We start from the raw sequence: 136,690 nt of genomic DNA on the forward strand, positions 1-136,690 counted from the left end.
ACCCATCCTGGGGCTGGAAGAGGGGGACCAGCACAGGGAACAACATGGGACCAACACAGCTGGCCCGTCCTCCCTGCCCAGTCTGTAGTGTCCTCATGGGTGACACCAGTGGGTTTCTGCCAGGGGGGAATCCTGATGTGCTTGAGATACTGCAGGTATGTGGGGTCACTAGCGGCGCAGGAGGCAGATCTACAGCCTGAACATCAGCGCGGCACAGTGGCTGCTGGGTGTCCTGTGGAGTTTGGGGGCACTGCTCTGCTCCCACCCTGTTCCAAGAGGAGTCACTAGAACCAGCACTCACCTCCCATTACATCCCACCCCAGGGCCGTATTTGGGTCCCCCCTCAGCAAGGGCAGGAGGCGATGCCCACCCCTGCCCTGCCCATCTGTGGCCCCCCAGCCGCGGGAAGGGTTAACTTGGATCGGCGAAGGCAGCCTTGGCGGAGGCCCTTGGAGTGGGTTTTTTCTCCCCCGAGGCCTCCCACGGGTCACGGCTGCAGGGGCTGACGTGGGATGGAAAAATAATTTATCTCCGTCTGTCGGGGAGGCACGGGGGGGACGGGCGGCAGCAGAACCCACTGCCAGGGGTAGAGGGGCCCCTGGAACCCCTCAGCTGGGTCAGTGGGAGATGGGGCTCACGGGGATGGTGGGATCCTGACCCCGGCGAACCCAGGTCCCAGGATGGGGAATCTGAGGCACGGAATTTCCATGGGGCTGGGGGGGGGGGGGGGGGGGGGGGGGAATTGCCCCCCAGAAACAAGCCCCAGGGAGATGAAGGAGGAGGTTGGAGGTCGGGGGGGACCTGAAACCCTAGGATGCCCCCGAGACAGTACCCCCCAGCCCTATAAACGATTAGGTTGGGCAGCGTTAACCCAGGCAGGGTTAGTCCGGGCAGGGATAGCTCGAGCAGGTTTAGCCCGGCCAGGGGGCAGGATTTAGCCCGGACAGAGTCTAGCCGGGGCAGGGTTTGGTCGAGGCAGGGTTCAACCAGTGCACGCTTAGACCCGGCAGGTCTCTGACGTCTGCCTGGCCCGGGAAGGGCGGCGGGATCGGAACCCGAGAGCAACCGGGACCCAACCCTGAGCCACCACCGCCATCTGGCGGCACCGCCTTGGGGGACACCGTCCCGCAGGACCACGGCGCTGCTGGCCTGGCAGAGGGGCAGGAGGCACCGCGGCGTGGGGACCGGGACACCGGGATACCGGGACACCGGGACAGCGGGACCGGGACAGCGGGACAGCGGGACACCGGGATACCGGGATACCGGCACCACGGGGCGCCGCGACACGGGCACACCAGAGGCACCGCACTGCTGCGGGAGGGCGGGGCCAGGCGGGTCTGTGGGCGGGGATAGGTCCGGCTGGAGGGGTGGGGCCATGCCCCCAGGGGGCGGGGCTACGCCCGCAGGGGGCGGGGCCTTGGCTGCGCCGTCCCGGTGCAGGGCGGGAGGCGGCAGCGGCGAGGCCATGGCCTGGTCCCGGTACCAGCTGGGCCTGGCCGCCCTCATGCTGCTCACCGGCTCCATCAACACCCTGGCGGCCAAGTGAGTCCTCCCGGCGGCTGGGGAAACCCGCACCGCGGGGCTGGGGTCCTGCAGCGGCCTCGGACCCCACCTTGGGCCCTGGGCTGGGCCCACCTCTCTGCTCGGGGTCCTCCCGGGCCTCAGGGCACCCGCAGGCCCTGCGCTCCCCCGCGGCTTGGAGCCCGGTCTGCAGGCCTCCGGTCCCCTCCTTCCATCGCAGAGTTTGTCCCCGCCGTGCTCCGGGGGTGTCACCTGTGCTCGGGCCCCCTCGTGTGACCCTGGAGACAGGGTTCCCCGGCCCACCTCCCCGCCGTATCTCAGCCCCACGCAGGGACTCGGGAGGCCCCCGGGGCTAACTAGGCCGAGCTCCGGTCCAGGCTGTGTTGGCATAGCCCCAGGACCTTCCCGGTGCCCCCCACACCCCGGCTGGGCAGCCCCAGCATGGGGGGCAGGCTGCGCTGTGGGGTGCCCCATAGGGACTGAGCCTGCCGTTGCTGGAGGGCCCAGCTCCTGATGATGGGGAAGGAACGGTGGGGGCTGCATGGCCGGGGGTGCTGGGGGTCTTCAACGCTCTCGCGGATGATGCTGAGGGTGCAAGTCTCCTGCTGTGGGTGCTGTGCCCAGCCCCAGGGTGCTGGGGAGGAGCTGTGGGAGTGACCCCGCAACCAGGCTCCCTGCACTCCAGCTCATCCCTGTAGCCAGCTGGGGGCTGGATTGAGCCCTTTCCCACAGAGAGCTTACGGTGAGGATGAGGACAGTGTTCCCAAGAGCTGCCCAGGCCAGGCAGACCTGCCCAGCCGGCTTATCCCGCTGTTGCTGGGCAGACACACGGGTGTTAGCGGATGGCCAGGCTCCGGCTACTCCTGGTGTTACAGCAGAGCCAGGTCCCCGGGTGGGGAAACTGAGGCACGGAGTCTCCATGTGGCAGAGCAGAGGTGGGAGGTGGCATCGAGCGCTCAACCCGCTCACGAGGCTCGTGTGTGGCCGGACAAAGCCTCTTGCGAAACACGGACCCGAGCTGTCCCATGGCGCAGGGGCTGCGGCTGGGGCTGACTCATGCTGAAATCTCGCTGGCCTGGCTGAAAAGCCCCTTGCAGAGCAGTGGGGGATGGGCTGGGGGTTGCCCTGGCCTCCACTCGCACCCCATTTCCCCAAGCTCAGCAGCTCTGCGGCCACTCGGCATCAGCAGAAAGCTGCTGGAGTGTTGCTGGGTGCCTGCGTCGATGTGTCAAGGTGCACGGGCATGCCGAGGCTGTCCTGGGGTCCCCTCCTGATAGAGATGGTCCCTCAAGAGGGTTGATCCGTGCTGAAACAGGCCAGGGGGACCTCTACCGCAGCCTATGTTTATCCAGCATTGCCATCCGTGCTGCACGGAATACCCAGAAGAGGGGCTTTGTGCCGCAAAATGATGGCTGGGGGTGTGAGTGGTGGGAGCTGCTGCACCCCAGCCTGTGACCCAGCATAATTTCTGGGTCCTGTGTCTCAGCCCCCAAGTTTTCAAGGCTGGTGATGTAGAGAGGGGGTCAGGGTGACTCCCCACCATGCTGTCCTGGTCTCCCCAGCAGGAAATGGTGCTGCCTGGACATGTCCAGCAGCATGGGGACACCGGATCGTGGGACTGTGCAACATGGTGGTATCCATTTCCCTGCCTGTCACTCAGGGCTGGGAGCTGGGCCAGGAGCTGCCGGCAGGTTGAGGCAGCCACAGTCGTGTCTCCTTCCCCATGGACATCCTGTCCTTAGAACTGTCACTTCAGGGGGCTGGTGGCCCATAGGAGAGCCCCAGGGTGGATCTTGGGGGGTGCTTCATCTCCTCGTGGCCCCCTGCTCTAACCACCACTCTCTCCTCTGCCTCCTAGGTGGGCTGATAACTTCAGCGCAGCTGGCTGCAGCAGGAAGGAGGAGCACAGCTTCCAGCACCCCTTCCTGCAGGTGAGCCCCCTGCCCTGGGCAGGGAGGGCCTTGCCAGCAGGACCAGCCCCCCTCACCTGCTCTCTCACAGGCCGTGGGCATGTTCCTGGGTGAATTTTCCTGCCTGGGGGTGTTTTACCTGCTGGTCTGGAGGGATCGGCGAAGGCCAGAGCCCAGCATGGCCCCGTCGCAGCCCTTCAATCCCCTGCTCTTCCTGCCTCCCGCTCTCTGCGACATGACTGGGACCAGCATCATGTACGTGGGTAAGTGCTGGACCATGGGTCAGTGCTTTGCCCTGCAGGGATGTGGCAATCCATGGGTCCAGATTCGGTTTTGGGGCTGCAGGACTGCATGGTGCATTTGGGTTTGACCCTGAAGTGGGTTAGAGGGGTCTGAGCAAACACTTCCCACCCATGCTGTGAGTTGTGGCAGGGCTCAGTAAGCCAGGTTCTTCACTGGGAGGCACGGTGTTCCTGTGGAGTGGGGATGTCGGACTGAGTCTCGGCATGAACCTATCTGCTGCCAGATCTGAGTAGGAGGGGGGGGAGACAGCATCACTGCCCCTTCCTCTGCTTAATCGCACTTCATCGTCGACTGTAGTGATAGGACAAGGAATAACGGGTTCGAACTTAAATGGGGAAGATTTAGGTTAGATATATGGAAGAAGCTCTTTACAGTGAGGCCCTGGCACAGGTTGCCCAGCAAAGCTGTGACTGCCTCATCCCTGGTGGTGTTCGAGGCCAGACTGGACGGGGCTTGGAGCAACCTGGTCTAGTGGAAGGTGTCCCTGCCCTTGGCAGGGGATTGGAACTGGATGATCTTGAGGTCCTTTCCAACCAAAACCATTCTGTGATGCTATGATCTGCTCTTAATTACCGTGGCAGACTGTTAAGTGGTGGTGGTGTGACATTAGATGGCTCCGCACACAACACATGGATCTGTCTCTCCCCACACAGCTTTGAACATGACCAGCGCCTCCAGCTTCCAGATGCTGCGAGGATCTGTCATCATCTTCACCGGGCTCCTCTCCGTGGCCTTCCTGGGCCGCAAGCTGGAGCTGAGCCAGTGGCTGGGCATCCTGGTCACCATCGTGGGGCTTGTGGTGGTGGGGTTGGCTGATCTGCACAGCTCCCATGGCCAGAAACACAACCTCAGCCAGGTGATAACTGGTAGGTGGTGGCCCTCAGGGAAGGTGGGATGGCTATGGTGGGGGAAGAGCTCCTGCAGGGAGCATGCCACGCTCTCCAGGCATGGCTCGGCTGTGTTGCACATCCAGTGGGCAGGGAGATGAGGGCTCAGCCTCCCCTTCCTTCTTCCCTTCCTTCTTTTTCTTCCCCCCCCTCCTTCTTCTCTTCCCCCCCCCCCACTTCCTTCTTCTCTCCCCCCCCCCACTTCCTTCTTCCCTTCCTTCTTTTTCCCCCCACCTCCTTCTTCTCTCCCCCCCCCCTTCCTTCTTCTCTCCCCCCCCCCACTTCCTTCTTCTCCCCCCCCCCCCCGACTTCCTTCTTCTCTTCCCTCCCCCCCACTTCCTTCTTCTCTCCCCCCTTTCCTTACTCTTCTCCCCCCCTTCCTTTCTTCTTCTCTCCCCCCCCCCTTCTTCTCCCCCCCTTCCTTTATCTTCTTTCCCCATTCTCCCACCTTCCTTCCTTCTTTTTTCCCTCTTCCTTCTCCCCTTGCAGGCGACCTGCTTATCATCATGGCACAGGTGATTGTTGCCATCCAGATGGTGCTCGAGGAGAAGTTTGTCTACAAGCACGATGTGCACCCGCTGCGGGCCGTTGGCACCGAAGGTCTGTTGTGACATCAGCCAAAGGGTTGAGTGCTTGAGGGCTTCTGGATCCCCCAAATCCAGCTTGGGGAGGGCCACATTGTGCAGGGTGGGAGGAGCAGGCTGCAAAGAGGGGGCTGCTGTAGATGTTTGGGTCTTGTGGGGCAGGGAGGGACAAGCTTGGAGCAGCACCCATCTGACACCCTGCAGGTTTCTTTGGCTTCATCATCCTGGCCCTGCTGCTGGTGCCCATGTACTACATCCCAGCGGGCAGCTTCAGCGGGAACCCTCGGCAGACACTGGAAGATGCCCTTGATGCCTTCTGCCAGGTTGGCCACCAGCCCCTCATTGCCGTGGCCCTGCTGGGAAACATCAGCAGTATCGCCTTCTTCAACTTCGCTGGCATCAGCGTCACCAAGGAGATCAGTGCCACCACCCGCATGGTGCTGGACAGCCTCCGCACCCTCGTCATCTGGGCCGTCAGCCTGGCCGTGGGCTGGGAGACCTTCCATGGCCTGGAGATCTTGGGGTTTGGGGTGCTGCTGGTGGGGGCTGCTCTTTACAATGGCCTGCACCGGCCCCTGCTCACCTGCCTGCCCTGGAACACAGATGAGGCTGGCTCGGCAGCTGAACGGGAGGGTTTGCTGCGGGGGGAGAGCACAGCCATCAACAGCGAGAGCTGAGCACCCACTGCCTGTGTCCGGCTTGGTTCTGGGGTTCATTGTCCTGGATGGTCTCACCAGGAGGGGACTGGCATGGTGGTGGTGATGCCAGCCACTGTCCTGCTGCTGTTTGCAGGAGAAACCTCTGCCCTGCCGGTGCTCCGGGAGGAGATGGTGAGGCTGCGCCTGCCCCTCATAGTGGGAAGCAGGCCCTGGGCCCCTGTGTGGGGCATGTTGGAGCCTCTGCCCCTGATCTCAAGAGGCTTGGGAGGTTGGGGAGGAGGGGCTGGCCCCACTGTTTCCCCAGCCTGCCTCTCCCCCTAATAAAAGTGCATCACCTGTGGCTTGCTCTTGGATGTCAGTGCTGGCCATGGGAAGGGTCTGGGAGCCCCCAGGCTGGTGTATGGGGTTCCCACTAAACCCATGACAAGGGTGGGGGTCTGAGCCCTCTACCACTGACCATGCTGGATGAGCCTTGCTCCCAACAGAGGGAGAGGATCTGGCACCCTAAGCCCTTTCACATGGCATGTGGGAAGAGGAGGGGGAGTTCCTGCCCTATTGATTAGATATAAGGATGGAGTTCTTCCTGTGAGGGTGCTGAGGCACTGGCACAGGTTGGCCACAGAAGCTGTGGCTGCCCTAGCCCTGGCAGTGGCTCACCCCCATTTCACAGTAGCTGATGATCAGTCCCAGGCCCATAGAGCTGTGTTTTGGAAGGTTTTTTGTTTCTGGAAGGTGTATTTGCTTGGCAAAGTGTGTTCCAAAGATGCAGCACAGGCAGGGTGTCGACTCTACCTTTATTTTCTGTTTGGGCTCTGCAGAAGGGCCCGCAGCAGCAGGGGGAGGGCAGTGGTGGTGGCATTTGGCCCCCTGGCATAGGGACAAGGGGGCTTGGTGGGGCACTGGAGCTTGGCAGCAGCGATGAACATCACCCAGCTACTCTCTGCCAGAGGAAGGATGGGAGGGGGTGAGCTATGGCATAGTCGTGTCCCCCCCCAGCCCTGCCATGGGATGTGGGGGACTGGACTCACATGGCATTTTGCTTGTAGTGCTGAAGCGCCTGCTCAGCCACGATCTCCATGAAGCGAGGGTCCTCCCAGGAGATGTCCCCAGGCACAGTGAGGGACAGCGGCTCTGAATCGAAGAGCTGCACCGTCACCTGCGTGTCAGGAGGAGCTGAGGGGTCCTCGAGGTTGGGAGCCTTGGAGAGGACCTGGAAGGGGAAGGCATGGGGGCACATAATGCAGGAAGAGCTGGGCTAGCCCCTGTGCCGGCCCCTCGCCCTGGCACCCAGCCCTGCAGCCCGCTATTGTGCCAAGAGGCACCCGCTTGGGCACACAATCGTCTCATTCTCCCCCTGACCCACTTTCCATGGCTGCTGGCCCTGCGACCATAGCAGAAGAGGGGAGGCTCAAGCCCTCCAGCCGGCTCACCGTGGTGACCTGGAGGAAGCCGTCGCCGCCCTGGGTGAGGTTGGCGAGGCGTGAGACCCAGCCGAACTGGCGGTTGAGCTGGTCCAGGAGGCTGGTGGTGTTGAGCATCTCGGCTTGGAAGGCACGCATCAAGTCATCGTAGCGGCGGGTGAAGCGCTCGGCCAGGCGCAGCGCATCCTCCAGCTGCTCCCGCAGCTGGCTCTGCGCAGGGTCTGTCTGCCAGCAGTCTGGGCATGGATTTGGGGGCATCAGGGGGTGTCAGGGCTCACCCCACCACAGCCATCATATCGCCCCCGGTCCCATGGGGACCAGCTCACCCACGGAGAGGATCTCCCGGCACTTTTCGCACTCATCCCGCATCCGCAGGCAGCCAGCCGAGTTCCGACGGATCTCCCGGCACACCATGCGATCATCGCTGGAGTTACGGGACTCTGTGGGAAAGCACAGCACAGAATCAGCACCCCAAAACACCATGGTTAGGGGTGCAAGCTGCAGGGCAGCCCTGACCAACACCCCAGGGTGCTGCGTAGAGACATAGAGGTGCTTTCTCCATGGAATAGTGCCCCCCTCCGTGACTGTTTTCCCAAAACAAAGCACTCCACGCCAGCCTGTGTTAAGAAATCTCCCTTTCCGCAGCCACCCAGCCGGGGGCCGCAGTCGCAGACGGTGATGGCAACAGCGCTGCCTGCCCAAAACAAACACCTTCCCAGGATGGCGGCGGCTCCGGCAGCCAAGATTAGGCTGGGAACCCCCCCCGCCAAATCCCAGCACAGCTCTGCATACAGCAGAGCTTGTGATTCCCTGCACTCCCGTGGGGATTCTCTGAGGTGTAGTACTAGGGTTGAGCTCATCCTCTTAAGTTAGTCAGCCCTTAATGAGAAGGAGGAGGAGGTTTGCCGGGAAGCCCGGCTGTAAACATACTGCTTTCAGCCAAACTGGGGAGCCCACAGCACCCAGCAGGGAGCACCCTACCTGGGGCAAAGGCACCCAGCGAGTGCTCCCAACCGCCCTGCGCTTCCTCCAGCATCCGCTGTGTCATCTCGAAGAGCGGCTGGAAGAGGCGGTGGAAGCCGTGGTGGGGATGCTGGAAGAAGGGGTGCAGCTCCCGGGAAAGCCTCTCGCTGCGCAGGGGGAAGTGGACGTGCTGGACCGGGGGGCGGAAAGCCTCGCGGAAGCCGCCGAAGGGTGCTCGGAAGAAGGGATACATGCGGCCATAGACCTGGGTGCTGTCCTGGAAGATGTCATCCACGCCGTCCTCCAGCAACCCAAAACGTTCTTCCAAGTCCTCAAACTGCCGCTCCTGCTGCTGGTCCCGCTCCAGCAGCGAGTCGATGCGCTCGCCATTCACCCAGATAGAGAAGGGTGAAGAATGGTTGAGGAATTCCTCCAGCTGCCAGGCAGGGGAGCAGGATCAGGTCAAAACAAGATCAGGCCAAAATGAGAGAAAGATTCAAGGCCAGGCTGGACCTCAGGGGCTTGGAGCAACCTGGTCTAGTGAAAGGTGTCCCTGCCCATGGGAGGGGGTTGGAACTGGATGAGCTTTGGGGTCCCTTCCAACCCAAACCATGCTGTGAATCTATGGAATCCCTCTCCCCAGCCTCACCGGGCACTGTGGTACCACTCACCTGCCGCCCCACCAGCCCCGATCCACTGTGGCACGTGCGGGAGTAGAAGCGCATGCAGGTGTGCTTGAGGCAGGGCTTGCACTCTTCCCACAGCGCCAGCATCGTCTCGTTGCACACCTCCTGCTTCTCCGCCAGCTGCTGCTCCTTCTGCCTGGCCAGCTGCACTGCCTCCTGCAAGGCAGCCACATCCACCCCAGGGCATCCCTCCACTCCTGGGACACACAGATTCCCCGGCACCACATTCCCCCAACCCTTTGGGTGCATGCAGCCCAGCTGGCGGGAGCTCGGGTACCAGGTTGGAACAGCCGCCCTCCTCATCCTCACTCACCTCCTTCTTCCTCTTGGTCTCCTCCAAGGTGTGCAGGATGGCTTGGTGGTCCTTACTTGTCTTGTCCATGAGGGTCTTCATCTGCTTCACCCCATTGATGGCATTTTCCACCTCCGTGTCAATGTATTTGCTGCCTGCTGCTGACATCTCTGTCGTTGGGGGTGTGAGGAAGAGGAAGAGCATCCTTCAGCAGGCAGTGGAAGCACCCGCCAGTGTATGCAAATACTTGTGGGGGCAGCATCTTGGCTGCTCGCCAACAGCTTGATTCAAGCTCACAGAACCCAAGAGAAGTGCCCCAAAACCTCACCACGGCTAGGACTCCATCTCCCCCCCCCCTCCCCCCATAATATTTGGGGTGTGTGCTGTAAGGTTCCAGCTTCCCCCCCAGGAGCAGCCTGGTGCTGAGACCCCATCTGTGCCCACATCAGCCCTCACCCACCCAGACCACCCAACCAGGGGAGCACTGGGGGCAGGATCTGCATCCCCCCCCCCCCCCCCCAAAAAAAAACATCGAGCCCCAGCCCCTTGGGGATGATGCTCTGTGTCCCCTCCACCCAACCCCCCTGAAACGATGCTGTGCCCCTCCATCCAGCCCTCCTTGAACAATGCTGTACCTGCCCCCCCCCCCCCCCCCCAACACAGCACTCCCCCCACTCCATCACTGTCCCATTTGCTCCCCAAGCCTTCAGGGAACCCCCCCACCAAATGAAAAGCTGTGCCCACCCCCCCCCCCCCCCCCAGCCCCCACTCACGCTTGAGCTCGCTGGGGGGGACAAGCGCCTGCCCCCATCCCCAGGGGAGCAGAAGGCTGAGCAGCGGGAGCAGCAGCAGTGCCATGGTCCGTCCTGGAGGCAGCTCCCTGCGCAGGCAGAGCGGGGGCTTAGAGCAGGAGCCAGGATCCGGCCCCCTCGGACACGGGACTCTGACTCAGCAGCGGGCACCAGCCCCCCCCCCAGCCATGGCTCTGGGGGGATGGTGATGGCTGGGCTCACACCTCCTTAGCTGGGGGAACCAGGGGCATGTAGCCTGCCCCTAGGAGGGGGGCACCGGGTTGTGGGGTCCCACATGAAGCTCTGCCGGGGGAGACTGGGATGCAAAGCCATGTGTATGTGTTCCCCCCGCCCGCCTGCCTGCGGGACAAACAAGCCCAGGCCTGGGGCCAGGCAGGGCAGGCAGCCAAGGCAGTGACCGGGCATGGATCTCCTCCTCCTCCGCAGGAGCTGTGCTGCCTTTCTTCTCCTCCAGCCCCCTCGGGGATTGAGAGGGGCTGCAAAACCAAGCCAGGGCTGGGCCCCTGCCAGCTGCAGACAGGGATGGGCACTGCTGGCAGTACCCCCCTGGAAGGGTGCCATGGCCAAGGCACCCAGTACTGGCACCTCTGGGGTTGTGCAATGAGGAACTGCAGCCCCCTGGGGTTGTGCAGTGGCCCCAGCCCCACCCCCCCTTCCCCCAAACCTGTGCAATGGCCCAGCCGCAGGGTGGCTCTGCCCCCCCCCCCCCAGCAACACTGGCCCCATGCCACTGCAGCACATCTATTGCAGTACCCGCTGCACTGCTGCCCCCAAAGTGCTGTGCCCCAAATACAGCCCCCCCCCCAAACCTGGCCCAGCTCCATCCTGCCTGGCCCAGGGCATTGTGGGAAACTCCTGCCTGCAGGGCTGAGCATCACCCACTGCATCACCTCCCCCAGCATGGCCTGGGGGTGCAAGGGACACCCCTGGGTGCACAGCACACACCTCTGCCTTGCAGTAGCACCCCAGGGGGAGGGAAGGGAAGGGAAGGGAAGGGAAGGGAAGGGAAGGGAAGGGAAGGGAAGGGACGGGACGGGAAGGGAAGGGAAGGGAAGGGAAGGGGAAGGGAAGGGAAGGGAAGGGAAGGGAAGGGAAGGGAAGGGAAGGGAAGGGAAGGGAAGGGAAGGGAAGGGAAGGGAAGGGAAGGGAAGGGAAGGGAAAGGGAAGGGAAGGGAAGGGAAGGGAAGGGAAGGGAAGGGAAGGGAAGGGAAGGGAAGGGAAGGGAAGGGAAGGGAAGGGAAGGGAAGGGAAGGGCCATACCTGCACCCCGATCAGCTGCACCGCCGCCCGTCCCCGCCCGCTCCTATTTATCCGGCCGCCGAGCCGCGGGTCCGCCCCGCTTCGGCCCCGGAGCTTTCTGGAACCGGCGGGACCGGCCCCGGCCCGGCCCGGCCCGCCCCCCTCCCTCCAGTGCCCCCCCCCCCCTCCTTCCCGCACTCCCGTCGCCCCCCGGCCGGCCGGTGCGCGGCGCCAGGACGCCGCGGGGACGGGCGCGGTGGCCCTCGGCATCACATCACATCGCACCGCATCGCACCGCATCGCACCGCACATCCCGCGCAGAACGGGGCCCCCACCCGGGGCTCCCAAATCCCGGGTGCTGCGGTCCCGGGGGGGATGTGTGTGATGTAAAACCTCGCCGGTTGTTGCGCACCCAACACCCCTCCCCAGGGGCTCTTTACTCCGTTATTCCTCTATTCCCCCCCCCCCCCCCCTTTGCTTCCACTTTCTACTCGCGGCCTCGCACCCAGCGGGGGCTGAGTGGGGACCCCCCCCCCCCATCCCCTCCTCTCCCCCACCCCGAGCTGCAACATCCCCCATTGCTGCGGGGGTCACCGAGGACCCGGAACCGCGGTTGGCGCCCAGCAAAGGGGCGGGACGGGGCGGGCCCCCCCGAATCCCACCCTTGTGAGGGGGGGGGGCAGCCCCGGGGCAGCGGGACCGGAGCGGGGCACGGCCTGGAGACGGGAGCGGGTGCGTGCGGGTGCGAGGCTGTGGAGGGGAGCTGTGGGTGCGGGTGCTCCCAGGGACGAGAGGGGCCCGTGTGTGTGCGCGGGGGTGCAAGCTCTGGAGCTGTGTACGGGACGTGTGTGCATGGGGGTGCTGTGGAGGGGACACGTCGGGACATGTTCACCAGGGCAGAGTGTGGGACACGCATGGGTGTGCAAGCTCTCTCGGGACCGAGGGTGAGACACACGTGTGGGGGGTGCAAACTGTCCTGGTACCGTGTATGAGATGTGTGTGCGGGGGTGCAAACTGTCCTGGTACCGTGTATGAGATGTGTGTGCGGGGGTGCAAGCTGTCCTGGTACCGTGTATGAGATGTGTGTGCGGGGGTGCAAGCTGTCCTGGTACCGTGTATGAGATGTGTGTGAGTGGGGTGCAAACTGTCCTGGTACCGTGTATGAGATGTGTGTGCGGGGGTGCAAGCTGTCCTGGTACCGGGGGTGCAAACTGTCCTGGTACCGTGTATGAGATGTGTGTGCGGGGGTGCAAACTGTCCTGGTACCGTGTATGAGATGTGTGTGCGGGGGTGCAAACTGTCCTGGTACCGTGTATGAGATGTGTGTGAGGGGGTGCAAACTGTCCTGGTACCGTGTATGAGATGTGTGTGAGGGGGTGTGTGCGTGTATGAGATGTGTGTGGGGGTGCAGGCTTCCCTGGGGTCATGTGTAGGACACGCGTGTGCATGGGGTGCAAGCTCGCCCAGGGCTGCGGTGGGACACGCGGGTGAATGCTCTCCTGGCGGCACAGGGGTCACAGGGTGTCAGCTCCCCTCAGCCTGCCCGGGGTGCAGGGTCTCTCCCTCGGGCCCCCCGGCTGGGTGGGGGCTGTGGGAATGGGGGTGCAGGCTCCCCCCTTCCCCAATCCTCACGCCCCGCTCTGCTCCCCACAGCCCCACTGCATGCGGAAGAAGGGACGTCTCCGGAGGAGGGGCCATCTTGGTTGTTGTTTGCTGCCATCCTCCCCTGCGAGACGCCCGGCTGACTTCTGCCTTCCTCCTGCTGCCTCCTCCTCCTCCCCAGCCACAGACCGGCATCCCCCGGTGCTACCTCAACGCCCCGTGCCGCGGAGGCGAAGTGACCCCCAGTGTCCTGCCTGGGTTCTGGGGTGATGGCCTATTTCCGAAGCAGGAAGAGCAAGCGGAAGGGGGCTCTCCCCTCGCCGGCAGCCTCGCAAGCAGCAGATTTGGGGTTGCTCCTCCACGAGAGCAGTCCCCAGCCCTGCGTGGAAGATGCTGTCCCCCGGCAGCCAGCGGTGGGGGACCCGGAGGAGGACATTGCTGGGTTCTGCCTTCTCCCGCGCCCCCGTAAGGGCTGGCAGCTGAGCAAGGCCCTGCGGTTCCTGTGGAACGAGTCATGTTTGAAGGATGGGAGCAAGAAGCGAGGAGCCGAGGAGAGCCAAAGAACCTCCGGGGTGCAGGCACAGGCTGCCCAGAGGTGCACCAAGCTGGAGGGGAGAGCACCGGGGCTGCCGGAGGAGCTGGGGACCAGCCAGAAAGCCCCCCAGGGTGGGGAAGTTCACAGTGCAGTCCCGTTACTTGGGTATGGCAGTGAGGAAGAGCCAGTTGGTGGATGGAAAGCAAGGGATGGGGATGTGCCAAGGGAAGGTGGTGGCCATGGGGATGAGATGGGTCAGACTCAGCATCTGGTCCAGGCAGGCACCCGTGGGGATGTGGAAGGAAGGACCGCTGGCTCATCCCAGAGCCTGGGCTTCAAGGTGGAGGGCAAGGATGCTGCCACCATCCCTCAAGGGGTCGGGCAGGACTTTAACCCTCTGCCAGCAGAGGGAAGTTCTGGGGATGACCGGAGGGGGAAGGTCTGGGAGAAGCTGCATCACCACGGAGAAGACATGGCGAGGTGGGAAGGGAGGTCCACGAGAGACCTGGCAGTCAGGCTGATTGAGGTGATCCTGCAGACAGAAACCCAGATGTACCCTGTGGAGATGGGGAGCAAGAGCAACGAGCAGGAGCAGGGAGCGGGATGGACGAGAGCCAGGGTGGGCAGCTCTGCAAAGGTGTGTGCTTTGGTGGGCACTAATGAGGACGTCTCCACAGCGCAGCAGCGCCCGCAGGACCTTGCCGTGTACCACAATGTCCCTGTCTCTGTCGCTGGGACCATGGATGGAGACACCCAGCCGGAGCCGTTTGGGGACGAGCAGATCTGGGAGGACTCTGATGATGATCTCCTGGAGCAGGGAGGTCCACCAGCAATTCCTAGTCCTTCATTGCAGATCCACTGTCTCGTGCTGGCCGGGGCCAAGAGCGAAGAGGAGTGGAGGGAGGAATTCGCAGCCGTGTGGTCGCGGTACGAGATGGACTGTGGGCTGGTGTCTGGGGAGCTGGAGGTGAGCGGAGGACCGGCGCCCTTCCAAAAGCAACCCCGACTGCCTGCAGACGAGGAAGAGGCGGTGGCGAGCATCCTGCAGGAACTGCTGGATGAGGGCGTGGTGGTGGAAGGCAGCTCTGCCTTCAACAGCCCTTTAAAGCTCACCCCCAAAAAAAACGGGAGGATGCGGCTGACGCTGAGCTGCAAAGCTGTCAACAAGGCCACCCCCAGAGTGGTGGCTCCGGTATCCCAGGACACGACCAAGCTCGTTTCGACCCTCAGCCCCAAGAGCAGGTATTTCTCCGTGGTGGATCTGTCGAACGCTTCCTTCGCCATCCCCTTATCCGAAGGTTCCAGAGCCAGGTTCGCCTTCACCTTCAGGGGCCGGCAGTACCTCTTCACGCGTCTGCCCCAGGGCTTCCACAGCACCCCCGCCATCGTGAACCAGCGGGTGACCCAGATGCTGTCCCAGCTTGGCCGAGGAGATCAGTCTTGGGTTATTTCCCACATCGATGACATCCTCATTGCTGGGAGAAGTTACGAGGAAACCAGAGACCGAACGAAGACTGTCCTGGAGCTGATCCGAAAAACTGGCTTTAAAGCCAAGTTTGAGAAGGCGCAGCTCGTCCAGCGCAAGGTGCTCTACTTTGGGATGACCATCGGGGACAAGGGGCGAGAGATCCATGCCAGCAAGCGGGAGGACATCATCAAAACGCCCTGCCCGCAGGATGCTGACAAACTCCGCTCGCTCCTTGGGCAGTTTGGCTTCTTGCAGGATCACATCCCTGGCTTCTGGGAGATGGCCTTGCCGCTGCACCGCCTCACCAAGAAGCAGGTCAGGTGGGAATGGGGACCGGAGCAGGAGGCGGCGCTGACCCGCCTGAAAAGTGCTGTCCAGGCTGCGTCCCCCCTGCGATTCCCTGATAAGTCCCAGCCCTTCCTTATCAGGTTAATGACTGGCAAGGGGGCGGTAGGAGCCACCCTGCTGCAGGAGGATGAATGCGGCCAGCTGGTCCCAGTGAGACACAGCTCCCGCATCCTGAAGGACCACGAGGTCTCCTGCCTGCCGCAGGAAAAGGGGTGCCTGGCAGCGGTCTGGGCCGTGCAGGCCTTCGAGACCCTCACGGGGCCGGCCCCCATCCTTATCCAGATGCCCCATTCCCCATGGAAGTATCTGCTACGGGGAGAAGCGCTGCGGTCCTGCGGAACAAAGCCACACGCAACGCAGTGGACTTTGCTGCTGGTGAGCAACGGAGCGATGGCAGAGGGCCACCCCACTGACGTCCTGGTCCCCATCGCTCCCTCCCTTCCGGAGCTGTCCCTTGACATCCCCAAGGCCAACGTGTGGTTCACAGCCAGCAAGAGGAACTGCTCCATCGGCTTTGCTGCAGTCAACCTAGAAGAGCGGTGGCTGCTCGGGGTGAGCAAGTGTGGCTCGGTGCCAGGCGCGGAGCTGGCGGCTCTCGAGCAGCTCCTGCAGCATCACGGGCACTCCTCACCCCTCTATGTGTACATGAGCTGCTGGTCCTTGGTGGAGAGGCTGGGAAACCAGACGGGTGAGCAGGAGTGGGGAAGGTCCGGCAAGGGTTTGTGGGCAAGCATCTTCCGGTGGGTCCACAGCAACCCAGGGATGCTGCACGTCAGTTGTGTGGGAGACGACTGGAGCGAGGAGCCGGAGGAGAAGGAGTGGAACCTGAAAGTGGCCAGGAGGGCTTGGGGGGCTGGGGGGGCTTGGGGGGCTGGGGGCTACTGGCAGGTTTGGGAGCCTTCAAAGCACGAGAAGCAAGAAATAATCGCACAGTGCCACAGCTGCCTGCATGATGGGGTGGAGGAGACGCTGGCACGGGTGCGGCAGGTTGCGTCCTGGGAAGAGGACCGCAAGCAGGTATCGCGTTGGGTGCAGAACTGCCTGCAGTGTGCGGATGGAGCAGGCAGGGTGCTGGCCCAGCGGACAGAAGGGCCGTGGTCGCAGCTCCTGCTGGGCTGCATCAGTGGCCTTACCAAGACCGAGGACGGGCACTGCTTCCTCTTGGTGGTGGAGGATGAGTTTTCAGGGTGGGTGGAAGCCTTCCCGATGCGGGAGAGGACAGTGGAGGAGGCCGCCGAGGTGCTCTGCAGGGAGGTGTTTGCCCGGTACGGGACGCCTCTCGTCATCCGTTTGCCGCACGCGCCGCGCTTCCTCTGGGACGCCGTGGTGGCGGCGACGCCACTGAATGTCCCGTGGGACACGCAGCAGGCCAGCCGGAAGGGACCGGCCATGGCAGCCCTGCAGCGGCTGGCCTGGGGGGCCGGCAAGGGGTGGGTGAAGATGCTCCCCCTGATCCTGGCGGGGTTCAGATCCGTACAGGCCCAGGAAGCGGTGCTAAGCCCGTACCAAATTGGCTTCCCGTTGGAGATGCGGAGGGAGCACGGGGGGAAAGCCAACCCCCAGGGCAATGACTTTGCCTGGCTCAGCCAGCTGCAGGAGGATGGGGCCCGCTACAAGCACCAGACCAAAACCGTGCTGCTGAGGAACTGCCCAGGGGGAGATGATCCATTGCCATAGCCCCCATCCCCTCCATGGGATCGCTGTGTGTGGTGTGGCGTGAGAAAAGGGGTGTAGTGGGCTTGCTGGGGAGGTTCTAGGCAGGACCTGGGGAGCTGTTAGGCAGGACTAAGCAACGCAACCTCTTCTTGCTGCAGTGTGCAAGCACAGGGAGGGAAGACTTGCTGGGTGCACTGGTTTTGACAGGGCTGGAGTTGGTTTCCTTCCTAGCACCCAGCACGATGCTGGGCTCTTTGGCTGGGATGCTGCTGCAGGGCTTGTGGGGGGGAGCTGGGAAAACTTTTGCTGGGCATTGTGGACAATGGTGAGCAATGGCCTTGGCATCCCTTGCTTTTGTTTCTGTGTTTTCTATTTTCTTCCATGTACTCGTTTATTAAACAGTTTTTACCTCAACCTACAAGTTTTCTTGGTTTTCCTCTTCTGTTCTGTACTGGATTTGGCTGGGATAGAGTTAAGTTATGCATAGCAGCTGGAGGTTTGAATTAGGGCTGAGAACAGTGCTGATAACTGAGGAATGTTTTGTTTATCACAGTGCTTACATGGTGTCAAGGTCTCTTCTGCTTCTGACGCTCCACTGCCCACAATGGCTCACGCCTAACGCTGGGGGATCACATCTCGAGACTCAGCAGGCTTTGGGAGCAGTGGAGGTGGAGAGAAGAGCCATCAGTGTCCAACACCTGAACCTCAACCCTCGTTAGTGATCAACCAGGGGATCTCCTGGTACTCCTCATGGTTTTCAAAGGGCTGTGGGTCCATATCCTTCATTTCTCCTGATGGTTCTCCAATCTCTCCAAGGCCTTCTGCAGCTTAAGGTCATAGAAATTATAGAATTGTTTAGGTTGGAAAATCATCAAATCCTAGAATGGTTTGGGTTGGAAGGGACCTTAAAGCTCATCCAGTTCCAATCTCCTGCCATGGGCAGGGACACCTTCCACTAGACCAGGTTGCTCCAAGCCCCATCCAACCTGGCCTTGAACACTGCCAGGGATGGGGCAGCCACAGCTTCTCTGGGCAACCTGTGCCAGGGCCTCGCCACCCTCACAGGGAGCAACTTCTGCCTAAGATCTTATCTCAATCTCCCCTTTTTGCAGCTTAAAGCCAATGATGAGGGTGATGGAGGGCAACCAGAAGCCCTGTGTGTGCACAGACCCTGGGAACAAACCCCATGCCCTAGTCTATAGGCTGGTTGGAGCCAGAGGAGCAGTGAGGTGGGATGATCCCGGGCCTTTACCAGGACCTGGTGTGGGGCAGTCAACCCAATGTGCAGTGGGCTCACTTGGGGACCCCCAAACAGCAAGCTGCATGTGATGGCAGGATCCAGGCCACAGCAGGTATCTGAGGTAGCCAAGGGACTCATGGCAGGGACCCATCTGCTACCCCAGCAGAAGTATGTTTAGCACTTCTGTGGCAAACCTGAACTGCTGAGTCAGCATGGACGCAAGAGAGCAACCCCGCCACTGATTTAGCACCAGCATTTAGGAGGATGGCAAATCCTGTAGCGAGGCAGTGGTTAGAATAGCTGCAGCCAAAGGAAGCTGGGATCGGCTGACTTGGACATCTCTGGATCGGCTCCATTGGCAGTGAGTTATCATGGACTGGCTGAAGAAGAGCAGCAAACTGCAGCCACTGGGGATGAGGGCGGTGGGAAGAACTCAGCTGACAGCAAGCATCTGCCAGCAGCCCAGAAAGATGCCATGGGCTGGGGCGCTGAAGGACACAACCGCTGCAAGAGCATCACTTGTGGGGCTCTGGTGATTATAAATGACTGTGATAGGCTTTGGTGTCTTCTATGGTACAGTGTGGTGGAGAAAGCTCGGGGAAACAGCAGAGAGACCCCAGAAATGGCTGAAGGGGTGAGAGGGGGACTCCAGGACTCAAAACCACAAGGTCACTGTGTCCAGGAGCCACATCTGGGTGAGAAGGGCACAGGCAGGTGCTGGTATGTGGAATAACATAGAAAACCAAGCGAGGTGAGAGGGGCTGGAGTGAGCAGGGCCTGCTGCAGGAGCAGCGGAGGTTCCGAGACCCCACCTCGGCATCCCAGAGGTGTCCGGGCAGGAGGAGGGAGGCCGTGCAGGGCCGAAGCTGCCTGGAAGCCCGGCAAGGTCTCGGCAGAGGGCAGCAGCAGCCCGACACAAAACCAAGCCTCAATGGGGAGGGGGTCTCAGTGAGAGTCCCAAACATCCCTGACCCCCACAGCTCTCCTGTCCCGTGTCGCTGAACTGGCACCAGGGCTCCAAAACAGAACCAAGCCGCAGGACCCCAACCCCGACACACAGCACCCCATGTTCCCACCCCAGACCCAGGGCCAGACCCCAACCCCGTCTCCTCATATCCCTGCCCCAAAGCAGGGTCCTGGACCCCAGACCTATACCCCTGACCCAGATGCATGCACCAAACCTCCAGTCCTGCCCCTATCCCTCCCATGTCCCTTTGCCAGTCTCCCAAGCTCTACTCCCCAAACCAGGACCCCTTCCCCAAGGCCCAGACCCCCCCAAAACAGGGCTGAGTGAGGGCGGCACAGCACGGCACAGCATCGGTCGGACATTTGTTAGTCATTAGGGCTGGAGGGAAGGAGGGCGGGCGCAGAACCAGTCTTTCTTCTCCAGCACATATCCCAGCGCCTTGCCTTTTGGGGGCCGGCATCCAGCCTAGCTGTGCTCTGCCGTCGCCCGTCACCCGTCCCAGTCTCACGTGGGCAGAGGCCATGGGTGCACAGGCAGCCCTGGGGATGCTCTGGCACCACGGTTGCTGTTGAAGGCTCCCCAGGAAGTTTTGGGAGCGGGGGGCCAGCGGGGGGGGAACAGCCCCAGCCATGCTGGCCTCTTGCTAAGACGTGCTGGGAAGAGACGGATGCTGGAGCCGGGACGGTGAGGCCTGGGTCAGTGCAGGATTGCACCCACCGACCCCCAGCTTGGGGGCTATGAGAGGTAAGTGGGGGGAACCTGGGGGGGGTTGGAGCTGTGGGGAAAGTAACGGGACTGCTGGCATGGGGGATGAGGGGGGAACAGTTGTGCTGAAGCTGGGGGGCAGCCGGCACTAGGTGGGTGCACCACCGCATCCCTGCTCCCCGTGAGCAGCTCCCCACGGATGGGGGCAGAGCTGCTTTTGCCCACAGCCAGAGACCGCCACACCAATGTGGGGAACAAGAGGGGCTGAGGAGGGGGGGGGTTGTCCAGGGAGTCCTCTTGCCTGCTCAGAGCCCATCACTTGTTGACCCCATGGGGCAGAAAAGGAACATCTGGGACAGCAACAAAGCTAAGGGAGGACAGAGGGAACTGCTGCTTCCTCCAGCCCAGCGAGACCCCCCCCTCGTTCTTGCTGTATAAAGCAGGGGACATCGGTGCCACGGTCACCCCTGCTGTGCCTGCACCCCCCTGTGGCACCCCCAGCTGGAAATCCCCCTTCTGCCAGCAAGGAGGTCGGGGAGGCCCTGGGCAGGGGGTGGTGGAGCTGGTGGGGAGCTGTGGGGGGGCATGGCATGACTCCTGGGGAGCCTTGGGGAGCCAGGGAGGGAGGTCGTGTTGTGTATGGGTGCTGAGTGCATCCCCTGTGCTGGAGCTGGGGGTGGGATGCAGCCCATAGTGTTTCCCACCCCGTGGGAGCATCCCAGCTGCTCCACATCGGGATGGGGTCCAGGATGGGTGCTGGTTTGTGGGTTTTCCTTGTGCCCATGGGTTTTGCAAGAGGGGGCTGTGAAGCCGCACAAAGTCCCTCAGTGCTGGGAGCTAGTAGCCATTAACTTCTCCATCACCCACATTTGGCCAAATTCAGTCAAATTTCCCCAAGTTTATGGTCTTGGAGGACAGAGCTCCACAGAAGCAGGCAGTGGAGGAGGGATGTGTCCATGGGCTGGTGCCACCAGGCTAAGGGTGGGCAGTGATGGCTGCTGTGCAGCTTCCCAGCTTTTCCCCGGGATGCTGGGTGACACAAGGTTGGAGGCTCAGCAGCATCCCCCAGGACCCTGGGCATCCCCGGGGCTGGGAGGAGGGTGCAAGCAGCAGGCACAGCCCCAGCAGCACCTGCAGCTCCAGTCCCTCCTGTGTTGGCTTTCAGAAGAGGAGCTGGTGGGAGGAGAGGAAGAGGAGATGCCGACCTTCAGCTACCGACCAAGTGGTAAGGACACCCCCTAAAGGGGTGGGCAGGGGGTACAGCAGGGCCTGATCCTCCCCCCTGTGTGCTCAGGCAGGGCACAGACCAGCTGCAGCCGATGCCAGAAGAACCTTTCCCTCCAGACGGCTGTCAAAGTCCTCTACGTCTTCTCCATCCTCCTCATCGTGGCTGTGACCATTCTGGCTGCCTTGGGTGAGCTCCTGCCTTCCCCCCTGCCCTCCCTGGGGCAGCTCCTTGGGGATCCTGGTGCTCTCCCAAAGTGCCTGCAGCACCCAGGCATGGACAGAAGCATCCGGCTCCCCCTGATCTGCCCCTGTGGTACCTGTGGAACCCTGTGTGTGATGCCACCTTGCGAGGGGTTTACCCTCACAGGGACCTCAGGAACCACTTCAGAGCCCAAAGGTTGCCACCCCATCACCTCCACCGGCACCAAACAGCCTCTGAGGCTCATCAGAGAGACAGCAGACTCCCCAGGGCTGGACTTGGACCTTAGCCCAGCCCTGAACCTGAAAGCCTCTGGGGACATACACCCACCCTGCGGAGCCAGCACCCCCCAGCCTGGCTCTTCAGGCCCCAGCCACCCTCCTTGCCAGGGAACAAGCCGGTAGGACGACTGCATCCCAGTCCCTGACCAACCACCTTTCCTCTGCAGTGTTCAGGAAAGTTGACTCCATCTCCAACGACATCAGCTCGGCCCAGACCTATTATGAGAAGAAGATCGTATCCATCCAGGAGGATCTCCAGGGCTTGGGTGAGTGGCTTGTACCTGGACCTGGAGGTCTTCTCCAGGCTTCGGCACCATGTGTCCCTCCAGCTGAGTGGACCTCAGGGTTGAAGCATATCCAGTTTTCAGGTCCTGAGGCTCCCCCAGAGCCAAAACTCTACTTATGTCCCAGGGCTTTGGGGAGGGACAACTGTAGGACCCTGGGAGTAGGGCTGGATGGGGCTGTTTGGAAAACTTGCTGCACAGAGGTGGCAGGAGCAGGATGAGGGTGGGAGCTGGAGCAGGTTGATGGCATTGGGGTTGTCCCAGTAGTGGTTCCGTGGTGCTCATCTCCAGGTCTGCAAGGACAGGCTATGGTGAGGCTCCTTCCTTCAGGCTCAGCAGGACGATCTCTAGGTCCAGCAAGGGATGGGATGGGATGGGATGGGATGGGATGGGATAACAGAACCCTCCGCCCTTCCTTTAGATGAGAAGACCTCTGGGAACTGCTCCCTCTGCCACGAGACAGGACAGCTGGGCCAGGAGATCACCAAGCTGCAGGGTGAGCTGGAGGAGATCCAGAAGATGCTTTTGGTTCAAGAGGTCCTGCTCGACCGGACCTCGCAGGCTCACGACCAGCTCTCGTCCACCAGCAGCAAGATCACCAGTGAGGTAGACAACTGCTCCTTCTCCATCCGGCAGGTCAACAAAAGCCTGGGACAGTTCCTGGCTGAGGTCGGGGGCTGGCGGGCCGTCACCTCCCGGCTAGACAACTCTGTCAAGGGCTTGGCCCAGGAGCATTATGATGTCCAGGCAGCCATGCAGCAGATGAACTTCACCTTGGGGCAAACCTACAACTGGATCCAGGTCATCCAGAGGAAGACGGACGAGGAGACGCTGACGCTGCAGAAGATAGTGAGCGAGTGGCAGAACTACACCCGCCTCTTCGGTGGGCTGAGGGCCACCTCCTCCAGGACCAGCGAGCTGGTGAAGAGCATCCAAGGCAGCATCAGCGTGGCAGCTCGGCAGGTCGGGCAGAACTCGGAGAGCATGCATGACCTGGTGCTGCAGGTGATGGGGCTGCAGCTGCAGCTGGACAACATCTCCTCTTTCCTGGATGACCACGAGGAGAACATGAACGACCTGCGCTACCACAACAGGTACACGCAGAACCGCACTGCCGAGCGCTTCGAGACCCTGGAGGGTCGGATGGCGTCCCATGAGATTGAGATCAGCACCATCTTCACCAACATCAATGCCACTGACAGCCACGTCCACAGCATGCTGCGCTACCTGGACGACGTGAGGCTCTCCTGCACATTAGGCTTCCACACCCACACCGAGGAGCTCTACTACCTGAACAAGTCCCTCAGCCTGGTCCAGGGTACCACGGACCTGCTGCGGGAGCGGTACAGCCTGCTCAGCGCCCGGCTGGACTTTGACATCCGCAACCTGTCCATGGTCATGGAGGAGATGAAGGTGGTGGACGTCCGGCATGGGGAGATGCTGAAAAACATCACCATCTTACGAGGTGAGGTGCATCCTGGAAGTGCATCCTGGTAGTGTTCAAGGCCAGGCTGGATGGGGCTTGGAGCAACCTGGTCTAGTGGAAGGTGTCCCTGCCTGGGGTCCATGGGGTTAGAACTAGGTGATCTTAAGGTCCCTTCCAAACCAATCCATTTTATAATTCTATAATCCTAGAGGGCACAGCCTAAGCCCTGCCCAGGGATGGGTTGGAGCCAGGCATGTTGGGCAGGCAATCTTGGGGACTGTTTCATCTATGTCTGAGCGTGGTGGGCTCTTGGCTTTTCGGGAGCATCCTGCACCCAAGGCAGGTGGTGGAGGACCCAAATCACCATTGCTGAGGCCAAGGCACTGCTGGGATGTGCAAGAAGGCACCCAGACACTTGCTCATGGATGCAGAAGTGTCCTGGGATAGAGCTGTGTGGACTTGGCTTGCAGAGCCTGTCCCTGCGTGGGGGGACAGGGACAGTGAGAGCATGACCCATGTCCATCTAGCACAGCTGGCCTGCACAGTGGTGCCAGTGACACTTCTTGCTGGTCCTAGTGGAGAGGGTACAGCTGCTGTTTGACAAGGGTCCTCAAAAGCTTCCTGCAGTGGCCTGGGGACACCTCCATCCACCCAGGGGAGTAGTGTGGCGGCCCCTGCTCCACGGAGCCCACGGGGACACCAGCATCTTCCCTTTCCACCGTGGACCACACAGCCTGGACCCATAAGGCAACCACATCTGCATCCTTACAGGGCTGCCCTAATTAACGAGCCTAGGTGTTTCCTGGTCCCAGTTTTAGAGGGAACCCTGTGGTGGTCCCATGGCACCGTGCCCCCCGTGCAGTGCCAATTGTCCCTGGAGCCCACAGCAAGCTCTGCAGGGCTGGGGCATCTCCTGCTCTCCCCATTTTTGGGTGCTTCTCTCCCCATGCTTCCTATTGACCCCCTCCTCTCCTCCCAGGTGTGCCGGGCCTCCCAGGCCCCCGCGGCCTCAAGGGTGACATGGGCATCAAGGGCCCCCCAGGAAGTGAAGGAGAGAAGGGCGACGTGGGCAGCCTGGGCTCACCGGGACCACAGGGACTCCCCGGCCCCGCAGGACCCCCCGGCCCCCAGGGCGAGAGGGGCCCCCTGGGCTTGAAGGGCTTCCCTGGCCTCAAGGGTGCCAAGGGCAGCTTCGGGCAATCCGGCTCCCAGGGACAGGGTGGACCCAAGGGAGACCCCGGTCCCCCTGGACCAGATGGGGTGCCAGGGCAAGTGGGACCCCCCGGCCTGCAGGGCAAACCGGGGCTCCCCGGGACCCCCGGGGCTGTGGGTCAGGCCGGCCCGGTGGGACCCAAAGGAGATCCCGGTTTGCGGGGTCCCCCAGGGCTGCCGGGCCCCCCTGGCCCCCCAGGACAGTAACCAGCCTACTGCCAGCCAGGGCACCGGGATGGTGGGGTGGAGGATCCCCACTGATGACCCTCAAGCAGCCCTCGGTGCAGGGGTGTGAGGCAGAGCCTCGCAGGATGGGGGGCAGAGGGGTGTCCCCCCGGGTGAGGGTCTGGTGCTGGTCTCCAGCTTTCAGGGATGCTCCAGCTCTGGGCTTGGCTGTTCCCCACTCTGGTTTGGGGGGTCCCTGCGGAACAGGGTGCAGCTGGTTTGTGCCCTTCCCCCCCCGCCCTTAGCCACCTCTGTGCCCCACAGACCCAGCGCTATGTCCTCAGTGTACTCACAGCACAATAAAGCTGTACGGGGACAGGCGGCTCCTGTGCTGGGGGGACAAAGGGGTGCACAGGGGGAGTAACCACAGCCAAACTGGTGCTGGTGGTGGGGTGCAAGTGGGGTGAAGTGCGTTGTACTCATGTGTGCAAGAGGGAGTGAGCATGAGTGAGTGTGCATGTGCATGAGCGTGCTCACATGTGCATGCCTGCATGCGTGCTCATGCCTGTGCGTGAGTGAGAAACAGCACGAGTGAGGCTGCATGGGCACATCTGGGCACAGCACACACGTACAGGTATGCACACAGATGGTGTCTGTAGGTGTGTGCACACGTGCACGCAGGTGTGTGGAAGCATGCACATGTGCCATGTGTGACGTGTCCTCTGATGGGGTCCCTACTGCCCACCTCACCCCTCAAGAGGGGCAGGGGTGGTTGGAGGCCCCAGGTACCCGAGCTGGGGCTGCAGTGCCTACAGCATCATGGCACTGGGGATAACAACCCTGTGTCCCCATCCCCTGTACCCGTGGATTCCCCGGTGCGGGGAGCCCCATGCCCAGCCCTGCCCGGGGCACAGGATCTGGCCGGCTGGGTGGTTTATTGCTGTTGGCAAAGCAGCTTCCTGTTTTCATTACAGGAACAGCCTGGGGCTGGTTATTAACACAGGCCAACATGGGCCCAGCCCTGGCTTGTAGCTGCTGTGGCTGGAAAGGCAGCACGAGGAGGAGTGGGGTGCTCTGAGCAGGGGGTGGTGGGAGCAGAGACCTGACAGCTCATTACACTGATGGGCCACAGGCTGATAGGCCTCAGGGCAGTGGCTGTGATCATCCTGCTCCGGGGGACAGCAGAAAGCCAAAGGCAGGATGTGAAGAGTCAGAGCCTCATCCATGCCCACCTCCGCTCCATGCCTCAGCTTCCCCCAAGCCATCAGGACTGGCCAATGCTGTAACCCCCACCCCAACGTCCTCACCCGTTCCCAACCTCCTGTGTCTGCGGAAAGCAAAGGAAAGCCAGCGCAGCCCTGGCCGGGAAGCAGGCTCAGCATAACACTGGGCAGTGCCAGTGTTTGTGGAGGGGTGAAAAATGTGCAAGGGCAGGATTTTCCTCCGGAGGCACGGGCGAGGGTGGGCGATAGGGTTTCAGAGCTGGGAGCAGGAGGATTAATAAATAAACGAGGACGAGGAGCGGTGGCTGGGAAGGGATGGGCAGGAAGTGCTGACGGCAACTGGGGCCGCTCGCCTTCCGGGGGTGATGCTTGGTGGCTGCCGGCCCATGGAGTGAGCATGGAGGGGAGAAGGGTGGCCAGGGCTGCACAGGGTGGTCGGGGACACACAGCCCATGGGCATGGATGAACAGGGCAACCACGTACGAGGTGCCTGGGGACACACAGCACATGGGTGTCAATGCATAGGGTGCTTAGGGACACACAGCACACGGGCACTGAGGCACAGAGCGCTTGGGGAAGCACAACCCCACAGACATCAGTTCACAGGATGTCCAAGAACACACAGCCCACGGGGAGCCACACAGGGGGTGCCTGTGAACACACATCCCCCAGACATCCATGCACAGGGCGCCTGGGGACACGCAGCCTCATGGACATCACTGCACAGGGTGCCTGGGGACACACAGCTCACAGCAGCCATGCACCGGGGACATCTCCCTCCGCCGTCGGGCACCAGAGCCAAGCACAACACTTCACAGCTGTAGGGCTGTGGCCGCAGGCGTTGCTGATGGCAGCACAGCTCAGGCACAGCGGTCAGGTCGTTGGCATCAGCCAACACCCTCCTGCTGTGAAAGGGCCCATTGATGGCAACTAGGGAGGCCCCATGGTGGGGAGTCTGCAGGGGGAGATAGAGTCCCCACTTCTAGCTCCTCACCCCCCACCCTGCCCCATAGGACCTCTAGGTTTCTCTCCTACCTCTGGCAGGGGCAGTTGGGAGGGAAAGGAAAACCAGCTGCTGCACCGTGCCTCAGTTTCCCCATCAGCCCCAGAATGGTTTCCGACTCCCCCAGGCCCTCGGCCACTTTGCACGGCAGGTGTCCAAGGAGGTGGGACACTGTGGAGTTTGGGGTGGCTTTAGCTGGAGCCACCCCAGGTTCAGGTCAGCCCAAGCTGGGACACAAGCAGCAAGAGGATGCACACACAGCTCACCATCCTCTTCCTCCCAGGAGGTGGGGGCTGATGAGGACCTCGACCTCCTACACTCTCTCCAGCCCCAAACTCAAACCCTCAGGATACAGGAGGAAGGTGGTTGATGCTGGGAAGACAACTTTAAGTGCACTACTACTGGGACTTGCCCTTGCAGTAGGGTAGGTTTTATCTCCTCCACTAATTCAGTGATTCTCTGATGAGATGGTTAAGATTTGAGTTTGTTAAGGCACACTTCCCTTTTGCTGCCAGGAACCATTCTTTTCCTGTAACTCCTGCCCCACCGAGACTGCAGCATCCAGAAACACACAGCAAAACCAGACTTCGGCAGCTTTGTGCTGCTCCCCCTCAGCACAGCCATACCCTGCACAGCTTTCTGCTGCCTGAGGAGACACTCCACAGAGCCTCATCACTCCTTCTCAGAGGCCTGAGCACACTCCCACCTAGCAGCATGTTTTATCAGCATGGTATGAATTTAATCATGACATACATACAGGTGCTGTGAGGATTATTGCGACCGTTTCATACAGACTGGGCCATGAAACCTTCCAGAGCGCTCAAAGAGCTCTGGCCTGGACAGGCATAGACACTGCACAAAACTCAACTCTTCTCCACTAATTTCATTCTCCAGAGAAGGCTTCCAAAGAACAACCCCAGAATCAAGTGTAATTCAAAAGAAAACACACTGTGGGGCTATTCTCATTCTGTGCTGACCATGCATATCACAGCCTGTGGTCATGCACATCGGCTGCAACACCAGCCAAGCTCAGTCAGCATCATCTGTAGCTCTGTATTTAACAAGGAGTCCCCTTCCGGGGCTGGGAGGGTTTGCATCACCTCGTCCAAATTTACACCCCCAAGCGCAAAGAGATCCTGCTTTGCTGACCACCACCAGTGTGAAGAGGAGAGTTAATCGGCAGCACCACATTCATGTACATACCAGTGACACCAAGCAAATGGCAACTGTTTCTGAGTCACCCCGCTGCCAGGACAGTGGTGAGACAACATGGATTTGGTTCCTTTTCTTTAAATCTCACTGGATTAAAAGCTACACAACCCCTTCTCTAGAATAAATACCATTGTCTTTGTAGAACTGAAAGTCAATTCTGCTTCCTTCCACCCATGTCCCCGAAAGAGAGATGTACATGCAGACATATCAATCTCCTTTCTGAAGGTGTCCGTGGCACAGAGCTGCTTAGGCTGCCAGGAAAACCAACCAGGTTCTGAAGAAATGGAGCCAGAGTTCACTTTGGGGATTTTTTTTTTGGCATTCCTAGCGATGATGACATATTAAGACATCCCAAACCACCTCAAGATTGAGAAAGGAGAGAGACTTTATTTACATAAAGTCATCTGAATCATTGCCATCCTGTGGGAAGAAAGACAAATCAGGATCACTATGCACATTACAGTGGAAAATGGTGAAATAGTATATTCAGCAGGATTTCAGAATTGCCATTTATTCTGGTTTCCTGGCATTTCAGTATGAACACCATGAAATCAGATGAAACAGTTGTACAACAGCCGCTCTGGAGTGGGAACAGCCCTAAGTGAGGCTCTCATTGTGAAACAGCAGTTGCTGTTTGCTGTCCCTGCAGCCTATCGTCTCATCTGCTGCGATCTATGAAGAACCTCTCACCACCACCATCCCCATATCCCAGCCTGAGCTTCTTCCCAACTTGGGAGAAGGAAAACAGTCTGGCATCACATGGGGGTTGACTGCTGGGAGGAGGAGACCTCCCTGTAAAGCATTTCCACCATGCTTCTCCCTGGCAAGTGTCACCAACTGGGCACAGCCCAATTGGGCATGTCAGGAGATGCTCATACTTCAACCCGGTCCAAGTTTCAAAGGGGATCTCTGTGCTAACCAGGAGGAAAATCAAGAGTTCTTGAAAGCCACACACCCCTCTAAGCAGTCAGTCAAGGACTAGGTTGCAAAAGGTGGATCTTAAACTGAGGGTCACTCAGAGGAGCTCCAAGATCTGTTTGCCCAAGGTCACACCAAGGAGGATGCTGCAGATGTGCCAGACCTTGGGCAAAACACAGGCAAACCCCACTGCACACCAAGACCTCTTTTCAACTTCAGCCCCTATTTCTCTTTTGCTCCACCTCCTCTTTTTCCTCCCACTGGCCTGGGCCTCTTTCCTCTTTGGCTCCTTTTCCACCACTGCAGGGCAGCCATGTTATCCAGCTCCAGTCTTGGGTGCTTGCCCTCTGCAAGAACATCCCCCTTCCACCTTTCCTCTTCTACCCTCAGCACCTATTTCATTCCTCCCCAAACTGTTGTCTTTACAACTCCAGCTTATTTCTTGTTTAAAAAGTGCATTTTTCCCCATTCTCTTGAAATAACAAGGTGGCATATGCATGTAATGGTTGCCATTAGGAAGATCTCCTCAGCCCACAAACCCAGTTATGCCCAACCAGCTCAAAAGTGGACTCAAGCCTGGTGCTGCACTTAAAGCTCTCCACGTTATTTCAGTTGGGTGGGAAGGGGATCAGGAGGACTTTACACACATTTCCAGCAGCACTTGCTCCTCCTGGTTGGCATAAAAGCAATAAGAGTTTCTCAGAAAGAGGATTACATTAGCAATGTCCTTCACTGAGAAGGGAAGATGGAGATGTGATCCGTCACACAGGAGTCACCAGCACCAGACTGCAATGCGGGAGCTGTATCGTCCTCATCATGCATTGAATTTCAGCTGTCCCCAAAAGGTTTCTGCAGGCATCAGCCAGCTCTTACCTGATTAGAGGACATGTTCTCAGCCTTCATTAACGATGAGTAGCTTCTGGAAGGGAAATTACATTATCTTGCATCACATGTTTTCAAACCCCACCAACAAAGAGGCATTTTGCTAAAACAGGACCGAGTAGAAGAAAAACAAATTTGCTGTCCCTTCTGAACTTAGGCTAGACAAGTATTCACTTATCTCATACTTTTTGGCTAATTGTGAATGCCCCATCCCTGGCAGTGCTCAAGACCAGGTTGGACAGGGCTTGGAGCAACCTGGTCTAGTGGAAGGTGCCCCTATCCGTGGCAGGGGGTTGGGACTGGATGAGGTTTAGAGGTCCTTTCCAACCCAAACTATCCTGTGATTCTATGATTCCATTACAGAAAGGTCAATATGACATTTCAAACCACCATCCTTCATTCTGTGTTTAAAGGAGTGTATGATTGAGGACTCAAGCATGTTTTAGTTAACACAGGTGATGCAAGAGAAAGCTGAAGAACTGTAGTGAAAGCTCAGTGCTTTCCAAGGCTCACACAAAGCTGGAAGCAATTGCTCCCATCCCAGTGACAGAGCGCCAAGCGCTTGCCCAATTTCACCCAAGTTAGGGACAGGTTTCAAGAGACACAGCCCTTTCCTTTAACAATGCTTTAAAATCCTGGTTTATTTTAAAATGAGAAATGGAGAAAACTGGCAGTGTTCAAGGCCAGGTTGGATGGAGCTTGAAGCAACCTGGTCTAGTGGAAGGTGTCCCTGCCCGTGGCAGGGGGTTGGAATTGGATGAGCTTTAAGGTCCCTTCCAACCCAAACTATTCTAGGATTCTATGAAAACGAATTTATTCCAAAGACAAAGGAAATCACTGGGCCATGCAGACATCTCAGCCAGAGCAGCTCAGCTGAACACTGAGTAATGCTGGGCCAGTGTTAAACAGAAACTGCTGACCCGTGACTCTCTCCCAGCAGCAATGAAAACTGAGGGAGTTTAGAAGCTGGCACTAAAATTTGTTACTAACCTAAGTTCTTCCATCTCTTTCTTCTTCTTCATCTCTTCCTTTTCCTTCCGCTTCATCTCTTGGATCTGGGCTTTTTTCTCATTTCTCTCCTCTCTGTCGCGGGCTTCCTTTTCAGCAGCCAGGTCTGGGAAGCGTTCCACTTTTGTCTTCTCCAGCCGGTTCAGGATCTCATTCACCTTCTTCTCCACTGTCAGCATTTTCACCTTTGGAGTGCAAAGAACTATGATCCTTATAAAAAAAATACTTCTATTCTGGCACTTTCTCAGCGGAAAGAAAACACCCTATTTCCACTTTACACATCGCTGAATTCCACAAAAAACAGATGCTGAGGAAAAGCCCTGCCACTGAGGGCTATTCAACAGGTTGTGTAACAGCAAATCGGCCCACTCCCAACACTCAAAAGCACATAGCTAATAAGCAGAACCATTGCTAAGTACATAAGCATTACTAATTCTGTTTCTTGGCACATGCCTCAACAAAGGCTTAGAAATGAGAACCGGTCTCTGCAAGTTCCTCAAGAGGTGGCAGGAGGTCTTTGCAGACCATTTTGGGAAGAGAAGCTCACATGTTGCTTGTTGACTGCAGGGTTTTTAGCATACCTTGCCTTAGTACAGACTGGTTTAGTTAAACAACTGCATCTCTAGGGAGTCTCCTCTCCCAGCAGCCAACCTGCAGAACTACAGTTTAAGGATAACATTATCTGTGGACCATAGATCAGGCTTGGGAAGAGCTCAGTACACTGGCTTGACCCCGCAGCAAGCAGCTCTGCCTTTTTACAGGCTGAACAAATTCAGAGGCAGCACCAGGGTGAGACACCTCTTGAAGCAGAGACCATAGAGCAAACACAGCAACAGACACCTTCCTACAGAGGGGACCCTGCAGAGCCCTCTTCTGCACAGCAAGCAAAAGTCCTGGCCCCTTCCAGACTTGTCATTATACTACTGCCAATGAGCTGACCCAAACTGACTGCTCATATACAGGTTCCTCATCCACAGGAAGAGATGATTTCAGTGGGAGTAAACTCAAACACGTGATACCATTTGGCATCAGCAAAGACTCCTCAGCTACACTGCAGCTTGGAAACACACGCAGTACAGGCTACACTCTGCTACAGGCTAACACTCAACCCTGAATCTTCAGGTATGTTCAGGTAAATCCAAACATGCTCCAAAGATCCCTCTTATGCTTTAAAAGTTTGCCCCTTTAGGGGGCATTGAAGACAATGCACCCAGCTCCTAACAGTCTGCCACTAGATCCCTGTCACTGGTGTACAGCATACACTTACATCTTTCTGCCTGTGGAAGCCAATCTGCCCCACATCCATGTCTGCTGTCTTCTTCAGATTAGTCCACGGCGTGTACACCACATTGACGTTGTTCATCTTGCAACCTAGGAAGCAGGGGAGAAGGGAAACATTTCAATTCTCTCTCAGCTGAGAGTCTTAAAAGTCTTCTGTGTGCATGGAGACCCTGGCAGTTATTCTTGTCACAAACATTACTAGCTAGGCAAGAAAGAAGAAAACGGAGAAGTCCTTCCAGCGTTACAGTGAAACAGAAGAACACCACAACATCATTTTCTGCAGTAACATGAGCGCTGCAGCAGTGTTAACGAACTCCAGATGGAGACTGCCTTTGCCAGAAGAGCGATTACTATGGAAGGGGGCCCCAAGGTGGTGTTAGAGAGGAGCCTGTGAGGCCGCCTTGGCTCAGGCAGCAATATGGAGGCACAAACAGGAATTTCAGATATTTTAAATTCCTCCTTACGAAGGGCTCATGGGCAGCCCCAGCAGCTACCAGTGACATCTGCTTCCCAGGTTTAACAGGGAGCACTGCAGCGGAAAGGTCCAAAAAACCAGACGCTCGTGTGGACCAGAAACACTTGCCACAAACACCTCACAGCAGGAATCAGTGTTACCTTGAATGCTATTTGCCTTTACGAGATGGGCACAGTCTATCAAAACTTCTTTAGGAATGTCATCCACCGTCTGCCCCTGTGATAGAGCAAGGCAACATGAGCAGCATGCAGCAAGGGGCTGTAGGGACTGACGAGCACATGAAAGCCTGAAGTAGGGCATGATGCTCTGCAAACAAAGCCAGAACCCCTATACTCCATGTTTTACAAGACTGGGGCCTTATGTGACATTCCAATACCTAAAAAGGCCAGCAAGAAAGCTGGAGAGGAGATTTTGCTAGGGACAGGTAAGGACAGGACAAGAGGGAATGGAACTAGATGAGCTTTAAGGTCCCTTCCAACCCAAACCATTCTGTGATTTGGTGCTTCTATGATTTGAAAGGAGAGGCTTGAAGCACCTCAAGTGATTTGTGCCCTGCTTCTCTCTTCTCACAAAGGCGCTGTCACAGTTTTAATGGGGTGACATACCTAAACACATGCTTGGTATCAAGACAAAAATCAACTGTTGTTGGGCCATGTGAAACTTCCTGCTCCTCTCTACATTATTTGGTAATGGAAGCTACAAATTCAGTCTCCCCACATGTGTTGTAACCTGCACCCTCAGGGAACCCTGCAGATTTCAATGGTTCATGTGAGCAAAGATGGTCTTGTGCAAGGAATCGCTGCAAAATGGGCGCATGCAGTTTTTAGGCAGGTGAATATTAATGGTTTTAAATGTATGTGCCACAGGATTACCTTGTGTAACCGAAGGTACACATGTGCAGAGGAGAGTTTATCCACATGAAACCTACAGAATAAAAACAAAAAGCATATTTAACAGATGGTAAGAGATGATCTGTTCTGAAAGATTTACTTCCCAGTAAGTGACAAAACAACCACTCCACAGATACCAGAACTCTACAAATGTTCATGATATAAATGTTTAAAAACAGACAAGGGAGTCAGAACCTATCCTTTAAGAAACAAGTGGACTTGTTGGAGTGAGACCTGAGGAGGTCACGATGATCTGAGGGCTGGAGCACCTCTGCTATGAAGGGAAAGCTGAGCTTGTTCAGCCTGGAGAAGGGAAGGCTCTGGGGACACTAATGCAGATATCAGTGTGAGCAACAAGATATGGCAGAGACGGGGAAAGATGACTTCTAAGGCTCAGGGAACTGGAGGATGAATCTCAAGGTTTCTCCTAAATTACAGTATAGACAAACCTTATGTAGTGATAGGACAAACATGAGACAGAAAATGAGTGTGATATTGCTACAACAAAGTGTTACTCAGCAGAATCACTTCTGCTAGAAAAAAGATTCCATTGCCAGTTAGCTGGCAAGTGTGTCAGATCCTAACTATTCAAGCTTCAGTTCTAGCAGGACACTTCTGCTCATTCCTGCAAGGGCACCCTGAAAAGCGAGAGGAGAACAATCCACAGAGTGACTCTTGTTAGATATTGTTAGCAAAGGAGAGGGTAGCCACCACAACACATCTGTTCTGTGCAATAATGCCTGAAAGCAAGCCAACTCCTTCACAAACCTTATCATTCTGGTAACTTTATGGACTAATCCAGCCAGCAAAAATACCACCAACTGCCGTTAACAGAATCAGATTTCCCTTTCTCTTGAATTTCTCCTCTGATGACATCTTAGGAGCCAAAACCAACCCACATGTCAGAGCACTTCCTTTTGCCTGCCTGGCCATGGCTCTGCTTAGGAGCAAACACAGTTTTCACCCATCAGGAATCAAAATATCAAGCTCCTCTGCTCCTGCTCACAATTCCAGCTCTCAAGATAGGCTGTTTTACAGCCCAGGCCAGCACTTATCTGCAGTGCACACAGGGGAGACACAAACCACACACAGAGATAAAGGCACTGGGAGGCAATGGACAGTTTTCTCTAGGCGCAGCATAGGTTGCTCAAAAACCTTCCAGCCCCAGTCCCAGGCCCCATCTGAGGGCTCCCTGATTTCTGCCTCCACTCTCCCTGGCCTTTTGTTTTTGCTTTTTTCACTTGTCTGTGCACAGAGATACTTGGGAGCTGCCACACTTGCGTGATCTAGGAGCTGTTTTCTCTTACAAACACCTTCTCATTTAGCTCTGCCCATTTCCCAAACACAGTAAGAGTGACAGCAAACTAGCACCTATATTCTGAAACACAAATATCTGTGTATGGAGTTACTGAGGCTACTGCTTCTCCAGCAGCTCCATGCACAGATAAACCCCCAAAAGCCTCACAAAGGGATCAGCTCTTCTGATGAAGAAAGTGGGGGGCAAGGGGGAGATGCGGGGAATGAATTTAGAATCCACAGGGTCCCAACAGCTGCATGTAGGTCTGCTGCAATCCACCTCCTCCCTGCGATTCCATTTAAACTGCTGAATGGCCTTGGAAAAAAGAGACTCCATACTGCCTGAGAAAGCCAGAAGGTGGTTATTCCACTTGGTTGCATAACGAAAGGCAGTTATTTTCAGCAAGTTTCAGTACCTACCAGATATCTTCAGGCCAGCCATACTTTATTAGGTCTTCATCTGCAGGAATAAAAGTATCAGTGAGCAAAGTGCAGGATGTAACCAACAACAAACTCAACTACCTGCAGAGAAGGAATCCTCTGCTGTTGGTCAGCCACTGCACAATGACTGAACAGAGGGAGAACAGGGCTTAAACCTGCACCTGCCTGGTAGAGGTGTGGCCAGAACAGGTATGTCAGGAACACCTCCATCATCCTCAGCATCTGGTAGTTTTTAAAGGGAAAAGATGTTTTCTCAAATATCCACCCATGGAAAGGAGACAATTTCGGGCAAGTTGTTAAAACAGCCACGCTAACACTTCCCCGCTGGAGCGAGACACCCAGCTTCACATCAACTACTGATATGGAACCAGGTAGCACAGCAGAACCATAACCTGCCTCGTGAGAGAAAGAAGGGCATGGGAAACCTATGGAGTACAAATGTTCACTGGAGAGGGGAAAAATACAGACTGAGCAGGGAAATGGAAGGCTGGTTTGCAAAATGATCGAAAACAACCTGAGGAGACAGTATTTTTCTCTAGATGGGTATTTTTTGTTCCAGTTAATTTAGTTTTCACTTGTATTTGAAAAAAGTTACTCTGCCTACAGGACTTACAACATTTATTCATCCTAACTAAAAGTAACACAGTGGGTTTCAGTAGGGTAAGTACTCAAGCAATATATCAAATTAACACATACAAAGACATCCTTTCAAAATGACCTTAAATCCCCACAAATACAAATTAAAGCCATTTGGCATCATTACAATAATGCACTTACTTTCATACTTATCTTTTCCCATGTAAATGGTGTAAACGGAAGGAACAACTAAGGGACAGAAAGAGGAAAACAAATCAAAAGGCGGTTGGATAAACTGTGCAAGGAAGGACAAACACTGGTGTTGGTCACTAGGCTAGAAACTGCTTCATCCATCCACACCCCTCCCCTTCTGGGAGCCAAAGGAAGATTGTTTTGTATTTCCTTCATATTTTAACCTGCATGCTTCAACGGATGTTGGAAATGGGTGTTTCCACCAATTTTCATAGAAGATTATCCAGCAAGGAGCAGCCTTTTGGGCAAAACACCCTCAGCATCCAGGCAGTTCCAATTACAGCTGTGTAACTGTACGATCTGTTCAACTAAGCACACATCTGTGAGCCAGAAAGGCTGAGAGCGTATTTACAGTTGGGATTAACAACCTGCAAAGCCTTGAGGGAACCAGCTCACCTGCCTGGCCCTCACTTCCCCAAAGTACTTTGTACAGAGTATGAAGTTCCCCAGTGTGCACCTCCCCCAGGTAGCCTGAGAGGATTAAAATTCACAAGACAATAGAAAGACTGAAGTTCCATAAATTCTTTTGTTTCATTTGTGCCATTATGGGACACAAGAGCATGACCAGCAGGTTGAGGGAAGGGATTCTCCCCCTTTGCTCCACTCCAGTGAGACTCCCCCTGCAGTTCTGCATTCAGCTCTGGGGTCCCCAGTAGAAAAAGGACATGGAGTTTTTGGAGTGACTCCAGAGGTTGCAGGGATGCTGCGAGGGCTGGAGTATCTCTGCTACGGAGACAGGCTGAGGGAGCTGGGCTTGTTTGGCCTGGGGAAGAGAAGGCAAAAGCCCCTTTCCAGTTTTCCTGTCAGCTCCTTCAGGCACTGGAAGCTGCTCTAAGGTCTCCCCAGACCAAACAAATGAACTGTGGGTGATCAACTGTGCCTCCAAAAAGCATTTCAGGAAAACATGGCATCTCACCTCCTATTTTCAAAGTCACTAAAATAGAGGACACGCTTTAGTTCTGTGCTACAACTGTGGCAGTGAAATGACCTGGATCTCAAACTGCTCACTGACCCAGTCCTTTCCAAAGCTATAGGTTGGGCAGAGAAGAGATTCAGAGCAGCCCTGCAGAGAAGGACTTGGGGGTGTTGGTGATGAGAAAATGAACATGAGCTGGCTTCAGTGTGCACCTGCAGCCCAGAAAGCCAACCGTATCCTGGGCTGCATCAAAAGGAGTGTGACCAGCAGGTCGAAGGAGGTGATCCTGCCCCTTTACTCTGCTCTCGTGAGACCTCACCTGGAGTACTATGTGCAGTCCTGGTGTCCTCAACTCATGTCCTCAAAAGGGCATGGAACTGTTGGAACAAGTCCAGAGGAGGGCCACGAGGATGATCAGGGGACTGGAGCACCTCCCGTATGAAGACAGGCTGAGAAAGTTGGGGCTGTTCAGCCTGGAGGAGAGAAGGCTGCATGGAGACCTCATAGCAGCCTTTCAATATCTGAAGGGGGCCTACAAGGACGCTGGGGCAGAACTCTTCATTAGGGACTGTAGTGACAGGACAAGGGTAATGGGTTAAAACTTAAACAGGGGAAGTTCAGGTTAGATATGAGGAAGATGTTCTTTCCTGTGAGGGTGGTGAGGCCATGGCACAGGCTGCCCAGATAAGCTGTGCCTGCCCCATCCCTAGCAGTGTTCAAGGCCAAGTTGCATGGGGCATGGAGCAACCTGCTCTGGTGGAAGGTGTCCCTGCCCGCAGCAGGTTCTTGGAACTGTATGAGCTTTGAGGTCTCTTCCAACCCAAACCATTCTGCGACTCTGTGAAATGATGGGGGGGGGACGGGACACAAAGCAAAAAGAAATATTCCTGCACAATCCCCTGTATCATCAGCCCCTGCTACATCAAACCAGAGATTTGTGATGCTTCAGAATCAGCAAAACTTTATGCATGGGAAAAAAAACAAACAACCAAACAGATCTGTCTGTGTCAAAGGAAAAGTAATGAGACATTACACATTACATCTTGCCTCACACTTCTGCCAGCAGCACACCTGAGCATGCTTTCCAGCAGTCACTCACTGCGCTCCCATTCGCTCAGGGCTGTTAACAACCACCGCTGGGACGTTCCTAAGCGCGGGGAGCCTCCCAGCTCCTAAATCCACTTTAACCTGCAGCTGATTTCGATCCAAACATGGTCCTTTACCCTCAGTCCAGCCCGTGGGCTCGCGGAAGGGCTCCCTTAGGCCTAACGGGGGCACTTAGAGGGGTAAGGGCAGGAGCTGAGGAACCGGCCGGGGGCGCAGCGCGGCCCGGCGCTCCCCTTACAGCGGCGGCACCCGCTACCCGCACAGGCCGCTCTCTCCTGCCCTCACGGACTCACCGCTGGAAGTGAAGTAGAACACCATGATGATGACGGCAGCGGCGGCTCCTCCGCCCGGCCAGCCCGGCGCGGTGCTCACACGGCACCCAGCGTCCCGCTCCAAGACCGGCAGTGCGGACGGCGCATGCGCACAGAGGGATCCCACATGCGCAGTAGGGCGAAAAGGCTGTTTACTGCTCTATGCGCATGCGCAACATGCTAATGGCGGTGAAGCCAGAAAGCGCATTGCGCCTGCGCAGGACTCCCGAAAGGTAACGGCGGTGAGCGCACGGGGGCTCTAGCGCGGGACTCCGCCTTGTGAGCATGCGCGGAGCTTTTCCGGTGGTGTGTTGCGGGATGTGGGGAGGTGTGTGTGGCTTTGGGCGCTGTACCATTTTGTTGATATGATTTTACTTTATAGTATTTTTAATTTTTTTTCTGGATGCGTGTAAATGGCTCTCGGAGCGTGCCTGGGGAAGCGGTGGCGCTCGGCGAAGAGAGAGAAAGGGGGTGCCACCCAGTGGAAGAAGCTTCCCTTGGCTTTGTGAATGAAGCTCTTCACAGCAGGGCCATTTAAAAGCAAAATCACAGCTGGGCACCCCCGTAACTGTCCCCTTAACGTTTGCAAATGCCTCCCGATTCACTCCGTTCCTTGTTATGACCGAGTCCTGACCATGTGCCTCCCGTCGCACAGCGCACGGACTACAACGCCCATCAGCCCCCGCGGGCGTGCCATAGCGAGTCAGCGCTCTGCTCGCGGGGTGTGCTGGGAGTTGGAGTCTTTCTGGGGAGGAGGCTGTGAGTGTCTCTCCTATCTGATTGGCTGGAAAGCGGGGGGGCGGGTGCAAAGCGGCGCGCCTCAGTTGGACCAATGGCGGTGAAGTTCACGCTGAATGACGTGGCTCTCTGCGAATTGAGAGAGGAGGGCGGGCGGGCGGGAGACTGCGCGCGGGCTCGAAGGCGCGGGAGCGGTAATAACGGAGGTGGCGCTGAGGTGAGGTGAGGGTGCGGGCTGGTGTCTTGAAGGGGCTGCAGGTGTGTGCGGAGGGTTTGGCGCCGTGCCGACGTGTGGGGTTTGCGTTAGGGGCCGGGCGTTATGGCCTGGTGCGGTCTGAGGTGCCTGTGTGGGCCGAGGGAGGTAGGGGGTGTGAGGGCTGTGGGGCCCCAGGCCCCACGTACCGGTGCTGGTGGTTTGGGGGTGTGATGGGGTAGCAGCGTGGGCCAGGCCACGGGGGGGGGGGTGGTGGTGGTGTTAGGTGTTGTGAGGAGGTTAGTGAGGTCCTGGTGAGTGGGAGAGCTGAAGGGGGGCGGGGAATGCAGGGATGAGGTGCTGGTGCCCCAGTGCTGTGCAGGGTGCCTATAGGATCTGTGGTCTGATGCAAAATTGGGCTGAGAGGCTGGCTGGGAACTGGGTTGGGAATATTTTGGGAAGGGGTGGGTGTCTGGGGCTGGCCATGGGCAGCTGCTCGTCTGTGGGATGTGCGGAGTAATAGTGCAAGTTACAAGGATATCCCCAACATAAGAAGGGTGTGGAGCAGTTCGAACGAGGCCAAAGGAGGCCACGAAGATACTGTGAGGCCTGGAGCACCTCTGCTGTAGAGACAGGCCGAGAGAGCTGGGCTTGTTCAGCCTGGAGAAGGGAAGGATCTGGGGAGACCTTAGAGCAGCTTCCAGTGCCTAAAGGGGCTGACAAGAAAGCTGGAGAGGGGCTTTTGACAAGGGCCTGTAGGGACAGGACAAGGGGGAATGGCTTTAACCTGACAGAGGGGAGATATAGGTTAGACATTAGGCAGAAGTTCTCTGTGAGGGTGGTGAGGCCCTGGCACAGGTTGCCCAGAGAAGCTGTGGCTGCCCCATTCCTGGCAGTGTTCAAGGCCAGGTTGGATGGGGCTTGAAGCAGCCTGGTCTAGTGGAAGGTGTCCTCGCCTGTGGCAGGGGGTTGGAACTGGCTGAGCTTTAAGGTTCCTTTCACCCTAAACCATTGTATGACTGCAACCCTGACATGTACCCCTTGCCTCTCCCACCAACAGCATGTCCTCGTCTTACATTTTCTCTCTGATCTGCACCTGATATCTTACTACCCAGGTGCCTGCGGGCTTGTTACTGTTGCCCTCTGCTTCTAGGGCATTTCCTGCCCTCTCTTCCAAGTCCCTTCTGCCATCGGTGCTCTATGCTGAGGTTCTACAACTCCTGCTGCAGTTCTTGACTTCATCCTTTCCCATCACTGTTCTTGGTGTTCCTGGGCTTAATAAAAGCTTGTCGTGCCTGGGCTGTCATCTGTCATTGCTGCCCACGTATCAGCAATGCGTGAACACTTCCCCCTGCTGGTAGATTATTGAATATATTATTCCTCGTGCTGTTGTAGCAGTGTATGGCTGTTTATTTACTCCTCCTGGATACGAAGTATTTGTTTATTCTGGAATTTTGGTTATAAAACCACGTAAGGGGAAAGTTAATATTGTATGATATTATCTCAAACTGGAAGAGATGGAACAAACAGTGTTGAGTGTTAAACTGGGTTAAATGGCTACTGAGTTAATTAAGGCTAAAAACAAGTGGTTTACGTTATGTGGCCAGATGGAAGGTGGGAGAGAGACTTTAAAAGTCTGTTTGGTGAAGAGCTGTCTCCCCTGGAAGGCGAACACCAATGTGAAATCCCTGTGGGAATAAACTGACCGTGGGTATAGGAAAGAGCAAGCAGGTTTCTAAGAACTGCACCAGTGAGGTCTGGAGTGAGCATTGCAAGAGGAAAATAAAACATATTTCTGAAATATCTGGCTCTGTTTTAGAGAAGGGACTTTAGGATCCGTTGGTCCATGGTGACAGAATTGTTCTTGACCTGGAAGATCCCTTCTGTATGCACTTGTTTTACAAGTTGTGCTCAACTGTAACAGTCCCGTGGTGGTCTTGTTTCCATCAGTCCCAAGCTGTTTCTATCAGTGTTTTCATCCCAGTCCCACATCTTCTCTTCCTTCTTTACTAACTTTGTTTATTTGGTTTTACTGGAAATCTGTTTCACGCTATCAAAACCATGTTCTTGTAGGCGCTCTGGGGGAGCCATGGCAGCTTGTACCCCACAGAAGAGGAGCCGTAGCTCTACTGGCACCGACAGGTATGTTAACTTCTCACAGATCTTGTTTTTCTAATAAAACCCACTTAATTGCTGTACATAGAATAAACCAGATTCTTAAAATCCTTGAACACTTTCCATGTGAAGTGGAAAAACAGATGGTTCTGAGACACACTGGGCATCAGCCCCTGTTTGTTTATCAGTGACTAAGAGCATGTTTATGTTTTACTGAGCATCTTGAGAAGTTTCATCGAATATGTAGGGAAACCAAAGCTAAAAATGATCTTCAAGCACAGAATTAGTAATGAGAAAAAGCTGTTGCACTGCCTGGTACTTGGCAGGCCCACATCAGTACGTGCATTAGGGCATTAAAATCTTTTTCATTTTTTTTATTAAATTAAGGTATTTTGTTCTGACAGTCACCTCTGTCAGGTGCATACCCCTCTTTGTGACACTTGCACCCAGACCTAGCCTGAAGTAAGTCCCATAAGCAGGAGAAATCTAAAACCTGATTGTTCAGAAACTGAAGAAATAAGCCCCTGACATGTGCATTTCTTTGGGGTGAAGCCTTGGTCTTTCCCATTTGGAAAGACTTGCAGAGACGCTATGGAAATATTGCACAAAGTATCTGAATAGTCTTCTGGTGTTAAAAGAAAAATAGTGCCTTTTAATGTATACCTAAAAATATTATAGATTTATATTTTTTCCTGTACATCTAGTGAAGGAGAAGGCATTGGCCAGGAGAAAAAGCTGTGATTTAATTCCAAAGCAATAGCTTATTTCTTATTCTTTCATAACTCTTCCAGCATAAAAGCTTTTTCTCATGCTTGTCCTATACTTCCCTCATAAAAATATTTCTGGGTAGAACAAGAGTGGAGTTTGATTTCAGAACTGGAGGGACAAATTCTTGAGGTAGGATATAAGTACTTGCTGAGGAAATGCCTCACTATGTTGTTTGTTAAATAACATAGAATCAGAGAACCATTTGGGTTGGAAGGGACCTGAAAGCTCATCTAGTTCCACTCCCCCACCACGGCAGGGGGATCTGAGCCATTCCTGGTTGTAACATATGGTTGCCCCCAGCATAAGGAGGACATAGAGCTGTTGGAGTGAATCCAAGGGAAGTCATGAAGATGCTCAGAGGGCTGGAGCACCTCTGCTATGGAGACAGGCTGAGAGATCTGGGCTTGTTCAGCCTGGAAAAGAGAAGGCTCCGCGGAGACCTTAGAGCAGCTTCCAGTGCCTAAAGGGGCCAACAGGAAAGCTGCTTTTGACAAGGGCCTGTAGGGACAGGACAAGGGGAATGGCTTTACACTGACAGAGGGGAGACCGAGATGAGATCTTAGGAAGAAGTTCTTCCCTGTGAGAGTGGTGAGGCCCTGGCACAGGTTGCCCAGAGAAGCTGTGGCTGCTCCATCCCTGGCGGTGTTGAAGGCCAGGTTGGATGGGGCTTGAAGCAGCCTGGTCTAGTGGAAGGTGTCCCTGCCCATGGGAAGGAGGCTGGAACTGAGTGAGCTTTAAGGTCCCTTCCAACCCAAACCATTCTATGATATTTAGATATTGCACTTTGATATTTGTATTTGTTACAGGGCATGTATCAATACAGGCAACTCATCTGTGTTTTAAGTCTCAATTAAGTGTTTTAAGTAAAACAGTAACTGAAAACCTTTTAATAGTACGTTATGTTTTGCTCTGTCGTTTTTACAGTTCACCCTTAGTCTTTGAGACTCCTGTGAAAAAAAAGATGATAGGATTTTCTGAAGGTCTGTCTCCACTCAAGAAACCAGGAAATAATCTGTCTGCTTCTCAAATACAATGGTCCTCTAGCTCTAGTGATGAGATGAAAGAAAACCAGGCTGTCCCAGTGAGGCCAGTGCTCTCAAGGAGGCTGGATATTTCACCTCTTCAGGCAGCTAGTGTTCCCACAGCCCTGCAGAGCGAGTCCTCAAGGAAATTATCCCCAAAGGCCACTTCCTCGTACAAGCTCTTCGTGCCTGTGGTGTCTTTTTATAGCAAGGACAAGTGCTACCTAACTCCTTATGAGAGAAAAGAGCTGAGCGAGCACTGCTCTTTGAGTGAGAGGAACAGGGATGAACATCTCCCAGCTGCCAGCAGGACTGAGAAGATGAACATGAGCTTGAGCAGGAATAAAAGCTTCAAGCCAGCCAAGCACACAACAAAATCCAAGCATGGCAAAACTGTCCCCAAAGCTTCTAAGAAGGCGAAGCAAGAGACATCAGCAGAAAAATCCAGTGTGGAGAAAGAGAACATGAATTCTCTAGTTAAAAAGAAGATGGAGTCACCGTTCAGAGTCCTAAGCATGACGGTTAAACCAGCCCTGAAACTCCAGCTGGGAGCAGCATTCTTCAATGTTGGGAAGAAATTGCACTCTAAAAAACCAGTTGTGAGCACCAAGTCTCCCCCAGCTCTCCCCAAATCTCTGCAAGCCAACAACCAGCCCAGACCACCACCAGCTACAAAGTCCAGTTTGGCTGATGGAAACAAAGTTGTTGAGGCAGGTGGTATGTTGAGAAGTATTTCTTTGCCTCAGAAGAAGGAAAATGAAAACAGGAAGGACTCTAAAAGCTGTGGAAATCAAGGGAGAGATGCAGCGTGTGATGGAAAAGCATCTCCATTGAAAAGCAGAAGCACTTCTGGTTCATCTTGTACTTCCAGGTCTGCAGCTGAAGGAGCGAGCAATGCAGAGAATGTGGTAAGTAAATGTGTCCTCAGAGCCTGCTGCACAAGCTTGAGGTGAACACATGCTCTGCTCATAGAATCATAGAATCATAGAATAGTTAGGGTTGGAAAGGACCTTAAGATCATCTAGTTCCAACCCCCCTGTCAGGTGTTTATTTAGATATATGAGTGGACTTTGCTAGGAAAACTCACAGATTTATTCCTGCCTCATGGAGGCTTAAAACTATGGTGAATTTTCAGGATGTTCCTGTTGCATCCCTGTCGGTCACTAGCACTTGGCTGCAGAGCAATATTCCCTTTACAATGGCTGAAAGTAAAGCTTTCTGCATGCTGTTTTTCAACAGATAATCCGTATCTTTTGGGGGTTTGTTGTTTCTTTTCTATGTGATAAAGGGCAAAGCTGAAAAAGAAATTTTTAAGCTTTTTTCTTTTTTTCATTTTAATGAATGTAACAAATACCAAGTCTGACCTTGCTGAGTAATGTGGAGATCATGAGCCCCTGTCCTCAACGACAGCAGCTCTTCACATGACTTCTGCTTCTGTGCTCCTCAAAACCAATGTTGTTTTCACCTCAGCCAGTGACCAGACACAGAAAGCCCTATTGTTTCAAGTGTGCTTTTAGCGGTTTCTTCTCAGTCACAAGACATTGCTTGCTGATACAGCAGCCTTTGCTCTGCTGTGGGTGATCTTTTTAGTGATTATTTCCCCAGCGGGAACTACCTGTGCTGGTTCTGCAGCTCCCTCCTCCCAGTAAGCGAGGCTGAACCATGGGTTCTCGTGCTTCAACAAATAAAGGAGTTTTTCAGGCTGGTCTGTTTTTGAAGAACTCCAACAGTTCTATTGCCAAAGAGGCCTATTGCAATTTTTATCTGTTGCTCCCTTCACAGGGAATATTCCTGGTGATAGATAAGTGTTGTTTTGGGGTGTCTTTTTAAACATACATTTGATTGTTGGAGTGAGTCCAGAGGAGGCCACAGAGATGCTCCAAGGGGTGGAACAGCTCTGCTATGGAGACAGGCTGAGAGAGCTGGGCTTGTTCAGCCTGGAGAAGGCTCCAGGGAGACCTTAGAGCAGCTTCCAGTACCTAAAAGGGCTGACAAGAAAGCTGGAGAGGGGCTTTTGACAAGGGCCTGTAGGGACAGGACAAGGGGGAATGGCTTTAACCTGACAGAGGGGAGATTGAGATGAGATCTTAGGCAGAAGTTCTTCCCTGTCAGGGTGGTGAGGCCTTGGCACAGGTTGCCCAGAGAAGCTGTGGCTGCCCCATCCCTGGCAGTGTTCAAGGCTATGTTTGACGGGGCTTGGTGCAACCTCGTCTAGTGGAAGGGGGTTGGGACTGGATGAGCTTTAAGGTCCCTTCCAACCCAAACCGTTCTGTGATTTGATGATACAATTCTTGTACAAATAGGTTTAGCAGTGCTGAAATAGTTAAATGTTGCAATGAGTCTTGCTGCTGACCAGGTAATGCCTTGCCAATCTTGCTTTTAATTTCAGGATTTGCCAGAGAATCATTTGAAGTGTGGGACATGGGTTTTGCTCCCTGAAGTGCTGAGGTGGGAAGGGTGAAGATGACAGTGGAAGGAGCACGGCAGTAAAACATTGATTCAGACTATTTCATTACACTTAATCTTGTATTTTGCTGTTCCATTCCAGCATCTTAAAACGTAGAAAAGTAAGGAAAGCTGGTGGAATACTACTGTCGTGTTTTATACTGGGCATTGAAAGGAAGCAGTGAACAAGATGTAAAGCTGTTTTTATAGGACTAATGTGTTCTATATTCCATAAAAGACAGTTTATGGCCTCCTTTGTTCACCTGCAGTGGTTTAGTCTCTCTTTTGCATTCCTGACTTGATTGTCAATATGATTTTACAATGCAGCTTTAATAAAACACAAATGTTGGCTTGCACAGTCCAGTCTTGCATGTGTGGTAAAAAAAGAGAAGTGATCTGATAGCATTTAGTTCTGCTGTTGTGGCAGTTTTTGTGTTGGCAAACTGGTTCTCTGAAGTTAACCAGAAACAGGGAGTGTATGAAAAGGGAACTCGGCAACTTCCTTTCTGCAAACTGAGCACAGACCAAGTGTGACCTTGATCTGGTCTTGGATTCTGCTTACTGCCATGTTCTTTGCCTGGTGTTCCTGGTGGGAAATAATACATTGTCATGTACAAAAAGAGCAGAGTTCAAGGCAAAAATCAGTTTGGCAAACTTTGACTTTTACAGAGCAATCTGTGAGAGTCTTCCAGGAGCTGTGAAGGTGCAAAGGTGTGGGCAGAGAGTGAAGCAGAGTCACAGAAATGGTAAAGTGAAGACATTGATACAAAACCTCTACACTGAAGATTTAGTTGAAAAACAAATAAAACCCCTACATCCTGTAAAAAAACAGAAGTGGGGCACACATAGGTGTTAAGAATCAAAATCCATGGTCATTATCACAAGCTGCATTTGGTCTTAACAGTACCTGAAGGCAGGTAGATGGGAAATGATGGTGCTTCAGAAGGCTGAGAGTAACTTGCAGGAAACAAGTTTTTCCTCAGTGCAGGGTGCAACGTTTTCAATGCAACATTCAGCACTCAGGTGTAACTTTGTGATTGGAAAATAGAACTATAAAGCTTCGTCATGTCAATTAATGCTCACTGTGAAGGTCCCTTGAATTATATGTGACACTGTAGCTACTGTCTGAGAACTTAATCAACTGGAGAGGTTTCCTTTTTTCATAAAAACTTGTCTCCATTTATAGGATGCTGATGAAATCAGTTCTACAGCCTGTGAGTCGGATGATGGCATTATTCTCTCAAGCCAGTCTCTGCAGAAGGTGAATAAGCAAGGTGAGCTGGATTATACCTCTCTTGCTCTGTGACTCTTGTTGATGTAGGAAAATGAGGCAGAAGAGACTAAAAAATCCCCTATGTTACCTGCTTCTCTCCAGCAGGATCAGTTCTACTGAATTCCCATGTTGTCCTGTAATATAGTGTTTAAATAAGCTGGGCAGCAATGATGGAGATTCTGCCATCTCCCTGATGAACCTGAGTGTTAAACAGTATGTGAACTGGTTTTTGTTTTGAGATCTAACCTGCCTTTCCCCTTTGCTTTATGACAGAGCCCATTCCCAGTAAGATTTTGGAAATTCCTGCATTTGAAACCAATGATCACATTTTTCATAGAACCACAGAGTGGTTTGGGTTGGAAGGGATCTTAAATCTCATCCAGTTCCAGCCCCCTGCCACGGGCAGGGACACCTTCCACTAGACCAGGTTGCTCCAAGCCCCATCCACCCTGGCCTTGAACACTGCCAGGGATGGGGCAGCCACAGCTTCTCTGGGCAACCTGTGCCAGGGCTTCACCACCCTGACAGGGAAGAACTTCTGCCTAAGATCTCATCTCAATCTCCCCTCTGTCAGTTTAAAGCCGTTCCCTCTTATCTTGTCCCTATAGGCCCCTATTGTACAGTGTCCCTCTGCAGCTTTCCTGTTGGCCCCTTTAGGTACTGGAAGCTGCTCCAAGGTCTCCCTGGAGCCTTCTCTTCTCTTTTCCCCTCCCTGCCCCTTTTATCTCTGGGCTGTTCCCCTGATACATTCCACTTTCCATTTTCAGTCTTGAGTTTTAGGCATCTGACACTGTCACTTGTTTTATCCAGACCAAATCAAATCTTTCCTGGCAGGGTACCCCCAAAGAGACCTCCCTCTAAGCCTTACAAGCACTAATTACCAGGAAAGAAGTAATTAGTCTATTTCTCACACAACAAACACCTACATTTCTACAGGAAACCTTCTGAGCTGCCTTTGGTTGGAGGCAGACAGCAACCCATGGGTATTACATGCAGCTGCTGCCTGGAGAGTTGATCCCTATCCCTTAGTTCCCCCTGGCTTGTGGCTAAGTGTAGTGTTTCCCCTTATCCTTATTTCAGCTTGTTTTTTCTGACCCTTCTCAGTGCAAGAATGCTTTTAAAGTTAAACTCATAAACGCCCCTATGTGCTAGGTATTACCTATAAATATAGAAGCACATATTACACTTTACTCCTGATAGTCACCAAATTGAGTCTGTTATTTCTTGTTTCAGCATTAAATTACAAACAATAATTATTATACTTCCTCTTGGGAATAACAAGTGATATATATAGAATCATAGAATAGTTAGGGTTGGAAAGGACCTTAAGATCATCCAGTTCCAACCCCCCTGCCATGGGCAGGGACACCTCACACTAAACCGTATCATCCAAGGCTCTGTCCAACCTGGCCTTGAACACTGCCAGGGATGGAGCATTCACAACTTCCCTGGGCAACCCATTCCAGTGCCTCACCACCCTCACAGTAAAGAACTTCTTTATATCCAGTCTAAATCTCCCCTCTTTAATCTTTAACCCATCACCCCTTGTCCTATCACTACAGTCCCTAGTGAAGAGTCCCTCTCCACCATCCTTATAGGCCCCCATCAGATACTGGAAGGCTGTTATGAGGTCTCCACGCAGCCTTCTCTCCTCCAGGCTGAACAGCCTCAACCTTCTCAGCCTGTCTTCATACGGGAGGTGCTCCAGTCCCCTGATCATCCTCGTGGCCCTCCTCTGGACTTGTTCCAACAGTTCCGTGTCCTTTTTATGTTGAAGACACCAGAACTGCACACAATACTCCAGGTGATGTCTCATGAGAGCAGAGTAGATGGGCAGGATCACCTTTGACCTGCTGGTCATTCTGCTGGTAATGCAGCCCGGGATACAGTTGGCTTTCTGGGCTGTGAGCACACACTGAAGCCAGCTCATGTTCATTTTCTCATTGACCAACACCCCCAAGTCCTTCTCTGCAGGGCTGCTCTGAATCTCTTCTCTGCCCAACCTGTAGCTGTGCCTGGGATTGCTCTGACCCAGGTGTAGGACCTTGCACTTGGCATGGTTAAACTTCATGAAGTTAGCATCAGCCCACCTCACAAGCGTGTCAAGGTCCCTCTGGATGGCATTCCTTCCCTCCAGGGTATCAACCGAACCACACAGCTTGGTGCCATTGGCAAACTTGCTGAGGGCGCACTCAATCCCACTGTCCATGTCAGCGACAAAGATGTTGAACAAGACCGGTCCCAACACCGATCCCTGAGGGACACCACTCGTTACTGATCTCCAGGTGGACATTGAGCCATTGACCACAACTCTTTGTATGCAGCCATCCAGCCACTTCTTTATCCACCGAGTGGTCCATCCATCAAATTGATGTCTCTCCAATTTAGAGACAAGGATGTCGTGTGGAACAGTGTCGAACGCTTTGCACAAGTCCAGGTAGTTGACATCAACTGCTCTACCCCTGTCCATCAGTTCTGTAGCCCCATCATAGAAGGCCACCAAATTGGTCAGGCAGGATTTGCCCTTAGTGAAGCTGTGCTGGCTGTCACCAAGCACCTTGTTGTTTTTCATGTGCCTTAGCATGCCTTCCAGGAGAATCTGCTCCAAGATTTTGCCAGGCGCAGAGGTGAGACTGACTGGTCTGTAATTCCATTTTCCCCTTCTTAAAAATGGGGGTTATATTTCGCTTAAAAAAAGATTAAAAGAGAAGATAAAAAAAAAGATATGTTGCTTAAGCATTTTTTATTAAAGCAAAATAATGTGTTGGCTTCTACCTGCTGTCTCATCTTCCAAGTATGAACTAACATGTGCCAGTATGTTTGCAGAAGCTGAGGTCATGTTATTTTATCCTAATTTCCTGGTTTCTCCGTTTTTCCCATTTAAAAATAGGCAGCACTCTCTATTCCAGTCCCAGCAGCCCTGGGTTGAGTCAATCCTTATGAGCCTGTAAAGGTCTAATTTATCTGTGTGTGCCCTTGACATCTTTCCACAGCTGTTGAAGTTTATCTCCTTTTGGTCTTAATTGTGCTGACGCTCTCATCTCATTCTTTTATTGATGACTAAAATGAAAAGGCACTACATGTTCCTGTCATTGTTTGTTATCTGGTTTTAGTGTTTCCTCCTCTTTTGTAGCAAAACATGTGGGTTTTCTTCTGTTGCAGGGTGCCACTGCCTCCCCAGGTACAGCTCATTTTGCAGTCTGGCATTTCTGCTTTCAGCCCTTCGTGTTGCGGCTCTGCTCTCCCCCGATTTCTATTCCCTTTGTGATTCCTTGAATTTCCTGTGAGAGAAAAAGACACAATTTAGCTGTGTTTGTGTTTCACTCCACTTCATTCTGGCACATCTGGTCTTAATCTGTTTCTTGAAGAAATTACCAGCACTCCTGAGCTTTTTGGGTTTTTTACACAACGCCCCCCCCCCCCCTTTCCTCTTGCTTCACATGGGAACTTACTCATCAGCTTTTTGGAAAGTAGTGAAGCCTGTTACTGAAGGTCAACTCTTTCCTGTGGCTCTTCCTCATCCCGAGGAGTGGCATCCTCCCTCCTGTAGCTGCTGCTCTTCCTGCAAACTCTAGCTCTGGATAAAAGACTCCTCTGGCTGTGATTTCCACCTGCTTATAAAGCTGTTGCCATCATGTTTCCAGACATCATCTGCATTTGCCTGCTGGGACCTTTCCAAAGAGGTGTCTTGGCCTTTAAGGTCCTGCGTTTCTAGGAATCTGTAGGCTTTTTATTGTTTATTAGTGTCTTCATGACTCCTTATGATCTTTTCCACTGCTGATGCAAACAAGATACTTTCTATTATGTACAGCTTCCTAGAAATCGGTTCATTTTCATGGCATGTTTTTTGGAGGCTGTTATAGCCACTCTTCTGCTTGCAGATGTCACTAAGTTTCTGTTAATTCCTAAGAATCATAGAATCACAGAATGATTTGGGTTGGAAGGGACCTTAAAGCTCATCCGGTTCCAACCCCCTGTCACAGGCAGGGACACCTTCCACTAGACCAGGTTGCCCCAAGCCCCATCCAACCTGGCCTTGAACACTGCCGGGGATGGGGCAGCCACAGCTTCTCTGGGCAACCTGTGCCAGGGCCTCACCACCTTCACAGGGAAGAACTTCTGCCTAAGATCTCATCTCAGTCCCCCCTCTGTCAGGTTAAAGCCATTCCCCCTTGTCCTGTCCCTACAGGCCCTTGTCAGAAGTCCCTTTCCAGATTGTTTTCAGCCCTTTTAGGGACTGGAAGTTGCTCTGGGTGAACGTGGTCAAAATATGATGTTGTAAAGCAGTCTAGTGCCTAAACTTTTTATCCTTGAGGAGAAAAAGAATCCAAGCTAGTGCTTTCTTGGGGTTCTTTTTTTGTTGTTGACATCGTTTGGGTTTTTTTTGGCTTTGCTTACCAAAGTCTTTGTGACATTATTCTAAAACTTGCAACTCGTGTGCTGTAACCTAGTGGTTAACCTGCCACTTCCCAGCTTCTTGAGGCTGAAGAAGCTGTAGGCTCAGGGTGCCTTAGCCAAAATAATGGGAAATGGGGAAACTTCTGCTTGATTAACACTCTTAATTAGGAGGCTAGGAAGCACTAAACTACTGCAGCAGAACTTTCTGATTCATGATTCTGATGTGAGAGGGGAAAGCACTGGACACCTTGATCAACATCACTTCCAATGCATTTAAGGTGATTGCATTATGGCTGGATTCCACTCATGGACATCTTTCTATCCTGCATCATCGACATCTTCCCAGTACTCTCTGAATCTCTTGTCTATGGAGTTCATTTCCCCTGTTGTGTATCATTTGGAACTGTAGTGATAGGATAAGGGGTAACAGGTTAAAGCTGGGAAGTTTAGTTTGGATATAAGGAAGAAATTGTTTCCTGTTAGTGTGGTGAGGCACTGGAATGGGTTGCCCAGGGAAGTTGTGAATGCTCCATCTCTGGCAGTGTTCAAGGCCAGGTTGAACAGAGCCTTGGGCGGCATGGTTTAGTGTGAGGTGTCCCTGCCCATGGCAGGGGGGTTGGAACTTGATGTTCTTAAGGTCCTTTCCACCCCTAACTATTCTATGATTCTGTGATTTTTGCAGTCTTACTGCTGTTTGAATGTTTGTTTCCATGTATCAATGTGTTCTGCTGCTAAAAAGAATTCTAAACCACTATAACTTTGCTTGTCTTTTCCAGTATCGCCTTCAAGGGCTGTCATCTACCCCATATTCAGCTCATCCCCCGCCAGCAAGAAAAGGTAGGCTACTCTTTGCTAAGTCTCTCCAAGAAGGATCAGATATTTCATATCTGCAGAATCATTATTTTAAGTATACTAATTCTTAATATGATGATTTAGCTTTCTCCCAGTCTTTGAAAGTTTGAGGGTGACTTGGCTTTTTGGGGAGAGGGGGTGTGTTGGTTTGTTTTTTCGTTCGCTTGTTTTTAAGAGAAGACGCAAGATTAAATTTGTGTTGGTTTAGGGGAGTTCTAGTCTGTGAATAAGGAAATACATGCTTGCTTACTCTCTGTAGTACTTTTTGCTTGTGAATTTGTACATATTCCAGTGCCTAAAGGGACTGACAAGAAAGCTGGAGAGGGACTTCTCGCAAGTGCCTGTAGGGACAGGACAAGGGGAAGTAGCCTTAAAGTGAAAAAGGGGAGGTTTAGATGAGATCTTAGGAAGAATTTGTTCCCTGTGAGGGTGGTGAGGCCCTGGCACAGGTTGCCCAGGGAAGCTGTGGCTGCCTCATCCCTGGCAGTGTTCAAGGCCTGGTAGGACCTCGGGGGCTTGGAGCGATCTGGTCTAGTGGAAGGTGTCCCTGCTCATGGCAGGGGTTGGAATGAGATGAGATTTAAGGTCCCTTCGAACCCAAACCATTCTAGGGGTTGGTGATTCTATAAAAAACAATGAACCTTGTGGCATAGAGGGACTGGTTTGGTAATGAATTTAAAGAACATGTGTATTCTTTCTGGTCAGGTGCGGTTTGTTATGCACTGACTTTTTTAACCTGAGATACTTAAGTATGGCAGCACTAGGTAGCATCATGCTCAGCAGTGTTGATCCAGACCAAAGACAGGAGAGAAGTTGCTATAAAAATGGGTGAAAAGGATTTCTGGAAGCAGCTGTTTCTCTTCCAGTGTCCCGTGCTCACCTGAGCTGGTGTTTTCAAAGCCTGCAAGATGATGTTTGATATTTAGTGTGATTTAAATGAAACAAGCCTGTGAAGTTTGCTTTTCGATTCTATAAAAAGCATGGTAGTGCTAAATTACTTGCAAGCACTGGAACTCTTTACTCATCAGGTGCAACCTGGTGTCTGAGTTTCCAATTAGCTTATTACTTCAGTTAATTTGCCGTCATACTCTTAGACCTCTAGTGGAAAAAAGACTTGTTTTCCCATGGAAGAGCCAGGGCTGCACGTCCCTCTCCCATATTGAATCAACTTCTTGATATACTTTGTTAACAATAAGAGCATTCTGAGTTTATTTTGAACATAAAAATCCCCACTTAAAGTTGCTCTGAAAAGAGCCAAAATAAACTTTGCGAAGTTTATTGCATAAACTTGTCGCGCTACTGTAGTCCTCTGCCACAGAAGTGTTGAAAGAGAGATCTGATTGCAATATTTGCTTTCCTTCCTCATGTGGCTTTTCAAATACCTTCCGTGGTGCAAGTGGAACCCTGGAATGTGTGGAAATCCTGGTGTTAGTGATTAACTGAAGCTCAGTCTTGGATTTGCAGTTGTCTCCTGGGAGGCTGATGAGCACAAGTTTTTTCTCCATGAAGTCTCTGCTTTGGAAATTCTCCTTAGTATCCAAATCTATAAAATTGTTTGGTGTAGCTCTAAATTAATTCCATGTTAAGATTTGCTGCTCACCCGTTACAATTTCCTGCTTTAAGATGGCTTAAGAAATGCCACCTTTGGCATAGAAGCCTGAAGGTGGGTTAGAAAAACTGCAATTATTATCATACCTAACAACATGCTTCTCTGTAGCTGAAGCCTACGCTGTAAAAATTCATGTAAATCCTCCATGTCTACATCTGAATAGGAACAATTCCTATTGTCCATGGCTCGATCTGCTTCCCTCTGTGGGAGGCTGGTCCTGTGAGGAGGCAGAGCAGAGCTCAGCCCCAGCACCAAGGGCTTTCCCAAGATGCTCTGATTCCCTGCTCTAAAGGGGTGTTGGCATGAGGGGCTGGGGCTTATGGTGGTGCAGTCCTGTGTCAAGCTTTTGGAGCCCCCAGCATAAGAAGGACATGGAGCTGCTGGAATGAGTCCAGAGGAGGCCATGAAGATGCTCTGAGGGCTGGAGCACCTCTGCCATGGAGACAGGCTGAGAGAGCTGGGCTTGTTCAGCCTGGAAAAGAGGAGGCTCCAGGGAGACCTTGGAGCAGCTGCCAGTGCCTAAAGGGGCCAACGAGAAAGCTGGAGAGGGGCTTTGGACAAGGGCCTGTAGGGACAGGACAAGGGGGAATGGCTTTAACCTGACAGAGGGGAGATTAAGATGAGATACTAGGCAGAAGCTCTTCCCTGTGAGGGAAATGAGGCCCTGGCACAGGTTACCCAGAGAAGCTGTTGGCTGCCCCATCCCTGGCAGTGTTCAAGGCCAGGTTGGACAGGCCTTGGAGCAGCCTGGTGTAGTGGAAGGTGTCCCTGCCTGTGGCAGGGGATTGGAAGTGGATGAGCTTTAAGGTCCCTTCCAATCCAAACCACTCTGTGATTCTGTGACTTGGGCACCTATTTCTTCACCTGCAGTTTCCACGCCTTGTGGACCTTGCCCTCTGTTTCTCAGTTGGTTGTATATCTCCTTGACTGTTCAAGGAGCTGCTTAATTTTCGTATCTGGGAGATGGGGTGGCTGTGGAAGTGGGAGAGGTGCTTAATTAAGTTATTTAACTTTTGATGTAATTGTAGCTCTTCCTAGAGTCCCCTCCTACCCTCCTTCCTCCAGAAGAGCTGGCACCATGGCTGTTGAGAAGCTTTGCTGTATCTTTCCTACTTTGAGGTGTTCTGTGGTACAAGTCACTATCCAACGTGTTATGTTAACCAATGCCTAATTTTCATCTCTCTGAAATGATTTTCAGGACACAGGCTGCACTAGATGAAGCGACTCCTCCATTTGGGTCCAGCCCACCTGCAAAAACATCTCACACCTCGCAGAAAAACAAGAAAGCAAAAGAACTCTGCAAGCGTTCCAGAGACCAGATGATAATCGTAAGGTTCCCCTTGGGGCACACTGGGTTGTCTCCATACTGAGAACATAAGAAACAGGCCTCGAGGCTCACTGAGAAGTAGATTTTTTTTGTGTGTAAACTTCAACCCAACCACACTGCAATGACCGTAACAGGGCAGTGATTAACATAGTTCGCACTAGACTAGGACAGGGTAGTAGCTAGGAAATACATTGTTATGGTTTCGCTGGGAGTAACGCTTTATTACATTTTGGAGTTCAAAACAGGTTTATGGAACATGATATTAAAGAGAAGGAAAAAAAAAAAAGCTAAAGGAAAACTCAGCCAAGCCTGTATGGATGCTATAGGAATGAATTTGGCTGGATAACTTCCCTTTCCCACGGCTTCCCAGCCTACCATTTGAGCAGAGTCAGCATAGCACTGCAACCACAGCAGCAAGCATCAGCCAGGGCAGCACGGGAGCAGCAATGAGTGGCCCTCTTTGGCAGCTCTATGGCTGCCTTCCTGATGTTGCCCTGCAGCGTGGTGCACTGCTCATGGAGCAGGAGGAAGCAGTGTTACTGAGGCTCCTGCGTCGTGCAGCCATCACATCTCTATGTTTCCAGAACATATGCCCTCAGTGATGAGTAATAGTTTTAGTAAATCATTTGTTCTCACTTGGTGACATGCAGATGTTTTCAAGCCTGTTTCCTGAGGGAATGGGGCTTATGTGATCATTCTTTTCAGCTGAGCTGCCCTTTCTAGCACCTTTTGAGCTGTTTGCATGATTTCTGTCAAATTTGAGACCTCACAGATACAAATTTTTGAGTGTTTTGGAAACTGGTCCCTGTGGAAGGAAGAAATCCAGAGGAGTGCCTGTGCTGAGAGGAAAGCAGCAGTGTGTGCTCAGCAGCCCTTGCTACCCTGCACATGTCCAGCCACGAGCTGTAGCCCTGCCTGGCTGCGACCATGAAGGACATGCTGTGGGTACTGTGCAATGTAGGGAACCTCAAATGTCCTATATGTGGGACATGTGGAAGGGAAAGCAACTTCTGCAGCAGCAGACAGTGCAGGCTTCAATTCACCTCACTAGTTTTAAGATCACAAGGTGGTTTGGGTTGAAAAGGACCTTAAAGCTCATCAAGTCCCACCCCCTTGCCACAGGCAGGGATGCCTTCCACTAGACCAGGTTACTCCAAGCCCAGTCCAACTTGGCCTTGAACACTGCCAGGGATGGGGCAGACACAGCTTCTCTGGGCAACCTGGGCCAGGGCCTCAGCACTCTCACAGGGAACAACTTCTGCCTAAGATCTCATCTCAGTCCCCCCTCTGTCAGGTTAAAGCCATTCCCCCTTGACCTGTCTCCACAGGCCCTTGTCTAAAGCCCCTCTCCAGCTTTTTTTGTTGGTGCCTTTAGGCACTGGAAGCTGCTCTAAGGTCTCTCCGGAGCCTTCTCTTCCCCAGGCTGAACAAGCTCAGCTCTCTCAGCCTGTCTCCATAGCAGAGATGCTCCAGCCCTCAGAGCATCTTCATGGCCTCCTCTGGACTCATTCCAGCAGCTCTATGTCCTTCTTATGTTGGGACCCCAGAGCTGGATGCAGTACTACAGCAGCTCTATCCTCAAACTGCTGCAGCTCTATCCTCAAACTGCTGCTTGCATGTGACTAGACATCCAAAGAGCATTCTGCTCTCTGCTTGCACAACTGACATTCATTTCCTTTTCTTCCCCTCCCTGTGTGCTAAGAGATAAAAGATGTTATTTCTAGATAACTGATGGAAAGACTATCCAGAGTTTTCCTTTAGTTTGTAGGTTTTTTTTGTTGGGCTCTTCTACATTGTTTCCTCAGTGAGGATATTGCTGATCTGTTTCAAGGCTTGTTTGGAATAACATGTTCACTGTGTTCCCTGGGTAGTTCGTGCTGGGTAGTTCAAATTTGCTGCAAATAAGCAAAAGCTTTTTGTCCTCTTCACAAATTCAAATAAAAACAAGAAACTTGCTCTAGTGGAAGGTGTCCCTGCCAGTGGCAGGGGGATAGGAACTAGATAACGACTTTAAGGTCCCTTCCAATGCAAACCATTCTGTTATTCTGTGATTCTATGAAAACAAATACTTGACTCTTTGATAATTGTTACTAGAACCAATTCTTGACCTCATTCTTTAAACTGAACATGGTTTTGAGCAGCTTCAAGGCATTTTAGCTGGCTCCCTGTCTCACTAGGATGCTGGTCAGAAACATTTTGGGGCCATAGTTTGCAAGTCATGTGGCATGATCTACACCGCTGCTAGCCCGGAGGATGAAGCCCAGCACATCCAGCACCATGAGAGATTCCTCGAGGGCCTCCGATATGTGGTAAGGCAATGGCTTCACTCGCAGCTCGGCTGAGGAAGATGGGGAGATGTGCCATAGCCAAGAACATCAACAGGCAAAGGGTTTGTCATCCAGAGGGGAGGTTAAAGTGCAAGTTAGGCAGATCCAGTGACTGTCTGCCTTCATCAGTTTAATGAATGTGACTTGACTTTATTCCTGAAAGCCCCAGCAGGTCAGATTACAGCTTCATCTGCCAGAGCCTTCGCTGAATCACTTCCTCTCTCTTGCTAGACCACTAACTTGTTGTTTGGCTTTTTTTTCCCCTGTGTGGCAGGGTTGGAAGAAAGAACGGGTTGTGGCAGAGTTCTGGGATGGGAAAGTTGTATTGATTCTTCCAGATGACCCCAAATATGCCGTCAAGAAGGTACTTATTTGTTTATTTTGGGGGTTTATGTTGTAGATCAGTTTTCTGCTGGCTCAGCTCCCGGAACAACCTCAGTGCTTGATCATGCATCGTTTGCCAGTGCACGGGGTAAACAGGAGGGCCCTGACCCCTCCCTCACCCTGCTCCCTGCACTGAAGCTCTTGTTCTTACATGACCAACATAACCCAATCCTTTCCCTTCCGACTTGGGATGAAGGGCAGGTGTAGAAGGATTTTGGTACGGAGATCGTTCTTGAATATTATCTACAGTTAGAAGGCTCTTGTGGAGTGGGGAAGCACTTTAAAAATTGCTCTAAAGTGCTTCTATTTTTTTTAGGGGGGAAAAAATGTGTATTTACATAATGTGGCCTATATATCTATTTCACACTAGCTATGTGTGCAGTGAGAGCCCTCAGTACGGTGGGGAGCTGCAGAGCATTTCACAGCTTCATCGTGAAGTTTGACCTTGTGAAAAAACAGGATTATTTGGGGGAATGAGACCCTTTTTCTGACAGGTTTCACACACAGTCAAAGAATGTGTGTGTTAGTACTTAATGTGTTCCTCTCTCTGGTTTTGTTGCCTTAGGCAGAAGATGTGCGAGAGATTGTTGATAACGAATTGGGATTTAAACAAGTTTCTTTGAGCTGCCCAGCCAAGACTAAAATATACTTGTTTGTGGCCAATGAGAAGACGGTTGTTGGGTGCTTAGTTGCTGAGTCCATCAAGCAGGTACATGATATTAATTATATGGGAGAGGGTGATGTTGCAGGCTAATAATAGGGTGAACAAGGCCAAGTGCAAGGTCCTGCACTTGGGTCGGGACAATCACAAGCAGAAACACAGGCTGGGGGAGACTGGGATGAGAGCAGCCCTGAGGAGGAGGACTTGGGGTGTTGGTCAATGGGAAGCTCACTGTGACCCGGCAGTGTGCGCTTGAGCCCAGAAACCAACCATGTTGTGAGCTGCATCATCAGCAGTGTGACCAGCAGGTCAAGGGAGAGGATTCTTCTCTGCTCTGGTGAGATCCCCCTGCAGTCCTGCAACCAGCTCTGGTGCCCCAACATAGAAGGATGTAGAGCTGTTGGGAGTGAGTCCAAAGGAGGCCACAAAGATGCTCCGAGAGCTGGAGCATCTCTGCTATGGAGACAGGCTGAGAGAGCTGGGCTTGTTCAGCCTGGTGAAGAAGAAGGCTCTGGAGAGACCTTAGAGCAGCTTCCAGTGCCTAAAGGCACCAACAAAAAAAGCTGTAGAGGAGCTGTTTTTGACAAGGCCTATAGGAACAGGACAAGGGGGAATGGCTTTAACCTGACAGGGGAGATTGAGATGAGCTCTTAGGCAGAAGTTCTTCCCTGTGAGGGTGGTGAGGCCCTGGCACAGGTTGCTCAGAGAAGCTGTGGCTGCCCCATCCCTGGCAGTGTTCAAGGCCAGGTTGGATGGGGCTTGGAGCAACCTGGTGTGGTGGAAGGTGTCCCTGCCTGTGGCAGGGGGTTGGAACTGAATGACCTTTAAAGTCCCTTCCAACCCAAACCATTCTGTGATTCTATGAAGTTGCAGCCTGTTAACAGGGGCTGTTGGCATAAGGCTGCATATTGGAAATCCCAGCTTAGCACAGGAGGCAGGAAAACAAGGAAATAAAGAAAAAAAGTCACCCATAAAACAAAAGAAAAAGGAACTGAAACAAAAGCCTGTACTTTCGTCAGGGGGATTTTGGCAGCAGTTAGCTGGGTTTGCATGGCTGATGCTGCAGTGAGTGTCTGCCCCGGTTCAGGTGAGGTTGCGTGTCGTGTCCTGCCTCACAGAAGAGCTGGGGGAAAGGCTGGGAGCACAGGAAGGTACATGCATCCTTTGGAAATGATTCCTCTGCTCATCCCTGCAGGCTTTCCGGGTGCTGTGTGAGCCAGGATCTGTGCCGGGATCGCCGGGACAGGACGCGCTCCAAACTCAGCGGGCTTGGCGCTGCTCCACAGAGCCAGAACCTGCCATCTGCGGTGTGAGCAGGATCTGGGTATTCGGCCCCAGGCGCAGGAAGGGCATCGCCCGGCGTATGGTGGATGTGGTCAGGTACGGAGCAGCGGGGAGCCAGGGTCCTGGCTGGGGTTTATCCATGTAGAGGGAAAAGCGACTACTGCAGCAAGAAGTGTTGAGAAGGAACTTAAGGAAAGGAAGAAATGTGTATTGCTGAGCAAGTCTGGAATCCCCACTTTGCAGTGGAAGGATACCATGTGGACAGATTTCTATGTATATCTGATATTTAAATGATTAAAAATCTGACACAAGCATGGGCCAAGCCGTTAACTGCTGGGTACAAGAGGAATGCAGAGCTACACAGACTAGCTTTCCAAGAGACACTGCTTTTCTGGGGGGGAAATATATTTCTTTTTTTACTGGATAATTTGATGGGCCAAAACACTTGACATTTTTTCAGGCAGGAAATTCTGAGCTTTTCAAGCTCAGAGCAAACTGGGAGGAAGACTTATTAATGAGGGTAAGTTTTTATGGGCTGCCTTAGGACTGAGCTTGGGAGTCCAAGCGCCTGTAGCAGCATGCATCTTCTCTGTTGTATCTGCTCCCTATCTGTGTATAAAAAACAGCTGTATGAAGTCTATGAGTACTTATATATTAATATGTATCATCATACGTGAGTGTATTTGGAGCTCAGTATTTTGAAAATTCATCAGCCCATGTTCAGCCCTTGCTTTCTCCTGTGGTTAGTGTTTGATGTACCACCTCTGTGACATGGTACCTCCCAGCTCCACAGGATCTGCCAGGTTAGATGGGGTTTTGAGCAACCTGGTCTAGTGGAAGGTGTCCCTGCCTGTGGCAGGGATTGGAACTAGATGAGCTTTAAGGTGCCTTCCAACCCAAACCATTCTGTGATTCAGTGATTCTGACTGTGAGTGCCCCCAGGAGTCCTGATGCTCCCATGCTGAACTTCATTTGGAGCGGCTCCAAGATACTGAACCAAAACCTCTGGGTTCTCATATAAAACTGCACGTGTGGGTTTTCTGCTTGTATGTGATCTTAAATTACCTTTCTTCCTCATTTTAAACGGGCTCCTGATTACACCAGAATCCACGAACAAACTGGGATCTTGCACTGATCGCTGGTTTCAAAGCAAAGTGAAGCACTAACAGCTCCCTGCAGCAGAGGGAAGGGGGGGGAAACACCAGTGGGTGTTTCAGGTATTGGATGAAGCAGCCAGCAAGTGTTTGCCCTGTGCTGATAGCTCTGCTCTCTTTCAGGAGCACATTCATGTACGGCTGCTACCTGAGCACTGAGGAAATCGCCTTCTCCGACCCAACGCCAGACGGCAAGCTGTTCGCCACGAAATACTGCCGGACCCCCAACTTCCTTGTTTACAACTTCATTTATAACAACTGATTCAACTTGGTGATTTCAAGTTGGGGTTTGTTGAAATCACCCAAGATAATCTGTGTGGCTTAAAGTAACACTTAAATGTTGTTACCTGGCCAAATGCTGTTTTCCTGCTGAGCGCTAGTTCTTCCTCCCCTATGAAGGGGAGAGGGTCACTTTGTGTACAGAGTTGTGTTAGATTTTAGTGCAACCTTGCTTGGATTTCAGGTGGGTTTGTTTCTTTTAAAATTGAATTCTATTACAAATAACTTAATTTTGTTGAAAGGTTTAATTAATATAAAGATTGCTCTTTCCTTCTTTACGTGTGGGTATGTAATCCTGAGTGCTGTGTCATAAAGGGCTTTGTTTGGGGTAGTAGCCTCAGTACAAGCAGCTAGTAAATTTATGCACAGAGGAGTAGGAAATGTATTTTTGTCTTGATCTTACACCCTCTTTTCCCAGCCTGTAGTGTCAGAAAACCTTTTCCTTGAGCAGGCAGCTGCTCTCCCTTGGTAATACGCTGTTACCTATGGGCTGCTGCCCCCAACCACCTCAGGAGCACAAATACATTACACAACAGCCCTCCAAAGCTTGTACATACCTGGTAGAGTCACACATGTGCTCCTTAAGAGAGAGAAAACACCCCTTTCACCTGAGATAAACTAAAATACATTTATTATTAACATCTTAGTCACAGAACTGTTAATTCAACATAGATGGGGAGAAGGGTTTGAAAACATCTGTAATACAACAATTAAAGGAAAACTGTTGCACAGAGCATCTAGCTTACTTGGGACCTGACTGTATGTGGGAGGGGATTGCTCTAAGAGCAGGGCGAGCCCCAGTTGCCTAGGACATCCTTAAAACAGGGGTTAGCATTTAAAGAGCTCAAGCTCTGTGTTTAAGTACATAGAACAGTTTTCACATACTCTAAGGATAAACACTGCAGGAGTACACTTACTCTTTCTTCTAACTTAATCCCTGAGCACTAGGAGCTCAGATGCTTTTACCCCTAGGCCAGACTCGCCTCCAGGACTTCCACGATGCATGCGGCTGAGGGACGCTTCTTGGGGTCCTCACTGGTGCAGACAGAGAAGAGATCGATCATGTGCTGGTAGGATGAGTCCAGCTCATCTATGTTGAGGGCTGGGCGTGTTCCCAAGGCATTGTAGTATGCTTCCTCATCAAAGGAGTCTTCGTTGAAAGATTCATCTGGACAAGAAGGTGGCAAAGTCATGAGGCTTTACACCCCCTCATCCATTACACAAGGGTTAAGGTTAGATGGAACCTTAAAGCTCATCTACTTCCAATCCCTTGCCACAAGCAGGGACACCTTCCACTAGACCAGGTTGCGACAAGCCCCTGTGTCCAACCTGGCCTTGAACACTGCCAGGGATGGGGCAGGCACAGCTTCTCTGGGCAACCTGGGCCAGGGCCTCACCACCCTCACAGGGAAGAACTTCTGCCTAAGATCTCATCTCAATCTCCCCTCTGTCAGGTTAAAGCCATTCCCTCTTGTCCTGTCCCTACAGGCCCTTGTCCAAAGCCCCTCTCCAGCTTTCTTGGCAGCCCCTTTAGGCACTGGAAGCTGCTCTAAGTTCTCCCTGGAGCCTTCTCTTCTCCAGGCTGAACAAGCCCAGCTCTCTCAGCCTGTCTCCATAGCAGAGCTGTTCCACCCCTTGGAGCATCTTTGTTGCCTCCTCTGGATTTGCTCCAACAGCTCCACGTCCTTCTTTAACGTGCTGGGGATTCCAGAGCTGGACACAGGAGTGCACGGGGATCTCACTAGAGAGGAGCAGGGAGGGAAAATCCCCTCCCTCGACCTGCTGGTTACGCTGCTGCTGATACAGCCCAGGACACAGTTGGTTTCTGGGCTGCAAGCCCACACTGCCAGGTCATGTCTAGCTTTCTATCCACCAGTATCCCCAAGTCTTGGCCTTGCAGGTGTGCAGCGGGATGTGACCTCCATGTCAGCTTTGCTATTCCTGTTAGCAATAATTACTGCCTGGGATACATCATTACTTTCTGTTTGGCTTAAATTACATGTTTTGAAGCCACATCTATCCCCTTTCTCCCTGCAGAATAACTGAGTCACCCCTGCAGAGCTGGCTGGGAAAAAGCTCTGCAGCCCGAGGACACAGTTAGAAAACACAAGGCAGCCTGTGGGGCTGTGCCAGCCTGAAGGCTCTGGCAAGAGGAGTTTTCCCAGCACAGCCTGTAAGTTCTTTAGTTTTGCGGTGCTCCAGTGTGCAACTCTGCCTGCAAGCAGCAATAGCACCCTCTGCCCATCCAATCTGATCTGTGTAACTCTGAACAAGGGGGTCTCCAAGAAGGCCAATGGCATCCTGGCCTGTATCAGCAATAGTGTGGCCAAGGAGGGCCAAGGCAGTGACCATCCCCCTGTACTGGCACTGGTGAGGCTGCACCTTGAATCCTGTGTTCAGTTCTGGGCACCTAACTACACATTGAGGTGATGGAGCAGGGCCAGGGAAGGGCAGCAAAGCTGGTGAAGGGTCTGAAGCACAAGTGTGATAAGGAGCAGCTGAGGGAACTGGGGTGTTCAGTCTGGGGAATTGGGGGTTTAGGGGGCACTTTTTCACTCTACAGCTATCTGAAAGGAGGTTGTAACAAGATGGAGGCTGGTCTCCCAGGTAACAAGTCACAGAACAAGAGGAAATTGGCTCAAGTTGCACCACAGGAGGTTTAGACTGGGTATTAGGAAAAATTTCTTCCTGAAAGGGTTTTCAAGTGCTGGAACAGGCTGCTCAGGGCAGTGGTGGAGTCACTGTCTTTGGGAGTATTTAAAAGATGTGTAAAACTTGTGAACATGGTTTAGTGGTGGGCCTGGCATTGCTGGGTTAATGGTTGAACTCAGTGATCTTAAGGGTCTTTTCCAACATGATTGATTCTGTAATTCTATGGCCAATCCCATGGGCACATAGGAGGTGCCCAAAGTAACTCCTCCTGCTTCCACCAAGCTTTCTCAGTGCTGAGAGGGTATTTGCAACCCTAACACTGGCCATGGCACAGCACATTTGGTTTAGTTTCTCTTTTCCAAAAGGCTCAAATATTCTTGTGTACCCTTTCAAGCATGATGTCATTTTTAGGTATTTTCTGGCCACATCATTTTAGTGGCATTTCAACAGCACCCACCACACAACTACAGCCTGGATGATTGCTCCTGTGCTGCATGGATGTGGGACGGAGCTGGAGCATGGCTGAGAGAGCTACACAGCTCTCAGGGGAGCAGCCCTCCAGCTCAGGGACATCTTTGAAGCCTACCTCTCTGTGCTGACAAGCAGCTGAAGATCAAGGTGAGCTGTTAAGACTAGCAGCTGGTCTGCAATGATTAGTTACCATCATCTATCAACTTCTCATTTGAATTTAAAAACCTAAGCAAAGTTGAAAGTGGCCTTGGAGTAGTGCTGAGCACCTCTGGGCTGCAGCAAACTCCTCAGTGAGCTCCCCAGCATGGCTGGGAGATGCAGACGGCGCAGACAGATGACTGCAAAGCCCTTCAGATGGCACCTGAGGGAGACCTAGCACTGTGGGGATACTAACACACACACTAAAAATCAGTCCTCCTCAGAGAAGGCATTCCTAGGAGCAGAATTTGCTCATCAGCAAGATATGGAAACAAACCTTCATCATCAGGCTCATCGCCCAGATTGAGGTGGGGCACAGAGAGGGTCATCATTTCCCAGAGAGTCAGCCCAAAAGGGAAGATGTCAGCCTTGTCGGTGATGATGCCATCGTCCTGCAGAGCTTCCTTGGGCTTCCAGGGCTCAGTGCCAATGTAGTACATGTTAGGGTCACTTACTGAAAGGAAAAGACACTGCTCAAGTCTGCTAGGACTCACAAATACTGTGAGATGCAGTCACAGCTCAACACACAGCAGGGAGTTAGGCTGTCAGTTAGCTCAGGTGTGCCAAAGCCACAGGGCAGGATATTCTGTGAGCCTGAACCCATTTTTCTTTCACACCTGCATAGTCTCAAATTCCCCCTGCCCTGCATCATGCTCTGCAGAAGTGCCAGACCCAGTGCGGCTCATGCTTCTCTACTGCAGGCCCAGCAACACATGCTGGGAACTGCAGAGAAACCTCCGTGAGGTTTGAGGCCATGCAGAGAAGAAGTGAACCATCATCTTAATATAGGATCACAAAATGGTTTGGGTTGGAAGCCACCTCAAAACTCATCTGATTCCAACCCCCTACCATGAGCAGGGACACCTTCCCCTAGACCAGGTTGCTCCAAGCCCTGTTTCACCTGGCCTTGAACATTGCCAGGGATGGGGCAGCCACAGCTTCTCTGGGCAACCTGTGCCAGGGCCTCACCACCCTCACAGGGAAGAGCTTCTGCCTAAGAGCTCATCTCAATCTCCCCTTTGTCAGGTTAAAGCCATTCCCCCTTGTCCTACAGGCCCTTGTAAAGCCTCTCAGCCTATCTCCGTAGCAGAGATGCTCCAGCCTGTGGAGCTTCTTCATGGCCTCCTCTGTACTCCTTCCAACAGCTCTACATCTTTCTTATGTCAGGGGCCCCAGAGCTGGACACAGTTTTCTCCAGTTCTCATCGCTGTTCAATTTAATGCCTCTTTGATTTTAATTTGCCTCGGGAGAGCTGAAGCAATCAGCTCTCAGCCTGACAGAGGCAGCACTATCTCTGACCCAATCCTTTTCACCCCACTCCCAAGAGGAGGTCCCACATTTCTCCTCACTCTCCCAAGCTATTGGCAATCTCAAGCTGTTTAAGAAACTTTTGTCTCCTGGGGCAGACTGTCAAAGCCCTGCCTGTAACAACAAGCAAATGCCAAAATCCTTCAACGCTTAATGGGCTGTTGCACTTTAATCCTGGGCAGGGACTGTTGTTTGGTGCCCGTTGTCTCCTCAAGACCATGAGGAGGCAAAGCCAAAATCAGGGCTGGGTGGAAAGGAGTTCTTCCTGTTTAACCAGCCCAGAAACTGATACTTGAGCCACTCTCTTCTCCAGGAGATTACGCTGGGCGCTGCTTCCCGCTCTCTCGCTCCTTATAAAAGGGAAGAGCCACTAATAAAAATCTAATGGAGCAGCTTTATAAATTACGAGGCTGTTGCAGGCCCAAGCGCTGTGTAAAGCGGCAGAGAAAAGCATTCTTGTAATTAACCCAAACACATTCCCGCTGCTCACAGCCAAGCCACGACGCCATTAGACATCTGCTTCTCGTTTACATGAAGCCTTTATAACACTCACACTTGGCTTGCGCTTCCTTCTAGCCCTATGAGAAAGATTCATTTACTTGGCTTTCTGGCAAGAGCATCTCCTCAGCTGAGTCTAGCAGGGCCTGAGCCAGCATCCTGTGTCCACGTACAGGCACAGGAGGGCACAAGATGGACGTCACAGGTCTGAAGAATTAAAGCTGGACCTTCCAGATATCCCCTTCACCCAATGTGGGGTGCGAACAACTTGCCAGTTCTTCTCTCCATGGACGCAGGAGGGCAACTGCATTCCCTCTGCTCCTGGAGCCAACCTCAAGCAGCCACTAAGCATCCAGATCCCCTTCCTGAAGCCCAACCTACCAGTCATGTTCTCATCCAGGGGCAGGGACACTCCCACATCACAGATCTTGATGGCTTCAAAGTCACCTTTAATGACCACATTGGAAGACTTGATATCTCCATGGAGCAGCTTCTTATCGTTGTGCAGATACTAAGAGGCAGAGAGAACCTGTTAACACCCGCCTACATCTGTGGAGAGGCAGGAAGTGCCATTGGATTTGGACAACAAAGCACCAGCTTCTTCAATATTTAGTGTGTTTAGCTTTAAACTAAGCTCACAGATGGGTCAACACCTTCCTTAACACTTACAAGGAAGTTTCTTCCACCCAGCATACTGCTGACTTTTAGTGAAAGGCTGTGAGAAGCACCTCAAGCAACAAGCCCTTGAGGGCAGGTGCAAAACACAGGCATTAGCTGATGGCCAAGTGTGGGTCTGTGTTACCCTGGGAGCTTAGAGCTACATGTCCTTGGCAGGAATAGCACAGGACTCATTGTCACAGCCACCTGTGCTTTTACCCTGAGCACTGGCACAGCCCAGGAGGGGCTCAGAAGCCATGCTGTGGTTTAGTCTCCGTTTCTCCACCTTTTCCCTGTACACACAACCTCAGTGGCATCAGCTGGCAGCCATGGGCATCAGTTAACCAATTTCTGTGCCACAACCAGCTCCCTGCAGCTGCCTGGGGTGGCAATAAGGATGCAAGAGCCAGCAGCCAACCTCCTCTCCTGGCTAGCAAGCTGGGACAGTGGGTAGCCCCAAGGGAGGGCAGCAGAACATTCATGACAAAACCTCTTGTTGCATGTCACGTTGTATTCAGTCTCAAGCCTCAGGATTCAGTTTTCACCCTGTACAGCACCCTGGTGAAAGAAACACCACCAAGCATCTGCTCTCCATCTGCTGGCACAGCACACCAAATCCCTTTATATTTCCAGTGTCCCCAGTGTGTACGATTCCACACAGAACAGCTACAGTTGAACATTAAACATACCTTCAGCCCCCTCGCCATGCTCAAAGCGACTTTAAAGATAGTGTCAGCAGGGAAAGGGCCCAACTGTTTTGCACTTCTTTCTTCAATTAAGTCACAGAGTGATTTTTCTCCTCCATACTCCATGGCCAGGCACATGCTTCCATCGTTGGCCTCGGTGAACGCGCGGTAACCTGCCAACAAAGATCATTTGTTAAGAGCCGATGCAGGCACCGGCATTTCTGCATGCTTGCTGGCCCGATGGAGCCAAAGCATTTGGGGCTACTGCCCAGGTGCTTTCCTGGTGCATTCCCAGATGCTGCAACCCATCCCAAGCCAATTCACTCCCCAGGGGAGCTGCTTGCAGCTTTACATGGCAAGGCAAAGCCACAAGAACATCCACAGTGGCCTGCGCAGACCCAAGCCACAAGCCTCATTGAGGGAAAGGAGCTTCCTCCTCCAGGAGGGCCCACAGGCACCTCTTGTCTTGCTTCCCTGGTCAGCTTTGCACCCTGTGCCCAGGGCATGGAGGTTTGCCCTCACCTTTGCAGGGTGGACAACAAGGAGAAAGGAGAGCAGCAGCAGACCTGCAGGACCAACATGCCCATTTCAAAGACAAGGAGCCACAGGACCAAGAGAAAGGCTGGTGGGGAACCTTTGGGAAAGCCAAGCTCTCCTCTTGCAGGGGCCATTTCACAAGGTCAAGGCTTGAGCATATGGACAGTCATGTAAAGGCTCTTCCCGTGTTTTTCTCCTGTCCGTAACCAATACTTCTTGGGTGGAGTTACAAATGGCAACATCTTGCATAATGGCATAGCTGAAGTGTTATTCCATAACTGATTTATGGCACCTTTTTCAAAAGCAGCAGTGAAATGTTTGCAGTGTGAGAGGCTGAGCCTATCTCTGCTCTTGAATTCCTGGCAGAAGCAAGACGTGCTGGTTTAGGGATACAGAGTTCCTTGCACGCAGCATTGCTAGCACAACTGACTGTACCGAGATAGTTTAAAGAACAAATAAAAGGATGAAGTCAGAGGAAGCTGTTCTGACTGGCACGAGAGATTTTAGATAAGAGCAGAAATTAAACACAGACTAAAGCAGCTCCTCAAAATATTCCTATCACTGAGAGCCAAGAGCATGACAGAGCCTCAACTGCCACCTCACAAAAGTGTCAGCAGTGGGGGACCCAGAGCCTCATTCCACACACAGAAGCCATCCCAGACACCATAAAGGGGTTACCCATCCTTTGCCATGTTACAAGTAGACTCTCCCCATGCTGGAGCAGCCCCACAGTACAAAGCTGGCAGCAAAACACCTCTCAGCTCCGGGGCAGCCTCTGCACAGCATCAGCTTGTGAGATACCAACCTCTCAGTGACCAACGCAAACCTCAACAGGCAACAGTGCACCACGGTGTGCCACAAACCACATTTTAGGGCAAACCCCATTGCCTTTCTCCTGCACTGGCTCAGAGAGAGAGCTTCGGGTGTTCACCATCCCTCTAGCATGATAGAGTGCCTGTGCATGCCAACAGCACCCTGGCTTCTATCAGCAAGTGTGGAAGGCAGGACAAGGGCAGTGACTGTTTCCCTGTACTGGGCACTGGTGAAGCCACATCTTGAATCCTGTGTTCAGTTTTAGGCCCCTCACTACAAGAATCATAGAATAGTTAGGGTTGGGAAGGACCTTCGTATCATCTAGCTCCAACCCCCTGCCATGGGGCAGGGATACCTCACACTAAACCATGTCATCCAAGGCTCTGTCCAACCTGGCCTTGAACACTGCCAGGGATGGAGCATTCACAGCTTCCGTGGGCAACCCATTCCAGTGCCTCACCACCCTTACAGTAATGAACTTCTTCCTTACATCCAATCTAAACTTCCCCTGTTTAAACCCATTACCCCTTGTCCTAATGAAGAGTCCCTCCCCAGTATCCTTGTAGGCCCCCTTCAGATACCGGAAGGCTGCTATGAGGTCTCCACACAGCCTTCTCTTCTCCAGGCTGAACAGCCCCAACTTTCTCAGCCTGTCTTCCTACAGGAGGTGCTCCAGTCCCCTGATCATCCTCGTGACCTCCTCTGGACTAGCTCCAACAGCTCCATGTCCTTGTTATGTTGAGGACAGCAGAACTGCACACAGGGCTCCAAGAGGGGTCTCACCAGAGTGGAGCAGAGGAGGAGAATCCTCTCTCCTGACCTGCTGGTCACACTGCTGGTGATGCAGCCCAGGATACAGTTGGTTTCTGGGCTGCAAGCTCACACTGTTGTATCGTGTTGAGTTTCTCATAAAAAAAAGACATTGAGGTGCTGGAGTGGGTCCAAAGAAGGGCAGTGGAGATGGTGAAGGGTCTGGAGCACAAGTTTTATGAAAAGCAGCTGAGGGACCAGGGGATGCTTAGTCTGGAGAAAAGGAGGCTCACTTTGCACTCTAAAACTACCTGACAGGAGCTTGTACAGAGATGGGGCTGGTTTCTTCTCCCAGGTAACAAGCAACAGGACAAGAGAAAACAGCCTCAAGTTGCACCAGGGGAGGTTTAGATTGGATATTAGGAAAAATTTCTTCCCTAAAGGGTTGTCAAGTGCTGGAACATGCTGCCCAGGTCAGCAGTGGAGCTGCTTTAGTCTGTGTTTAATTTCTGCTCTTATCTAGAACCCACAGCCCTTGGTGTGAAAGAAGCCCAGAGAAACCCTGCAGCCACCTCGTGTTACATCACCTGGCTCCTGAATCAGCTCCAATGGCTCAAATTGCAATTCAAGCAACACAAGCTGCGTTGGAAACTCACCCACAATGTTGGGGTGCTGGAGGTTCTCTAAGATCTTGGCTTCCTCCTTCAGTCTCTGCTGATAGATGCTTTGCTGGCTGCTGTTGCATTTGGAATTGATTTTCTTCACAGCCCATGGGGAGTGAGACAAGCCTCTGGGAGATCTGCATGGGAAAACCCACATGGCTCAGAACCACCCCACTGGTAAGCAGCACCGTGGTTGAAGCTCACATAGGTCACTGAGGAACTCTTTTGGAGAGCATCTGCATTTATTTTGTGGAATGAATAAAGAACAATGCTGAAATAAATGAAAGCTTGCCAATGTGCACACTGCAGACGTGTGTGCAACCCCTGCCCCATCCACAGTGCTCCTCCAGTGAGTTTCCAGTTGTCTTAAAAAAGGAGATTTGTATTGAGTCACAATTTCTGGTGGAGGAGCAGCGGCTCAGGGAGGGAGGCAGCTGCCCAGCAGGCCACGGCAAACAGGAATGGACCCAGCACATGATTTCCAGGGAAAGGCTGAAGGGATTACCCCAAAACAGTGGACTCCTACTCAGCACCAACACCTCCAGCACACATGGGACAGCTGTAAATCCCACCCGCCTTCCTCGACAACATGCCCAGTTGAAGGGGTGCAGGCAGTATAGGAAGGCCAATGCCCCGAGGGCTGGAGCACCTCTGCTATGGAAACAGGCTGGCAGAGCTGGGCTTGTTCAGCCTGGAGAAGAAAAGACTCAAGGGAGACCTTAGAGCAGCTTCCAGTGCCTAAAGGGGCTGACAAGAAAGCTGGAGAGGGGCTTTGGACAAGGGCCTGTAGGGACAGGACAAGGGGGAATGGCTTTAACCTGACAGAAGGGAGATTGAGATGAGATCTTAGGCAGAAGTTGTTCCCTGTGAGGGTGCTGAGGCCCTGGCCCAGGTTGCCCAGAGAAGCTGTGGCTGCCCCATCCCTGGCAGTGTTCAAGGCCAGGTTGGATGGGGCTTGAAGCAACCTGGCCTAGTGGAAGGTGTCCCTGCCTGTGACAGGGCACTGGAAGTGGATGAGCTTTAAGGTCCCTTCCAACCCAGACCATTCTGTGGTTCTGTGGTTCTATTTTTCTAAGGGGAAAAGATGCCAAGCCCCATTTCCAAGCACCACCTCACGCTGTGCTCTCACAAGTACCTTTTCATCAGGTAGACGTTGACCCCAGTGCCGTATCCAAGCTTCTGCATGAAGGGGGAGGCTGGAATAGTGACAGAAACTGGCCCCACATCTAAAAAGAAAAGAAACCCAGCCCCATGAGTGACCCCATGCAGCAGATCAGAGCAGCTTGGCTGGGATGGAGGCAGCGAGTGGATTCCTGAGCTGCCTTTAATCATTTTTCTTCACCAATTATGCCAGTTTTATCTCAACTCATCAGTTTTCTCACTGTTACCCTCCCGATTCTCCCCCCCATCCTACTGGGAAGAAGAGAGCAAGTGGCAGCAGCCCAGGTTAACCCACATACACTCTGTTTCTTCACCAGCCCCTCTAGAAACAAGGCACACACCTCAACAAAACTCACCTGGTTTCTCCCTCTGGAGCAGTTTATTTTGAGACCCGAAGGCTTCCATCATGCAAGCCTGATCCCTACAACACAGGAGAGGCTTTTGTTATATCTCCACCCCTGGAACGCAGGAGGAACCCCATGGAAGGGCCTGGGAGCACAAGCTGTCGGGACTCTAGCCCTAACCCAGGCAGGGGCGCTACAGGTACCGCAATGGGACGTTACAGGGACACTACAGGTACCGCAATGGTTAAAGGACATAAGTTAGACAAATAACACCTGTTGGGACGCTCGTTTGGCTTCTCACGGCTCCCCTCAGCAGGGATGTGCCTCCCTGCACGCCCAGCTCCATGGGCTCCCTCCCTTGTCAGCGCTGCATCCCTGCGGGGCTCATCACCCCGGGGCTGGCCTGCAGAGGTGGGGTGAACCCTGCAACAGGGCTGGGGTGGCTCAGAAGCGAGGCAAGAGCCCGGGATGGGTGTCCTAAAGGAACCAGCACGGGATGTAGCACCAAAGGAGGGAGCTGGGGGTGTATGAAGCATCCCCCCAACAGGACGGGACTGGGGGTCTCACCTCCAGGGTGAGCGGGGCTCCAGGTAGGAGGGGGACAGGGGAGCACTGATGGGTGCTGTTAGAGGGGGTCCCAAATCGGGATGGAGGGGACGCGACTCCCGGGCCCCACCTCAGGGGCGAGGGGAGGTGCACGGCCGGGTCTGCTGGACCCCGCCGCGGTGAGGAGGGGCCGGAGCAGCCCCGCAGCCCCGCACCGACACCGGGACCGGGACCGGGACCGACACCGGGACCCACACCGGGACCCACACCGGGACCGGGACCCACAGACCGACCCCGCTCCGCCGTTACCTGCCGCTGGCGTCACCGCCGTTTGAATCCTGCGCGCGCGAAACCGCCCGCCACCTCCCCGCTACGGCGGCCGCGGGCGGACAAAGCTCGCCGGAACGCGGAGGGGGGAGAGCGAAGGTCCCCAAGTGGTTTTGGGGGGTTCATGGGGGTCCCCAAGGCCTGGGGGAGGGGGGGGGGGATCGGAGAGAGCACCGGGGTGTTTGGGGGGATTCTGTGGGGTCCCAAGCCCTTCGGGGGTGCCTATGGGGTTCCAAGCCCTTGGGGGGTGGGGGTCTCTGGGGTCCCCAAGCCCTTAGGTGGGGTCTCTGTGAGGTCCTCAGCCCATACGGGAGGGTCTCAATGAGATCCGTGAGCCATTGAGGGGGTCCCCATGGCATTGCCGAAACTTCCCGGGGAGGGTCTGTGTTGGAGCCTGAGACGGGGAGGCACAAAAGCACGGTGCAGTCAGTTCTAGGTAACGTTAAGTTTGGTGGCTTTGTAATGGAAAATAACCGCGGTGCTTGAAGGTAGCTGACGCAGGTTCAGGTCCTTAGGATCTTAGCACAAAAGGTGTATGAAAAGCAGACTAGAAAAACCGGACCTGGGGATGGGGAGTATCTGGGACTAGCAGATGTCTAGGGTGGGAGCAGTTAAACTAACTGGTAAGCAGAAGGAGAGGACCATTGCTATGTCTGTAATGCTAATTTAGCTGGTGCTTCAAAGACTGCCAGAAGCTACGAAGGTTGCTGGAAAAGTAAAGGACCCTTAAAGACCACCGCCACGTTTTTGTATGCACGGGGGAAACGTTCTGGAAAATGATGTAATTCATGTGCAGCCTCATGTACAAGGTTCGCCTGTATAGCAATACGGGGACACGCGTTAGGAGGAGCTATCCCCGTGTCTCCCGGCGCCGCAATAAAGAGTACCTCCTTGTCAGCTTGAAACTGTCGGCGAGTTCATTCCTGGAGTTTTCTCCGAATCAAGCCCCAGGCTGTGGCGGGGGTCAGGGCTGTCTCTGGGGGTCCCCCTCTTTGGGGGGGGGGGGGTCTACAGGTCCCCAAGTCCTTGGGGGTGTACCTGGGGGACTGCAATCCCTGAGGGGAGGGTGTCTCTGTTGGTGGGGGCTCTGTACCCCCACTCAGCTGCAGGGGCTTCTTGAACCAGGGCTGAGCCCGTCTCAGGGTCTGTAGTTATGATTCCCCCATGCATCCCTCCCCGCAGCCCCATCACACTGTGACCCCCCCAGGCACGGCTGCAGCAGCACGGTAGAGAATAATAAAAAGGCATTTATTTCTCTAATAATAAACCCATTTCAGGAAGCACAGGGGAGGCTGTGGGGAGGGCTGAGCCTCTTGGAACCCCCGCAGCCAGGCCGGGGGTGTCCCTGTCCCCCCCATCACGGTGTCAGGCATTTCACACCAGCGTCCTCGGCGTGGCCGCAGTTGGTCTTGCCCCAGCTGGAGAAGCTGCAGCGCAGAAGGCTGTCCTCTGTCCCCTTGCAGGAGACGTCGTCCATCCAAATCCTCCCCGTGCCTGCAAAGACAGGGACCCGGTCAGTGTCATTGGCACCAGCACCGGCCTCAGCATGTTGGTGGATCCCCTCCATGTGCATCACCTCATCACCTAAACAATTAGGCTAAAGCAAACATAATTCAAGCCATTCTGAAACAAAAGGGTTCATCTGTTAGGAAAATTCACTCCCTCACCTATGATATCGATCCTTCTTTATAGTAACATGTATTAAGTATGCTTGAATGAAAAGGTCTGGAAATAAGGATCTGGCTACTTGGAAGATTCAATCTGCCCATAGAGAAGAAAAGATGCCCCTGGACAGCCAAGATGATGGCAGCATCCTGTAGCTCACTCAGCATTGCATGGAGACCCTCCCAGAGGAGTCTCGTGTTGGAGGCCAGGAACTCAGGCAAGATCGGCTCTGGGGATGTGTGGATCAACAGACAAGCATCAAAAATGCTGCAAAACTAGAGCTGCTTTTCAGGTTTTTCCTGTGATTACTAATGAGAGAAACGTGTGTAGGCCTTTATCCCAGTTGTGCTGTACCTGAGCACTGAAAAGGGAGAACAACCCCATTTACATTTACATCTACCTTTAGATGCCCGGATTCAGCTGGGACACCCCATATTTAGGAGTAAATATTGATTCATAATTTTATGCTTTGCATCCCAGTTTTTCTCCTTGGTAAGCATGAAATGTCCTGACACATCCTGATTCACCATTGCCACTGCTCTGGGATGGGGTCACTGCCTCTGGGATGGGGCACTCACCCCCCTCACAGGGAAGAAATCCTATGGAGACAGGCTGAGAATGCTGGGCTTGTTGAGTATGGAGAAGGCTCTGCAGAGACCTTAGAGCAGCTTCCAGTGCCTAAAAGGGCTACAAGAAATCTGGAGAGGGGCTTTTGACAAGGGCCTGTAGGGACAGGACAAGGGGGAATGGCTTTAAACTGACAGAGGGGAGAGTGAGATGAGATCTTAGGAAGAAGTTCTTCCCTGTGAGGGTGATGAAGCACATGTGCAGGCCATGCTGAAACAAGCTCTGGGGTCTACCAAGCCTGGTGTGAAGGACACCAACTCTTGGAGGGGTCCAGCTGCCCTCACAGAACAGGTCTGATCAACCAGCATGGTCATGGCTAGCTGATGGCCGTGGTGGCTACCTGCTTTTGGGGTGAACCATCTCCTTGGCAGCCCCGAGCCATTGGAAAGAAGGCAACTCAAGTATTAAAAGGCATATGTGGAAGGGGATCTGACTTGGGCGAAACACCCCAACCCAACAGTTTGGGGCCAAAGGCCACCCCTCCACCCACCAGAGCATTCCTGGCATTTTCCCTCTGCTTTTAAAAGCTTTTCTTTGGTTGTATTCTAAAAAGAAAGCAGCTCTCAACAGTCACATCCGGATGAAAAGCATGAAGCTTCCTTCAAAAACAACAGCCAGACACCCAGTACTGAATAAACCAGACTGAAGCTATTTGGATCACCACAGCCCATGTCCCGCTTGTAGAGGACCTGCTGGATGCCTCAAGGGTCATTCTGGGAGGGTCTCTGGTTTATGTATAGGCTGGCCCCAGGTATCTATGCTGGGTGAGGTGTGGGGAGAGGTGGGTCATACCTTGGCCGAAGCGGGCCATGCGGTACACCTCCTCGGCGCCTCGGAAGCCCAGCATCCGGCACACCACGTCTCCATCCTTCTTGTCCCAGCCGTCGTCACACACCGTGCCCCAGCGCCGGTCATAGAAGACTTCCACCCTTCCCTCGTGGGAGCCGGAGCCGTTCACCAGCCGGATCATCCCCTCCTCGGCTGCTGCTGCTGGAAGCAGAGAGAGAGGTCAGAGGGGGCATGGTGGCATCTCACCCACCATGTGTGGGTGATGTGCCCTCTCCATGATGCATGCAGCTGCACAAAGCATGGGGTGATGCACTTCCAGGAGACCTGGGGACACAGCACCCCTATTGAGCATAGTGCTGAAGGGGTCCCACCAAACCCAGGGTTTTGCTCAAGGTGGATGAGCCTTGCAATGGTCTTGCCAAGGTGGGAAAGCTGTTGGCAGCCTCAAAGTGCTGCAGGGAGGGCAGGTACTGAGCAAGCATCAATCCTGAAGCCATTAAGGTCCACATGGAGACAGCTCAGGCGTGCGAAGAAACCTCTGAGCAACCGAGGGGAGGAGTGAGATGCCAGCAAACCCAGGCACAAAGTTTCCAAAAGGGACTGTGAAAGGGGATGGCAAGTGATGAGGAAGCTCTTCCAGCCTGGAAGCAGAACCCCAGCCCAAGTCCACGCTGCCTGGGTGGACCCTGACTTCATGCTTGAGGGAATGGTGAGGGGATGTTCACATTGGTCTGAAATGCTGCACTGGAGTGGAGGGACATGGCTTGTCCTCCTCCCCATCGTGGCATTGCTCCCTCTGCTGCCAGTTGCCTTCCTGTGGCTGCTGAGCCTTCCTCCCCCCATCACCACCCTCCTGCTAGGTGAGACCAGCATCCCTTCATCCTTCAGCCAGGGAGAAGGATGGGGAGATGGTTTATCTGACAGGAGAATGACTGAGGAGCTCAGCACCAAAACCAAACCACTATGGCTCTTCCTCCACCCCAAGCCAAAGAAACCCAGCAAAGAACATGCCACACACCCTCTTATTTGGGATGAGAAAGGGGTCAGATGGAGAAAATTGCTGTTAGGCAGCTGGGCTCGCTCTGTGACTCACCAAGGGCTGGGGCAGCAGCTGAGGGTGGAGTTAGGCTCCCCCAAACAAGGTTGTTCTGCAGATGTTCAGGGATTTATATTCAAAGACATTTTCCCAAAGCCAGGGCTTGGATTTGGTTTTCTTTTCCCCGATCAAAACACACATTCCCACTGGAAATGCTCGATGACATTTCTTCTCAAATGCGAAGATAAATAGGATTTGGGGGCATTTCCAGGCAGACTGAAGCCTTCTCCTTCGTGACCATCCTCTACATCCCATGCTCATCCCTGTGGAGAGGGTGTCAGGGGCTTCAACGCCACAAACCCACCTCAACCACAGCCACCACCAAAGTCCCAGCAGTGTAAGAGACACCAAAACCTCATCTGTGATTTTGCCAGCACATGGACCATGGCAGGTTCTCAGGCGATGAACCCAAAAGGTCTTCACGTCACCAAGAGATGACCATTGCAGGGGGAGCTGCAAAGAGGTGGGTAAAATCTGCCACTGATCCAACCTCTGCTTTAACTCCACAGTGGTGGGATGCTGCAGGCAGTCACGCTTGGCTCAGGTCTCTTCAGGCACCTTCGCCACCCAAACTGGTGACCGTGGGGCTGGCCAAGGTGGATGAAACAGGGTCCCAGGCTCTCAGGGCTGGGAGGTGCAGGGTTAAGGGGATGTTTAGAGACCAGAGCAGTGTTTGGGACCTGCTGCACAGAGATCCAATGGGTTTTGGCATTGCCGGTTGGCTGGGACCTGCATGTTTTGGGCTCTGGGTTTTCCCTGGCTTGCTCCCAGTGGGATTAGGGCCACCTCTTCCAGTGACCTCCAGAAAGAGCAGTCCTTGTGTGGCTTCGGCACTGGCTGATCTCCCATTTCCAGGACCTGCTCAGAATCAGGTTCAAGAAAGGATCTGGAAACCCTGAGCATGTTTTGCTGGATATGGGCAGAACATCGGGTTCACTGAGGAGCCAGGAAACATCTCATGCTGTTCCTGATCCATCTCACTGATATGGTCCACAGCCCTGCCATAAACATCACATCTCAGCAGAGGGGCTTTTGGGATGCTGTCGGCTGTGTCCTTCCACCAGCCCCTGCTATTTGGGATGGGTGTCTCCTCCCAGCCATTGAGGAGGTTTGCCAAGGCACCTGCCTTGGCTGAGCCCAGGGATGGTGTCATCTGAGGGTTGGATGAAGTGACTCTTCTGAGTTGAACACATGCACCACAGCTCTGGACGCTACCAGGGGAGCTGCTCCTGCCAAACCAAGCTTGCACCGGGTCCAACACCAGTGTCTCCTGCTAGGGAGCCAGCCCAACCTCCCTGCTCTGGGTGAGCTAGTGGAGGGATGCAACCAGGGAAACCCAAGGTCCTGGCTAGGGAGACCCAGGGCTCAGCATTTTTCATCCACCACTTGGTTCAATGTGGTAATCCTTCAGTGTCACCTTCCTGGCTCCATGTGTTCAGTGACCCCTGCCACCAGCATTGTGGCATATGAGAGGTCTCTGGGCCTTCCTGCTCTCCCTGCCCCAGGAAATGACTTGGCTTTGGAACCATTGTCCCTCTTTGAAACCTGGAGCATCCCAGAGCAGGGGATCCTTCCCTGGATGTCTGTGATGGCTAAAGAAAGCAATAGCTAAATAGGGCATGGAGCCCCTCAACAGGCATAATCCTCTCTGTAGAACCATCCATCTCAGCCTCCAGAGCTGCCCACATTCACTGGGGAACAGGCAGGTGACTGTTGATCCAAAACCAGCTCCCTATATCCAGCATCAGCTGGTTGCTCATCCTGTCCAGCTCCATATCTCCAGCTCAAGCCAGTTGGTTATCCCCGAGTCTTCATTCCTCCCCCTGCAAGCCTGCCTTCAGCCCAGCTCTTTGCTGGATGCTCATCAGAGCCTGTGCGTGCTGGAAGACAACTGCTTCCTCGAGGAGGGGAGGAGATGTGCAATCAAGGCACAGATCCAGGCGGGACTGGGATGTTCCCATTAATCAACAGGGTGAGGGCTGCTAATAAAGCCACAGAGCTCAGCCACAAGTCCTGGCCACAACCCTTCCACTTAGCCCACAACAAGCATCACTTAGCGGGCTAATAAAAACTAATAAGCCCCAGAAGTCTCCTCCCAAACCAGTGCCAGTTGCCTGTGACATCCCCAGCCCAGGGCTGTTTTGATGCTCATGAGCTTGGGGCTGTGCTTGGTTCCTGGCCCCAGCAGGATGGAATAACCCTTGGGAGATGCCCGGGGACCAGAGTGGATTATCCATCTCATGCTGCAGAAGGTTGCCCAGGATCAGGCTCTCCCAGGCTGCAGCTCCAGAGCAGGATGTGAGCATCCCATCCTGCAGCAGCCCCCTGCCTGTGAAGTGGCCTGGCCCTGTCCACCCCAGAGCAACTCCCTGGCCCATTCCCTCTCCAACAATCCCCAACAGCATCATCTTGTGTGTGTTCATTTGTTTTGCTGCATCAATTACTTCCAAACCTCTCGACCTCCTCCCTGCCCAGCCTCCAAAACCAGCAAAACAAGAAAGGAAGAGCTAGAGAGAAGAAATAACTCCCAGTGGCCGAGAAAACAAGGGCCTGATTCTCTGCAGCTGGGCTGAGATATCATCTCCTCCCTGGTAATGGAGACCATCTGCCCCTGATTCCCTGGGCTCTCCACCGCCCTCTCCCACTGCCCCTGCCCTGCTCCTCTCCCTTTGGTTTGGCAATATGGATACAAACATCAGGTTTCCAAGGGGTAGATGTGGGGTACGACAGGAAATTAAACAGCAATCATCCATACTGCAGCTGCATACCAGCTGCACTTGCTCACCAAGCAGTGGCTGGACGGGGCTGGGGTCCTTGGTCCTTGCTGGGGTGCTGGTGAATCATGCATCCCACCTTGGTGCTTCCTGCTCCCCAGCTGCCTCTCCTGCTGCTCCTCTTCTAACCCTGCTGCATCCTTACTCTGCTTGGCACCATCTGGGGGACGCTGTGGCTGGTGGCAGGGACCTAGAGCCCCTGCATGGGTGCCTGATGTGGGAAGGATGCTTTTGGGTGGCGGGAGGGATGTCCAAAGCTTGGAGGAAACCATCAGTAACCCCAGAGGTCTCAGGGATGAGCTCCCTGCAGGGCATAGTCACAGCACAGCAGAGGATGGGCAGGATCCAGCCCCAGGCTCATTCCCATGCATTTCTTGGCTTGCCAACCCAGAAGACCAATGCTGGCGATTGGTGTGCAAGTGCAGGTCTTGGCCCCAGAGGGAATCCCAAAGCAATAGCACAGCTGTGGTTGGTGCCACACAGCCTCACAGTGTGGCCCAGGTGCCTTCATCCAAATGGGTGTTTCCATCTTGAAGCCCTGGAAAACCACTTCCTGGGGCCAATCCTGGCATGGGGAAGTGGTGGAAGAGATACGTCCTTATGGATCTCTGCTCCTCTTGCTGCCAGCTCTAGGCTCTCCCTAGGATAGTGAGGATGCTCTTTGCCTCTATGGGTGAGTGAGCTTAAACCCAGGCTTGATCCTGTTTGTGCCTGCGAGTGAAAACTCCCAGCCAGCTTTGGACATCCTTAATCCAACCCCATCAGCCTGGCTGGAGTCCCAGCATGCCCATTGCAGCCAAGGTGCTTCCCCCTTACCTTCCTTGAGCATCCTCACTGTGACATCCCTCCCACCTTCTGCTGGCTCTGGCTCCTCTTTGCCCAGGCAGGAAAAACCCAAGCACAGGGCTCAGCAGCCTCATCCTGGCAGTGACCACTGCCTTCCTGCCTGCTTTGCAGCAGGTATCTCCCTGATAGACTCCAAACCCCACAAACTCCCCCAAAACCATTCCTGGAGCTCCAAGGAGATGGCCATGAGCAAGAGCTTACCCATGCTGCTGCCTCGGTCCCCCTTTTCTCCCTTTGGGCCTCGGTCACCTAGGAAAAGAAAGAGTATGAGGCATAAATCTTGCTAGAATCAGACTTTAAGTGGATGCCCTGCTCTTAGGTAATGCTGTAGCTCTTGAGGGGCTTTATCAGTTTTGGGAAATTTAGCCATGAAGCAGCAAAATGACTTGTCAGCCCCTCTCCTGACCCCTTGGATGTGCTGCATGGCAATGGGACCCATCTTCCCACAGCCCCATCTTCTTCTGGGATCTTTCTTCTTAAAGTAAAAACCAACCAATCCCTGGGAAAACATGGCTTCATGCAGGGTTCATCCCCTATGGGCTTGGTGTCTTTGTATTTCATGCCCAATATAGCTCTTTCCCTCTGCATCCATGGGGGACCCCTGCCCTGGGTACCCTGTTTGGTTATATGAAGCTGTGCAATACACCCACCCCCTGCTTTGTGCACAGGGTAAGAATGGGAGGATGTCCCCATCCCCCCCAACTCCCCTTGGGGTTCATGTCCTGTAGGAGGACAGAGGACTGGTGTTCCCATCCCACCCACTCTGCTACCCCTTCACCCAAACAGCCAAGCCCTGGCTGCAGAGCGACAGCAGAGCAGGACTAAAGGAAAGCAAACACTGAATTTGGGCGCTGAAAATCCCTGTCTGGGGCTAAAAAAGCTTCATTTTGCAGGGCTCATTAACAAGGACGTGGCTTCCCACAGCCTCAATGGAGCATTGACCCTTCCTGCACCCAGCTGGTACCTCCTCGCAAGCAGATTTGCTGAACCCAAACCCTGTATCCATGGAGAAGCAGTGATGCTGGAGGGTTCAGACCAGCTGGATAAACAGGCTGCCTTCAACAACACGCCTATTTCCATATGAAAATAATGAGCTCAGTAATTATCTGTGTCATGGCTTGGCTTTCCGAGCATGGGCTGCCTCTGTCTGCATCCCACCACCTCCCTTAAACCCTCCCCATGCTCCAGCTTTCCTCTTGTCAGGCAGCAGCTGTGTTATCCCATGGTGTGCACCACTGAAAACACTGTCCTGAATGGGGCTGTGCGCTTGGCTTTGCTGGTCCTGGCTTTGCCCTGAAGCTGCAGAGGGATCAGGGAATAACTCATTTCATCAAGGGAATAACTTGATGAAATATAACAAGGGAGTGTAGAGTCCTGCATCTGGGCAGGAACAACCCCAGGTTCCAGTATAGGTTGGGGAACGACCTGTTAGAGAGCAGTGTAGAGGAGAGGGACCTGGGGGTCCTAGTGGACGACAGGATGACCATGAGCCAACACTGTGCCCTTGTGGCCAAGAAGGCCAATGGCATCCTGGGGTGTATTAGAAGGGGGTGGTTAGTAGGTCGAGAGAGGTCCTCATTCCCCTCTACTCTGCCCTGGTGAGACCCCATCTGGAATATTGTGTCCAGTTCTGGGCCCCTCAGTTCAAGAAGGACAGGGGATTGCTTGAAAGAGTCCAGCACAGAGCCACAAAGATGATTATGGGAATGGAACATCTCCCTTATGAGGAGAGGCTGAGGGAGCTGGGTCTCTATAGTTTGGAGAAGAGGAGACTGAGGGGTGACCTTATTAGTGTCTATAAATATATAAAGGGGGAGTGTCACAAGGATGGAGCCAGGCTCTACTCAGTGGCAAACAATGATAGGACAAGGGGTAATGGGTACAAACTGGAACACAAGAGGTTCCACTTAAACTTGAGAAGAAACTTCTTCTCAGTGAGGGTGACGGAACACTGGAACAGGCTGCCCAGGGAGGTTGTGGAGTCTCCTTCCCTGGAGACATTCAAAACCCGCCTGGACACATTCCTGTGTAACATTATCTAGGTGTTCCTGCTCCGGCAGGGGGATTGGACTAGATGATCTTTCGAGGTCCCTTCCAATCTCTAGCATACTGTGATACTGTGTGATACTGTAATGCTCTATGCTGCTCCAGGCAGTGATGCTCTGGGTGAGCCCCAGCCCTGAAACACGGCCCCACTTCAACATAGCCTTTCCTTTTGTCTCTGTAAGAATAACAAACAGCGCACACACACACTCAGAAATGTCTTATAAAATAAAATATTAAGAAGGAAAGAAAAAAAAAGGCATGCAGGAAATTCTTGCCCTTTAACTTGGAGGCTCTGGGAAAGCGAGATTGCTCCCCTGGGCAGCCGCAGCTGTGTCGGATGGAGGAAAGCTGCCTGCAGCCTGCCCCGCTGATGGGAACCAGATGACAGCAGCCCCCCGAGCAGCGGGACAGCGGCCAGAGATGCTGCTCGCCAGCACGTGATGGGAGCAGCCCATGCTCTCCAGCACCTTCCTTCCCCAGCCTCGAGAAAAAGGGGGCTGGAAAGCAACAGTTATTATGTGTTTGTTCCCAAAAATCTGGCTTTTCCAGAGCAGGAGTGCTTTCCCTGCAGGGTCCAGGCTGCATCCTATAGGAATGATGGAGAGAGGTGAAGGTGGAAGGGTGGAGCTTGAGGGAAAGGCACTGGGTAGAAACACTGTGGGCTGAGACTCCTGGAGTGAATAACTCAACTGCTGTACTGTTGCTTATCTCAGGGACGTGACAGCAACAAGTTAGACATGCTGCAGGGGAAGGAAATACTCTGAGAGATAGGATGGGAGACCTCAGTGGTCAGAAGTGGTTAGAGACCTTTAAGAAAAAGACCAAGGCCAAAAAATATTGGCACAAATGGAACCTACTGCACTGCAGCAAGAGGAACAGGCTGCCCATAGTGGTGGGGGATGCTTCATCCCTGGAAACATTAAAGGTTGGGTTGGACAGGACTTTGAGCAACCTGGTCTAGTAGAAGGTGTCTCTGCTCGTGGCAGAGGATTGGATTAGATAGTCTTCAAGGTCTCTTCCAACCCAAACCACTCTATGATACAATGAAGAGGCACAGTGGGCTAAAGGCAGCAGGACCAGTGCTGAGACCACTCCAGCAGCCAGGAATGCCATAGGGGAAGCCAGAGGCTCCTGGCATAGACAGAGCGAGATGCCCCGCAGCACATCTTCAAGGCCAGGTGCTGCTCACCAGCAAGCCCTGATGCAGGGTCAACAAAGTGCATGCGGGTCTCCAAAAAGCAGTAGATGGGCTCAGCTTAGGGTTAGGGTTAGCTGTGGAAAATGGTTACAGGGACTCTTGAGGAGCAGAACTGGGTTATGAATGGAGAAGGAGTCAGTGCAATGGGAGCTGCTGGAGGGGACAGTGAGAGCATATGCAATGCTGAGATCATTTATATCCTGACAAAGTGCAAGCACCAAGAGAAGTTGCCAAAGCCCCATCTTCACAGGTAGGAACATGTTCTGCAACATGGCCAATTCCTCCTCCTTGCCTGTACATGGTGTTTAGGAAGGGGATTTCTTGTATTGCCCTGACTTTATCTATAAATTAGCAATCCCTACCTTGCCTACCTTGGCTCATTTACTATTGTTTCCTCTCTAACGCGTTTTCCATGGAAGAGTGAAGAAGACTGATGTCTACTCACTTTCCAGAATAATTTTCCCCATTTGGAAATGAGGAAAATAATACTCCACTGGGGTAGTTTTGAGGGAAAATGCATCAAGGACAGGAAAATACCAACAGCAAGGGAAAATCCTGGGACTCTTTGGAGAGGAAAAGCTGTCCCTTGATCCAGGGCTTTTGCTGAGGAGGCTCATTTTCCCCAGATGCTCCATGCCCCACAACAGGCTGCATTTCCTGGGGAAGCAATAGTTCTCCTGTGCTCAGAAGAAAGTCATTATAGAAGTGTAAGACTAGTGCTGCAGAAAAACAGGCCTTTACTTAAATCCTGGGTTTGGACCATTGCCTGGCTGTGTCTGTTTCCTATAAATTTTAGAGAATCCCATAAACCCTAGAAATTCAGCACTTGCTGCCAGCGCAGTTTGATATTTATTGGAAATGGGGTTGGATGAAACCCCCTTATCTGAGCACCCCTGACCTCTGGGAAGTGGGATGAGGGGGTCCCTTCACAGGGGACACATCCAAGACCTGGAGGTCACATCCAGCCATGCAGCAAGGGGAGGTGGAGGGAGGGATCCTCTGCTGGTGATGGGCTGTGGTGGGAACTGGAGTTGGTCCACACTCCAAAGAGGAATGCCTGATGGCTTTGCCACATTGCAGGCATACCCAAACCAAGGCTTCCAAGAAATGCACAATGAGCTGGGTGCATCAAGGCCTTGAGACAAATTAACATTCTTCAAGACAGGAGTCCTTCTCAGATGGAAGGATTACTCTATACCAGTGACAGGATGATAGCCAGAAGCAATGCACCACATGGCAAAGACCCATCGACTCCCAAGACCAAGAGCAGAAGTGCTTCATCTCCTTGGGCAAGAGGGGATTGAGATCATAGAATCATAGAATGGTTTGGGTTGAAAATGACCTTAGGATCTCGTAGTTCCACCCCCCTGCCACAGGCAGGGACACCTCATACTAGATCAGGTTGCTCCAAGCCCCTTCCAACCTGGCCTTCAGATACTGGAAGGCTGCTATGAGGTCTCCACACAGCCTTCTCTTCTCCAGGCTGAACAGCCCCAACTTTCTCAGCCTGTCTTCATACGGGAGGTGCTCCAGTCCCCTGATCATCCTTGTGGCCTCCTCTGGACTTGTTCCAGCAGTTCCATGTCCTTTTTATTGAGGACACCAGAAGTGCACACACTGGGGAAGGGTCACCAAGCTTGTAGGGGCTGATGCTTTTACTGCTGCATCATAGCCACGGCTGTCCCCTGAAGGCAGGGGCTGTGCTGGGATGGTCTCCACCACCCCGTGGCCTGGTAAGGACTGGAAAAAGGCTTCATCCTCATTGCTGTGTCTCCAGAGAGCTCCTTGCTGGAGCTGTGATGCCACCATGGGGTCTGCTAAAACATCTCAGCACTGACCCAGCACATCAACTATTAACATCTCTCATGCGGGGGAAACAGGATGCAGGAGCTCAATAAGCTCCTCCCTCCAGAAGGGGCACATCCCCCAGGGATGCAATTTGCAGAACAAATCTGGCTTCAGGGCTTGGTCCTCCACTGAAGCCCAGTTCAACCGGCCCAGGCTCCTTGGAATACTTTGCTTGTCTAATGAGTGCTTGGCACTGCTGGTGAGAAAAGCCCACTTTCCTCTGCTCCAGGGAAGGGAAGGAAACTGTGGTCCCGAAGCACGTTGTGGTTTTGGTTGGCAAACCTCAGCCTTTGATGTGCTGCCAGGAACATCTCAGTGCCGATGTCTGCCTTGCGTTAACACTGGTCCCTGCAGCACTCGCGCCTTTGCAAGGCTTGTGCCTGGATGTATCCAGGGTTAGTTTGAGCTCCTGGAGCATCAGAGCAGGCGTTTTCACTTCAGATAAAGTCCTGCACCCCCACAGCACCATACTGCAATCTTGCAGGCAAAGTTACCTCCAAAATCCAAGAGACAGTGCTGGAAAACAAGCACTAAATCATGGTTTCTTTATTTTTGCTCTGTTCCCACTGGCAGTCTCTGCCTTGGTGGAAGGATTGAGATTTATCCCAGCCACCAGCCCAGAAACCCTGCACTTCCAGTTAGATGGGATGGGGCAACAGAAATGGCACCCAATGGCACTTGTCAAGAGTACCTGGTGCTGCATAATTATCACCTAAGCAGCCACAGGGCCTGCAGAGCCATCTCCAGCAGCTAACAGGCTCCAGGAGGTCAGCTTGTGCCCACACTGGGGTGCCTGGGAGGGCAGTGGGATGAAAAGAGCCATCCTGTCAGTAGAGCGGGTGATAACAGCAGTGACAGCTCAAGGCAAAGAGGACCATATGGGTGCCAATCCTGCAGGAGACTGCAGCTCTGAGAGCTCCACTTTGCTCTCTGGCTACAGAAGGAGGCCACTGGGAGCATCTTATCTCCTGCATCTCCTTTCTATCTGGACCAGGGCTGCCCTGGAAGGCACTGGCAGTAGGAAGTGGGTGTCATGTTCCTGGGAAAGGTCTTTCTCCTAAAGACGCCACAAAGTGGAGAAGGGATGGAAGAAATGCTCTTGCCCCTAGACTACAGGGGGTTTTCTGGTGGCATGCAAGGTATAGGAAGGAGACGGCCATCACTGTGAAGCATATGAAGGATGCACCACCAGACAGGACACAGGGATCCCTCCCTAACCCCTGACTCTGGCAATGACCAGGGTCAGAACGTACAGGAAAACTGGACACCAGCTCTTGCCAGGACATTTTCCTTCAGCTTTCACATGTGCAATTCACCCAAGGAACTAACTGTGTGGAGCCAAGAGCTTGCACAGGACCTTCAGCAACACCCACTCCTTGCCTGGAGTGCTGCCTGCAGGGCCAAGGGCATTTCCCAGTCCTGGATGGCCATGGCCCAAGGTCATGGTGGCCAGTGTGGATCAACATGACCCACAAGCATAAGGTGAGTGGAATACACCACTTTAGCCACTGGAGACCAGGGCAGGCTGCAGGCAGGGCAGCTCTGCCCAGGGTGGTGCCCTTTCCTTGGGCTGGGTTTCCTGCCTCCCCCTGCCCACAAGGCATTCTGAGGCAGAAAGAGCATGTTTTGGGTTTATCCATCCTGTCTTAGGTTGCAGCATGGAATGTCTTTGAGAAGGTCTCGTGGGGCAGATCTGTCCTGCTAAAAAGGTGCGTGGCCACTTCCTACACCCACAGCTCTCAGCCGGGGTGTGGTGAGATGCTGCAAAACCACAGCGAGCCAGAAAAGGTCACCAGAAAACAAACACAAGGCTGTTCCTAAAGCTATTCTGGAGCCAAGCGTGGGACAGCAGTCCGGCAGGTCCTCACGGGGCTCTGGTGAGGGCTCAGTGCAGGCACCATTGCTATGCCAAGCCCCACAGCTGTTTTGACCCTCTCCCTCCAAGCCAATGGTCTCCAGAGCCAGTCTGCTCCCCAATAAACCCAACCAGACCCCACGAGCCAGCCACGAGCATGCACAGAGGCTGGTCCTTACCTTTGAATCCCCGCATCCCCACTGGACCTGGAGGGCCAAGGTCTCCTTGGTCCCCTTTCAAGCCACGTGGTCCTGGTGGTCCTCTCTCCCCTGGCAGCCCTGGAGACGAGGACAAAGATGCAAAATGACCCTGTTGCAGCAGAGACCTGCACAAACCAGATGTGCACATACTCAAACACGTCCTGCCTGCCAGCAGACATGGCAGCCAGCCTCTGGTTCTTTTCCAGGAGTCAGGGGCCATCAGGAGACACCTGAGAGTGTTTCCTTCTGCATCTTCCCCTGGATACAGGACAGGATTAACACAGACACAGGCTGGTGCTAATGCAGCTCTGAGCATCTTAAGGCTCAGATTAAGTTAACTGGGCTCCAAAGTTGGAGACCAATGAGGAAGAGCAAGGAGCTAGGATGGAGCAGAGACCCTAAGGAGACATGATATACCCAGCATGAGCTGCAGGTCCCTCACAGCCATACACACTCATCAGGTGGGTTTGCTATTTATCAGAAAAGGGTTTGGATTGAAACCCTTATCTGAGCACCCAGGATGTGGGAAATGGGGGCTTCAATTTGGGAGCTTGGGCTCCCTTTGCAGGGGACACATCCAAGCCCCAGCCATGCAGGCCAGCAAGGAGAAGTGGAGGGAGGGATTCCTGTGCTGGTGATGGTCTCTAGTGGGACCTGGGGGTGGTCCCAACAGGTCAGCCCAGCAGAGACTTAGCTGGAGCATGAGTTTGGGTCAGATCCAAAGCTCTTTGGGGGAGAAGCTGCTTCACCACCCAAGCTCAGCCCCCTGCCAGGCGCAGTGCTGCTGGTCTCCCCTTCCCATGTGGAGGGAGCCCTGGATCCCTTTGGCACTGTGCCTCCTGCCCCTCCTGGGCTGGGCTTTTCCAAACTTAAGTCAATATTTTCCTCTGGTTTAAGAGGAGAAAAAGCTGCCAGGCAGAATTTGGGCACAAGCTCCAGCAGACATGGTCTGGGGCTTAATTCTCTCCTTGCTGCATCCAGCCAACTCCTCCTTTCCAGAGGGAATGCTGCAGGAAGTCAGGACCTGCCTTTGTACTTAGGTAGAGGCACTGGTGCAGAGGGATGCAAAAGGGGATGCACCAGGGATGCTTTACAACGCCTGGCTGCACCTGAACCTGAGCTTCCCATATTCAAAGGGCTGATGCTGTGACCACAGCAGAGGAAGGGAGACAGAGAAAGACCCAAAAATAGTGGCCCTTTGAGCAACTCTTCCCAAAGGTGAACCCTCCAGAGGTTGTTTTGTTTTTCTGCTTAAACAAGAAAAACAACCAAGAAAAGGAAAGGAGCCAGACGATGAATTTCTGATGCTTGTTACACCCAAGAAAAATAGCCATGAATCTGTCAACACAAAAAGAATATAGCTGTTGGTGAAATGAGCATTGCAGCCAGCGCTGAGGAGGGCTTGCAGAAAGCAGTCCTGTTTCCAGGCTGGCTCTGCCTAACTTGGCTGGTCCTGCTGCTCGCTGGATGCCAAAATAGGAGGTTTTAAGCCCAGCCCAGGACCAGCAGCTCAGATGCACAGGGCTGGGGTGCTGAGCCTGACTCTGACACCAACAGCCCTACGTGGGTCATGTCTTCAATCAAGGTGAAGCCAGGGCTGGACCTCCTCTTGGATGGAGAAGGAGGTCCATGCTCCAGGCAGGATGGATACAGTCACCTCAATAGAAAAGAGCCTCTTGGAGACAGGAAGCCCTGACCAAAAGGGATCCTCCGTCACCTCTGTGCCATCCCTGGCTCTTGAATGCAAAGTATTTCTAGGTTTGGCTTGAAATCAGAAACAGGCTCAAGCCTGTTTCTCAGGTTGGGGGCTGTCTTCTGCTGGTTTTGTTTCAATTGAATTATCTCAAAAACAATGGTTGGAATTAAGAAGGGGGCAGGAAATGGAATTTTTGACATTGAAAAATGTGTCCTATGAAAAGCCTTAGAGCTGCAGCCAGTGCCTGAGTCCTCTCTGTCAGGGACCCCAGTGCTGGGTCCCCATGTGCTGCCCGGGGGGTGCAGGCAGTGGGGCCAGCCCTGGTACCTTGTAAGTGCTTGGTCTGAGAGAGCACGGGGTGGTGGCCAGGTCCTGCACAAACCTGGCCTGGGTGTCTGTCAAAGGATCCAGGGGCCATCAGCCTGCAAGTGATGGACCCTTGCAGCTGTATCCCAGGGCCAGATGGGGGATGAGAGAGACTTTTGCCCCTGAAGACTGGCAGGAGATGGGGCAGCACATCAACAGGTTAATCCTGTTGCTCTTCAAGACTTGTGCGTAGCCAGCAAAGTCCCAGGGCACAGGCTGGGGAGTCACCAGGTGTCCTCTTGAACAGGTTGCCCAGAGAAGCTGTGGCTGCCCCATCCCTGGCAGTGTTCAAGGCCAGGTTGGATGGGGCTTGGAGCAACCTGGACTAGTGGAAGGTGTCCCTGCCTGTGGCAGGGGGTGGAACTGGATGAGCTTTGAGGTCCCTTCCAACCCAAACCACTCTGTGGTTCTATGATTCTATGACTCCGTGGACTTCGGGTGAAGGTTTGCAGGGTTATGGATGTGTTGTTCCTTACCTCGCAGCCCAGGCAGGCCAGGAAGACCAGGTTCACCCTCCATCCCTTCATTGCCTTGGTCTCCTTTGGGTCCTGGTGGCCCTGCAACACAAATACACAGGTATAGGAGTGCAGCCATTGCACACCACCATGCAGCAGATGCATGAGTGTGTGCACCACCCACCGTTCACCAGCCATTATCATCTATCAGGCCCAGGGACCTTGAATAAATGCAGATCTCTCTAGACATGAGCAAAGTGACACTGAGGGGGCTTGCAGCAGCCTTTCTTCCATGTCCTATGGATTTTAAAGGCCAAGCATGACTCCATTCACCTTGCTGCTCCTATAGTTCCACCTTGAGCATAACTCAGTCTCCTGGAATTCCCTTTTAACCAAAAGTTGTGACATCTCCAAGCTGTCAAATAATGTCAAAAAACGAAAGAAAGAAGAAGAAATGCATTTTGGAAATGCCGAGATGATCCTTTAGGAGAGGATTTGCATCACTGATCTCATTAGGAAGCGGTCATCAGTGATTGCTTTGCAGTGTAAACTCTCATCAGTGAGCAGAAAGTCCAACCCAGTAACAGAGTTACGTGCTTCAGCCTGCAAGGGGCCAAGTCCACAAAGCTGAAAACAATTATGAGCTAAATCAATTGGAAGAAGGAATTTGAACAGAATAAAATAAAATGAAAGAAGACTCCTGGGATGACAGAAAATAGGGCAGAGAGAGGCCAGGAGGGCTCATTCGGCCTTTGTTCCACCAAGCCACGCTGATAATTGAAAACTGTTAAGACTGTTTTCCTAAGAAACCCCAAAAGCCATAATCTCCCACCCGCGCAGAAAGCCAGCAACCAGCCAGGGCTACAGGCAATGTGGTAAAGCAAAAGGATCAGGAGAGGAAGAGGGAGGATGTTTAAGAGTCCTAATGGATGAGTATTTAGGATCTGCAAATATTATGCAGGAATTAGTGGGTTCCTGAGCAGATGAAGCACAGCAAGCTCAGGAAACCTCCCGAGTGGAGAGGCTCAGAGCCTGGGAAAGGACTACGGGGAAATGCTGCATTAGCTTGCCCTGGGTTTTCTCTTCCCTGTGTGATTCCCTACAACATGGGGATGGATCCACAACCCTCGAGGCACCTCTCCTCTTAGATGGCAAAACAAAAGGATGCAAGGAACAATGGACACCCCAGAGAGCTGAGTACAATGAGGAGACATTTTTGGGTGGGAACAAGAGGAACCACGTGCAGAAGGGACACTGTCTGACCCTGGATGGGGGAGACAGGATGTTTCATGATAGAAAAGGTCCAGCATCAATGAAGGGCTACTCCACAGAGGACACGGGACAGGAACCAGGTGAGGGATGCACTGTGATGTCAGGAATTTCCATCTGTTTCAGATCTTACTGCCTTGTTGATGTGGGATCATAAAATCACAGAATGGTTTGGGTTGAAAGGGACCTTAAAGATCGTCCAGTTCCAACCCCCTGCCATGGGCAGGGACACCTTCCACCAGACCAGGTTGCTCCAAGCCCCATCCAACCTGGCCTTGAACACTGCCAGGAATGGGGAATGATAACGTGGCTATATTTAGGCCACCCTGTATCACCCAACCCCTTCTGAAATAAAGAAATAATGGAGAATGCAGAAGGGAAGAATGCAAATATGCCAATACCAATAATTTCATCCCACAGGGCATTACAAGAAGCAGAGCCCATCACAGATCCATGGCTTCATAGAGGTAATGGTGATTTTAGTGGATAGCAGAGGAAGGGTCAAGGCAAAGGGGTTTTTCTATCACCATATGCCCAGGTGTCCCAGGATGAGCAGTGAAAACTCTGCATGACCCAGATGCGATCCTGGTTTCAGGTGAAATTCTTCCCTCACATCCTGCACCCCAGCACAGCAAAGGCTGAGCTGCTGAAAACCACTTGCTTAAACAAAACAGATGCTTTCTCCCCATGAGCAAAACTAAAAGCAACCCTGGAAACATCTGCAGTGCAGCCACAGAGGAAAGGGCTCCCCTTTCGTCACCCTGACTTTGCACCAAGCATCCTCCCCAAAGGGAAGGGCTTCCACACGAATGGCACTGGAGCAAAGCTACTGCTCACACAGAATGCCTTGCCTCCCCCACTCCAGCTCCAGCGCAGCTCGGCTGAGGTCCCCTGTGCAGGGACATCTCTGACAATTTCCATCTGCTCTGGTTTTATAGCACACTGGGAAGTAACCCACACCAGAGCCCCACCTCGGGTCTGTTAACCCTAGGAGGGACACGGGAGCTACCTGCTCAGGGCACCTCTCGGCAGGATCGGGGTTGGAGCTGCCCTTTCTTGTTAAAATCAGCTGCTACAGTGCAGCCTCCCCAGCCCTCTGCCACTATCATCTTCTCTTCTTCTCTTCTCTTCTCTTCTCTTCTCTTCTCTTCTCTTCTCTTCTCTTCTCTTCTCTTCTCTTCTCTTCTCTTCTCTTCTCTTCTCTTCTCTTCTCTTCTCTTCTCTTCTCTTCTCTTCTCTTCTCTTCTTTTCTTCTCTCCTCTCCTCTCCTCTCCTCTCCTCTCCTCTCCTCTCCTCTCCTCTCCTCTCCTCTCCTCTCCTCTCCTCTCCTCTCCTCTCCTCTCCTCTCCTCTCCTCTCCTCTCCTCTCCTCTCCTCTCCTCTCCTCTCCTCTCCTCTCCTCTCCTCTCCTCTCCTCTCCTCTCCTCTCCTCTCCTCTCCTCTCCTCTCCTCTCCTCTCCTCTCCTCTCCTCTCCTCTCCTCTCCTCCTTCCCTTCCCTTCCCTTCCCTTCCCTTCCCTTCCCTTCCCTTCCCTTCCCTTCCCTTCCCTTCCCTTCCCTTCCCTTCCCTTCCCTTCTCTTCTCTTCTCTTCACCTGCTCAGCTTAGTTCAGCTCAGCTCATCCTCCTCTCTTCTACCATCTCAGAAAACCATCCCATGAGACACTGGAGAGGTCAAAGGCATGGACAGGCTAAGAAAGGAACTAAGTTTCATGGAGGATGTCCATGGGAAACTGACCACCTCAGCTGCTCTGTGAGAGCTGGAGGCTGGAAGAATGCAGCCAGGGAAGAGATATATCCCATATTCCTTTTCCCTAATGCCTGGATTAGAAACGGGGCTTGGGATGGGCAGATCAATTTAAGCCTGTTTGCTGCCTTCTAAGTTTTGGCATTCATCCTTCAGGGCTCATAGTAGTGAGCCCTGTGGTCCATCACCCACCAGAACACCACCTCTTTGCTACATCCATGCATCTCCTTGAGCAGAGATGGTCCCATCCCCAGGGAGAGCTGGTGCGATGGGACACAGGGAGCAGCTGGGGTGGAGGAGCACTGGGAGGGGTGGCTGGGAGAGGCTGAGCAGCACTGCAGACACTGTGCCAGGCTGGTCCCCACCCCACACTGATGGAGGTTTGCCCTTAGGAAAGCAAACAGCAGCCCAGATGCATCCCCTGCTTCACCATCCTGCCTGCACAGGGCTGGGCTGCATCAGCCCAGGAGGAAAACCCTCCAAACCCATCAGGATGAGGACTTTCATGACGTGCACAGACCTGATGGCCAGACAGGACCATTGGAATCATCCTGCCAGACCTGCTGCGAGCCAGCACATCCCACCCAGGGAGCTGTGCAGGCGGATCCAGGAGGGTGATGGATCCCGGGCATCCTCCCTCCTGCTGACAACATTATTTAAGACCCAGAGCCCCTCTGCAGCGCAAGGCTGAGCCCTCTCTGGGACACACAAGCTGCTTGGCATGGTCAGCTGCTGGAGATGAGCCTGGGGACCTCCCCAGGCTGCCATCACCAGCAAACAGCATCAAAAGCCAGAGCCTGGGAGAGCCAAGGTCTTGGGGAAAGGAAAATGCACCCCAAGCAGGCATCCTTACATTGCCAGGGACTGGCTCTGCTGGTGCAAATCCAGCTGGGACCATGGTGAATTAATCCAAGAACATTTGGAGCCAGGGTATAGCCAGCTGGGTATAAGGCTCCTAAAATTATCCATGACCAATCGCTGCCGACAGAAAGCAAGGAAGGAGGAGGGATGGGGAGAGAGGGAAGCTGGGGATGCCAGGAATGTGCCAGGGCAGTGGCTAATAAATCAGGTGCCGGCCCATCGAGAGGGGATTTGTTTCACTTTCTGCTTATGTTAATTGGATTAACATGGCACAAGCGTGCTGGGCTCTGTGACTGTCCCCTTCCTTGGTGGCTTCATCCAAGAGAGGGTGACATCCTCCCCCTGGCAACAGGATGAAGAGAGGGCAGGGGAGGTGACTGAGCAGCTGTGGAAACCTCAAAGCAGTGGGGGCAATGTGGTCCCAGCAGCCCTGAACCAGGCACAGGGAGCCAACATCCCCCCAAGGACCAGGAAAGTGACCCCAGTGAGCTGCTGGTGCCCAAGGGTGGTGGTTGGCCTGCACAGGGAGGTATAGCTGCTGCGATTCAAACCATATCTGTCCCCTCTCGGCTCAGCAGATGTCCAGAGGGAGCAAGTGCCTTGGCGTCAGCCCCATCCTTTCCCATCTGCTGTTTCAGCTGGAAGCACCAGCTCATTGCATCTCTGCAGGTGCAAACCAGCAGCCTAAAAGTGGGACAGCAACTGCACCCATCCTCTTGTTCTGCCCCCAAGATCTTGCACTGGGGTTTCTTCATGGTTTTTAATCTGCCTTATGGCCTGTTCATTCTCTGGGGCTCTGATCAGATCATGGCATTGAACAGCCGTGGATGAGTCCTGTGTGAGTTTGTCCTGCTCCCTTTCTCTTCCCCATCATCACATGAAGCCAAGCTGCTCCCAAGGAGTGCACCTCCTTTTGCTTCTGCTCCTATTCCAGCCTCTAAGATCTTCAAAGCAAAAGCCCCCTCTCCCTTGCTGCAGTACAAAGGGACCTTCCTCTTTCTGCTCCCGTCACATCAGGACAGCACAGGAGGTCTGCAACAGCAGACATGGATTTCTCCAGTGCAGGCATCTCCATCTGAGCTGGTCCCCTTAGAGCTGGGCTGTCCTAGAGGATCTAGTGCTGTGGGATGGTGGGAAGCGTGTGATATCCTTCTGAAAGAGGGTAGATTAAATATTAGGGAAAAAACCTTCCCTGTGAGGGTGGTGAGGCCCTGGCACAGGTTGCCCAGAGAAGCTGTGGCTGCCCCATCCCTGGCAGTGTTCAAGGCCAGGTTGTATGGGGCTTGGAGCAACCTGGTCTAGTGGAAGGTGTCTCTGCCTCAGGCAGGAGGTTGGAACTGGATGAACTTTAATGCTGCTTCCAACCCAAACCATTCTGTGATTTTATGATCCCACATCAGCAAGGCAGTAAGATCTGAAACAGATGGAAATTCCTGACATCAGAGAGGAAGAAAGGTCCAAGCAGATGGTTAACCCAGGCCATGCAGCTACACTCATGGGATAACAGTATGACAAATGCCTGGACTTTTCAGATAATTAAGAAGAAGGGAGTAGATGTGTAGCAGGCTGAGGGAGGGATTACCAAGGCACACATATAAATACAGAAAAAAGTGTGGTTCAGCAAAACTGGAGTCAATAGCCGAGAGTTAGCACGGATGGGTTGTATCTTTCACCGTGATGAGAGTGCTGAGGCCCTGGCACAGGGTGCCCAGAGAAGCTGTGGCTGCCCCATCCCTGGCAGTGTTCAAGGCCAGATTGGCCAGGGCTTGGAGCAACCTGGTCTAGTGGAAGGTGTCCCTGCCCATGGCAGGGGGTTGGAACTGGGTGAGCTTTAAGGTCTCTGCCAACCCAAACACTTCTATGGTTCTATGATTCCATGGTCTGGGAGGAGGTGAGGATGTTAAAGGAGGAGAAGATGGGAAGGGGAAAATGGAGCAAAGGGGATGTATGGTAAAGCAAATGATGTGATTGATGATGACTGAAGGTACCGGTGGGCAGCATTCTGCTTGATCACTGAAGGATGAAGCAGGGCAGAAAACCCACTGTATCTCTTGTGCTTGGTCTTATTCACCTGTGTGGTAAGGGGGAACCTAGCAGTTTTTCCTGGCATTTTTTGAGGAACCTTGAAACTTTTCTTCCTCAAATGGCTGGAGGAGCATTTGGAGAGTCCAAGGTGATGGAGACACCTGAACACCGCAGACACCTGAACAGTGGTGCCTGATACATTTGATACACCAAAGAGTACCTGAGACGTCCCCACAGGTCACCCCCATGACACAGGGACCATTTCCACCACCACCCAGAGCACAGAGGACAGCCCTTTCCTCACAACACCTTCACATTCCAGCAAGCGACCTGCTTACAAGAGGTGCTCGGCTTACCCCGTATCACGGAGATGTTCTTCAGCGCGATGGAGTGCTCCCAGTCCTTGAGACGCAGGTCCTCCGTCATGTTGTTGAGGATGGCCAGCTCATGCTTCAGCTGCTCCTCCATGGCTATGTGGATGAGGCGCATCTGCCGCGCATCTTCGGTGGCGTTGCTGATCAGCACCTGCAGGTCCTTGATGCGGGTATGGTGGATGTTCACGTCATAGGACAAGGTCCTGTTCATGGTGTCCACGGCGCCGCTCATGGTCGTTACCTGGTCGCTCAGGCTCTCCACCCTGCTGCCCAGGTGGCTCAGGAGGTGGTCGTGGTGCTGCAGCAGCAGCCGGCTGCTGTTGCCTTCCACGGAGAGCTTGTACATCTCCTGCTGAGCCGCGTCACTCTGCTGGGTCAAGCTGTCCCAGAGGTTGGACACTGCCTTGTCGGTTTGGCTGGCCTGGGTCTGCAGGCTCCAGAGAAGCCCTTCCAGCTTCTGCAGTGACCCCGTCATGAGGAACAAGGAGTCTGAGTGGTTCTGCAAGAGGTCCTGAAGCCTCCAGATGTGATCCAGCATGTCGCCCTTCAGAGGTAGCTGCAGCAGCTTCAGCTGCATGTCCCGAAAGCTCTCATTGAGGCGGTTGACGTTCCCCATCAGTGCCTTCAGGTCCTCAGGGGAAGTCTGTGGTCTGGAGACTGCAAAGGATGGAGAGGAGCAGGGCATCAGAAACCACCCTATGGAGGTGGGACCTTCCTGAGAGCTGCAACCCCATCCCCTTCCAAGAAGCGCTTAGATGTCCCCCTGTTCCTTGGTGCTTGGAGGTGAAAGCCCTACCTCAAATCCCAACAGGTTCATCCCATCAGCCCCTCTTTGCCCCCACGGTTTTCTCCGTGTTTGGAGAAGGAGGTTTTTTTCTGAAAGGATAAAGGAGGTGCCTTGCTCAGGAAGGACAGCAAAGGCTCCCAGCAGCTCAGGGCTTCAGGGTGGCTCTGAGCTTTGCCAGATGGGTCATGATGCTATGAAGCTCTGCCTCTTGGCTTCGTCCAGCTTGTGTTTGCCTTTGGTCAGAGGACTGGCTGCTAACAGCATCCGCTTCCCTTTGCTCAAAACAGGCCTTAAAAACCACTTCTTCTCCCACTGAGGTTTAATTTTAACAGTCAGGTTTCCCTCCTGGCCGCTGATCTTGGACCTGAGCTCAGCCCCTTGCTCTCTAATGAGGACCATGAGGCTGGCTCGGCAGGTCTCCATGGCGCTGGGTGCGGTTTGCTGTCAGCCTCCAACCAGCACGTCCCGCATCCCGCGGCTGCCAGGGCTCTTCCCAAGGGAGGAAACCCACCCCATTCAGGAGCATCTACATCCCAGGGCTGCCAGGACTCTTCCAGAGGGAGGAAACACACCCTGGCTCAGGAGAATCCACTTCCAAGGGCTGCCAAGGCTCTTCCCAATGGAGGAAACCCACTCTGGCTCAGGAGCATCCTCAGCCTGCCTCCAACAGCTGCCAGGGCTCTTCCCAAGGGAGGAAACCCACCATGGCTCATGAGCATGCTTCACCCCTTGCCTCTGCATCTCTGGTGGCAGAGAGCTCCTGATCGCCCATCCCAAACTCCTCTTGGCCTCGCACCAGCTTCCAGAGGCCCAAAATGGGATTCAGAGAGTGAACCTGGAAGTTTGGGGAGAAGTTTTCTCCTAGCGCTGCTCCAGCAATCCCTTCCCACCAAGCCCAATAGAACCAGTAAAGCCCCATCCCAGACCCCACCACCCTGCTGTACACTTTGGTAGACCCCAGAAAGATGATCCAGGCAAGGGAATAATATCTCCTCTCTCCGCCTTGCCTTAACGCTGGGTCTCCAATTCAGCCCAGAGAGGGGACTCAAACCCAAACCAATGCAAATAATGAGATTTTCCTTTTTTTTCCTAAAGGAAAACAAATAATCCCTATTGTTCTCTCAGCTGTGGTGGAGCTTTGGCTGGAGCGATGCTGCAGGCTGGTGCAGGACCGGCCTGGCAGCTCAGCCCTCCTTTCCACAGACAGAAGCTGTGCGGAGTCATTTGGTTTGAATTAGAACTGCTGGAGCAAGGCGAGGGTGAAAGCAGACGTGCACACACGAAGGGCTCCAGAACCCCAGGCTCACAGCCACCCAGTGCTAGTAGTGGCACTGTGTGGATGCTCTGAGGAGCAGGAACCTACTGTGCTCAGAGAGACCATAATGGAGCTGAGCACCTTCCAGGCACTGAAGGCATCTTTCCTCTATTCATTGCCCGCTGTTAAATAATCTCACTGCTGGACTGTCCCACCTTCAGTTGCAGTGTGCTCTCCTCCGTAGGGATGGTGACATTGTTTTGGTCCTTTCTGCATGTCCCTGCTTGTCACCTGCATAGCTGCAGGGGGAACATCTCAGCATCACCATCTCAGGCACACACCAGGCATTGTCTTTGCCCATGGGGGTTCACAATGGCAAAAGCCACCAAGCAATGTGCCCAAGGCCACCCTGAGGGGGGATAATTGCAAGGAAAGACCTTGGGAAAAGTCATCATGGGGCTGGTGAAGGGATGGGTGACCAAAGCTGCTCCATAAAGTCTTTCCAAAGTCAGGGTGCAGAGACAACCATGGCTTCCTTGCCAAGGGGAAAAGCAGCCCAGTGTGGGCAGCAGCAGAAGAAATAACCCAAGCCCAGGTCCTGTGGTGGCCAAAGGCTGGGAATCATGGGCCAGCTCCTCTCCTTTGCACCTGCAATTACTTGCAAAGCCTGCGGAGTTCCTCACATTCCCACATACCACTTCCAATGACCAGCCAGAATCCCTGAGGATCTCCTTTGCCCGGCCCTGATACTGCAGCCATCAACCTGAGAGTAACCAAGGCTGCTACGGAGCATCCTGCAGCCAAAACCACACCGGGAAGCTTCTTAGAACCTCCAGCCTTGGGCTGCCCTGTGCATACACATGTGTGCATGTCAGCAGCTCTCCTGCCCCCCAAGTGTTCTGCCTCCCTCTTTCCACCTGATGGGTTGGTAGGATGGACTAATCCTGAGCCAGAGGAGGGGAAGGCGGGTGTTGTGAGCCTGCAAAGCCCTCCTTGGTTTCTTTCTTTTCATGAAAGCAGGAGCTGGGGAGCATTACAGTTGTTAGGAGCCTGGAGCACACGCATAAATGCATGCCCACAGCTTGTGTGCAGATGCACACGTGTGCAGGCATGGGCACAGCACAGGTACTTCCACATGTGAGCACATGCATGCTTGTGCGCAGCACAGACACATGCACACACATGTGCAAATGCACCCGCATGCATACACACACAGAGCACATGCACGGACAGGCGTGCACGCATGTGAATGCACGCAGCACACATGCACACACGTGTGGCTCTGTTTTTGGGGACATGCCATCTTGTGGCTGCTGTTCCCCACCACTGTTTCAAGAAGGAAAGGGTTGCAAGAGCCTCACTACCCCAGAATCCTTTCCAGGCCCTGCTGCTGCTGCTGCACAGAGTATGTGTGCCTGTAGTCATGCACACGGGTGTGAAAGGTGCTAAAATGCATCAAACAAAGGTGGCAAAGGAAAGCCTTAGAGAGATGGGGTTGGGGGTGGTGTCACTGGGATAAGCTGTGGAGCAGCTTGCTGCAGGAAGGTTGGAAAAGCACCGGGAGAGAAACGCCTTGAGGTTACTAAATACACATATATTTATATATATGCATACTTACATGAGCACAGAACGATGCAAATGCGCTGGCATGCACCTTCCCTCTCTGCACTGCAACCCATGCACATGCACCCTGTGCTGTGCACACACACACTCACACTCACACATCTTTGCTGGGGGTTAATGGCAAACGTGCCCTGTGCCCTCACACCCCTCCTAATACTTCTCATGTCCTGGAGGAGCCTTACAGAGTGGACAAGCACACACAAGCACATGCATGCACCCTACTGCATGGCACACTGTCCCTGCCACTGGGTGCAGCCCTGCACCATGAGCACTTACAGGCACTCGCACCCTTGCATGCACCCAAAATCTTTCTTTCCCCCTTTCAGGCTCACATATAGCCAAGGCGATGCTGCAAAGTGGCTGTGTGCGCAGTGAACACAAGTGTTTTCACCACCCCTGGCAATCCGACTCCTGCAGCATTATGTGGCAGGGGGGTTTATTTCCACTGTGAAGTTGGGCAGATGCTGAGCATGAAGTTCAACATGTGACTAGATGTGTGACAGGAGCAGGTCTGGGCATCCTAACCATGAGACCGACATCCTATGGTCCCAGCCCTGCACAAGAGCATCACCTCCAGTATTTCAGAAAGGGTGGAAACCAAGCCCTGGGCTGGAAAAAAAAGCTGCAGAAGGATTTGGGTATAGATGGGCAGGATGGGGAGTGTGGGATGGTAGGGAGCAGCCAGCACTCGGCTCCAGCGTGAGTCTCTTCTTAGCCCAGGCACAGGTCCATGGGTCACCCATTGCCAGCAGCTTTTTGGCTGTTCAGGTTTGTTCTGTATCCCTGGGGAGATGCTGGCTGCAGGCACAGACCTGCTTTGGAGCCAGCTTGTGGGGAGCAGGAGGAGTTTGTGATGGAGCTGACTGGGGAGCTCACACAATGGCTGGCCATGGGGCTCTCTTGCTTCCATCTCCACTGGCATCCTCAGAGCATGAATTATGGGGCTACAGCTCTTGAAATGGAGGGTGCTCATTTCCTTGGATGCTTCTGTCAGACGCCAGGGGTTCTGTGTGTGGAAGTGTGGCCAGCTCTCAATGCAAATATAAGCATGGAGGTAGGGTGCAAGTCAGATGCCCATTCGTGTGTCTGGTTCAGATACCCGCATGAAGGCTCTTGGCTCATTATCTGTGTCCTAATGAGCCTTGGCCTCCCAAGGATCCAGGTTCAAACACCAAAGTGCAGGTCTGTGCATGCAGGTGGCTTGGATTTAACACAGACCTTGCAAAAAAAAAGCTGAGAGTGGAGTCCTGCTTTGGGTTAGGTGCCTTTTTAGCGGATGATGATGGAGTCTGGGACAGAGAGAAAGGGAGTGTGTTCCCAGAGCCACAAAACTGCTGCCAGGCTTGTGAGAGAGGCTATTAAAAGCAGCCTGTGTTGAAACCACCCCAGGTTCTGTTGCTGAAAACATCCTGTTTCCACAGCTCCGAGGTGGTTCACTGTATTTTTGGCACTTTACTCATTTTCTGGGCCTTTTCCACAGAGCACATTGCAGGACACCTGCCCAAGCCAGCTTCAGTGTGATGCCTGGGGCATCTGCGTTGCCAAAACCATGAACTTCACATGCTGGGATCACCATCACGGGCTGGGAGGTTGTCTCTGCAAGGTGTCCCCTTGCAATGCCCCAGCCATGCTGGGAAGTACTGTGTGGTGTGCAAGTGTGGGCAGGATGGGAAGCAGGGGAGCAAGGCAGATGGCGCATCCCTGCTCTGTGCTTCCGGCCCTGGGATGCAGGGATGCTGGCAGTGGAGGGCATGGACCAGGGTTGGTTTCCCCATCACCATTGCCCAGACAGCCCCAACCCTGTCAGTGTTCAAGATCAGGTTGGACAGGGCTTGAAGCAGCAACCTGGTCGAGTGGAAGGTGTCCCTGCCTGTGGCAGGGGTTTGGAACTGGATGAGCTTTAAAGTCCCTTCCAATCCAAACCAGTCTGGGATGCTACAAACCAATGATGTTCCTCTAACAGTGTCGTGGTTGGCTCACTCCAGCCTAAGGAGCAGGTGAGAGCGAGTCTGCTTTGGAACATGAGGGAGGCTGGGCAGAAGGTCTCAGCTCTGACAAGCTGGTGTCTGGTCTCCAGTGGCACAAAGTGTGATTTTCCATAGGAAAAACAAGCTCTCTACCATTAAGGCTACCCATGAACACCCAATCCCACTCCTCTGAGGACCATCAGCTCCAACGTCGAGGTTCCAGCCACAGACACCTGAACCTGAGGATCATCAGTGTTGTCTACATGTGGCTCCCAGCTGGATCTGGTCTCCTCACTCTGTTGCAAGACCAGCCTGTGCCTCTGGTTTGCCTTGATGTGATAAGACTGCCCAGGGCAGCACGGCTGGTTCCAGCCCTTGTGAGTCAGCTCCATCCAAAACCAGAGCCTTGGCTTAGAACTCCAGACATGCAGAAAGCAATAATGAAAGAGACTATTTTTCTCTTCATTTTGCCTTTCTCTCCCAAGACTCCAACAGCCCAGGGGTAAGGTGGTTTTACTGGGTCTTTCAGTAAGAAAGCTGAAATCCTGCCAGTCACAGGGCTCGGAAGCTTTGGAGATGCCCGTGACCCTCCAGCTGTCCCGGCTGTGAGCTGATGCCATAATGTTATTGCTGGAGCTGCTCTGGGGTGAGCAGCTGTAGCTCAGCCCAGGACATGAGCGCCTGTCCCGAGCTCTTTGCACAATTCATGGCATCCCTCGCTCTGGGCTCCGCAGGCCAACAACAACATTAAAACAATGTAATGCAAGAAATAAGTGGGAAAGGCTTCAAAATTCCAGCAAAAACTCCCCTGTCTCTTCCCTAGCCCAGGAAAGAAATAAATCCACCCTTTGCACAAGACACGGGCTGCCTTCATAGTGCTGGCATTCCAGTGGCTGGAGTTCAGCATGAGATCCATCATCCCCCAGCTGCCTGCTGCAGGCAAGGCACAGAAATGATCCCTAAGGAATGGTGTGGAAGCAGCTCTCAGCCCTGCCCAGCCCTAGAGAGCAGCTAGTGGTGATTTAGGACTGGAAAGGGGGATCCCCATATCCCCCCACTGTCAATGATGGGCTTAAAGCTGGGAAGGAGGTGGGTGGGAAGTGAGGAGCTGGCATCTCCCGCCCAAGCCATCTGTAGCTCCCATCCAACCCCCCCCATCCAGCCCGCATGGGGATGGTACGGGTGGAAGGAGGGTACTGGGATCAGGGGTTAAACCAGGCAACTTCTCTAACTGCTTCCAGCAGGACAAAGGGGAAAACAAGCCTGTGGCTATGAGGACCACATAGGGGATGTGTGCAGGGATGAGCTGGGGCTGGGAGCAATTACAGGCATTTGTGAGCAGCTCTCCCATCCTTGTGCTCATCCAAAAGCTGAAGAGGGGAGGCAGGAGTTTTGCTGGCACATGTGTGATGTGCTGTGCAAGGATAGCACCCTGCCTCTATCACCAATAGAGCTGGGGCTTATCCTTACCCCAAGCAAAATGGGGGGTTTGGGCAAACTCAGCACCTAGTGATGTGAGAGATTTGAGCCCCAAAACATGGGGCTCCTGAGCCTTTCCTGAGCATCACCATCCCCAGCTCACAGTGCCTGGACCCTCCAGCCTCAAAGCTTATATCAAAACCACTCCAGACATGCAGCATGGAGCCGGTATGGGCTCATATTGCTGTCTCCAAGGAGCTGAAAGCAGGTTGTGGAGACCATGCCTGCTTTTAGCAGGGGCTGTAAACCAAGGCAGGCATCGCCTCCTTACTCTGCTTCTGCTGGATCTCATGTTTTCCTCCCCTGGATAGCATGGAAAACCCTCCCCAACACCTCTGCAGGGGCAACAGAAGTGTGGTCCCATTTCCGTGACCAGACACAGTTCTCTGAGCAACTGCAGCCAGAGGTATCACCCTAGGGTACTGCTGCACCATTTAGGATGCAGGCTCAGCCCTTACCTGCAAGGATGAAGACTCCAACGAGGATGAGGAAGACGAGGAGGTAGAGTCCCACCACAGCGTACTTCAGTGCCGCCAAGGAGCCCAGCCGGCCACAGCGTCCTGCTGTCTTCATCCCTCGCCCAGGCCCTGGGGGACAGGGAGAGCATCATGCACCCGGACTGCTGGGATCCATCTCCCATGGGGAGAAAACATTGCACATATAGTTTTGGGAATGGCTTGTGGGTGCTGGCACAGCTCTGCATTTCCTGAGGTGGTCCACGTGGATTTCTGTACCACTGATGCTGGCACAAGTCCAAGCTGCCAGGTGAAGGCTGAAGTGCGGCTGGGACACCAGGATGGGTCAGTGGGCCAAAGCCAGTTGCGTGAGGTTCAACAAGGATACGTGCTGTGTCCTGCATTTGGGCCATAACAACCCCGTGCAATGCTACAGGCTTGGGGAAGAGCGGCTGGAAAGCTGCTTGGGAGAAAAGGACCTAGAGGTGTTGGTCAACAGCTACAAGAGAGACATTTTGTTGCTGGAGTATGCCTAGAGAAGGGAAACGGAGCTGGGAAAGGGTCTGGAGCACAAGGGTGAATGGAGCTTTGAGCAACCTCATCTAATGGAAGAAGTCCCTGCCCATGGGAGGCTGGAAGTGGATGAACTTCAAAGGTCCCTTAAACCCAAGCCATTCTGTGATTACAAGATGCCCAGACCCTGATGCCCCTGAAAGACCCAGCCTGCCCAAATCTGTGCTAGCTGCAATCCAGCTCCTCTTCAACTCTGCCGCATGGCCTGAGCAGCAAGAGCTGTGTGTGAAGGAGGTGGGGGTTTATGAGTAAAATAGCTACGAGGAAAATACAAGAAGAGATGAGAAAAGGCTCCTGTGCTGCCAGCCCAGTGGCTGAGAAATATCATCTGACTGTGGGCTTTGCATATATTTAGAGCTTAAGCTTGTGTTGAAATCTGGGCCAGGTTATGGTCTCAGAGGATAGCCAGAGGATGATCTGCATCTCGCTGTCCCCAGCCTCAAGGCTCAGTAATGGTTCATCCTGACACCTTGGCTCTCTGGGTGTCCCTGCCCGACTGGGACGAGGTGCAGGGCATTGGGTATCAGCATTTCTGTGTTGGACCCTTGAAGAAACACAAGGTTTCTGAGAACCAGCAACTTTATGCCAGGGCACACAGCACCGCCTGGTTATTTCCGCTTGCCAAAGGGAGACGCCAACAAAAGGTGGAGGAAGAGTCCAAAACTCCCACTCACTTGACATTTGGGTGCCTACATCCCATTGCTTCCTGCCCTTTAAGCACCAAGGCACAATGTGGCACTGATCCAGAGCCTGCATGCATCCAGCATAACAGTTGAAGCACCACAGCCCCAAAGCCAAGCCTCCTGAGGAGCAGACCACACTCGTAGCTGGCCATGAGCGATGCTCACCTCCGGCTGAGACTGTCCCTGTTGGGCTCTGCGACCTCACCTCGTCTCACCCCCATCCATGAGGCAGGAGCTGAGCTCCCTGCAGGACCAAGTTGGCTTTTAGGGTGCCAGAGGAGGTACAACAGGTTGGGGATGGCCCTAGCCTGGCTGGGTCCTTTCCCTACTGCACCCTTCCCCTTCCCCTGCGGATGGTCCATGTGTCCATCCTGCCGTAGGAGGATGCCTTGTAGCAGCCTCCAGCCAGCAAAGGGTTACACAGGGTGTATTGCTTCACTCAGCCCCATTTTGGGGCTTCAAAATGATGCAGTGCTGAGGTCAGGCTGCTGACACCCAGCAGGGATCCCGTGGGGATGTGGGGTGCACGGGGAGCCCCAGCTCAGGTGTGAAAGGCAGTGTCTCTCCCCCGAGACCCCTCCATCTGCGATGCATTACCCGCACGCGGTTCCCATTTGCCAAACAGATGGAGCCGAGGGTTTCAGCATGAGGAAAGCTGCAATATTTTTCTGACATTAACACTTATATCAGGTCCTGGGAGACTCCGGGAGGAGCTGGCCCCGAGCCCCGAACCACCCACTCCTCTTTGCTGCTCTCGGAAGAGCAGGAGGGACCGCAGCTGCGTAAGCAGGGTTTTCACAACAGCCCAGCTCCGAGGAGCCCACGGGCGGGCTCCGGCCAGTAACCAAGGGGAAAAGCAAATATTTCTTCCCCCTGCCCATGCCCCGGGGAGCTGGAGCTGTGGCCCGCCCAGTCACTGCGGGTGCAGGAGGTGGAAGGCTGGAACCAGCCAGGACTTGTCATCCCACAAACCCTGGGGCGGTCCAGGGATGCTGTCCTGAGGGTCACAGAATCCCTGCCCATGGCAGGGGGGTTGAAACTTGATGATCTTCAGGTCCTTTCCAACCCTCACTATTCTGCAGCAAGCAGCACGCTGCCACACAGGTCTGCAGCCCCATAACGAGCATTTTCCATGAGCCCAGGAGGGACTCTTATTATCCCATCTCATGGTGATGCTCTCAGGGTTGACCTTGTCCCTGCCTTGCACAGCTGCGGACCAGACACAGCCTCGCTCCAGCAAACTCTTCCCGGGTTCCTTGGAGACCCAGCTCTGCACTGGGGTGAGTTATGAATGAGCAAAACTACCACAAAAGCACCAAAGCCAGGGAGATACCTTGAACCCTCCCTGCCATGGCCCCGTACCAGGGAGAGGTCTCTGGTGGGAATGGTGGCCTCAGCTGTGGAGAACACCAACTCCCCCTTCCTATCTCTTCCAGCATCTCTCCCTCCAGGCTCCACCACTCCCCTGCTATGTTTGTAGTGTGGCAGAGCACGGGGACAGAGCCCCTGGGGGGAATCTGAGCCTCCTTCTGCTGCAGGAAGGTGAGCAGAGGCAGGAGCTGAGGGCAGCGGGACCCTTGCAGGGCAACATCAATTTGAGGATTGGCATCAAGACTCAGGTTTCTACTTGGTGGGAAATCCACCCTCTGGACTCAAAGCTGTGCCCATCGCAAGGGCTGGTGGGCAGGTGAGCACACAGCAATGCCCCATCTCCTCTTGCAATAACTACCATGAGCCACTTTCACCGTGCAAGCATCCAGAAGCACTTTGGCCAGAGATGGGTTTGCCCCACTTGCCTAGAACTGGGAGGACGAGTCCCCATCACCCTGAATCCCATGCTTGTGCTGGAGACAGCAGTGCTGGGAAGCCTGCTCAGAACCAGTCCAATTTTTCCAGCAGCTCCACAGGTCTCCTAGAATCATTTAGCTTGGGAAAGACCTTTAAGATCAAGTCCAACCATTAACCCAGCACTGGCAGTCCCACCCTTAAACCATGTCCCCAAGCACCACCTCTACACCTCTTTAAAACCCTTCCAGGGATGGTGATTCCACCACATCCCTGGGCAGCCTATTCCAGTGCTTGACAGCCCTTTTGGGAGAGAAATTTTTCCTCATATCCAATGTAAACCTCCCCTGGTACAACTTGAAGCTGTTACCTCTTGTCCTGTTACTTGTGACTTGGGAGAAGAGACCAACTCCACCTCTCTACAGCCTCCTGTCAGTCAGTTGTAGAGAGCGATAGGGTACCCCTGAGCCTTCTCTTCTCTGGACTAAACACCCCCAGGTCCCTCAGCCCTTTCCCATCACACTTGTGCTCCAGACCCTTCACCAGCTCCGTTGCCCTTCTCTGGACCCACTCCAGCACCTCAATGTCTCTCTTGGAGTGAGGGGCCCAGAAATGAGCACAGGATTTGAGATGCGGCCTCACCAGTGCCAGTACAGGGGGATGATCACTGCCCTGGCCCTGCTGCCCACACTATCGATGATAGAAGCCAATGTGCTGTTGGCCTTCTTGCCCACCTGGGCACAAGCTGGCTCAAATGTAGCTGGCTGTCAATCAAATCCCACCACCTTTTCTAGGGAGGAAGTGCTAATTCCTATGTGATTGTTCTCAGGCTCTTCTGTGCTTTCCAGCACATCCATAAGCCTTGCGTCTTTGCTGCTGCGTGGATCTCCATCTCCTAGCTCCACTGAAACAGCAGACTGAAGGACCTCTCTAGCACATCGTCCTTCCAACACAAGGTTTTATCCCTTTCCCCCTTCAAGTTTAAAGCTCTTCCAGTGAGCCCTACTAACTCCTGCACAAAGATCCTTTTCAGTCAGGTGGAGATATGACAGGGAAAAAGACAGGGAAATCCCTGGTGCACGGCACTGGAAAGCTCCACTGCCCATTGTGCCAGCACCAGAGCGCCTCACCTTGGTGAGCCTCTCCAAGCAAAGCTGTCAGCAAAGAGGACCTCATGTCTTTGCTGTGCACCCAACTCTGCCACCCTGGCCAGGAAGCCTCCCTGGTGAAACTCATCAGAGATGGGGAAAACTTCATCAGGGCTCTTTGCTTGGGGACACTCAAGACTTTTTTTACCAGATCCAGTGAAAAATGAGCAGTGTTTCATGGGGCAAGAATGAGGGAAAAGAGCTCAGCAGGTCCTCAGTGGAGATAGAGGCCAGCTGAGATGTGCAGGAGATACAAGCAGGTCCTGATGCACAGTCCTGGTGCTATCGGTCCCAGTGCAGGGTACCTCTGGACAAGACCTCATGCCAGAGAGCCAGAGGCTTGGGGGACACAAAAAATGCCAAAAACCCCACAAAAATCAGACTTTAGCAAGCTCCATGGAGCACAACTCTGGTCAGGGGCAGAACCAAATCACATCCTGGGCAGCTTGAGAGGCCCATGGTGCCCTGGAGAGACATTTCCTGCTCTGTTTGGGACCCACACATTCCTCATGGTGTTGCTTCCACCAAGTCATTGCTCTTCTGCTCCAGTACACTGGGACTCACACCGAGCACCTGGCTCAGCCCAGACACCTTTGTCTGTGTGAAGCCAAGCTGCTGAGCTTCTTCCTGAGCAATCCAAGCTCCCATGTCCCCACGTGAAGTTCTCCAGGTTTCTACCACCAGGTTCAAGGCCCCCACCCCAGACCAAGCTGTGTGTGAGCCCTACTCACCATCCTCACAGAGGTTCAGCTTGGAGAGGTTCCTTCCCTCGAAGGGCTCCTCAAAGATGGAGCCGTTCTCCCTCTCACTGAAGGTGTGAAGGTACATGGCCTTGTTCTCCATCTTCCTGCTGTGGTGGAAAAGAACAGGCATATGAGGTGGTGCTTGGTGGCTTGGTGTTATCCTGACATGGCAGGGGCCTGATCCTGGATAATCCTACATGGCTCCAAGGGGGAGCTCCTACCACCCACCCATGCTCAAACACATCCCTCATGGATGCCCAGTCTCAGTGTCTCCTCCAGGCATGTCCTGGCTATCTGTCCCTCCCTAGGAATGGGGAGATGAGGGCTCAGTGCCTGCATGCAGGCCTCCTCAGGACCTCTTTCACCCCTAGGGCTTGGGATACCCCTGCACCCACACCACCGTTAGATACCCCAGCACCCTGCCTGTGTTCTGAGCCAGCTCTGCCCATAGACCCAGTCTGGCTGGCACTGCCTCACTGCTTGAGTTGGGCTGGTCCCAGGGACCTGCGGAAGTTGTGCCCCTGCTGCCACTGATGTCTTATCACAGCACTCAGCTGGGGGGGAAATCAGCCCCCAGCCATGCTCTGGTGTGGAAGGAGTTAAAATCACCGCAAAGTGGGACCTGCTGAGCGCTCCCAAACTCATCCCCTGCAACACACCCAGCTCCAGCCACCCCTCGCTGTCAGCCCATGGATGCTGTGCTCCTGCCACCGCCATCCCTCCCTCGCAGCTAAACCCATGGTGGGAGCAGGCTGGGCAGCAGCATCCCCGACCCCTGTTCCCACCCCCAAGGGGGACATATCACCCGTGTAACCCGGGGAATGGATCCAGCTCTTTCTTTATCCCCTCTCCCTTTTCTCCCCACCGCGGCATCACTCACCTGCCGGGCGGACCCGCGAGGGAGCGAGTTTCCTGTGGCCCCTTCCCTCTCCTCCTCGCTCAGTCCCCGGGCTGCGCCATGGTGGCTGGGGCAGGGTGGCGAGGACAGCAAGGGGAGCCCCCGACCTCACCGCCAGCTCCCCACGGGCGCGGAGGGGCCGCCGCTCTCCGCCAGCCACCCATGGGTGGGGGGGGGGTCCCCGGGGGTGGGTGGTGCGCGGACCCGGTGGGGCGGCTGCGGAGCCGGGAGGCTGTGAGCGGGGACCGTTCGGACGGGAAGGTTTTGTAGGCGGGGAACGGGAGCGGGGACGGGCTCCCCACGCCCCCCCACCAGCCCTCCCCAGCCTCCGGGGCCGCCCATTTGCCGGCCTCGGGCCGCCCCGGCCGCGGGGACCCGGGGCTGGAGCATCCTTCGGGGAACTGGGAGCGGAGCATCCCACGGTGAACAAGGGTTGAAGGATCCCACAGGGAACAGGAGCCGGAGCATGCCAGGGTGAACCCGGGGCTGGAGCCTCCACCGGGTGTGCTCAGCCCGGCATGGGGAAAAGATTCCCCCTGTAAGTCCTGCCCGTGGGGCAGGAGGTGCGTGCATGGAGTGGTCCACGTTCCAGCTTCCGTGGGTCTCCAGCCTTTCGCTCTCCCTTCACTGCCCCATTGTCCAGCAGCTCAGCCCATGGCAAGCTTCAGAGGGGTGTTTGTCTCCCATTGCACCCACGGTGGAGGTGAAACTGAGGCATGGCTTGTCCCAGTGGCACCATCTGGAGGGTCACTGCTGTCCTTTTGTGTGGGTCCGCATCAGGGTAACCCTCGCTGCAGCAAGCATCGGGCAGACTGGGACAGTGGGGTCACTGCTGGCTCCTGCCTGGTTCACCACAGGTGCAGCTGTCACAGGTATTCCAGCAAAGCCTGGATCGCTGGATTTCCATCTGGAAAACTGCAAGGAGAAGAGGAAACTGAAACATAGATTTAGTTGTTTTGGGATTTGTTGTTGGGGAAAGAAAATGATAACATAATCAGTATAAATGAATGAACACTGACATATGCTCAGCCGTCATGGACCCCAGCTGTTTATTTAGGAATATATGGTGGCAAAAGACACACAGCACCCCATATATATGCCCTCAAGCCCTCTCCCACACACCACATTTGTCCCAGAGAGGAGAAACTAGACCACACCTGGCAGCATCCCAGCCAGTTGGTCCCACAGACAAAAGGTGAGGCTGAGCATGTTGGAAAAGTCCTTCTCCAGCATCTTTATGGTATTCTTCTGCTATTGCAGAGGGTGAAAGTGTCAGATATCAGGTGACAGAGACATTAAGCTTCGGGACCTCCCAGTATGTGCTACAGTCTAGTGGATATTCATGGGCATCCTTAACAGTGGAGAGCTTGGTTTTCCCAAGGAAAATCCCACTTCATGCTACTGGACACCAGACACCAGCTTGCCAGGGCTGAGACCTTCCACCCAGCATCCCTCATCTCCCATCAGAGGGAAGGTACACAACAAGATAGATACAGAATTTAATGAAGCAGATTTGCTCTTGTTCCTTGGGCTCTCCCCACAGGGAAGAGCTTCTTCCTCAGATCTCATTTCAATCTCCCCTCTGTCCTGCCCCTACAGGTCCTTGTCAAAACCCCTCTCCAGGTTTTCTGTTCATCTCTTTAGGCACTGGAAGCTGCTCTAAGGTCTCCATGGATCCTTCTTTTCTCCAGGCTGAACAAGCCCAGCTCCCTCAGCCTGTCTCTACAGCTGAGGTGCTCCAGCCCCTCAGAGCATCTTCTTTGCTGATCCTTTGATCATTTACCATTGCTGTTTTCTTGTCTGCCAGTAAAGACCAGTTTCTTTTATCAGAAGACACGAGAAGAATTCATTTTTCTTTAGGGAATAGGAGGTAGGACGATAGTAGTTTTCATTCTTACTCTGCCTGACCCATGTAAATCACAGAGCAGAAAACGATGGAGTTGCAAATGCCACTGTGATTTATATATTGCTCTTTTAATGCACTATACCCGTCCTGGTTGTCTAGGTAAATGAAGGCTGGGGGCTGTTTGCTGTAAGAACATTAGAAGTAACTGATGGAGGGATGAGCAAGTTGCTGAGACAAGTCAGTCAGAAGCTTTGCCTTAGTAAATGAGTAATGGTGAGATGGCTTTAGTTTGTTTAGTGACTGGAAAAAGCCTTTGTTTTTTTGGGGGGGAAGAAGAAAGACCTGAGTGCTTCCCAGACAGTTGCCTGCAGCTGAGTTTCCAACATCAGTTTTGTTGGGATATTTGAGAAGGAACCAGGCAAGGTTAGACAGCAGCAAACATCTCACCAGGCATGTGTATCACTGAGGGAATAAAGACAAGATGTACCGGGATACAGAGAGTTCTTTGGAGTTGTTTTATTGAGGATGAGAGTTGGATCATCTTGTCCTGCCAAGCCAAAAGCATGGCTTATGAGATTTTGCTTCTTTGTGTTTATTTGGATTCAGCAAGAATCAGCTCTTGTTGCTCTGCTTCTACTAAAAAATGAGTGAAAGCTTAAAGAATTTCAGAATTCCCTGTGGCAATTTTTATGTAATGGCCCAGGAAAACAAACCAAAGCAAACCAAATCCCTATATTCTTCTGTACTTTCATGCATCCCATTGTTCCTGGATTCCCTGGCCACTCTTGCTTGCCTCAGTGTATGAAATGGACAGATAGAAACCCTCTGCTTTGCTCTCCCTGCAGCCTCCTTTGGCCACTAGCAGCCCGTCTGAGCACAGAATAAAGATCTTTGCAGGGTGATGTCTCCTGTACTAAATGAGGTGGGGCTAAAACCACCTCCTGTAGAGCCCCTCCCTACACTGTCTGTAGGAGAAGCCCAAACCACCCCAGCTCAGCTCACCTGATGAGTCTCCCACATCTTGCCCAAGGCCCTCAGTGCAGTAGCAAGAAAGCCAAGCACCCACCCCAGACAAAACCCAGACACAGTAGAGATTACAGAGGAAAGGCAGGGTTGTCTCCATTTTCACATTTGCCTACAGCTGAGCACCATTTCTTTGAGGAAGGGCCCATGGCTCTCTGACCTTGTCCTGGATTGCAATACTCCTGCTCTCTTTCCTGGAGTCCTGCTGAAGAGCGAGTCCTGAAGAACTTGCTACTGGGTGGGAGGACATCAGTCTCTGGACCATGGCATGACCTTCCTAAGACCTGGCTAGTCCTGCCAGCACGTAATCATGGAGCAGCCTGGGCAGGTCCCTGATCACTTACTTTAGGTGTGAATCAATTGCATCCTGGGCTGCATCACCAGCAGCGTGACCAGCAGGTTGAGGGAGGGGATTCTTCTCTGCTCTGCTCTGGTGAGATCCCTCCTGCAGTCCTGCATCCAGCTCTGGGGCAACAACATAAGAAGGATGTAGAGATGTTGAGGCAATGCCAGAGGAGGCCACGAAGATGCTCCAAGGGTTGGAGCACCTCTGCTATGGAGACAGGCTGAGAGAGCTGGGCTTGTACAGCCTGGAGAATCGACCTTCATGTGCTTGTCCAGCCCACTCTGCTGGAGGGGCTGATCCTGCAAGAGTGTCTGTCTGGAGCAGAAAGGAGAAAGCTGTTGCTTTCCCTGGTCTTCCATTGGGTTGCTCCCAATGAAGCAGACCAAAGTTCAGCATTGCCAACCAGAGCTCTGTGGGGCTCAATGCACAAAGGTGCCAAAGAGCCTGATGCAGATGAAGTAGAGGCACACTTGGAGGAGGGGTGCACGGGCAGGGACACCTTCCACTAGACCAGGTTGCTCCAAGCCCCATCCAACCTGGCCTTGAACACTGCCAGGGATGGGGCAGCCACAGCTTCTCTGGGCAACCTGTGCCAGGGCCTCACCACCCTCAGTGTAAACAGTTCCTTCCTTACATCCAGACTGAGTGCAGACCACTGTATCGGATACAAATAGTGGGGGAGTTTCTCCTTGCTAGATTTAGTAATTCCAGCACCTCCAAAAGAGCCATTTCTGTACCATGGGTTCTGCTTTCTAACATCCTTGCCCTACCCTCTTTGTCCTACTCCAAACCCTGGCCTGACCATTCCAAAGTGGGAGAAGCTCCCAGGGAGCTCTGCAGGAGACAGCACAGAGCTCTCTACTCACTCCTGGCCTTTCTCCCAGTAGACCCTGTTGGACTTCCCTTTACTTTGCTGCAAGCTATAATCCCTCCTCTGATATTTCCATTGGATGCCAAGAAGGAAAGCTAATTTTCCTTACCACTGGAAGCTGTCAGAGAGCCAAATCTGCTTTATACATCCCTCTGGAGCAATCCAAGTAGGTAATTCACAGTTTTATTTTTCTCTCTAGAAACAAGCCTCAAACAAACACTTTGAGTTAGATTTGTATTATTTGAAAGATTCCCATTATTTCTATTCAATGCAGGTGGGGAAGATACCCAGGGCTAAAGGGCTCTTTTCTCAGGGAGCAATCACAGTGAGTTGCTGCAGGTGGGAACAACGATGGGATGCTCAGGTACCCTCAGCACCAAGATCACTCCATCAGGATCTGGGTATAGGATTCTCCATAGAAATGGCCATGGCTGCATGCTGCAGTAGCCTTCTTACCTCTCTTCCCTCTGCTACAGGCAGGGTTGTGATCCCTATCCAAATCTTGTCATGTTTTAGTCATCCTACTGGTCTGCCCTGGTGCTTACCTGCACTCAAGGCTTCTTTTATGCACAGTTGTTAAAGCCTCTTGTTCCAGCTCAGTATTTTCAGTCGCTTTTGGTGCATTTCAGCTGTATTTTCACCTTCTGCACTTTTTCACCATGAAAAGACATGCTCATTATCACAGCCTCACCAGGTGTGAATAGGGTGACAAAGCCTCATAGTAAATAACCTAAACTCTCATCACTGATGTTGGGGGAAATCGATCTCCAAAGCCTGAATTAAATGTGTACAGGGATGAAAGTCAAATCACCCAGGTTTGGACATCCGAGCTCATGACCTTCATGTTTCCTGGAGGTAGATGCCTTCTTCAGGGCAGGCAGTTGCCTGAACTGCTGCCCATTCTCACTGGAGCTTCAAGGGGCATCCCAGGAGCTGGGGGTGGCCAGCACAGCTCTTCACACCCAAAATGCATGGGTGTCAAACCCCTCCACTTTGAAAGTCTTTTCCTAGCCAGCTTTGTCTAATCAGACCTAGCTTCAGATGCCCAAAATCCCTGAGGGCAGCCTTTGCCCAAGGGGAGAAAGCTATAGCAAACCTTGTATCAGCCCCAAAGCCCTCTTAGCCAGGCAAATTCCTCCATGGTGTGTTTTTTGTTGGACATTTAAGGGAAGAGCAGAGCAGGGCTGGCATGGTGGACATGCTACCCCAAGGGCAACTCCCTAAAATCAGTGGCATATTCGGGTGAATAAACCTCCATGTGGGCATCCTATCCTCACTCTTTTTGTGGTGATCGCATGTTTTGTCTGCAGGCAAAATGGAGAAACTCTAAAAAGCCAATTCCTCTGTTAGGAAATGCAGTTTAAAGATGCTATGACTTCCCAGGTCCTGGCATATAGCTACAACTGGAAAACTTTATCCTCCAAAAGTGAGTGAAAGCAGAATAACTTGGCATTAGCTGGTGAGGAGGACAGGGAGGAGGGCAACAGAAGCCTGGGGAAGGTCCCCTCCCATGCTTGCAGAAGCAAAGTTTGTGATGACCTCTCACCTTGAGTCTCTGCAGTTTCAATCCCCCTGTCCCAAAGTCCTCATCAGCCCCAGGTTGCCCCTGGTTTTCCGCAACCAGGCTGTGCTCAGAGGAGCTGTGATGAGATCTCAAAGACTCTCTCATTTCAAGAACTGATTGAGGGGGGAAAGAAGATAATTAAGGCGTTTTCCCACTGATGTCACTTGTGTAATCACTCAGACACTGGATTAACTTGCTCACTGCTCACCCCTTCAGTGGCTGGTCCTCGCATGGGGCAGCTTCATTAACTGAGAAAACCTCCAGTGCAGCTGCCCCAGGGTGCTGGGTCATGATTCATACCCTATAATAACACATGCCCGAGGGCCAGGGACATGATTTATATCCTATGAAAGTCTAGGGAATGATAAATATATGCAAGATTTGGGGATGAAAAGCCAGTAGAAGGCTTGCTCCTTGATGTGAACCAACCAGGAGATGGTCCATCCCCATATCCATGCCTCTCCGGTTTAGAGACAAGGATGTCAAATACTTTGCACAAGTCCAGGTAGATGATCGCAGTCTCTCTTCCCTTACCCACCGCTGCTGTCACTCCGTCATAGAAGGCCACACAATCTATCAGGCACGATTTGTCCTTAGTGATGCCATGTTGGCTATCACCAATCATCCCGTTATTTTCCATGTGCCTTAGCATAGTTTCCAGAAGGATTTGCTCCATGCTCTTGCCAGGCACCAAGGTGAGACTGACTCGCCTGTAATTCCCCAGGTCTTCTCTTTTGCCCCATTCAAAAAACAGGGGCTACATTTCCCCTTTTCCAGTCAGTGGGAACTTCACTGGGCTGCTATGACTTCTCCAATATGATGGATCATGGCTTTGCAACTTCATTTGCACAGGTCTCTTACTTATGCAGTATCATAAAATGCATACAAAATACCTCAGAAATGCTTTTATAGGGAGAGAAAAATCACCAGAGGTGATTGCCTATGAACCCACAGAGTAAAGAGAGCAATCCATGAACATGAATAATAAACCTGAATCATCTGAGACCGTCCCTGCAGCATTCCAAGCATTTTTATATGATGAAGTTGCTCTCAGTGTACGCGAGAGCCTCCTGATGCCAACGTCTTGCAAGGAGATGCCTCCATGTTACTACACGTTACTACACCACATACAGTTTTTGGGATGTTGTTGTCTATCCCTAAACACTGCCTGTGGGTGTAGAGAGGTCCCAAGGAATGGGAACTTAACCTGTAGGTCCTGCAAGTGCCTTCTCATGCTTTCCTGAGCTTTTTCAGACATTCCCATCTCCAACTCTTTATTTATAGCCTTGCTAAGGGAGGTTTGAGTCCTCTTGTAGGCTTCTACTCCACCTTGTCTGGCAGCATCTGTTGGTAAAGTGGCAACTGTCACAGTGAGCTCCAGACCCAAGATGCCCATGGGGAGGATGGCCAGTGGGTGGTCTGGGAAGGGAAATGAAGTGCTTTGCAGTGCTGCGTTGGAGGTGACCCATCTCCAGGACTCTCTGTTGCTTAGGCTTGCCTAACCGGCCCAGCAGCCCGTGTTCAGAATTAACTAATCAAGTCATGAAGGGGCCTTCCTAAAGCAAACACGAGCAGCTTCTGCATTCCAGGTTTTTAACTTTTTCATTTTCCGAGTATGCCACCTACTGATGGGAAAAGAAAGCAGTAATGAATTCATGGGCTTATTACTTAGGATGCGTGAGGAGACAGGCAGTTTTGCACATCCTTGCTCTACCAAAGAGATGTGGACGGGCTGGAGAGGGTCCAGGAAAGGACCACAAAGGTGATCCAAACACTGGGCTGCCATGTGAGCAGAGGCTGAGAAAAGAAGGCTCAAGGAGAGCTTATCCCCATGTTCCAGTATTTAAAGGGTGACTACAAAGAAGATGGAAACTCCCTTTTTACAAGAAGTCACATGGAAAAGACATGGAAAAGGGGTGATGGGCACAAGTTACTGCTGGGGAGATTCTGACTGGACACAAGAGGACAGCTTTTCACAATGAGAACAACCAGCCACTGGAATAATCTACTGAGGGAAGTGATGAGTCCCCAACACTGGACACTGTTAAGGTTCAGCTGCACAGGGTGCTGGGCCATCGACTCTAAGTCATGCTTTGCCTGAAAAAGTTGGACCAGATGATCATTGAGATCCCTTCCAGCATGGGATTCTAGGATTCTGTGAATCCTGCCCCACTCTTGAGAAACTCATGTCCCCTTCCCCATCCCTTGGTGATGCAAGCGAGGCATTGGATCAGTCTAGCAGGGACATTTGTTAGGAGACGAAGGACAGGAGCATCGCCTTCAGGTTTTGGCAGTGTGGTACAGCTGCAGCCCCACCTGGGAGAGGACGCAACCCATTGTCCATGCGTGGCTTCTCGTACACCAACACCAGACAGGCTAGGGTGGGCCTGTCAGGCTGCCTCTTCCTCCCAAAACCTGCCTATGTGCCTTTGTGAGGGGAGATGGCCTGAGCTCAAGGACATGGATGGCTCCAGCCCCAGGCTCTGCAATGGCCTCTGGTCTCTATGTCCAGATCTGACCCCTGTGGTGGGGCTGCACAGGGACACCAAATCCCATCCCCTGTCCCAAGAGCTGTGCACCTCCATAGAACACATGCCCAGGCTGGAAGCACAGGCTCAGACAAGATCTGCTCAAAGGAAGGCCTTTATTGAGATGTTGTCTTGGACAGGAGGCACTTGGGCTGTGCAGGTCTTGCGGGACAGGGACATGGTCCCCCCCAAACTGCTGGTTTCCAGAAGACTTCCAGGCACCTCAGAGCCATGTCAGCATCACGATCAGAGCACACCCCTGCCCATGGGGCCAGCCCTTGCTGCCTGCTGTCGTGCAGATAAGGGCAGAGACAGAGACTTGGGACCATGGAGGACCATGAGCTATGGCGTGTCCCAGGAACTGGGGGTGATGGCTGGCTTTTCCTCCATCCCCCTCGTTGCCCCTATCAGTAGAACACCTTTTCCAGGTAGGCATTGAGGAAGATCCCCGTGGGATCCAGCTTCTCCCGGACGGAGCAGAATTTGGAGAAGGCTGGGTACATCTTCTCAAAGTCCTTCCGGGTGCAGCTGTGGGCCTGCAGGAGGGACAGTGTCTGGGAGAGCTGCCCATCACTGGTTTTGGACCACCCCACCACACGCTGTGAGAAGCCCCTGCAGAAGTGGTGAGACCTCTATCCCCTTATCCACATGCCCAGGGTGGGCAGCATCATCAGGAATGCCATCTCCTAGAGGCATCCACCTCCCCTTGAGACCAGTCTGATGCTGGGGACCTTCTCTGACTTCTCAGTTAATTGCAAAACCCCTCCTCCATGAGGAGCCATGATGGAAAAGGGGTAGGGATCCCCCTCTGCATCCCCTGCCCTCCCAGAAAAGCATGGCCATTGGTACCTTTGCCCAGTGTGGTCTCCCACCATACTTCTTCATGATGCCCTCATAGGTCAGCCAGTAGTTGAGGCGGGGGACATTCTTCCCATAGGGCCTGGAGCAGGATCAGGTAGGGAAGGCATTAGCAGGGCTGCAGGGGGATTTGCACAGCCCCAGGGGAGAAGGACAAACCCAGGGACCCACCATGGGCTCTTTGACCAGCACTGGGTGATAAAAAACCTCTGGGAAGCGGCATGACACCAGCATTTGGCCAGTGGACCCTCACCTAGGACAAGATACTCAAGAAACAGGGGTGGGTGGATCTAAGGTTCTCCAGGGCCACACCATCCCCTGTGGTTTGGTACCTGCAAATTGAGTGGGGTGAGTGGGCAAAAGTGCACCAGCTCATTCAATCCAGCTCTCCAGTGCCAGCCAAGAGCTGGCGTCAGTGTGTCTGAGCTGTGAATGTGCTGCTGCTGGGACTCCAGGCACGGTGACCGCTGTACCAGCACACTGACCCAGGGAGGAAGAGGAAGGTGAAGGGATGGAATGGGGATGTGGCTCACCTGTACATGATGATGTTCATGTAGCAGCTGTCTCTCTGGAAGCAGGGACTCAGCCAGATGTCGTCCCCCCGGACAAAGCGTACCTCCACTGGGTAGTGAGCCACCATCTTGGGGTTGTTCTCCAAGGCAGCCTTCAGCTCCAGCAGAGCCTCCTTTGTCTTCTCACTGCCCAGGAGAAGATCCCAGCCCCAGTTAATGGCACCATGGGCACAGCAAGCTCCCTTTAGGTTTGAACCCCCGACTCCACAGCTCCATCCCTGGCCCCATGCTAAGTCAGGGAACGTAGAGATGCATAGAACAGATGTGGATGAGGCCAGCCCTGGACAAACCATGGCATGTCCCAGCACATCCCTCCCTCGCTTTGGGCTCAAAGCCCCCAGACATGGTGTGGCATGGATTTGGTAGCCCAGGGTAGGGATGCAGAAGGGTCCCCATGCTAAGCATGCAGGTAGGAATGGTGTCTCCTAGCCAGGCCCCTTTCTCCATGGCTTTGTTCCTGCTCCAGGCAGCCTGAGCTGGGGCAGAGCACAGGCAGGGAATGGAATGTGGTTCAGCTACTGAATCTGGCTGGGGATGGACAGGAAGGGTTTTCAGAGCCATTTACATGGGGATGGCCCAGTCTTGAACGTGCTGCTTGAAGCGACACTCGTAGTTGAAGATCTTATAGCTGATGGCAATGTTCTCCACCCGGGAACTGAAGAGGAGCCAGAAGAAGAAGCGGTTGATCCAGCACACCAAGCTGGGCACAAAGGTGCTGCAAGGGAGAGAGACGGAGGTGAGATCTGAGCCCAGAGATGACTCACAGATTGTTGGGGCTGGAAGGGACCTCTGGAGATCACCTTCTCCAACCCCTCTGCCAAGGCAGGGCCACTTAAAGCAGGTTCATTCCAGACAGGAAGCCTCCACACCCCCCCCCCCCCCGGGCCGCCTGTTCAGTGCTCTGGATCCTCAATGTGAAGAAGTTCTTCCTCATGTTGAGGTGAAACTGCCTGGGGTTTAGTTTACGGCCAGTGCTCCTCGTCCTGTCACTGGGTACCACTGAAAAAAGCCTGGCGCCATCAGTGCTGCGTGCTCTGTCTCCGCGCACACGAGAGGGCAGTGCAGCCCCAAACGTTAATCCCAGCCCGACCCCGCTCCTCCGGCACGGGAGCTCGCTGGAGGAGAGTAAGCATCTCCTCCTTCCCCAGGGGTGGAGCGCTGTGGGTCACAGTTCTCCCTTGCCATCTTCCCTGGGACTCCCAGCAAAGCAGCACAGGTTTCAATGCACAGATGCAGAGGAGAGATGTGGATGAGGCCAGCCCTGGACAGCCGCTGCCCAGAGCATGCTCTTACCTGATCCAGAGCAAGAACTCCAGCAGATAATAACCAACAGCATAATCCCACAGCCAGCTGGCGGAGGACAAGGGGGGCTGCAAAACCAAGCAGAAGAAGATGGCTGTTAGGGAGCAGCAGGGTTTGCAGCTTTCTTGCCAACAGGCATGATGGTGGAAGCACACGTCTGCATCAGGATCAAGCTGGGAGTGGGGGTTTGGAGAAGGACTGCCCGGATCTCCTGTGATGAATCAGGGACACATCCAGCCTCAGAAGCAGACCGGGCTTTGTCATGAGGATGCTAAGAGCTTGGATAGCCCCAGCTGCCTCTGTGTCCTGGGACCCTCCTTACCGTGGAGCACAGGCAGAATCCATCCAGGACCCAAATTACTGTTTCTCTGACCAGCCACCCCAGCAAGCCCGTCCCAGCGTTGTGCATGGGCCCTTGTCCCTTCATGCATGGAGCCCAGAGGGACCTGCCTTGTTGGTGGGGTCCTGGTAGATGACACTGACGTTCTCACTGTGAGGGAACCACAGGAATCGGAAATATTGGGATCTCTTCAGGTGGTCCCCAAGGTGATCAAGGACCTGCAATAACCAGAGAAATGGGGCTGGTTGGTGACTGTCCTGCCCCCAGGAGCAGGAATCCCAGCATGGGGGCACCTCAGAGGACTGTCAGGGATGCCAGGGCAGGTCTGAGATGTCTGTCTGCAGAGTCTCTCTGAGTTGCAGGGGAGTCAGTAGAGTCCTGCCATGCACTAAGGGGCTAACAGAGACCATGGACCCAGCATATGGGGAAGGGAAAAGGACATGTTCGTTGTCTCCTCTATCTCAGGTGTAACAGAGCTCCCTGTCCTGAAGATGCTGCTGGTGCTGCATCTGAGATCACACCCTGCATCCTCCTGTAATCACACATCTGCTGCTCTCAAACTGCTCCTTGAGGCATTCCCAGACCTGAAGCAGCACAGATCAGCCATGGAACAGCTGGCTCTATGGTGGGGCCACCAAAATCACCTCTTGCTCAAGTGTCAGGGATGCCCTCCCCAGTAATCACAGTCTGGCAGCACAGCCCTCTGCAGCACTGGAGCCCATAGGTGACAGGAAATGGAGCCAGGATGCACAGAGGATGGAGCTGGGATGCAGTGGGGGCTGGATCAGGGATGTGTTACATGACCCTGTCCCAGAGAGGCCTTCAAATGTCAAATTGACAAATTATTCATAAAGACACAAAAATGAGTCTTAGGAAGGTCACAGAAATTAGAAGATCCTTCTGCCCTAACCCTTTTCCCCTGCCTGTGTGTGTGGAAACAGAGGGACCTTGTGCTCACTCACTGCACAGTGCTATTTCAGCCAGGCCAGCACCAATCCCTCTTGCAAACAGCCTCATCAACCACACCCTGCTCCTCCTGCAGAGGTCTCCCACAGCTTTGCAGAAAGGCTTAAAACCCCAGCATCTTTGCTTCAAGGGGTTTGTTTGGCACAGGAGAAGGTGCAATGACCCATGGACATAACCCCAGGAAGGTCATAGCAATCTTAGCTGTGAAGCTGCTCTTTTCTAGCTGGGTTGTTTGAGTTATTTGTCTTAATGATGTATTAATCACCAGGAGGGGCTGCTTTAGCACTGAGCATCTTGCTATGACCCTGCCATAAGGTGAGTGTCTTCATGGAGTTGCACTGCTGTAATGCCATGGTACTGTTAAAGCAGGGAAGATGGGAAGATGAATAACATATCCATGTAATTGGTGAGCATTAATGCTAATGCTGTTGTCTTCATCTTCACATTTGCAGCTCACAAAGAGACACAAAATCTCTCTAAGATGTTCCCAAAACAGCCTATTTTCATAGAATCATAGAATCACAGAATGGTTTGGGTTGGATGGAAGGGACCTTAAAGCTCAACCAGTTCCAACCCCTGCCTCAGGCAGGGATACCTTCCACTAGACCAGGGTGCTCCAAGCCCCATCCAACACTGCCAGGGATGGGGCAGCCACAGCTTCTCTGGGCAACCTGTGCCAGGGCCTCACCAATCTCACAGGGAAGAACTTCTGCCTAAGATCTCATCTCAATTTTGTGTCCAGAGTAGTCCTTTTGTTGGAAACGGTGAACAGCTGCACAAGTAGAAGCAGGGCAAAAGCTACACCTGCAAGTTTTTGTTGGTTTGGTTTAGGAACAAATGCATCAAGTAGTAAAACAAGTGGGGAAAAGAAGGCTACAGCTTTCCCAAGTGATCCTGCCAATGCCTGTTTGCCTTCCAGCAACGACAACAGAGCAGAGAAGCAAACTGCTCACGGGGGTGACTTTTCCAGTGTGCGCTTTTGATTCTTGTGGTATTGGTCTGAAGGAAATAAGCCCATGACTTTGTAGGATAATTACAGTGCAGGGGGCACGCCGGCTTCAGGAGTCCTTGGGGAGGCTGTCTGCTGGCTGAGCACTGGGGCTGGAGGCAAGGGTCGGGCTGTGGGAATTGCTGCAATGTGGCCCGTGCTTAAAATGGAGATGACCCTGGGGCATGCAGAGACCCAGGGGATTTTGCTCATCTTCATTTCCCTCTGAGAAGCTCAAAACAAATCCCTTTGCTTCACAAAGGCCATGCCAAAAAAGCCGCTTGCTTGCAAACACACTTGAGAGCGCACTGAGCCGAGGGTCAGGCACTGCGCCTGCTGCAATGCAGGTCTGAGGGTCCTCAGGGAAAGGACAGGGATGGCACAAGGGGCAGATGCAGCCAAGATGCTAGGGAGGATGAAGCACAATCAGTCACTAGCACATGTGCTGTGGGTCAGTTGGAGCAGTGAAGGGGAGCAAGGGAACATGTGGAGTCACTTTCTGGGAGAGGAGCTGGATGCTCAGCTCCCCCCCACTTTGCCTGTGTGCTGCCTGTGCCTGGCAGGGTTCTAGTGTGTCAGGGTACAGTGTCTGAGCCTCGGCTGGAAGAGTCTTTTCCATGCCCTGATGCCAAAAACAATGATTCTAGGGAAGAGGGATGAGGTCAGGCCCAATGGTGGAGAGGGGGTTTAGGCACTGAGTGGTCTTGGGGAACTTGGGCTTGAGGGATCCATCCAGGTGCCTGGGACACCCACAAGGGGTTAGGGTTAGGAAGTAGGCTCAGATCAAAAGCAGCATCTCTTAAGCCACCAGGTCATTAAGCTGTGCACATCTGTGGGTGGTTAAATTTGTGCACAGGTTCAAAGGCAGATCACAGACTTCCCTGGAATTGAAACTCATTGCCTTATCACATATAATACAAACCACCTCCAGCTCAGGAAGCCCCAGAGCTGCAAAGATCAGGGGGACAAGTATCATATCTGAGCCTGACCCATCCTCTTCAGCCTCCCAGCAGATGTGGGGCAAGGGGAGTCAGACTCCATCCCTGCCACCACCTAGGGATGCTCTGCAGGTCTCTCTGGTGACCTCAGTTGTGCAATGAACCCTGTCGGTCCTGTGCCTTGTTCCCGGTCATTGTCAGCAACTATAGCAGCTGAGTTCATCCCAGTTATAAAGATAATCACGAGGCCAGAAAAGAAAGCATGCAGATCTTACATAACCACAAATCCGAGCCTGGCTCCTCTGACACATATATTATTTGCAATGTCTTAGATAACTCAAGCTTAAATATTTCAAACAACCTGCTCCCTTGCCATTATTCCCTTCCGCCTTGATGGGCTGCTCAACATGAAAGCTGGAGATCTGGAAGCAGGCGAGGAGCAGGGATGACCGAGAATTGATAATGGCATTAATATTTATAGAGTGCATTCTTGTTTCACCCTCCTAACAGCCCTGAGGGACAGGGAGAGATATGTAGGGGGCATAGCCCGGGCAGATGATGCTGAGTAAGGTAAAGCTCAGTTTGGGCTACCTGCCCTGCTCAGGGAAGTGGAGTTATCCTGCATGTGAGATAAAGGTCCTAGCTAAAAGGCAGATTAGGAGGTGTTAAACAGCCTTTACTACAGCCGTCTGGCTCAGGAAAGGTGCTGGAGGGTGCAGTGAAGGTCTGAGCAGTCTGTCAGGTTGGGTGAAGAGCTCATAAGGAACCAGCAGATTCCCACCATGTTTAAACACGTTTAAATCCAGTTAAAGCAGGGAACTCTGCTGCAGCACACCAGGGAAGCTGCAGCTCAGGAAGCAAACAGGCGATTCACAGGCAAAAAATACCCCTGAGCCCATTAACCATGAACTCATCACTTCTGCAACTGGGAACACTGGTAATGAACTCACTGCAGGCTGGGAGGGAGAAATATCTTGGTGTGTTTCCCTTTATTCCTGTCTTCCCTTCCCACCCCCAGGTAAAATAAGCCCCTGAAGTGCTCTGGTGCAGCTGCTCCTGGAGGGGTGACAGCAAGCAGGCAGACATGCTAATGGCTTTGAGTAACACACATGGACCTCTCTGTCCCACGGCACAGCACAGGGATCACTGGGTTGATTTGGATCAGGGTTTACAGAAAAGATACTCCACAAGTGCATTAGATCCACATTCCTGGCCGTGTTAAAGCCACCTCGATGGGGCACTGAATAATTCAGTCCTTAAAAAATTAAGGACAGCGTTTCTCAGAGCTTTACTGGTGCTGCAGCCCTGATCAATCCTGCCACAAATTTTGCTGCTTTTGTCCAAGGACTATATATTTTTCATGAGCCCAACTTTACAAAGGCTTTTGCTGTTGTTAACCAGGGCTGGAACTGGACCTGTGAGACCCAAATGGGACAACAGATGAGGATGCTGCTGAGGATGCATCAGCGGGGACGTCAGACCTCACAGGAGGACAAAGGCAATCAGTGACTGAAGCAGATTCAAGCTCCTGGAGAGGTTCCTTTCCACCACCACTATTTTCCTCCTCCTGGAGGGCTTCACGCCTCAGTTTCCCTATTCAGAAATCTAACTCCTTCCAGTGAATACAGTTGAGCCCACACTACATTTCAAGCCTACCAGGTCTTTCAGCTTGTGGGTGGCACCTTCTCTGTAGCCTTTACCCTGTGCAACGCTGCAGCCTCTGGTGATACCTAGTGCCAGAGACAGGGGACAAGGTGGATAGTCGCTCAGCTCAAGGCAGTAGGTCCCATCCTCTCCCAGCTCGCTCCATCTGACTTCCCAGCACCATCAGAGTGGGAGGGCTCCAAGGAAATGAATCCAGCAGTTAAAAGGAGTTTTTATAATGGCAGAGACAGGGAAAGTGGGTTTTGATGTGCACCCAGGAGAAAGAACTCCTTCCAACTGCTCTGTAGAAATGCCCAGTGGGCCTTCAAAAGGCTTGCTGAGGGAATCAGATCACACCCACCACTGGCCACAGTGCCATGTGGAGACCCAAGCTCATAAAGCCCAGGAGGCCCACTGCCACAGAAAGGGGCATTTCGTGCCTCCTTTGAGGAAAATCAGCCTCTCTCAGAGGGGTTCTTTTGGGGATGGAAAGCTCAGCTGGAAAACCACTCTCCAGCACTGAGCATCTCTGCACCAGCATCCCAGGACACTGTCCCCAGTGCCTCAGCCACAGGCTGAACAAGGACCTGCACTTCTCATGCTTTCCATAGTCAATTAAGTGACTTTTCATAGACTTCATGGAAGACATTGTCTTCAGGAGAGACATGGCCATGAAGAGGGGACAACAAGAAGAGGATGGATGGTGGGACAGCAGAGCTTGCCAAGGAGGAGACAACATGTGAAACCTTCAGAGCCATGCAAGATCATGATCTATGAGTGAGCAGGTCAGAACCCTCCTCAGAAAGCCACCTCTGGGGATGTCCCAGATTCATTACAATTACTAGCGCTATACACCTTATTCTGGGCGACCTGAACCTCTGGTAAGACAGAGATGGGCAAATCCAGCAGCAAAATGACAATTGCTTTAGAAGGATTTTTCCATCACGTGATTGAAACGCAGCTCCGGGGTTGGATCCTGATGGATTTGTTCAGTTTGGCCCTTGAAACATGTCCTCCATCACACTTTTCGTCCCCAGCACGGTTTGTCCCAAGTTCAACTCAAAACCAAAGAATGAAACCAAACTCCACACTGGGAGATGGAAAGCTCTATCCTGAAAAATACCCAGACCTGACACACAAGAAAGGACCAAGTTATTATCAAGAGCACAAGATCGTAGAATCATAAAATGGTTTGGGCTGGAAGAGACCTTAAAACACATTTAGTTCCAACAACTGACTTCTTCCTCAGATCTCATCTCAGTCTCCCCTCTGTCAGGTTAAAGCCATTCCCCCTTGTCCTGTCCCTACAGGCCCTTGTCAAAAGCCCCTCTCCAGCTTTCTTGTCAGCCCCTTTAGGCACTGGAAGCTGCTCTGAGGTCTCCATGGATCCTTCTCTTCTCCCAGCTGAACAAGCCCAGCTCTCTCAGCCTGTCTCCACAGCAGAGGTGCTCCAGCCCTCAGAGCATCTTCAGGGATCCACGGATGCTCATGAACTATTTTAAGTGGCCCATCTGTTGCTCTGAAAAGCAAGGCTGTCCCTTAGCCGAGCAGCAGGGGATGGTGAGATGGGAGACGGCACTTCCTTGGAGAGCACATGGCCTGTGGGAGCATCCATGCCCTGCGGGATGCTGCTCCTCTCCTCCAGGTCCCTGCCTGTCGACAGGGGTGCTGGCTCAGCACAGGCACAGCTTTCTCCCTGTTTGTGCTCAGTCCAGGCAGCACATCAGCTCCTCAGACCAGAATTTCCAGCAAGGGTAATTTTCTCCAGCTGGAGCACTAAATCTGCATTAGGCTTACTCATGCGTGCCTGGAGTCACCAGATCTCCACTGACCTGCCAGCGCCTGCCAACACCGGGTTAAACAGAGCTGAGGCATTGGCTGATTCATCTCGTGGTGATGTTCTCCATGGGCAGAAGAGAGTGCTGAGGGCCGGCAGCGCTGACGCCTGCAGGCTCCTTCAGCATCTCTAACTTGATTGTGCTGGAGCCTCTGTGCTCAGCCCTGCCACTGCTTGGAGGCAGCCCAGGGAAGATGAAGCTGATGGCAAACCTCCATCACTGCTCCGGTGGGAATGCTGGCATTGCTCAGATGCCAGGGATGGGGCAGCCACAGCTTCTTGGGCAACCTGTGCCAGTGCCTCACCACCCTCACAGGGAAGAACTTCTGCCTAAGAGCTCATCCAAATCTCCCCTCTATCAGGTTAAAGCCATTGTCTTGTCACTACACACACCAGGGGTGCAACCTACACATACACGTGGTATTCTGTATCAGAGCAGTCTTCCCCCAATCATGTCACATCCCCAAGAGCTTTGCTTATCCCCAAGGAGGCTTTAAAAGCCTCACCCGCATCATACCTCGGTGAGGGTGGAGGGGAAGGTCACCTCGTGCAGGTGGAACTGGGGCACGCACTGGAAGGTGACCGTGAGCACGACGCCCAGGCAGCCGAGGTGCAGGCGGGCAGCCTGGAAGATGTCCGCATTGATGGACTCTGAACACTCCATGATCTCCCCTGAGGCCGTCAGCAGGGTGAGAGCTACGACCTGCCAAGAGGAGAGTGAAGATTCAGCGAGGGCTCAATGTGCCCTATCTCCATGCCGAGACCCTGCCTCCACCCCAAAGCTTAGGGCTGGGGGCCAAGCAAGAAGACACCCATATCATGACTGTCATCACAAGGTGTTTTCTGCTGAGCTTGGCTCCCCCAGCCTTTGATGTAGGGACATTAAAGGACCCTTCTCTCTCTGGGGTACACTGGAGAAGCTATCAAATACAGAAGTGGAACTCCCCTCAATTACTTCACTTCTCCATAACCAGCAATGGAATTACCCTATGCGAGCTATGACTGGAGGATTTTTATACGTGTGTAGTAGAAAACAGACCTGGGCCCTGCAGGGATTTGGTTTTGGGAGGCTCCAATACAAGAACTGCTTTCCCTTTGGTACAGAGCTTATTCATCAGAAGACCATAAAGCACAAGTATACAGGAGTTTTGAGCTGGATTATGTTTTGGCTGACAGATAAGGAAGTCCCACTGTTCATGGGGGACTTCGGGTTCCCCGTAACAGCTCCATCCCATGGGGGACAGGACCCCCCCAGACCCAGACCTTGTGATGGGATGCTGATGTCAACACGCTCCCGACTCGTGTCTCACCTGTGTGGGGAGGATGCCATGCTTGATCCCAGTGTTGTGTGTCCCTGTCCCAATGACACCAGCTGCTGCCACCTCTGAAACGGCTCCTAAGCTGGAAGCAGACGAAGGGGCTGGGTGAGGACCTCAGTGCATGGGACACAGTGTGGCGCACAGCACACCATGGCAGGCATTACACTATGTGCAGACCCCGTCCAACAAGCAGGGTCTTCCACCCTTCAGGGTAACCCACAGCAATGGGTGGGTTTGTTGGCCATGTGTGCACGTCTCCATAGGACATATCTATCAGGGTGCTGCTGTAGTCCATGGGGAGGAAAAGGCAAGTCACCAAGGTCAACTCAGCTGGGTCCATCTCACAAGTCCCCATCTCTCCCCATCAGCATGGAGTGACTCACTGGGGGTGGAGACATCCCTCCCATATGCATTCAGAGGCTGCAGGGAGGAACCTGGGTTTACCCCCGAAACATCATTGTGGAGCAGGGCTGGTGGCAGTATCCAGAGGCTAATTCTGCACACCAAGATCTGTTCCTCCAAACATGGCCATGTGGGCACATGGGGATGGTAGAAGGATAAAAGATCACTTCCACCTCCTCTTCTGGGGACACCAGACATCCCAAAGCAATGCAGAGCAAAAAATCTCCCACGCCTCCCAATAATATATTCCAGTGCCTAGTTGCCCTTTGCCATCAAAAACTCATTTCTAGCCTAGTTTTGCCTGCCATCAGCCTCCTCTGCCCAGAGCTGCCTACTCAGGCTCTGCCCCATGTAAGCCATACCTAAGAAGGCTGCTCTCATCTTTAAGGGACAGTGCACAGTTTTCCTTCTCAACACCCTCATAGGGAAGAACTTCTTCCTAAGATCTCATTTCAGTCTTCCCTCTGTCAGGTTAAAGCCATTCCCCTTTGTCCTGTCCCTACAGGCCCTTGTCAAAAGCCCCTCTCCAGCTTTCTTGTTGGCCCCTTTAGGCACTGGAAGCTGCTCTAAGTTCTCACTGGAGCCTTCTCTTCTCCGGGCTGAACAAGCCCAGCTCTCTCGGGCTGTCTCCACAGCAGAGATGCTCCAGCTCTCGGAGCATCTTTGTGGCCTCCTCTGGACTCACTCCAAGAGCTCCACACCCTATTGGAGGGTTGGTGCAGGAATAATAGTGTTGGTGTGGGGATAAAGACTCCCCTCATACAGCCTCCTGCTCTGAGGGAGGATCAGTGACTCCATAATGGAGGGACTTGACCTGCCATCTGCAGACCCTGGTGGAAGACCAGATCCTGAAGTTAACACCCCTATTATACAGTAAAAGCTCTTCAAACATCCCTGTTTTGCCATGTCCCAGCAGTTGATCTGAGACAAAACACCTGGGAGGATGCCCAGGGATGGCCTCATGCATGTGTTCCACTCACTTGGCCAGTGCCAGCCCGTGCTTGCTCAGCTCCACGTTCAGATCCGAGAGGAAGATCCCACCTTCCACTGTCACTTGCTGCTTCTCCTTGTCTACCTGTAAAGGATGGGATGGGAGAGGGGAACGTCACACACCTCAGTGGAGAAACACCCCATGAAAAACACCCCTGCTCTTCTCAATGCACTTGATAATGTGGACAGGAGAGCCACGTACGAGAGACTTGTCCTATCCTGATCTGCCACCTCTCTCAGACCTTCACCCAACCCAAACCTGGCCCAGACTCCGCTCCCCTTTGCTCTTCCCAGTGTAGGGGCTGTGTAATCTCTCCCATAATTTATGGGTGTTGCAAGGGAGAAGATATCCCACAGCAAAGCTCTGTCTTCTGCTCTGCCTTCCTGCCCTTCCCAGCCTGCTTCAGCCAGCTCCTGGTGGAAGGAGATCTTATTATCACTAGAAGCTATTCCATCCCACTCCTGACAGACAGAGCTGTCAGGGAGGGAGCTGTTCCTTAATTACTTATTGCTGTTAATTACCACTAATGATCCAGCACTCAGAATACACTGCTGGGGGGGGGGGGGCAGGACTTTTTTCATCTTCAGCTGCACACAGACATAGGTGTGCACAGTGCATGCGTGCACACACTACAGGCATGCACACACGTACCTGCGCACGCACACATGACACACGGGTACACATGCATGTACAGGGTCAGTTCTCCCACTCTCTATAACCTGCCAGCCATGCAGCCCCAGTAAGAGCACGGTGTTTTCCCCAGGGAAGTGGTGACTCCCCAGCATTGCACAGGGTGCTGGGCCATCCAGCCTAGGTCATGCTTTGCCTAGAAAGGTTGGACCCAATGTTCCTGAGGTCCCTTCCAACCTGGGATTCTATGATTCCACGATTGCTGTCCCCACACACTGGAGGTCTGGACGCAAAGCAGGCAGAGCTCTCCTCTCAGCAGCTCTCATTTTCCCAGAGTTGCTCAGGATATGACCCAATGGCAACCAGGAAGAGCTGTTTCCTTCCCAGTGTCATCAAAAGGAGCAATCCCCCACCTGACACAGGAACATCCAGCCTGTCCTTGCCAGGCTGCTGTCTCTGCCTAAAGCCTCTTCTCAAGCTTGCACCAAGAGTTGATCTGGCCAGGTACCTCCTCCCCATCCATCAGACTGTGCTGTGATGAGGACATTGTGCCAAGGTTAAGCTCTTGTTGAACACACACAGGGAAGACATCATTTCTTTGCCTTTTTAAAGCTGCTCCATAGGCTTCCAATGCTTTTACACTGGGAGAATGTGCATTCCCCAGTGTTGCACCAGCATTTCAGGGTCTGGTTTGGAAAAACTCCTGTCTGTGAGGAGAGGAAAGCCTCCCCACCCTTTCACTTCCCATGCTGGGAATAGCAGTGTCAGTGCAATTCGTTCCAGCCCTTGGTGGTTGCAGGAACAGAGGTGCCACCGCACTTAAGGGCCACCACACCACCTCCAATAAGCCAACCTCACCTTAAGGACCCTGTTCATCTTCGCCATCTGGATCATGAAGTCATCGGTGCAGGCAATGTCTGAAGGAGAGTGACCACCCCCCACCACCTTCACCCTCTTGTTCCGCTGCCTGGCCATATCCAGGATCTGCAGAGACAACAGCATCCAACATCACCCTCATTGCCATGCGCTAAGGGCAGTGCCAGAGGCACTGTGAGATATCCCAAGCTAAAAACTCAACCATGGTTGACATCCATGTACTTGGATAATTCATCATCAGGGGCTAAAACCACCTCTGCACCTCTCTTAAGACAGCCCTCAGGATCATCCTTTTGGGGTTGGGCTAGATGACCTTTAAAGGTTCTTTCCAACCCAAACCATTCTATGATGATCCCAGAAAAGACAATGCCCACCTTAGGGTGACAGAGGCATCTTAGAGGTGGCAAAAGTGACACAGGAGTCCCACCCCTCAGCATGGCTGCTAGGGCAGACAGGGGACCTCAGTAGGGTGCCAGATGCTGATGCCCAAGGATCAGAGTCCAGCTGGGGCCAGGCATGCTGTCTTTTTGCATCTTTTAGGTCTTTGACGCATCTGAACATGTGCAGTTTGTTAGGATGGGCCATCTCCTGGGGCTAAGGGCAGGACTCCTGCTGTCACCACCTGTGACCTCTCTGACTGATCATGATGGAGCATGGCAGACCTTCCCAGCCTTTCCTCCTCTTAATTTCTAATAGGTTGTCTCCTGGATCCTTACCTCCCTGATCTCCTCCACTGAGGTGGGCTGGAAGTACAGCTCTGGAGAGGAGCCATAGGTCTTGGCCCAGTTCTGGAACTTGACTCCTCCTTGGCCGTGAACCTGGACCATAAAAAGAGCTAAAGCAGAAGAAATCAAGTGCCTCCCCCCACAGCCCATCCTTTGTCTGCCAAGACCACTGTACAAGATCCATGTTTCCCAAAGGATTAATTATTTATGGATAGAGAGGTTCATCTCAACCCCTTGAGTCTGTAGAGCAGAGATGTGTCCATGTGAGCAAGTCATAGAGGGGTTCCTTTGCAGTAAGGGCGAATGCTCACCTTGTGTGGGGTTGGCTACCAAGCCCCAGAGAAGATGGTGCATCCCCCTGCCCAGGCAGGACTGGATCCAGTGTGCTGCCCCACCATGTCCCCACGTCCCACCTTGGCTGCAGGGGATGACTTATTCGCTTGCTGCCTCCTGTGGTATCCTTCTTCCAGTTCTCTGCAGCCTCCCGTCCATCAGCAAACCCTCTACCTTCCACCTTCCTACCCAGGCTCCCTCCTCTACCCCCAGGTCATTTTCCTTCTCCCCATCTCTATGATGGAACAGCTCCCATCCAAAGAGCAGAATCACCTAAAACTGGCCAAACTGTTCCGGGGGGAAGAAGGGGCTCTCTCAGCAGTGTCTACAGCATCTTTTCCCTGCCACCATCTTCCCTCACAACCCCAGCCCCCCGAGGCTGATTTTAGGGGCTGGGCAGGGCAGGGACAGTGGATGGCCCATCACCCAGCCCAGGGAGGTGACACTGCCCGGGGCCAGGGCTACCGGGAAGCTATTGCAGATAGCCCAGATAGCAGCAGGGAGCATTGCAGGTGAGGGGGATGTGGGGCTAGGGCTGGCTCACAGGATCCCCCCGTGCAAGTTAAAACCCAGGGCTGGTCTTTGGGCCAGAGTACAGAGCTAGAGACAGGGAAAATGGAATAAAAACCCAAAACAACAAAATTGAGGAAGCAAAAAACCCATGGGTTTGAGCAACCTGGTCTAGTGGAAGTTGTCCCTGTCTGTGGCAGGGGGTTGGAACTAGATGAGCTTTAAGGTCCCTTCCAACCTAAACCACGCTATGATAAAACACTCCTGTTCAGCAGCCAGAACCGGGTTTGATTTATCCAGGGAATCCATTGTCTTTCCTTCCCTCTCCCTTTTCCTATTTCTTGCCATGACGATATTAGTTACTAAACCCATATCATAGATGGTAACAAATCCACATTGCCCTGCTCACAGCGCATAGCTCCACACTACCTGGACCACCCTTCCCACCCTAAAACCTGAGAAAATCCTTTCTTGGCTTTTACTTACCATCCTGTTGGCCTCTCCAAGAGATGCTGCTGGAGCAAGTGGGTCTCCAGCTGCTCCTGAACAGGGGACAAGGAGCGATCCTGGCCAGTGCAAGGCTGGCAGAGCTTGGTCCTGCCCTGGGGGTCAACAAGGAGCTTCCCTCCAGGCTGGAAGGATAATGAATAACCTTGTTATTTGCCTGGTTCCTTGGGGGAGGAGAGGGGCTGAGCCTTTCGCTCCTGGCTGGCAAAGCAGGATCCAGACATGGATTTGAACCTGGGGTCTCATGTCCTGCAGGGATGCTGCAATTGAGGGGTCTGGGGAGAAGCTGCTTCCCTTTTGGGGGTTCTGGCCTGGGAGCGGCTCTCCTGAACCTGCTGTCTTCGCACTGGGCGAGCTGGGCAAAGGGGGGAATAAGAAAAAGGGCCTGCCAGGTCTGGGGGGACCAAACAGCAGAAGGGGGTGGGCTTCAGGCATCGAGGGATGCAATGGTCTCACTGCATTGCATCACCATGGGCAAAACAGGCACTGGGGGTCTTCGCTCCCTGCTTTGCAAGGAGCAGGGTGCTCCACGCCTTGCACACCTGCCTTGCATCCCAGGTTTGCTCTGCGGTCCCACTGGGAGCAGAGCGGAGCACAGGATCCAGCCGGGTGGTGGGTCTCAGCTGAAGGACGGGCAAGGAGCCGTGCTTTGCAGGAGCTCTGCAGCGCTCCGTGGCTGTGCTTTGGTGATAAGCAAACCCTTCCCCATCCCTCATTAACGAAGGGATGATAACGATTTTTCTGAGCTGGCTACACAGGCAAGGTGACCTCGGGGAGCACTGCTACAGGTCCTGATCGGGTGGTGGTACTGGGCAGGGAACCAGGGCTGCAGGCAGCTGCCTTCACATGGCCATGCTCTTGGAGACCCAACCTCTGCAGCACAATCACAAAGGAAGGAGGGGAAATTGCTTCTTAATTACAGAGCAGGAGCTATGTAGACTCTGAAGGACCTCCCAGCATCTCCAGGAGCTTTTGCCATGGGTGCTCCCATCCAGCTTCAAAGCTCCTTGACCTCCTGACCATCCTGAAACCCTGCTGGGTTTGCAATGCAGCACATTAATGAATAATCACCCAGCACACCTTGAAGCCCCCATAGACGACAAGGGGACCAGCTGATTGGGGTCAGACGGTGCCGTGGCTGCCCAGCTAACAGTTTCTGGTCTAAGTGCTGTGCAAAGGTCACCAAAACCTCCAAAAAACACCCCTCAAGAGGTTATTCATTAACAGTGAGGGGTGCAGGGGATGCAAGCGGGGAGAGCACAACTCACCTGCACTGCTTCAGCCTCCGCCAGCTCCCAGCTGCATCCAGGAGGGATGTCACAGCTCGGCTAATTACAGCTGAACAGCAGGGAATAATTCAAAGGATGAAAGAAAAGCAAACAGTTTTCCCAGGTGTTGGAGCTGTTTGTGCATTTATTTGTGAATGGGTGAAATTTTCGTAGGAGGAGTGGTCTGTCCTGGAGGGACCCAGGGAGCAAGGGTAGCATCCAGACTGGTGATGGATTCAATCCCCCAGGTTCATTGTGGGGATCAGGAGACCAGTGGTCAGTTCGTCTAAATCCTGTGGTGTAAATACAGGGCTGGAGGACCTCTGCTATGGAGACAGGTTGAGAGAGCTGGGCTTATTCAGTCTGGAGAAGGCTCCACAGAGACCTTACAGCAGCTTCCAGTGCCTAAAGGGACTGACAAGAAAGCTGGAGAGGGGGCTTTTGACAAGGACCTGTAGGGACGGGACAAGGGGAATGGCTTTAACCTGACAGAGGGGAGATATAGGTTAGACATTAGGCAGAAGTTGTTCTCTGTGAGGGTGCTGAGGCCCTGGCACAGGTTGCCCAGAGAAGCTGTGGCTGCCCCATCCCTGGCAGTGTTCAAGGCCAGGTTGGACAGGGCTTGGAGCACCCTGGTCTAGTGGAAGGGGTCCCTGCCCGTGGCAAGAGGTTGGAACTGGATGAGCTTTAAGGTCTCCTCCAACCAAAACAATTCTGGGATTCTGTGATTTTGTGATAAATCATGGGAACATGATGCCAGTGAATGCTTTGGTTGGATTTGCTTGGCCAGGGCATGAGGTTTGCACAGGACAGTCAGAGCTGCAGAACCAAACATGGCCAAGGTGATGCAGGGTTATGGGTGGCTGTGGCTTGGTTGGGGCTCTCCAACACAGCCCAAATGGGGATGGAAGGAGGGAGAGGTCCTTCTCTGTACCTTCACTGGCACCTCTGCAGCTCCTGGCACTGAGCTGGCCCAGCAGCTGGATCATGATGGAATTTCCTGCTGCTACCCTGCACTGTCACATCTGCACCAGAAGTGGCCAATGTACCCCCAGTCTGCAGTGCATTCCCACACTGCAGTGCATTACCAGTTGCAGTGCATTCCCAAATGGCAGTGCACCCGCAGACCGCACAGCCTGGGTGCTGGAGGGGTGGATGCACAAGGTTCTGCCTCCCAGACAGTGCAGGAGTGTGGAGATGGGGCTTCCCCACTCTCTCCTACCTCTGGGGGTGCTCCTCCCCAGAGCTGCTTCCCTACAGCAATGGGGAAACTGAGGCAGCAGTGAAGCTGTTTGAGTGCCTGATCTCGAGAGCTATTCAAGCATTGTCTCCGGTCAGGCAGAAATCAGGTGGGGCTTTTCTTGGTCTCCTTTCTTCTCTGTTTAAAAATAAAACAGTTGAAATTTAATCATGGGAAGCTTTTATTCTTTATTTCTCAATCTCCAGGGGCCTTTTTTCCTTTTCTCTTTTATAAGTAAATTGCTTCCTTTCTGAAACAACCTCTGGAGGAGGGGAGGACAGGACTGGAGATGAAGCCTGTATGGGAGCAAGGAG

The 136,690-nt window shown here is 53.3% G+C and overlaps 8 protein-coding genes across 14 annotated transcripts; 3 read left to right on the forward strand and 5 right to left on the reverse strand.

Moving 5' to 3' along the window:
• Positions 1–1,396: 1,396 nt before the first annotated feature.
• Positions 1,397–6,204, forward strand: SLC35F6 (solute carrier family 35 member F6). The gene is made up of 6 exons (XM_062633784.1): positions 1,397–1,542; positions 3,380–3,452; positions 3,523–3,694; positions 4,388–4,600; positions 5,111–5,221; positions 5,410–6,204. The coding sequence occupies exons 1-6, from the start codon at positions 1,466–1,468 to the stop codon at positions 5,880–5,882; spliced, it is 1,119 nt and encodes a 372-aa protein (XP_062489768.1). The 5' UTR covers positions 1,397–1,465; the 3' UTR covers positions 5,883–6,204.
• Positions 6,205–6,641: 437 nt separating this feature from the next.
• CLU (clusterin) lies at positions 6,642–11,448 on the reverse strand. 2 transcript variants are annotated; one of them, XM_062633785.1, is made up of 9 exons: positions 11,299–11,448; positions 10,000–10,106; positions 9,248–9,396; positions 8,920–9,090; positions 8,267–8,684; positions 7,612–7,725; positions 7,295–7,521; positions 6,893–7,074; positions 6,642–6,804 (listed from the first exon to the last, which is right to left on the reverse strand). In XM_062633785.1, exons 2-9 carry the CDS (start codon positions 10,082–10,084, stop codon positions 6,798–6,800), a joined length of 1,353 nt encoding a protein of 450 aa, XP_062489769.1. In that variant the 5' UTR covers positions 10,085–10,106; positions 11,299–11,448; the 3' UTR covers positions 6,642–6,797. The 2 variants fall into 2 exon arrangements, with proteins under 2 accessions (XP_062489769.1, XP_062489770.1); XM_062633786.1 differs by lacking the exon at positions 11,299–11,448 and adding an exon at positions 10,242–10,354.
• Positions 11,449–19,477: 8,029 nt separating this feature from the next.
• SCARA3 (scavenger receptor class A member 3) lies at positions 19,478–24,968 on the forward strand. Its single transcript, XM_062633787.1, has 6 exons — positions 19,478–19,837; positions 20,964–21,023; positions 21,093–21,212; positions 21,673–21,771; positions 22,211–23,254; positions 24,195–24,968. Exons 1-6 carry the CDS (start codon positions 19,831–19,833, stop codon positions 24,632–24,634), a joined length of 1,770 nt encoding a protein of 589 aa, XP_062489771.1. The 5' UTR covers positions 19,478–19,830; the 3' UTR covers positions 24,635–24,968.
• Positions 24,969–28,397: 3,429 nt separating this feature from the next.
• On the reverse strand, positions 28,398–38,466 carry CCDC25 (coiled-coil domain containing 25). The gene is made up of 9 exons (XM_062633788.1): positions 38,366–38,466; positions 35,999–36,046; positions 35,201–35,240; positions 33,467–33,518; positions 32,735–32,810; positions 32,106–32,209; positions 30,821–31,023; positions 29,822–29,867; positions 28,398–28,450 (listed from the first exon to the last, which is right to left on the reverse strand). Exons 1-9 carry the CDS (start codon positions 38,388–38,390, stop codon positions 28,421–28,423), a joined length of 624 nt encoding a protein of 207 aa, XP_062489772.1. The 5' UTR covers positions 38,391–38,466; the 3' UTR covers positions 28,398–28,420.
• An 800-nt stretch (positions 38,467–39,266) lies between these two features.
• ESCO2 (establishment of sister chromatid cohesion N-acetyltransferase 2) lies at positions 39,267–61,490 on the forward strand. 2 transcript variants are annotated; one of them, XM_062633790.1, is made up of 11 exons: positions 39,267–39,338; positions 41,388–41,456; positions 43,122–44,127; positions 46,851–46,938; positions 52,112–52,172; positions 54,995–55,124; positions 57,301–57,432; positions 57,725–57,814; positions 58,400–58,543; positions 59,691–59,875; positions 61,057–61,490. In XM_062633790.1, the coding sequence occupies exons 2-11, from the start codon at positions 41,404–41,406 to the stop codon at positions 61,193–61,195; spliced, it is 2,028 nt and encodes a 675-aa protein (XP_062489774.1). In that variant the 5' UTR covers positions 39,267–39,338; positions 41,388–41,403; the 3' UTR covers positions 61,196–61,490. The 2 variants fall into 2 exon arrangements, with proteins under 2 accessions (XP_062489774.1, XP_062489775.1); XM_062633791.1 differs by lacking the exon at positions 39,267–39,338 and adding an exon at positions 40,407–40,429.
• A 336-nt stretch (positions 61,491–61,826) lies between these two features.
• Positions 61,827–72,046, reverse strand: PBK (PDZ binding kinase). Its single transcript, XM_062633792.1, has 7 exons — positions 71,962–72,046; positions 71,580–71,670; positions 70,439–70,581; positions 67,686–67,855; positions 66,721–66,850; positions 64,811–64,987; positions 61,827–62,380 (listed from the first exon to the last, which is right to left on the reverse strand). The coding sequence occupies exons 1-7, from the start codon at positions 72,011–72,013 to the stop codon at positions 62,181–62,183; spliced, it is 963 nt and encodes a 320-aa protein (XP_062489776.1). The 5' UTR covers positions 72,014–72,046; the 3' UTR covers positions 61,827–62,180.
• Positions 72,047–74,049: 2,003 nt separating this feature from the next.
• Positions 74,050–110,226, reverse strand: SCARA5 (scavenger receptor class A member 5). Of its 5 annotated transcripts, none has more exons than XM_062633796.1 (9): positions 109,935–110,226; positions 109,043–109,161; positions 104,126–104,254; positions 96,539–97,213; positions 90,305–90,385; positions 87,746–87,844; positions 80,824–80,868; positions 75,907–76,104; positions 74,050–74,316 (listed from the first exon to the last, which is right to left on the reverse strand). In XM_062633796.1, the coding sequence occupies exons 2-9, from the start codon at positions 109,152–109,154 to the stop codon at positions 74,180–74,182; spliced, it is 1,476 nt and encodes a 491-aa protein (XP_062489780.1). In that variant the 5' UTR covers positions 109,155–109,161; positions 109,935–110,226; the 3' UTR covers positions 74,050–74,179. The 5 variants fall into 5 exon arrangements, with proteins under 5 accessions (XP_062489780.1, XP_062489778.1, XP_062489781.1 ...); XM_062633794.1 differs by having other exon boundaries at positions 75,907–76,107; XM_062633797.1 differs by having other exon boundaries at positions 75,907–76,098; positions 80,821–80,868.
• Positions 110,227–118,229: 8,003 nt separating this feature from the next.
• On the reverse strand, positions 118,230–134,005 carry LOC134171516 (L-gulonolactone oxidase-like). Its single transcript, XM_062633799.1, has 12 exons — positions 133,848–134,005; positions 132,510–132,611; positions 131,776–131,901; positions 130,277–130,371; positions 128,886–128,976; positions 128,093–128,278; positions 121,313–121,420; positions 120,854–120,930; positions 120,126–120,275; positions 119,522–119,686; positions 118,980–119,070; positions 118,230–118,666 (listed from the first exon to the last, which is right to left on the reverse strand). Exons 1-12 carry the CDS (start codon positions 133,848–133,850, stop codon positions 118,538–118,540), a joined length of 1,323 nt encoding a protein of 440 aa, XP_062489783.1. The 5' UTR covers positions 133,851–134,005; the 3' UTR covers positions 118,230–118,537.
• Positions 134,006–136,690: the final 2,685 nt, after the last annotated feature.

Source organism: Pezoporus occidentalis, unplaced genomic scaffold (assembly GCF_034315485.1).
Source record: "Pezoporus occidentalis ecotype Australia unplaced genomic scaffold, CSIRO_AGI_Poc_V1 ctg403, whole genome shotgun sequence".
Lineage (NCBI taxonomy): Eukaryota > Metazoa > Chordata > Aves > Psittaciformes > Psittacidae > Pezoporus > Pezoporus occidentalis.

Bases quoted from the DNA above. Each gene is read 5' to 3' on its own strand.
- SLC35F6 (XM_062633784.1), top strand. From the start codon at position 1,466: ATGGCCTGGTCCCGGTACCAGCTGGGCCTGGCCGCCCTCATGCTGCTC. The intron at 3,453-3,522 runs GTGAGCCCCCTG...GCTCTCTCACAG, and splicing joins TCCAGCACCCCTTCCTGCAG to GCCGTGGGCATGTTCCTGGG. The intron at 5,222-5,409 runs GTCTGTTGTGAC...GACACCCTGCAG, and splicing joins GCGGGCCGTTGGCACCGAAG to GTTTCTTTGGCTTCATCATC.
- CLU (XM_062633785.1), bottom strand. From the start codon at position 10,084: ATGGCACTGCTGCTGCTCCCGCTGCTCAGCCTTCTGCTCCCCTGGGGA. The intron at 8,685-8,919 runs GTGAGTGGTACC...CCTGCCTGGCAG, and splicing joins CGGGGCTGGTGGGGCGGCAG to CTGGAGGAATTCCTCAACCA. The intron at 7,726-8,266 runs GTAGGGTGCTCC...GCTTTCCCACAG, and splicing joins GCTGGGTGCCTTTGCCCCAG to AGTCCCGTAACTCCAGCGAT.
- SCARA3 (XM_062633787.1), top strand. The intron at 21,024-21,092 runs GTAAGGACACCC...CTGTGTGCTCAG, and splicing joins CTTCAGCTACCGACCAAGTG to GCAGGGCACAGACCAGCTGC. The intron at 21,213-21,672 runs GTGAGCTCCTGC...TTTCCTCTGCAG, and splicing joins GACCATTCTGGCTGCCTTGG to TGTTCAGGAAAGTTGACTCC.
- CCDC25 (XM_062633788.1), bottom strand. From the start codon at position 38,390: ATGGTGTTCTACTTCACTTCCAGCG. The intron at 36,047-38,365 runs GTGAGTCCGTGA...TCTGTCCCTTAG, and splicing joins GTTCTACTTCACTTCCAGCG to TTGTTCCTTCCGTTTACACC. The intron at 29,868-30,820 runs GTTAGTAACAAA...TTTCCCTTCCAG, and splicing joins AAAGAGATGGAAGAACTTAG to AAGCTACTCATCGTTAATGA.
- ESCO2 (XM_062633790.1), top strand. From the start codon at position 41,404: ATGGCAGCTTGTACCCCACAGAAGAGGAGCCGTAGCTCTACTGGCACC. The intron at 57,815-58,399 runs GTACTTATTTGT...TTGTTGCCTTAG, and splicing joins CCAAATATGCCGTCAAGAAG to GCAGAAGATGTGCGAGAGAT. The intron at 59,876-61,056 runs GTACGGAGCAGC...GCTCTCTTTCAG, and splicing joins CGTATGGTGGATGTGGTCAG to GAGCACATTCATGTACGGCT.
- PBK (XM_062633792.1), bottom strand. From the start codon at position 72,013: ATGATGGAAGCCTTCGGGTCTCAAAATAAACTGCTCCAGAGGGAGAAA. The intron at 70,582-71,579 runs GTACTTGTGAGA...TTTCCCATGCAG, and splicing joins AACGTCTACCTGATGAAAAG to ATCTCCCAGAGGCTTGTCTC. The intron at 62,381-64,810 runs GTTTGTTTCCAT...CTTCTTGTCCAG, and splicing joins CGATGAGCCTGATGATGAAG to ATGAATCTTTCAACGAAGAC.
- SCARA5 (XM_062633794.1), bottom strand. From the start codon at position 109,154: ATGGAGAACAAGGCCATGTACCTTCACACCTTCAGTGAGAGGGAGAAC. The intron at 97,214-104,125 runs GTAAGGGCTGAG...CATCCTTTGCAG, and splicing joins TGGAGTCTTCATCCTTGCAG to TCTCCAGACCACAGACTTCC. The intron at 90,386-96,538 runs GTAAGCCGAGCA...TTTGTGTTGCAG, and splicing joins GAACATCTCCGTGATACGGG to GGCCACCAGGACCCAAAGGA.
- LOC134171516 (XM_062633799.1), bottom strand. The intron at 121,421-128,092 runs GTATGATGCGGG...TGGTTATTGCAG, and splicing joins TCCCCTCCACCCTCACCGAG to GTCCTTGATCACCTTGGGGA. The intron at 118,667-118,979 runs GTACCAATGGCC...TCCCTCCTGCAG, and splicing joins GGAGACCACACTGGGCAAAG to GCCCACAGCTGCACCCGGAA.